Below are 144,179 nucleotides of genomic sequence, written 5' to 3' on the forward strand. Positions count from 1 at the left end.
TTATTGTTATAAGCCTAAATCAAATGATATTGCTTATATTTATCACAAGGGCATGATGAAGAGGCTATATGCTCTGCCAGTGGGAGAGATTTAATGAGGCCTGCAAACATACACATATATCTTTAATATCCCACATTAAGACTTGCATGCCCATGTTCTCTGACAGAGTGTGGCTGTCCGTTATCAGGAGGAGGAGTGTCACCCCCACCCTCCACTGTACAATTCAGCACAATAAGATGTTCATTGTAAGACTAAAGTAGTAAATGTAGAACTGCAGACTGACATGGTATTGTAAAGGACTGTGAAACTACCTCAAGCTCAACTGAAGGTCATTCTTATCTGCTTGTGAGCTGCCTGTAAAAGTTCATTTATTAATCTGAATGAAAAATACAGTCTCCATATGGAACACAATAGAGTCCATATCCAGACCAAATTGAAGGTGGGTGGGCGAGTGTAGATGATTTTAATTACAGTTACAGAATATTAAAACATTTTCTCAGGCATTTTCAGGAGTAAAGAATTCTTAGAAAGATGAAAATTAAACTAATTAGTCTTTATTTGAAGACAGTTGGGCCAATCAGAAAACCATTTTAGGAAATTCTCAGGAAGCGTTTTAGGATCCTCAGGGTTGGCATCACTCGTAGGGTTGATAAGTGCCATAATAATGTCACATGACCTTTCTTGGTTTAGCTTGAACATCCGCAGGTTGTGGAACTAAGCTTTGAGCATGCAGATATTCATCTCAATCCAGGATTTAGTGCTACTGTGGGCCAGGCTGAGGGTCAGAATCAGTGCCTCGGTGAGGTCTGTAGGGATGCTCCATCAGGGATGCTTGTCAGCTTTAAGACCATCAAACTCCTGTAATCATATAATGGCTACAGTCTCTTTTGTTTTAAAATGGTACTTACAAGTACTTAGAAATTTTTATTCATCTCCTGCATCTGTTACTAATTGTAGGCCTAGATTTACAACAAATTTGTCAACTGTGGCAAGGCACATTTATTTGTATAACAACTTTTAATAAAAAGGCAAGAGCTTTACATAAGACAGAGAGGTATTAAGAAAATAAGAGACAGAAAAATGAAAATGAAATGAAAAGACAATAAAAAAAATGGGATTTTAGAATGAGTAAAACAGTACCAAATGGAAGATGGCAATAAGCTGAAATACGACAAATCAAACACTAATAAAAATTACAGTGCAGTTACAGTGCAATGGAAGACATGAATAAAACCTCCCAAATTTAATTTAGTAAAATATAGTGACAAACAGAGAAGTTTTAAGCCCTGATTGAAAGAACTGAGAGTTGGAGCAGATCTTGAGTTTTCTGGGAGTTTGTTCCAGATATGGGGAACATAATAATTAAAAAGTGAATGATGCTTGTCCATGTTTAGTTTTGACTCTGGGGACAGTAAGCAGACGACCTTAGAAATCTGGATGGTTCATAACATAGCGGCGGATCAGAAATGTCCATGTGTTAAACTTCAGTATGCTGTAGCTACAAGCATACTGAAGTTTAACACATGGACTTTTGGAAGTTTTCCTAAATTCTGCCAAGACACAAGTCCTTTAATGCTTGATGTGTTCTTGTGATAGTGATTTTGTAACTGTCTCAATGTGGATGTTAAAATGAATGTCTGAGTCCATGACTACATCAAGTTATCTGGCCTGGTTTGTGGTCTTTAATGTTTGCAATGGAAAATGAAAACCGACTTTTAACTGTTCTTTTTTGATCCAAAGACAATTCTCTTTTAATTCTTTTTTATTATCTTATTTTATCTTAGGAAATTGTATTACATCAAATCATTGATTACTTGTTCCAGGTGATAATGTAATCTGTGGTGTCTGCATAATTATATAATAATAATGAAAAGATATTTAGTTGTTTTCCATAATCTTCACTTGTGCGAGCATGTAGATGTTGAACAGAAGAGACCTGAAAATGGAGCCTTGGGGAACTACAAATTAAATAACTCTACAATTTGAAATGGCATCAGGTTGTTTTTATGACGGCAAAGCTTTCATTGATGCAGAATAAACTCATGTTGCATGTTGCACCTGGAAAAAATTACTGATCTGGGCATTATCATACAACATACATTATCAAACAAACTGGTCAAAGATAACAATGAGGCAGCGCTAGTAAACATCCAAAGTGAACTTGCCAGGTGGTCTACTTTCCCAGCATCATTACAATCTAGAATTGCGGCCATCAAGACGAATGTGCTGCCATGTATTCATTTTCTTAATGCAATGATTCCTCTCCCTGAGCCGAGGACATTTTGGAAAAGACTTGATTCTCTAATTTGTGGTTACATATGGAACAATAAACAGCCTGGGTTAAAATACTCCACCAGCGCACCAGATGTAATGGTGGTCTTGCTCTGCCTGACTTTAAACTTTATCACATGGGTTATCATATGGACTGACCCTATGTCTTTGGCTCCATGGAGAGACATGGATAATATTTTTAAATGCTCCAAAAACCCAAACCATCAACTGATCCATTTTAACATATGTCATAGAACATATTGGACCCACCAGAGGAGATATACCACTAAAGCCAGTCCCAGTCCTTATTGTTTTTTTCTGTTAGCCTGACCATTTTATTACATATAGTCTGCGAATGTGAAAAGGAGAACTGAATGTTGTTGACACCACTGGTTAACCATTCTGTATTATTGTTGTACCTGTGTTGGATGAATGGTGTTAACAAAAAATTGAAAAAAGAACATATAATCTTTATTTTATTATTTCATTTCATTTATTTGTTCAAATAAATGACTGACATTAATAAATAGCATTGTTCCTGAGATACTCATCTGAGCCTGAAGGAATACTGTAAATAACTGGTGTCTCATCACCTTGTCACAATGTAAACATTTGCAAATTATGTTAGCCTCAGTGATGACTGAATCTCTTGGATCATATACAGTATGTAAAAATACCTTTAACAGATATGGTGAAAAGATAGATAGATAGATAGATAGATAGATAGATAGATAGATAGATAGATAGATAAATAGATAGAGTTCTGAATGAGGCTTAAGTTAACCTGTAGGATCTTGAACTGTTTATGGAAGTTTTTTAACATTTGGTTGCTTGAGGTAAGTTTGTTTGTTGACTTCCTTACTGTGACTTTTACATACATAGTGGCCAATACGAGAACCCCAAAATCAGAGATAAGCATTATTCCTCTGGCCTGTAGTGCTATTCATCCATTTTGATTGTTTTGGTGTGTGTTGCAGAGTTTTGGATATATCGGCCATAGAGATGTCTGCCTTCTGTTGAATATAATGGAACTAGATGAAGCAAAGGTTTGGTGCTCAAAGTGCCAAAAAATACATTTGAAAAACTCAACAGGAATATTCCTAAGAAGGCATACATTTCTATGGTCAGTATCTGCAGAACTTGGCAACTGACACCAAAGCAATGTAGATGGATAAAAAAACACTCTACAGGTTAGAGGAAAAATGTGTATTTTTAAGTATGCACCTGTTCAGGCATGAACTGTTATACAACAGTCATTCAACAACTATTTCTGACCATGTCATCAGTGTGTTACAATAGAAACCAGGAATAGTTGTTGTTCAGAGTTGTGCAATGTAAGCGTGCGTAAGTCTTCTTCTGTTTCTGACTGCAGTGAAGTCCTCTGATGTTGTGTATCGGCCAGGTCAACTTCAACAAGTTGTTCATTCTGAGGTGCCCTTCTGTATACTATTGCTATTTTCATACTGCACGTGTGACCTGGTTAATTGGTTCAAATTAATCCATTTTTGCCCGACAACATCATCATCAGCACTGCTGTGAGATGTGTGTGTATTTCACAGTTCTCTGTAAACTCTGCATACTGTGTGCAGAGATCCCAGCAGGGCAACAGTCTCTGAAGTGACAGCAACAATTACAGTACTTTCACAATCACTTAAATCACACTTCAAGGCACTTCTAGGGTTTAATGGAACAGTAAATGACCTTCCTGACTCTCTATGTATTACACAATTGCTTTTTTGCCCACAAGACTCACTAACTCTCCTATTTATTGAGATTTTAAAACAAATATTAGAAATAAAGGCATAGAAATGCATGTATAGATTGAAATAAATAACAGCCAGTGATGGCGGGATGTTGAGTTTGTTTGAAAATAATTGTGCAGGATGTAGGATGCACTCTATGTTTGTGTGATTATGCTCATGACCTGAAAGGAATAAGTTTTGAAATACATACATACATACATGTGGAACAAAATGTGGCTTTCTTAATAGTTAGTATTAGATATCAGAAATATTTTTTTAGCATTTGTTGTATTGAACACAGAACAATGGCTGATGAGACTGATAGGACCTCAGTAAGCTCAGAATAAAACTCATTTATTTCTTTTAAGACAAAGAAAAGACCATTGCAAGACACTAAAGTTTTCTCTGGGACATCATATCACAATATAATGACATTCAAAATCTAAAATGATATTAAGCTCATATTAATAATTTGTACATGTACATACATGGCATCATTTGATTTTCTTCCATCTATTTTTCTTCCTCAGTGGCAAATGAAGATGGGGACAGCTCCACCAGACCACAAGCCAGTTTTGCACGTAAGTTTAATAGTCACTCTGTGTTAGTCATGCTTCATTATTACTCAATTCACTAAATTCATTCATTTCATTTCATTTCACCTTTCAGATCAAGGTAGTAAAAGGTAAATGAGTCAATGAGGTATTACCTACTGAGAATTTTGACCACTTCTCAAAATGGAAGAAAAGTGAGTTTCATTTCTTTACCAGAGCTGAAAGAAAAAAGATAATGAAATGATTTAGCTGCCACTAACCATAATCCACCCACATACCTTGATGAAAGAATTAATCAGAAAATGTTCTCTACTGAAGGTGGAGGGGAGAAGGAGTAAGTATAGTTAAATGATCAATTATTATCTTTTCAGAAAATCGGTTCATCTGATGCTTTCTATTGTCTGAACAGTAGTGTAGTGTTTTTCTTTTCTCAATAGTGTTAGTAAAATGATACATTTAAAATGGTACTGGTGCCTAAACAGTACATGAATGGTCAAGAACATTCAGGCACACCTTTTGTCATTGCTAAAAAAACCACAATATTAACTGTTAACAGTGACTTTAATTAACGTTAACTAATTAATGCTTTTGCAGAAATATCATATTACCACCATATTTGCTAACCTGAGGAAAGACTGCTGTTATCATCATTAGGGCACACACACGTCATATCCAATGTTTTACATCTATGCTTCTCATCTCTGGGGTCACAGACGCCCCCACAGCCAGCTGACATGCTCGTCAGGGAGTCAGACAAGCACAGAGCGCAGTGCATTTCTCTGCTTACGAGTGTGTCCCGTATGTCGTCAGATGCATCCCCCTTTTACATGCAATTGTTTTTAAAGGATTGTTGCACGTTCTCCTTGCCGTTTGAATCAATTTCGAGTGAAATACAGCGACACTTTAGGCCTAGCTCTGCATTTTATTTATGTTTGTAGTAGCTACTGGCTAACAAAAGCTAACCTCATGTCACCAGCTGCCAGAGCCATATAGAGTTAGTGATGCAGTAATGTTAACTAGACTTGTGTGGTGAAGCATCTGTAATGTTTACACCAAAGGACACCATTATAATTGCTCAGGTATGTGACACCAAAATGAGGAACTGTAATCTGTGTTGGGATTCAGAACGGTCAGTATTGGCACTAAATCATAGTAACCAACCCTGAACAGAGGACACATTTAGTTTACATGACACCTTAAAATCTGTAATTGCTGAGCTCATGAAAATGTGGGGATGTAAAGCTGGTTTATTAGCTGATGAAGGATGATAGGTAGCTTCTAAAGAAAACTTGGCCACTTAGTGGTTCTCAAACTTTTCTCAGTAATGTACCTGTTTTTAAATGTTTTTTCAGCCAAGTACCCCCCTGATCAGTGCAACGTTTTGGTTAAAAACAAGCATATATGTATAAAGAGGTAAAGTAGTGTGACACCATCAGCATCTAATTTATTAAACAACTTGAACAGCTCTGTTTTCACTTTCTTTTTCACTTCCTTTTCTGTGTTTTGATCTGTATTACTGCTATGTTTAAATTTTCTTTGTTTTTTTTGTTTGTTTGTTTTTTTGTCCTTCAACATCACAACTGGCTTCCTGCTCACAGTGAATGTGATTGCTTTGTTGCTTTTTCTTTTGTAAAGTTTTATGGAAGTTGACAGTTCATGGCAGTGAATGATTGCATTAAAAAGAGGAATATGGAATATAATATGTGGTTTACTGATCTTAGATTTCCATTTTTATTAACTGTATGAATATTGTAGTATATTATTTTACGAATTATGCATAATTTATTTCTTTAAATCACATTTAAAATGAAATCTCACATATCCCTTGAATCAGTCCAAAGTGTCCTGAAGGGTTCTAATACACCCATTTGAGAAAAACTGGACTACTGTACTGTGTGCTGTGTTATTTTTAAAGATAAACTAGCATTGACAACATACAGCCACATGGGGGCAGCATTACAAAGGCATTCAATTCTCTACTACTTTTCACTGAGATCCTGAAAGCCATGTATAGTCAGTGGGGATCTATCAGTTCTGTTTCTCTATAAATGTAAACCGTGTATACTAAATACCACCCAGTAAACAAATGAAAGCTTGATTCAAGGAATTTTATATATAAATTTTTCTTTCTTTTTTGTTTTTGTTTTTTGCAGGCTCAAAGTCCCAGAGTGCTTTGTGGAATGCCATCACGGCAGGGATGGGGATCAAAGGCAAAGAGCAGAAGCCCCCCCTGAATGACCCACGAAGTCCTGAAGAGATTCTGGCTGATGACCTTCCTGCTGCAGATGAACCAGATGCTACAGAGAAAACAGCCATCAGGTTTGCTTCTGTCAGGCGGCTTCAGCAATTACGTACAGCTTATTATTCCTTAATTATTATAAAATAAAAACCCGTGTCCTCCCGCAGTGAGACACTGACAGTCACGTCCAGCTCATTATCTTACACTAGTGTAATTAACATACAATCAATATTCCTTTCAGTATATAGAGAGGAAACAAGGCAGTGTATACAATTTAGCATCATTCTGCACTGAGTATTTATTTAGTATTTTTGGACTCTGATTAATGTGAACATTATCAAGTTGGCAAGATCTGAAGTAGATCCTCTGCTTGCTTTCTATGGAGAGGATAAGCTTCTGTTTGACATTTAACATTCTTCATACACACACACACACACACACACACACACACACACACACACACACACACACACACACATGCGTAGACACACACACACACACAGTGCTAATTGCTATGTGTGGCTGCTGACCTCGAGGGATATGGGCATGATTGATTCCACCTTGATAACAAGGACTTCAAACTACCATTAACATAATTTGTTGTCACTTTTAGAATATTGAACGTCTTTTAACGCCTGATTCCAATTAACCTTGATGGCTCTAGAGACCGTTACAAATGCTGCAGGTGGCGAGAAGTGAGCATTTGTCACAGGATACTAAAAATGCACCTAGTCTGTGATAACAAGCTCTTGACTGTATGCAAAAGAGACCAGGAGTTATGGCAAGCCATTTCTTGAGATTTTTTTTTTCTGTGTATTGCAAGCGCTCACAGAGGTTCACAATTTATGGGGTGTTTGGTGTGAGATTGTGGAAATGGTCTAATCCTCTTCCACTCCTTTCCAAACTCTCACTCATGCTTCCTCTCTGGTGCTTCTCTATGCTATCTCAAATTACAGCGCTGTTGTTCTCTGCCATAGTCTCCCCACAGAAAACAGGTCCTTTTTTTTCCAGAGTAGGCTGTGACAAGGAGAAAGTGATTTTCCACTTGACTGGACTCAGCCTGTTCCTTCGTTTAAAAGCTACAGCCTAGATTTTAAAGAAAAACATAGCCAATGCAGGGAAGCTAAAAGCACTCTCACCTTCCATAGAGGAAACAGTTCATTTGTCCACAGAGACAGTGACTTATTTCAGTGTCATATATTGAGACGTGGCTTTAGCTTTAATCAGGGTGGGGAACAAATGCCAAGCACATTCCAAATCCTGCTAAATCTTTGGCTGAGGCTGAACAATTTGCATAACTGTCTCCTGGAAAGGGAATGATTCATTTCAGTAGCAAAAACAGTTTAAATATAAGTAAAACATGCGTAAAAATACTCTACCTGACAATGTTTTGTTTATTAAAGGTATAGTTCAGATTATTTAATGTTTTATGAAGTACTTATCAATAGGCAGTGTATTACCTACAGGAGATTCATGTTGACAGACCCCAGTTTTAAATATGCAGAGAAGAGCAGCAGCATGGAAACTAAGCAATGTACTGCTGTGGGCAGCATCACAACAAAAAGGAATTAGAATTTTACCAGGCAGAACAGTTGCTAGACCACTACAGCCTTGATCTGTTAGTTTGTTTGTGTTATTGTGTGACCTTGTGTTTTGAAAGGATAGTTTTGATTCACCACCGTCCCTCATATGACACAAACAAACTCTAAATCAAAATAAGCTAGTAATGTTATGTTGTTGTGTATGTTATGTTGTTTGTTATAAAAATAAAACACCAGTGAGCAAAGCTGTGCAAAGTTTCACTTGTTCGCCAACATTGCACAAAGTACCCGTCTTACTCTACTACAAACACAAATCTGCAGACTCACCTGCTAGCTGTCCACTGGAGTGAGGCAGCAGGGGCACTGCAGGATTCATTCAAATTCCTTCTAATGAAGTATGTGTAACTTCAAATTCATTCAAGCTTGATTTTTGGAAAAAGTGATAGTCCTATTAGCTTCTGTGCTGGTGCTCCTCTCTGCTTCTCCTAACTGGGTGCTAATACACTTACTATGGACAAGTGCCTTATACAACACCACTTCAAAAAATCCAAGTTGTCCCTCTAAATAAAAGTAAATTATAGTAAAAAATATTCTGCAAATGTAGCCACTAGAAAAAAGGCTTAGGTCACCTCTTTTGTTTTGTTGTGTGATCCATTCCATATGACACACACTTCATTTCCTTCCTTTATGCTTTTGTCTGGGAAGTCCCACTGAGGTCAGGCTACGTATGTGGCCGCCGATAATGGTTAATAGAGGACAAATCCATGGGGAGTAGCGGGGATCTACAACTGAATGACAAATGGTTAGATTGTGGTACAAGGTGATTAAATGAGTGGAGAACTAGCAGTAATCCATAAAATGATGTAACCACTGTGTCACCTCCGAGGCCAGAACTGGCTGATACCCTCCAGGCGATGATAATTAGATTTTATTGGAGATTCGAGAGGATCACATGATCTGTGGCAGGCAGGATGGGACTGAGGGAGTTAAAGGACAGTAGATATTGACTGTCATAAACTGGGGTAGAAATGAAGGTAAAAGTCTGCAGAGGTCGAAGTGGATGTAGTGAAATTTAGACCATTTTGATTGTGTTTTTAAAAGCATTCAACCATTTTGATTAAACTCCACAGTCCATTTCCCTTCACGTATCCTAATGGCTAATTGAATGTGCTCGGCCGGTTGCAGTTTTCCACTCATCCCTCAGTTTACAAAGCTCCTTCATTATCTTTTTACAGTTTTTCCATCTATTGGCAGATCAACTGAATGGCTGCCTAATACTTCAGACACATAGCAGCTGTCGAAATCATTTTAGGATTACAGCGGCTGCTACAGCACAATCGAGTGTATGCTTAGTAACACAATGAGGGACAGAAAACAATATGCAGCCGTTAGTGTAGAAACACACGCTGACTCATCTGTGCGGCTGGTGTCATGCTGGTGTTTCTGCTCATTAGAGATGCCTTATGCATTTTAAAGCACTTGCTAGGTATTGAATGGGCTATATGGGGTTTTCACACAGGAGATAAAACCAGTGATTTTTTTGAATGGGATTGTGTATAAGACTGCTTTGTCATTGTTTATCCCAAAGTCCACAATCATTCACAATTTGCCAGTTGTAGCCTACTTATGTTGTTTGTGCAGTGCGAGTTTTCAGCTGTGTTGTGTTTTTGCAGCTGTACTAGTTACTTTATAGCAGATACAAGTTTGAACTCTAATGTTTTACTTCTGGCTTAAAGCATCTGGAAATTTGGCTTGAAATAGTAACAATGCATACATGGTATCAAAGTTAGGTATCCTGTTAAGCATCCACAAAAAATTGAGTGAAATAGAAAACTTAGAAAATTCCCAAGACTGTGCATCTTCCTTAGAGGTACCAGCATGGAAGCAAATCACTGTCCTGCTACATCAGTTTAAGTGTACGCTATATTTAGAATATTTTCACCACTTCACTGTGCTGTTAGACAGCTCTTTTTGAGAGGGAACTAAAGCTGCCATCTATGCTTTCTTCAAAACCACCAGACTCCAAATGACAAAAACAGGAATCTTTCCTTGCAGAACACAGTTTCAGTTGCAGTTTCTGGTCTACCACTGCCTTGATTGGTTAGTTTGTAAGTGTTACTATGTGACTTCAGTCTTTTAACACATTATTTAAGAACAGAGATGACACCTGTGTTCTGCGGGAGTAGGGTTAGGTTAAAAACTTTTAAATGACAATACTTTCTAATTTCTAAAACTTTTAGATGCTTACTAATATGTACACACAACTCAAAATTACATGATTAGAAGGCTTTTTTGGGTTTCCAGGGGCTTTTATATAATTTGTGTACCCATCACCTCATCTTAGTCATTGCAGTTAATATGATAGGACTAACAGTCACTACCTTCATCTTCACATTTTCCATTATTGGTGCTATTAAATGGGAATGTTTTAAAATTGTCTCTATCTCCCTGCTGATGAACCAGACAAACATTTTAACTGTTCTCATTTAGGTATCAGCATGTGATTTCAATACAGCATCTTTACCATCATTTCCTCGGCTCTCATCCAGTTTGACTTGTTTGATTGATTGATTGATTTTCATTTTCAACTCTGCTATACCTTTAAAGGGGTAAAACACAAGCAAATAAAGCCATTACAGTTATTCCCATTCTGGTCCCAAGAGAAGGGGAATTAAAAGGTTTTGGGCAAAGGATCAGTTATTGGTCATTAGTTAAATTGACCCATCTATTGTGATTTGAGTCCGGGACCCAGCGACTTTTATTGCATTTGATAGCCTAATCATTTGACCATGGTAAAACTCAATTACTTAAATGTAATAACTGTAGGAGTGGTGTAATTTCAAAGCTCTAAGTGGAAAAAAAAACAATGTTAAAACTACTAATTAATGCATACTAATAAAACAAAAACAAACTCTGATTCAAAACACTGTAAAATGGAGATAAAGTTGAAATATAACAAAGACTTTTCTCTCTTAGCTAAAGTGGGAAAATTGGTGTTTCAATAAAGGCCAAATGCAACAAACAACAACAGATTTATTAAATAAATAATGCAGTAATAAAGCATGTGACCACTGACGTACGCTGAAAAGACGAAAATTTGTGGCAAGAACATCAGATCTGTGTGGAGAAATAAGGACTGCAATGTTCCTCAAACTAATACATGAAACAGACAGAAATGGCCTATTTCCATCATGTTTTTCGACATAGTTTTTGTCTGAGGTTTGACTGCTGCTCTTTTAATTACATCATCTCATGACGCCTTCTTCTTCTGTAGTTGTTTAATGGTACCACAGTGGAGAATTTACATGACCAGTGGTTTATTTTGATGTGTCCAGCCTAAAATTCTCATCACAGTAGGGGATGGAAACTAGCATTAATGAGAATTTTCTTTTGCTGATTATCTATTTTATCAATATGTAAGCTACATTTGGATGAACACTTGACTTTATTTAACCAGGACCAGTACATTTGACAAAGATGACTTGAAGTTTGCCAAATGGCAATTAGTGTGAAAAAATCTGTGTTGCTAATTTTCAGTGACTAGTGCTTTTAAGGACAAAACAGCCTTTTTAAAAATTATTAATTATGATTAACTTGTTCTTGTGTCATCTCAGAGTTGTACACAGTAGCATCAAAGCTGTCATAAAAATAGACATGCAGTAATCTGACACTTTCAAATACAGTCATGCTCACATGTAGCTGAAACTCCGACACTGTGGTCAGCTATGTGATAAATCTGCTGGTTAATTGGATGCTGTGTGCCGCTGTGAACTTTGCAGCTGATTAAGGCAGCTGTCTCCTCCGTGGTAGCACACAGTTTCGGAGGCCGACCTCTCTGTTGGCTGCAGCCACAGGTTCACAGACCCCCACTGACATCTGCTCTGCAGTAGCAACCTCCATCACTGGCCTCACTAGCCAGCTAATGAGCCTCTGCTGGCCAGTGTGACTGGAAGCACACGGACAAATGGCAGAGGTTGAGGTGTGACCTCACGGTTATGATGTTAAAGAGCTGCATCACTTCTGCTTACCACATGATGCCACATATTTGATTTTTATACACTTGAGTTGTCACAATATCAGAATCTTACACTTAAATATAATACAAGTATAACAAAACGATACTCAGTACTTCTTTTGATACCACAGCAAGAAGAAAAAAGTCCTCAGCACCCAAAATATGATAATTTTTTTAAGTACAGAAAAGTACCTTGCCAAATATGGTAATTCTGAGGCTGCATATTTTTCAAGGTCAAGGTCAAGTTTATTTATATAGCACATTTAAAACAACCTAGGTTTGCCAAAGTGCTGTACAATCCAGAAAGCACTAAAGTATTAAAATACAACTATAGAAATAGAAAATTACAATATTAGAGTGCACAGTACACAAAAAATGTAACAATAGAAAACAAAATAAAGTGCACAATAAGCACAAAATTCAAAGGAAAAAAAAAAAACAGTCTATAAATTGGCAATGTTCGGCTCAACATGAGTCAAAAGCCAACGAGAAGAGATGAGTCTTCAGCAACGACTTAAATATCTCAAGAGTCTGGGCAGATCTAATGTACAATGGTAAGCTGTTCCACAATTTAGGGGCAGCTCGGTCACCTTTGGTTTTGAGTGTAGATACCGGGACATCTAAAAACAATTCATTTGATGACCTCAGTGCTCTAGCTGATGTGTGAACATGGATGAGTTCAGCTAAGTACTTGGGGGGCCAGACCATTCAATATCTTAAAAACAGTCATCAAAATCTTAAAATCAATCCTGAAGCGAACAGGAAGCCAGTGCAGAGAGGCCAGAACCGGTGTGATGTGGTCATGTGTTTTTTGTGCTGGTCAAAAGGCGAGCAGCAGCATTTTGCACTAGCTGCAGACGCTGCAGAGAGCGTTTGTCTAAGCCCACATACAGAGAATTGCAGTAATCAAGCCTAGACATGATGAAGGCATGGGTAACTCTCTCCAAGTCTTTGTGTGAAAGATCGGGCTTTACTCTGGCAAGTAGCCGAAGCTGAAAAAATGCACCTCTCCAGCCATGTTAGCTCTAACCCATAATTCACAGGTGTGCCCTTAACTAAACTCTGGTCATGTTACCTGTTACACTCAATATAAAAATACAACTTTGCATAAAGAGCAGTATTTTTTTTTTGTTTACCAAATATTATTTTGAGTTGGTATATTTTTGACAATTTTTTAATCAAAGTTATCTTTTTAACATGTTATTTATTACATTTTAAATCAGTTTCTAACAAGCTTATGAACTCAAACATTCATGACTTTATTTAGGCAGAAAATATGAAATAAACATCTCAATAATATCTCAGTAAAACATGTCTCTCAGACACATACAACAGTATTGATGCTGTTGACAACCTTATTCTACACTTTGTTATGTACTGTATAAAATGGGCAGTGTTTTCAGCAGCAGCAAAGAAAGTATGAATTGAGTTGCCCAAGGCATGAACTCATGTTACTGTAGACGTGGATAGAGTGTGATGTTGTTCAGGGACATTAAAAAAACCACTTCCAACCTTTGTTTTGATCAATAAGTTTATTCCCTTGTGTGCAGCCTACAACCTTTCACTAATGTAATAACTTTTTTGGTTATTGATTAGTATAGTAGTAGTAGTATTGAAGTATAGATCAACAGAAGCTCAAGAGTTTCTCCAGCTTGGTTTAATCAAATACGAGTTTGTAATTTATGATTATTAAGTGTAAAGGGGAATGTAACAAACACATTTCATTTTAGAAATAAAATCAATGTAGGGACCTGATAAAGGTGAAATGACCAAATATTGTAAAATATTATTCTGCGGTTTTCGAGAAGTGCACGTTTGAATGAAATCTGCTCTTATGTGTGCAGACCATTATCTTAATAGGCTGAAAATACATTAAAGACATTTCTTTGAACCTGCCCTCACCCTTACCTCATAACTCCTGGCCTCATTCAATAACAGCATATTCACTTTGCCCACACAACAGCCTTTAAATACACTATGTGAATTGCAAGCCACTCACCCATGATGTGAATACTCTCCTTTGTAGGCTTTGCACACATCTTATTGTTGGGTTAATATAGTAATAGGATCAGAGCAGTTACAGGCTGCGAGGCACTTAAGGGGGCAGCAGAGTTTTTTTGTGTGCACAGCATAAATTTAGTGTGATGTTTTTGTCATTTTGAGCTGTGTGAGTTACAGTGAGTGTGGCGTTTCGTGAGCCTTGACCCTGAAGTGAACTCTGGGGCAGAAAATCACCATCTATTGTGGACTGTTTCATAGTGGCCATAATTTACTGGAGACACAAGTTGGGATGAAATTTAAACATGTTGGCATGAGCACTCGTTTTCACAAACACTAGCCTTGAAATTGCTTCGACGACATTACATGCAAACTAACCATAATAATGTGTGTTTTGTCTTGTCTTTGGAGTGTGACACCACTGGGATGAGACTTTTTTTTTCACAACTTAGTTTAAAGATAACGTTGTTTATTGTTTTCCTTTAACCACTGCTAGGGGTTATGGGACCATTTGAAAACTGTATAATATCAAAAATACTTGACAGTAGAGTTAAAAGTTAGTTGTTTAATATTCAGTTCTATTCAGCACAACACAAACACACCACACAGTAGAGAGGAGGAAAGAATATATAAAAATATGTATGTATGTATATATATGTATGTATGTATGTATATGTATATATATATATATATATATATATATATATATATATATATATATATATATATATGTATGTATATATATATATGTATGTATATATATATATGTATGTATATATATATATATATGTATATATATATATGTATATGTATATATATATTTACACACAACAACAACAACAATCTAAAAGGGTACACAATCTAAAAATACACTGACAATGACTAAATAACTCCATTTTGAGGCCTTTAGTAACACCAATCCTATTTACAGTAAGTGCAACATCCAACGCCAAAGCTATTTACACCTTTAAGCTGCTTTTAGCTCTTTGTTGGTGTTATCCAGTCTGTATTTAAACTATGTTTGCCTCAGTCCACCCCTCCTGGAACCATACGGAACATTTCCAGCTAACAGGCTCAGACAGTCTACTGTAATCTACCTGTGTAGTGTGAATGGAAGATAGCAGACGTAAACCAGAGGCTAGTGATGACAGCTTAGCATTTAGTAAGCCAAAGTGACCATATTGTTAGACCTGAGCTAAAAGGTGACTAAATATAGGAGTTATATTCCTCAGTTGGTCAAAAACATGACTCTAATGAGATATTATTTTGATTAAACTTTTGATTAAAATTTTGTGCAAATCCATCAAATGTTGTTGAGATATATTTGTGAAAACTTTGACCTGCTGGTGGCACCAGAGGAAAACAACAAAATCTTTATAATTTTTCTTCCAGTAAACTTGAATATATATAGCAAATGTCATGACAATCAGTTGACAGATTTTCATGAAATTTGCTACATACTGAATGATATGGGTTGTAGGTGAAAATAGACAAGCTGCCATTACTTACTATAGCACTGTAATGTACTGTATGTGAAGGATTTCACCTTTTAAGTGCTTTTGGCAAGAAATCTGTTCAGCAGATCCTTTAGAACCTGTTATATGTTAACAATATGGTCATCAAATCAAGAAAATAATGTACAAAACTTTTTAAGAGTTTTAACTTCTCTGTTCTGTCATCAGCTGCTCCAACAACAAACTGAGACTTCCAGAAAAATGAAAGTAAAAGGCACAAGACTCTTTACCACATAATCAATTTTACTTACTTAAATTTCCATTTTTATTAAATCCTCATGTTTTAATCGCATTATGCTCTAAAAGGTGATCTGGTTCCACAGACTACCGTGACTATCTCTTGCTGGCTTGATGCTATGTTTAATGTTGATTTTTTTTATTTATTATTATTTTTTATATATATTCGGTTTCTTCTGAAGGAGTTTGGTGTTTTAAATCATAACCTGGCAAGTAAATCTTGAGTTTTTTAATTTGCTACTCTACAGCACTTTTACATCCAGACTGTGGAGGTCAGACAGAAGTGGTATGCTAATATTATTTTCTCCCAAAGCCTGTGTCATAGCCAGCTTCAGACTTGTGTTTAGAGACTGAATAACTTCAACATTCACACAGACTACCTTGATCTGTCAGAGAGGGTGACCGCAGACTAACCCAAACATTGTCAGTTTATATATGTTCAGTTCCACTCCACGTTGGTTCCACTTAATAGTGCAACGCATAAACCAGTGTCTGGATTCATCTATATTCAAGGTTGCTGTCAAGCTGTCCAGATATTTCACTCTGAACCACGAATGTCAACCAACCTCATGGTGGCGCCAGAAGAAAAGTCAGGTGGTCACCAAAGTCCTCCTCTGCAAACTATGCCTGTACCAAATATTATGATAAACCATTCAATGCTTGGTTAAATATTTCAATCTAGATCAAAGAGTTGGACTGACTGCCAGGCAGATACTGCTGTCTATAGAACAGCTAGTATGACTAAAGATTGCTCAAACGTTAATGCCACAAATAAGTGAATTCAACTTTCTCTCTTTTACCAAACTAAGACGACCTTTGTTCATTCCAACACAAAAGAAAAAAAAACTTCTTGATTAGTCTTTCTACTCTTTCAACACTTACCACTTCTGGTTTGATTAAAATAAATCCATAATTCACCGCCATTAGATGTGAAAATTTTCCGGCTGTTTTCCTCTCACTTGTCCTCTAGCTCAGTGTGTGTGCTGTGCTACTGATTGAGTCTCTGAGCAGTGTGTCTTGATCATTCTTAGGTGGCGGGCCATTAAATTTAGTAAATTAAATGACCCAAATTGCCCAAAACTCCCCAAATAAAACAACTGATGGTAGACTCTGCTAATCGGCAATGACGGATATATTTGTCCACTATCCCATCCCTGCTCTGAAAGCTGAACTCTTTCTTCACATGCCACATATTTTAGTCCAACATAAGTGTTCAAAATAATCTTTGTATTACAGTAACAAAACCCCACTTCATAACCTGGTAACAGTTTGGACCCATGCATAAGAGACGGCCTCTTGTGCTACTCAAATGCTGCAGCCTGATTGCTTCTCCCCTCACCTCAGGCCTCAGTTCAGCTGTTGTATAGATGACCTTTGACCTATAGGAATTTCTCGAGGGTATGAGTAATAGGAAGTCTCTTCTCTGGGGTATCTTTCCACCTCCATCACTCTGCAAATAAATGTAGCTTTATGGCTGGGTGCCTTCAATTTCTCCCACCCATCCTCCCATCTCCACTACACCCAATACAAAAAGAGAAATGAAGTATAGATGGGAAATCATATTTTGTGATAGATGATGTTCACCAAAATGTGGTCATTACTGCAAAGGCGATTGCTATTTTGATGCATAGATATCCTTATCGACTTGCCTGGAAATTTAAATGAGATTTGAATTTTTCATGTACCTCCAAATGGCCGGGGCTGTTAATGTCTCAAATTCGATGTGTGAGCTTTGAGGGAGCTCAAGCACAGTGACAAGAATACCTTAGTAGAGCATAATTTCCAACAAGTCTCTCTGTCATAGTCATACGAATAATTCATTTTGCCGAGACTTGATTCATTAGGTCTTTTATTGTGATAGTAATTAATCAGGGACACATTCTGATGATCATTATGTGAAGGGACATAATCAGTTTAGGCTCTTGTGTTGGTTCATCAGTCTTAAAATTGAATACAATGTGTAAAGTCCATTCTGTTCCTTAATCACTTATTCAGACATATATTATTGTTGTGTAGCTCCCCGCCAAGGCAAAGCTTTCTTTCACATTCTGTTGTATTTGCCTTTGAACTCTATTTCCACATGCGACTATGTGATGAATTTTGCATGCTTTGTGTGGACATATATATTTATATTAGAATTTGTCCTTCAGACTGCTAATTACTCTCAGTTTTGCAGTCAGATTCCTTGGCAACGATGACATATATGTTAGACAAGAGCAACAAGCAAAAGACTGACTGTCTGTTCCTAACATTTCCTTACATACTCAACATTGCTGTATTGTCCCTCTCACCATCCAGTGATCCAAACAAGCCACATTGTTGCAGTTGTGCTTTCTGTCCGGAAGGTGTTTCATTCATCAGTTGGCAATGTAATTACAGTATTCTCTGAGATTCCTTGGGTACAAAGGCTCAAGGCCACATCTCTCTCAACAAGACTGCATTTTTGATCCTGCTATTTTATGCATCGGAGACTGTTTTTTCCTCATGAATATGGGATGTTATAAATATTTTCCCCGTAACTGTTTAGCAGTTTTAGAGCTTACTGCTCGTGATAATCCAAATTCTTGTTATGAAAGTTGTCACATTCTTCTAACAATATTCATAAGGTCTTATCTATCCAAACAATTCATTGAGAAAATATGTATGTGATTAATCATGACAAATTGAAATTATAATAATGATAAACACACATAAACAATGCAAACATCAAAATAAAACTAAACATGGGTTACATAAAAATTCACCTTACATAGACATACATTCATTATCAATCCCAATGTTACCCCATTACCTCCATTAATGGTGTCAACCTGTCTATAAAAAGTTACCTCTGAAAAGGGTTAACCACTCAGCATATATGGGGGATTCATGTAATAGCCATATTGTTGAAGTTGCTTTCTTTGCCACTTTTAGCTATATTTGTAGTAAATACATGGCTTTGCTACTATGAATTCCAACTGGTTTCATCCAAAGAACTGCTACCAGAAGGTCTCATACCAATTCAGCATCTATCAAATTAAAAGTCAACTGTTCTAACATTAAGAAAACACTCAGAAAGCAGTTAAAATTGAGCAGAATTTATTAATTTATAATGTTAAACACTGTCTGAAAAAAAAAAATATTGTATGTATTAAGGGCCATTTGAAGCTTCCGGAGCTTCAGCAGAAAACTGCGTTGCAGCCAAATCCAGTACAATTGAAGTGAATGGTGACCAGTTTTAAAATGTAAAAAAAATAACACAAAAAAACACAAAATGTCTCCATACTGCTCGTGTGGTGTAATCTAAGTGTTCCTAAGCTGTGACATTAAAATTTGACCCAAAAAGACACCATTTACACCATGTTTTTAGCCTAAATGTCAACTGTAGCCTCTTAGACTGAATCTGCATGCACATGCCTGAAGCGGATACACAGGCTCTCGCCAAAGCTCCGCGACACAAGATATACGAGATCTTGCGATACCTTCACATCTGTGTGCTTCCTGGAAGCGACTCAAACAACAGAGAGAGATCTGCTCAGAAATAATGACTTGTTATGCGCACAGTTGACTTCGCAGACTTAGAAGAGGAACATCGTTTCTTTGCTGCAGAATTTCATTTTTGGGTGAACTGTTGCTATAATGTGGGCACGTTTCTCCAGTCAAGTGAATATATATCAGCTTATTCTGTCACAGTCTACATTCAACATTAATATTATTATTATTTTACGAGCTGTCATCTGTCAGTCTTTGCTGATATAAACATCCAGGGTTGCTGAGGCGATCGGGGCATACGTGCTGGGCGAGAGGGGCTGCCGTCTCACAGTGCCGCAGCTCTGATTAGTGGTGGGCGGCTGCATAAAATCTTAGAGGCAACAGATAACTGTCATCGTACATGAATGAAATATTGATAAATAGTTTAAATAACTAGTATGTCTGGTACTGACTAGCGAGGGTGGGGACGTTTAATCATATAGTCGACTAATCGAGTGCATCCCCTTTTCTTACCTCCACACATTTGGCTAATCTCTGCTAAAAAAGAAAAATTGTCAGTTTTCAGAAAAAAAAAACCCTACAAAAATTAGCCCCCAATTCAAGTGATGGAGAGGGCTGTTAGACCATCCGACTACATCAGCAACTTACACCTTAACCATAGATTAACCATAATTTATCTGCTTTAACCACATTTTATTTCCTAACCTTGGCAAAACTTGTCATGGTTAAGTAATCTAGGGTTTTGCTTCATTATCCAATACTGACATTTGTGTGTGCTGTGTGATAGTGTTGAGGTAATTGGAAAATCGACCTTTAGTGAGGAGAGCACTTGTCTTCTTCTCTTCCCACATGCAGATTGTACCATCTGATTCTGACAACTTTTCAATCAAGAGTCGAGTACTTTAAACTTCTAACTTCTTTTTCTTTAGTCAACACTCACTGTGAATTTTTGCTTTTCCAAATAAACACTCAACTCTAAGTGACATTACACTGAGCTTCCAAGTCCTTGCACTGTTTTGACAGAACCTGTCTTGCCCGGCTCAACCTTGGTCAGTGTCACAGTGACACATAGAGGTGACACGGCACAGCAGGTCCCTGGGGTGTAAACCTGTGAACAGCACGCAGTGAAATGTGTAACTGTTGTGGTTTCCCCTCAAGTTGACTTGTCAGCTCCGCCTGTGGCTTGAGGTCTCCTGGGGGCCAACATACCTCCACAAAAAGGGAGAAAAACATGACAATGAAGAGTGGATTGAAGAAAGGCAGCCAGAAGGAGAAAGAAACTGAAAGCCAAAGACAGAGGGAGAAAGAGACACAGATAAGTGCGCCTTTGAACAGAACATCAGCAGGCTTCATGGCACTCAGGCAGACCTCTCTCTTCCCTCCTCACGGAGGACCCATCTCAGCAGATGAAAGGAGGAGGCTCTTTGAGGTGGCGCCCTAGCATTATCCCTACATCCTGCATCAAGTAATTGAAAGACCTGAAGAGTGTGGTAGGGGGCTCAGAGAGTGGGGGGGTCTGGGCTGAGTCATCCTTGCAAGATTTGGACTGGAAGAAAATGAGAAGATAGAGTTGTATCTTAAAATGGGTTTTTACAAGATGTTTAGTGAGCTTTAGGGTTGAGTATATTCCATTATATACCAGTATCCATGCCATTACTCTTAATGTGATACCAGTGGAGCACTTCAGCTGATGTCTTTTCATGAAAGGCATATAGAAATAATGTTCTTGTCAAGTCTCTTGTCAGGTAGAGTGACAAAGAGGTGGAAATTCCGAAATCATTGTCATGAAAACAGTTAATGGTTATTTATCTCAATCAAACTAATCATTATTTGCACAGCACTTTTCATAGTGGATATTGCAATTCAGAGTGTTTTCCAGGTTAAGTTGATAATAAGATGCAGGAAACTAGAAATCTGAACAATTTATAGGAAAATGTCCATTCTAGAAATGAAAGCAGACACTATCTCAGCACCCCTTCTGTATTCACTTTGCAATTACTGATGCAGCTTTCATAATGGATGGAATATAACACATAATATGTGCAGGAATCAGTGCGTCGTGATGGCTTACAGGGCTGCGGGTAACATAATATCTTAAATTTGAAACTGCTGTGGTAACTACCACGTTATCTGACCAAATGAAGCAGAAAATGCATTTTTGCCTTTAAAAATGCATGACGCCAACACTACCTTTTGGATGCTGTAGTGTGCTGTGAAAGCAAGGTAAAGAGACAGAGAGAATAATATTATATTTCTTAAAATGCTTGTATTTATGGGGGGTTTGGATATGGGACGTCCTGAATGCGCTCATTGGATCAGAGTAATCTCAGTCAAATCAGTGTCAATGCTGTGTCTGTGTACTGTTTAATCCTCTCGGGCATGAAATTTAATATGTTGTACAGCAAATGTATTATCTACATTTTCAGATGAATACATTGCAGATGTAAAGCTGTTGCATCTGAAGCAAATGCTTTCATGACTTTGAATGCTGATCTACACTACTGATGAGGTCTGTGACATTTACATGACACTTTACATTCCTGATGAAATTGACATAGGGTGTAAAAATGGGAGGAAAAGCTGTGTCATTATGAGAAAAGGTTGCTTTTAAAGTCTTTTCTTTAACCAGATGTGTTCTTATGGTACTGCAGGGGCACTCGCACCTTCGTCATGTCTTGTCCTAAAGGTCTCCTTTCCATCCCCACTCGTTTTCCTCCCTCACTCCCTCTGGTTTTCCAGTGGATGAAACAGAACATGGTTTCTTATTATCAGCCCAGGCTCCTCCCTCTCTTTGACTGGCGGTGTTTCTCCTCCCTCCCTCTTGTGCGGAGAGCTCGGCAGCGAGCGTTAATCCCGGATTGAGCTGCCCTGCCGTCTGCATCCCGTTGTTGCTGGGAGAGCATGGCACGGCTCCAGGACCCCTGTGCTCACACCGGAGAGAAGTGAACGAATGAGAGAGAGAAGGGAGGGAGGAAGGAAAGAGGTACAGTTGGGCTGCTCCACAACTTGTCACAGCTGCTTGAGTGCTGCACTGCACTGAGTGTTATTGAGTTTCTCACACACTCTCACTTAAACAAGGGAGAAAAAAGAGCAAAAAGGAAGGATGACGGCCGCTTTGTCGCAGCTGTGGGTGCACATGTGAATGAAGAAAGAGGAAACTCGGTTACATCCTGGCTTCCACCACATTGCAACATCTCTCTGCTCGCTGTTGCATCTTTCCCACCACTCACACTTAAGAGGGATTAAACTTTTTTTTTTTTGGATCTCTTGTATTGGCACATCTGGAACTCTTTGAGCCACTGACATGGAGTCTCCCACCAAAGAGATCGAGGAGTTTGAAAGCACGGCCCTGAAGTACCTTCAGCCGGAACAAATTGAAAAGATTTGGCTCCGGCTCCGGGGACTGTGAGTATATCCACTTTTACTTCATGTTTTCAACAAGTGTGTGTGAAGCAGTGCTGTATGTGAGAGTACGTGTGTGTGCCTCTGTGTGAATCTCATTTATGTTTGAATTAAGCTTTTACTATTTACATCTGAATTGATCTATATTACGTATTTGTAATAGCTAGAACTGCAGTGATTGATCGATTTAGTTGTCAATCAATGAATTAATTGTCTAATTCCAGCTTTTTAAAATGTGAATATTTTCTGGTCCTTTCCTCCTTTATGACATTTAACCAAATATCCTTGGGTTGTGGGCAAAACAAGACATTTGTGAGCATCATATTTAGCTTTGGGAAACACTGATTGCCATTTTTCACCATTTTCTGATATGTTTTAGACAAGACAACTAATCAGTTAGTCAAGAAAATAATAGACAGATTAATGAACAAGGAAAAATCATTAGTTGCAGTCTCAGCTAGAGAAAGGGTACAGAAAAGAGATTGAGTATAACAATAAAAGCCTGGTTTTGTTCACCTCACACTGATTTTTTTACAGCATGTTCAAGTTACATTGTGTATATGTGAGTGCCTACTTTAGAGAGTGAAAGAACCAAGGATAGACTGATTGATAAAAGCAGAGCAAAAAGAAGAGCTAAAGACGTAAGAAAAACAGAGAGAGAGAGAGAGAGAGAGAGAGGGAGGAAGATATTGGAATTACTCAAACCAGACAGCTCTCAGCTACTTCCTTTGAACTATTTTTTGAATGGTTTGTTTACTTCATTGGACAGCGAGGAAGGAAAGGAAAGTACATCAGAGCTGAAGTGTTAACTGTGGGAGGACTGCTCACACTTGCACCCTTATTGCATGTTTATTTAAGTCAACTGAAGTCCCTTTTTCACGCAAATGCATCAGAATGGTTTTAAAGAGACAAGAACATTCTAATTTTTTTTGGCATCTCCTTATGCCAGATGCTCTTTATATTGCGTGTCAGATGACACATGTAATAAAAGACAGCATCAACAGCTGTTGTCCGTGTAGAATTATGATGCAGTGAGACATTAAATTTGGATTTAAATGACAGGTTGAGGTATTGAGGCTGAAATAAAGAGAAAATTCAGATTATTTGAAGTGGGATTGTGAAAGGTAATTATCCATAGATAGTGCATTACCAACAGTAGATGCAGTTTGGAGAAGCAGAGATGGACACCAGCCAGGAAGCTAAGCAATGAACTGCTGTGCACAGGGTCATCAACAAAAGGTATTTTAGCCACCAAAAGATTTGTTTGGGCTTTTTAATGGATTGGACAGCTGAAAATATGACAGGAAATGGGGAGAGAGTGAGGGAATGACATGCAGCAGAGGGCCATGAGTGGAGCTGAACCCACGGCTGCTGCAGAGGACTCACGGCTTCTGCACATGGGGCTCACACTCTATGAACTGAGCTACCTTGGCACCCCCGTATAATCCTTTCTGACAAGAAACCAGTTATACAAGCCAAATATTGCTCTCTCCAAACCAACCAAACTCTATAGGCGAAATCAGTAATTTAATCTTTTAGAATATGGGAGTTGCTGGTTTACTGCTGCCTCAATCTGTTAGTTTGTCTGTTATTGTGTGATTTTGGCGTTTTAAAAGGATAGTTCAGACTGGCCAAAGTCAAAGTTACAAAGTCAGTAACACAAAAAAAATGAATAGCTCGAGGTAGCAGTTGAGGTAAAATTACTGATTCTGCCTATGAAGTTTGGTTGGTTGGGAGAGAGTGAGATTAGGCAATGGCAGGTTCCCATCAGATTAGCCAGTCTGATGGCCAAGTAAAATGGTGAAATATATATAGCGTACACTTAAAATGATACAATCTTTTTAGGTGGTCCTTCTTTAAGTGGCTAAAATACTTTTTGTTTTCAGCCATCCACAGTACATTGCTTAGCTTCCTGCACCGGTACTCTTGCTGCTTTTCCAAACTGGAGGCGTGTGGACCGATATCTACTGTAGCTAATACACTGACTATGGGCAGGTACCTCATACAATCCCACAATCTTTGTCTTGTCATGTGTTTTTTCCTTTGCCTATAATATTTCTCTTTAAATAATAGAAAAGCTCCCCAAGCCTCATATCTCTCATTTCTCTCATTTCTCCCAGTTTCCTTGGAGAAATTCTTTTTTTGAACCACCAATAAATGCTGCAAAATCGCTTTCTCTCGTCCACCAACCAATCAACACCTCTATGACCTTTCGCCCTGAGAGGAAAGCCCAGCACTCTGAGTATGCAAGTTGAAGCGCAGAATTATTCATTTTCACTTCTCATCCTTCTTACTCAGCAGGGGGAGGAGATGGCCGTGTTGGTAGGAGGGTTACGTTTAGGGGGAAAAAAAAGTCTTTACTGTAACTGCTGGAGGTCCGAATGAAATGCAGTTTCCTCCTGTGCCACAGTCGATGGCTGAGCGAAGGAAGTGTGCATGGGGTTGCAGTTCATCTCTCAGCCTTCCTCCCATCTCCTTCCCCTCTCACATCACTCTGCTTTATTTTTTAGTTATTTTCATGTCATTTTATCTCTATTGCTCCATGATTCATCATTGTTTGTCCCCCCCCCATGTCAGAAACCCAATATGTGGGTTCTCCCTTGCCATCAACACTCTGCCACATTTAGTTTCCTCGGGTGACTTCATTGTCTCTTCCATTTGGCCACTGTTATAAATTCCCTGTCATAACGGTATGTGTTCTGTTGGATATTTGATGGATAGTGAGTCAGATGAATGTAAGAGGGGCTCTGGATTTTTTTATTTTTTTTGTTCCATCACGACTACGCTGCAGTCTGCTGGGTGCTCTGAGGGCTCCTGTTGCGTGTCAGAGATCACATTAGCCTTTAATCTCACAAAGAGCCTCCGTCTGAAGAGAGGGAGCTCCAACTGACAGGCAGCCCCCACAGATGTTGACGCTTCACACAGTTTATGTTGTGTGTTTAATAGAGAGGGATCAACAGTGAGCAGAATATGTGTGTGTGTTTATGTGTGCGCGCACGCGTGCGCTCCTGTGGGTGATATAGATTGGATGTGTGTTTGAGTGTATGTATGGCGGCTTGGTGACATTTACTGTATGTGCTGCCAGCTTATCCTCTGAGATTTGTTTGGCAGCTGTATGATTTGTGTTTGTGTGAGCGTGTGTGTGTGTGTGTGTGTGTGTGTGTGTGTGCTGGATGGCTATCACAGCACTCTCTGGCACAGAGTACTCCACAGAGTACACCAATCATCCATGGATAGACAGGGTGAGCATTTGCTTTGGACGCTTTTCCCTCTTCAATGACGCAGTCCAAAGCCTGGTGACATGTCCTGATGAAGGCATGAACAGCATGTTGTGCTTTATTACCTCCCTGTGACAAATGGCCCCTTTATGTTTTTGCATCTGTGAATGGATTTCAATAGATTTCCATTGATAAATTAGATCACTGCGTCAGACCCGACCTCTCTGTCACCCTCTGATTAATGGAAATCAATGAATTATATAATCACTTGATCAACAGTTCATCATGGAGAGCTCCCTCAAGGGAAGGGCAACTTGGCTCAAGGAGGATCTAGGTGGCCAGATGACCGCTTTATGACACCATCTGATTTGTTAGGCACTGATGAGAATAAAATAAAAACAGTCCAAGAAAAACAAGCTGCTGTTCGCCATCCGGACAGCTATTTGAAGAGGCCCCAAAAATGTAATTTCACATGGTCACATTGTGCTTAGTAACTCCTCTGTGACCTTTACAATTACAATAATTCCTGGAATTTTCATGACCCCTTTCAACCCACATTCTCATTATGCCGAGGACATTGCATTAAAGCCTTCTAATTAGAAGAAGCTCTGTGTTGTTGACACACACACATTAAGATGTAAAGCAAGCTCAGTGATGGGGGGAAGGGGAAAAAGGTGGGATGGAGGTGAAGAGAGTGGGAAATATCCAGCCGTCTCCTAGATATTGCATTTATTTACAACAGCAAATATGTTTTGAAGGAAACGTAATGCAGACCTAAATACGTTTTCTGTTAACATAATGAGTAAATGTTGTTGTTGGCAAGTCGCAAAAATGTTGATACTTAATGTATCAGTAAAACAGTCACACACAATGTCTTTCACTTGTTTCCCACTTCTTTCTAAGAGACAGTTATAATATCCATACCTATATTTCTCCTTCTTATTTATTGTTAATTATGTGTCTCTTATGTATTTGTTATACATAAACTCTTCCTGTCTTCATGTCCTTTAAAGTTTAATTGCTTGATGGACAATAAATCTGATTTAATCATTTATTTCCTATTAATCTTGAGGGAGCTCTTTACATTTCTTTACTGAAACTAACGTACTTAGCTTGCAGTTTTCTGCTGAGCTTGAGGAAAGATTGATATAGAAAACGATTGAGAAACAAATCAAGCTAAGTGCTGTGAATTCTGCCTGACTGGAATTTAAATGCACGTCTGTAGTTGAACCGCAGTGGGGCCACCCTCCCCTCCACTTTGCTGTTATGAGTGCCTTAAGTGTGTGTGTGTGTGTGTGCATGTGTGTGTGTGTGAGAGAGAGAGATGGAGAGTATGAATTCAGCTTTTAGAGTCCTGCTGTTATCTCTTCATGGAGGTGTGGGTGTGTTTTAGGCCAAATGTTAGGGTAAGTGATAGTAGGTGTGTTTTAATGTGACTGTGTATGTTGCCAGTGTGTGTATGTGTGTGTAGTAGTAAAGTAGGTAGGATGTCAGGGGTTGGAGTGGTGTGTGTATGTGTTTTTGCATATTATTACACCTCTCTTAATTCCCTCATCTGTGTAAGTGATTGTTAGCATTTCCATTCTTTTGAGATTTACAGAGTGAACACAAGTAACCAATATGACTGTTGTTATCCCCCCAAAAAAGAGAAAAGAAAGAACTGTAATGTCTGTTGTTGCACATTTGTTTCATGCAAGAACAGTTCTGTATTGTTACCATAAACTTCTCTTACCTTTTCCTTGACGTTTGTTTGTACCAACTTGAATTCAGCAAATGTACCACTCACTTAAACTCAGTGAAGACCACCTGTGCATGAGCAGGTGTGTGTTCATGAGATTTAATCATTTGCATAATAAACGCCTACGATTACTGTATAAGACTACCTGCTCTACTTCATTTAGAGCAGGTAGCAAGTTTTTTTTTAATTCAAAATTGTTTCCAAAGAGTAAAACAAAGAATCTTATACAACAGAACTGCTGGAAATCAGCATACTGAAAAAATTATGTGAGAAGATGAACAAGAGAATATTATACAGCAGGTGATTTATGCACTGTCAGGTGCAACAGAGCATGATACTGGACAGTAGCCTGCATAAAGACCCTGAGGCATCTGCTGGAGGCAGAGGATGTTTTAAAACTGCTGAACTATATAAGCTGCTTTGCCAAAATATGCTAATAAAATTCTAAAATATAAAAAAAGATCTCTCTAAACCTCTCAGTAAAATGGCAGGCCATGATGATGGACAGACTATTAATTTTGCATAACATTTATTTCAGTTATATATTTTGTTTATATCTGTATAATGTTCTACCTCTAAATCCATTACGATTCTCAAATTAAACCAATGTTTTTCCCTGTGAAGAGGCAAAGGAAGACTATCTGTACATGACTTGTACAACAGGTCTAAAGCAGCATTCATACACAAGCTAAAATTATAGAGCTGAGAACATTTTGATGAATTCCATGAATTCTCCTAAATTACTTGCATTTGCTAAGAGTGAATGTGTTCGTATGGGTGGTTCATGCATGAGGCTCAATGTATTCTATTTCTGTCTTTCCATGTTAAGTATGGTAAAGGGATAGTTTTGATTATTTGAAGTGTGGTTGTATGAGGTACTTATGAATAATCATTATGTTACTTAGAGTAAATGCTGGTTGACATGCCTCCAGTTTGGAGAAGCAGATGCGAGTAATGGCACGGGAGCTAAGCAGTGTACTGCTGTGGATGGGGTCAGCAGCAAAACGTATTGTAGCCACTTACAAAATCTATCTATAGAAAATAATCTAAAAACTCAATATCATTTTAAACGTATGTTATATTTAGATTTTTTTCCCTGATATACCTTGCCATTGCTTTTTCCAGTGGGAAACAGATGTTATATAAGCCAAATTTGTCTCTTTCTCACTCAACCAAATTCCTTTTGCAAAATTTAACCTCACAGAACACAGGAGTTGCTGTTCTATTGCTGGCTCGATTGTTTAGTTTGTTCGTGTCATTGCGTGACTTTGGTGAATCTGAAGTACCCTTTTAAAACACCAAAGTCACACAATAAAACAAACAAATCGAAGCAGTGGTCGACCAACAACTCCTGTGCTCAGCGAGGTAAAATGACTGAATTTGCCAATGGAGTTTAGAGAGACCTATAATGTTAGTTTCCTGTAGTAAAAAACTCTCTGATAAGAAAGTAAAGCAGTGCAAATATTCAAAATTTGCATATACTAAAAACTGATAGTGATTGTTTTAGATGACTAAAATACATTTGCTGCTGACCTTGTCTAGAGCACTGCATTGCTTAGCTTCCTACACCAGGACTCCTTCTGCTTCCTCAAACTGGCGGGGTGATGACCAACATCTACTGTAGGTAATACGCTGACTACCCAGTACCTCATACAACCCCATTTGAAAACTTGAAAATTAATTCAACACAGATCACAAGAGTAACATTTCCATCGATATCTCACTATCCTCATGTTTGTTTTTTCTGGCAGGCGCAAGTACAAGAAGACGTCCCAGAGGTAAGACTTACTGCTGGGACTCTGGATCTCATCCCTCACCTCCTCATCTCTCCCTCCTCCTCCTCTTCTTCCTCCTCTTAATCCTGGACCTACACGTATCTGTTTTTTCCTTTCATGTTATTCATGGTTGCTTATCTTGCAAAGCACTTTATAACTCTGTTATGAAAGTGCAATCTTAATAAAAACTGTTATTGCCATGATTATGAGCATTATTATCCCCTCTATTCGTCCACTTTCACCCTAATGGTCACAGATCTCAGCTGTACAAGTCAAACACACCTTGTCACACTCTTATGCACTCAGTCTATCACTCACGCTTCGTTTCTTGTGTTGATTCAAGTGTCAACTCACCTGATAATCTTATGGCATCTTAATGGATAGAAATTATGGAGATGCACAAGTATCAACTCACAGACCTTGAAAGCTTGATGAATAACTCAAGAACCACGCATGTTATCTTCTTTATTATGAAACTTTCATTTGTTTGGTTCTGTCAGAGATGCTCAGGGGAAATCAGGCCCTCCATTAACTGGAACTGAAAGGCATTTATTTACAAGCGTAATAGTAGAAATTCATTAACGCCACTGAATGAGTGGTTAATATAGATGAAAGTATCATTTGTTTCTGTATTGATCTGAAACATGCAATCAGTATCCTTTATTATTCAAGTCATTTTCCTCTCTGAGGATTTTTGGGACATATTTATAGCTTTAGGACCCAGAAAAATGGACTGTAAAACTGTAAAGCCTTTAAGTCACTCTGGCTACACAGATGATGTTTGCGTTACAATGTTTTGTGTACAATCTAATTCAGAAATCTAACTAGCCGGGTGCTTCTGTGTTCAGTGGTTAAAGCTCCTGGGTCTACTGGGTGTCAGTGTCCTGCCAAAACCCTTTTGTATTGTCTCTAGATTATCTCTCTCTGTCTCAAGGCTTTGTTTTAGTAACCTCTTTAAATAATATATAATTCAAGTTTCACTACTTTTATTACATTTAAAGGCAAAACCAAACACGAACAAAGGGCACTAAATAAATTTAACAATAACTTTAATGCTTTCATACACTGTTGGTAAGCATATAACAAACACAGAGCCAATGAGTCATATGTTTTGTTAGTAAGCAGGTGCTGTAGTCTACATCCAACACAGAATAGATTGGGATGTCAAGATCAAGATGAAATGCGCAGTAGTTTAAAATGTATTCAAGTTTTTTCCTTATCTAAATCGAACAGGTACATTTTGCTTTCCTCTGAGACTGAAAGGAAGCATCCAGTTTTCCCGGCCAAGAACAAGATAGCAGAAAAGACAGAGACCAACAATGCATTTAGTGACTCTTAATACTTTTTGACTTCACTTCAGAGTCTGTGGCATTCACCCTCACATGCATTTGTCCTATTGAAGATGTAAATCTTTATGTCAAAGTTATTTTCTAAAACAGTTGGTCATTTTATCTTTGTCAAACATGTCACAACCTGGCTTGTGGTAGACACGCTGTGTTAAAAAGTTAAACAAAGTAATTCTTGAGATTGGAGATAGTTTGTGAGTGTTGTAAGGTGAATGTAAACAAAGTAAAGGAAGAACTGAAGAGGACCTAAAGCTACAAACATAATGGGTGTCTGCTGGCAAGGAAAGGGAGGACACCTAAGCCGTGTTTCCACCTAAAGCATGCTGAACTTTTAGTCCCAGGAACTACTTTTCAAAGAACTGAAAGGTTCCTTCCACCCATTGCTGTCTATGTTTCTACAACAGTCCAGAGACCTATGAAGATTAGGCTAATTATTAGGGCCGTATTTTTCATTAATTGTCATTTTTGCACATGACTAAACAAACCGACGACATCATATAAAGAAAAGGATCAATAAGGCCTGTACTTCATCTTCGGTTGATTTGTAATATGACTTCTTCTGTGACTCAAAGGTGATGTTTCAAAGCACAATAATCAAAAAACAAACTGGTTTGCAGCTGTAAGAGATTTAAAAATTGTGGTTAATATAAAATGCTGCAGGTACTAAACCAATCAGAAATGATCAGCACTGCATGCCCCACCCCCAAAAGTTCCTGTACTTTTGGAAAGTACTACCCCCTGAGCATGGGTGGTTGACTTTTTTTTTGGGGGGGGTTAAATGATGTCCATGGAATTTAATGTAGACCCTGGCCTCAGTGGTGAAAACATACTGAATTCCCTTAAAGGTTCCTACTCCCTGGGTAAAGTACCTGCAGTGGAAACACAGCTCTAGTAACAACCAGAGCATTATAGACTGGGAACACTGGCTCAAGGTGTTCCCACATGGCACTGATGATCCCTGGCACCACCCACCAGGTATTTGAAAAACAGGTGATTGGCAGGGAAGGGCAGGGGTCAGGAATGAATAGTGCTTTTGTTGGTGACTGGTTTTAGATGTGGCATGATACACAGTTGATGCTCTACTAGGAATATTTACAATAGCAGGACAATGTACGTGGGATTGATTCAAAATAAACTATAGTGCCCATGTTCATCAAAATCAAGGAACATGTCACATGTCACAACAGTGTGGCTCACTGATGTTTTTTAATAGTTTGGGTAATTTGGACAACAATGGAGCTCCATGGCACACAGGAATAAATAATATCAGGCTGAGGCGACACAGATAATAATATAATGTTAGTAGGATCAAGACACTGTTGGTTTCACTGGATTATTTGACAGTAAGAAAACTAGAATATCACTAACCTTAAGGGTGATATGGGTGGTAAAGGTGCCTGATATCACAGTATATTCTCAGATTAAATAACCAAAAAACTCCCAACCAATTTTCTTTATAGTTTTTGAACAACAGCATATTTGAATAACTGACACAACATACAAAACGCCACTTCTCTTTGGTTACAATCTGGAGAATTCATTGGTACAAATTGTGTTAACTCACTAAATGGGAAATTGTAACTGCTCCACAAATGAAGCTCAAAACAAAAATAGGTTGCCAAAGCACCACTCTAATGCAGTTCCATGGCATTTTCTTGTGAACTGTGGGATTGCCACACAGTTAGAGTAATTGAACGAAAGTCTCCTCATGCTACTTATTGGCACAGCATGTGGTCGTTTGGAGTGGTATAGAGCCAGCGGTTGGAAACTCTCATTCTGTCTCTCTGTCTCTGATGGGTGGGTGAGTTCCTGTGTGGAGGAGCAGGCTGATTGACAGCTCCATATGTGTCTGTGTAATTACGGCCGGGCTAATTGGCAGAGAGGAACACTGGGACATTGTCATTACTGACACACCAGTACAACCCCTCACATATGCAGATGGAGGTAGAGATAGCCCTCTTCACAGAGGGAGGGATGGAAGGATGGAAGAGAGGAGTATGTGTATTTGTAGGAGAGGGAGTTAAGAGAAATGGAAGAAAGGCTGCAAATAAAGCTCCATGTAGGCCTTTGTTTATATGTTTTATGTGGGTTTGGTGATGGTAGTCAGGAAATGGTTTGCCTGCTATTATTATTAGTTATCATTTATTGATTGTATGGTCACTGTTAAGCTTTGTTCTTCTCTTTCAACAAGTGACGATTTGCTGAGCCACACCACCCCTTAGTTACTGTTGCTAGGCCTGTCAAACATTCTAGTGTTTTTGCTGGCTGAAAATGACCGTCACTGGTAGATTTTATCAGCTAGCTAGCTAAGAAGGCTAACATTAGCATGTTAAACTGTTTAAATGCCATTAACTGTAAATATGACAAAGCAGGACAGCATCTCCACTTTCTCCCACTGTAAGAAAATGGAGCCAAAATATCCTGGATATGAGCGCTGCCATCTTGCGCTGGTGACGTTACTTTTGGTCAGAGTATAAGCAGTAGTGATCAAAGTTGGAGCCGCGGCAACAAGGTCATGCCCAAACACCCAGCCAAAATGTCAGAAACCATCCTTGGGAAAAAAAATATTTGACATGTATTTTATGCTCTATACTGCAGCCAGCCACCAGGAGGCAGTCAAGATATTTTGGCTTCATGTACAAGACATGGAAATAAAGAAACAACATTGTTCTTGTATTTTAATGTTGAGCTGGCTAGTCATAGTACGTTTAAGCTTTACTATTTCAAAAGAAAACTCTTCAAGGATGAGTATTAAATTATGTGTTTAGAAAATTTAATGCTATGGTTACAATCTCCAATATCAACTTTAGCAGGAGATGGTAGAGTTCAAACTTCCCTAAACTCATTAAAGGACACTAACATTACCTCATCCGGTGTGTGTGCGTGCAGGATTTTTTAAAATAACCACAAAATAATGTAGTCTGCTAAGATATATTAACTTTTGGCCTTGGATTTAACACTAGCTTAGGATAGTTAGCCAGACATGCTAATCTTTGCAGTCAAAAATGGTTTAATCCATTCCTTACACTTTTGTTTTTGTTTTTTAGGAAACGGTAAAAGAAAGAGTGAAGAGTTTCACAACACGGTTTCATTTATGTGGAGAAGTCCAAAGCTTGACAGACCTGCCATGCCCAGTCTCAGTTGCTAAGCTGTGATTGGACAATCACTGTGCAGGCAATGGGCTTTCAGTCCATTCAAAATGTTATACTTATTTGATAAATCTGTTCTTAATCTCAGGCTTCTGAATGTGCCAGAAAGCAATTTGATTCTGTTCACTTGCCAAGAAAAAAAAAAAAACAGCACTTTCTCTTGTGTTTACAAAAAAGGCATTGATCACCCAAGAACCACCACTTACAGTGATTGTTCACCAACAAAGCAAGAAGTAGATGGTTTGTGCATCTCTTTGTATTCCCTGACAGGTGGCTGAATACAGCACCGAGTGAAAGAGGCTTTTACTTAGGCCTGTAAATATGCTACAGTGGTCACTCCTTGTAGCTCAGCTTTTAAAAGCTATAAGTGTTTTGCCATCTGATCCAGGCAAGCCTCCAGCCTTAAATGGCCTTATGTAGTGTGCCCAGTTGCCAGCTCTGTTGAGAGTGTGTTCTTCTCTGTGTTTATGTGAGTTTTTGAGTCTTCTATCTCTCCCATCCCAGAGCTGCTGTGTTTATTGGAATTGCAGCCTTGGAAGCTATGCAGGGTTACAGTACAGTACATGTTGTCAGAGGCAGAAATGACTCAGTCATCTACAGCCTGGTCCAGATTTCAGACACTCAATCTGTGTTGTCTGTGCAGGACAATATTGAGATTTTAGGGTGATGTGTCTGTTTGTGTGGTTAAATCCACTTTTCATTGTAAGTATAGTACTAAGTATTTCCAGAGTTCTCTTACGTGTGAAAAATGCAACTGACAGGAGGGTCATTTACTTTACAGCTACACTATTTTTTTGCAAAATAGAATGTTATTGGACGGATATCTTCTCTTTTTTGTTAAAGATATTCAATGTTCAGATAGAGCCAGACCTATTTTAATAAATCTGGGGATATCTAGCAATGTAAGGAAACTAAAGCAGGCACGTACTGGCATATGGTCTTATCAGTGCAACAAAGCTTGTCCTTTTATTTTGGAAAAAGATCCAACATTGAAATTAGGACTCACAGAACTGATGGACACACATCTACTTTGAGAGAATCCAATTTATCATCAAAGAAAAGTTAAAAGATTTGAGAAGTTTTGTCAACAGGCTGTGGTTGGGGTGGGTATGTGGATGAAGTAGATAAGAGGAGAGCTTAAGGTTGGTTATGCTATAGACTTCTAAAATGTTTCTTTTTCTTTTATTTATTTACTTATTTATTTTTAATAGGTAGGAAGTATGTTTACTTATGTTCTGATATTTGTGTGGAAAAGAAACATGGCAATACCACAGACTATTTTTTCATTCAAACATAGACTTTCTCTGTTTGGATACTTAGTTTAAGACCTCGAGACAGAGGTTAGATATATGCTGTATTATTCTTACTTTCTAAAAGCAAGTTTGAGCTTCACTATTACAAGAGAAAATGCTGCCTACACTCGCATCATAGTTTCTCATTTCGCAGAAGGAAGTGAAACATAACCACAGTCCGTGGTTGGGGTGTGGATGGTGTAGATAAGGGGAGAACTTAAGGTTGGTTTTGAGTTAGAGGTCTTACGTGTTTCTTTTTTTATTCATTTATTTTTGATAGGAATTCTCTTTTCTTGTGTTTTGATATTTTCATGAAGAGGCATTGCAGAGTTCAAGTTTCATTTTTGTGACACTAGTCTGTCTCCAGTCTCAAGTCTGGCATCTACAGCTTTGCCAGGCTGTATTTGCAGTACAGAAATTTTTCTTTTTCACATTATTTTTTTTATTTATTTTAAAAAATCTAGTCCTCTACTCTCCATCACTTACTGTAATAGCATATAGATAAACTATTTAATGATGTAAATACCAAGTAGTGGGCAGCTTATTTTTTTCTGTTGAATAGAAAATAATTATTCTTTGCTTTTCTGGAAGTAGCAATGGAAGAAATTGACATGTTCAGAAACTGAAACTAGATAAACAAGTGAATAGAGATTAAAAAAATCACATTACTTGTCACAAGAAGTTCAGTGGAAAACACCTAGGAAGCTACTGGGTTCATGTCCTGCCTATTTTTGGGCAAATGTGTTTTTTTGCATCCTACAATTTAAGAACCTACAATTAATAAGCATTTTCCGTACTAATTCCTGTATTTTTACAAGGGATGCACCGATACCTAGCTTGATTCCGAGTATCAGGTATTGGTCCAATACTACACAACTGTACTTGTACTCAAAAAACTACACTGATACCACCACACCCAATACCGCTTTTATGAAAGTAGCTCCTTCAACACAAGCAATTTGCCAAAACATTTAAACAGCAACATGACACAGAGTTCAAGGAGTTTGCTAATGCTATAATTGGGAAACAACAACAACAATTTGTTACATTAGAAAGTGGCAAACATCTGATAAAAATAAAACATGTTACTGTAATGGCATTATTAAGTACTAGTATCGGTACTGGTACTAAATGCAAGTTCTCATGCATTTCCTAATTTTTACACTTAAATTTATATATTTAGATTTCACTACTTTTTGGTGAACAAATAAAAAGGTTTCAGTATTTCTCCTGTAGTACCAACCATCAATTTAGAAAATGCAATTTACAGAAAATAAAACTTAATTTACACACTTATCATTTAAGGCTCTTACACAGTGAATGTATGTCATGATGAACTGGGCTTTTTTTTAAATGTATCCACAAGATAATGTAGTTTGCTTGGTTTGTTGGCCAGACATGCTAACATGCGCAGCTTACGTTTGAGCAAATGAACACTTTATTTAGTCCATTTCTTACATTTTTTTGGTTTTAGAAAAAAAATACAAACACGAGTGCTGCTTTTGCTGTTTCGGCATGTTGATAAATCGCTTGACAGACCTGCCATGCCTAATAACAGTTGGACAATCGCTTTTAAAGAGATGGCTTTATGGATTTAGTGAATGGTCGATTCAAAATGTGTTCCTTCTTTCACAAATCTCTTCATCACCAAAGGCATTGATCACCAAAGCTCCACCACTTACAGAAATTGTTCACCAACAAAGCAACAAGATGGTTTGTGCATCTCTTTGTGTCCTCTGACAGGTGCTTGAATATGGCACTGAATGAAACAGGCTTTTACTTAGGCCCGTAAACATGTTACAGTGGTCACTCCTTGTAGCTCAGCATTTAAAAGCTATAAGTGTTTTGCCATCTGATCCAGGCAAGCCTCCAGCCTTAAATGGCCTTATGTAGTGTGCCCAGTTGCCAGCTCTGTTGAGTGTGTTCTTGTCTGTGTTTATGTGAGAGTTTTTGAGTCTTCTATCTCTGCCATCCCAGGGCTCCTGTGTTTTGTTGGGATTGCAGCTCTGGAAGCTATGCAGGGCTATAGTACATGTTTTCAGAGGCAGTAATGACTTAGCCTGGTCCAATCTTAAAACACTCAATCTGTGTTTGTACTGTAAATATGTTTGTTGGTGAAGGACTGAAGTTGTGAGGTTTAGGAGGCAGTGTCTTTGTTTTATGTGGATAATATCGGTAACTCTTTGTCCGTGTAGTGAACCGTGAGAGTGATTTAATTCTAGAAAATAACATTTGCGTAAAAATGCCGAAAGTGGGAACAGCGAATGAATGAAATGACCACATTGTCAAGTGGTGAAAAAAGAGCGAGAGCAATGGAGAGGAGGACAGATATCGTCAGGCAGAGAGTCACAAGGGAAAATTGAACTCTTTGGTTAATGTCAGTAATCAGGGAGCAAATCTTCCAGGCATTGGCTGCCTTTCAAGAACAACCCATTAGATGCCATTACCCAAGCCACTCTGTCTCTCTTCTCTGTGGTTCGGGGCCATTTGTCAGTCACCACAGCTATTGGGCTATTTATTGGAGATGATTCATTTGGGGCAACAAAGCATGTTACAGTACTGTTATTGGTTTCACGTTTGGATTAGCTGGCTACAGAGCAAATACAGTCACATCCTCTAAAACAAACAAATAATTGTCTCTTGAGCAATAAGGACCAGAAATTACAGTGGCAGCGAAGATAATGATGAGCTCAGATAATGCATTAAGAATAAAGATGATGAACACTGTTTATCAATTAAAAATGGTAATTAGAAGCACAGATGTCACTTCACACTCACTTAGGGCAACACTCATTTTAAACATTGATTAGAATCTCACACTTCTGGATTGATTGTTGAAAAAAAAATCTTGCCAGTAATGTAATAGTTATTAGCTATAATATTTGTACATTTAGTATACAGCAGATAGCATTTACTATAGCTCATCCTACATGGGATTAAAAGACATTAGTGATGCATGGACTGTAATTGCAAACCCTGGCTATTGTAGTTAATTCAAGGATTGGGGGAGCCAGGTCATAAAAATTAACATTCTCATTAATAGCAGTTAGGTCATGAGTGGGAAATAGGGTGCATCTCTCCAGAGGGAGAGAGAGAAAGAGAGAGAGACGCTGTGTGCACATGTACGCATGAGTCACAGCGGCATAATTCCATTGATAACTTAATTCTGTGTCCTCTGGAGAGTTTCCTCTATTCTGTCAAGTTTTTAATTTTGCTGCTGAAATGTCACACATTTGCTTCAGTAACAAATAAAGGCTTGCTTTGGCTTACTTCAGGCAGACTCGCACCCAGCGGAGACCAGTTTTGACCTATGATGATGAAAATGATGAAATGATGACATTTTATATCCAATAGGTCAAAGGTCAGTGTCACTGTGACATCATAATGTTCTCTTAAAACACTTGAGGCTTTCTACCAGTCCTGCTCTGTAAAAATAATCTCTATATAAAGACAGCATCTTACATGTTAATATAGTGAGAACTTCCATTTGGCTAAAAATTGCAATACCTTACGTTTTTTAAATTCTTTCATTGTTTACACTACATATGTCATAGAATCTGGACAAACATGGGTGTCAATTGCAACTTGACTGGCTGGCATACAATCACAAGGCTATAATTCTAGCTCATTCTGAAGCTTAGAGAAAGTTCAATCAGGGGGACTGTCTTTAATTTAATTTAATCTTTAATTTACATTCGCTCTGTCTCTCTCTCTCTCTCTTTCTCTCTGTTTTCCCGCCTCCAACTCAATCAGCTGGCTGCAGGCATTTCCTCTTTCAGTTAAACGAATCAGATTTTGTCACAACCTCTGTGAGCCAATCATCTTGCTGCTGTCAAACTTTAAAACTGTTCTTTTCTCTGCTGCTGTCAGCTGTCGGATCAGTGTCAGATCGACTGATGCAGCCGTCCTCCACCTCATTCATCTCCCATTTTCATCACATCACAACTGACGTCCGCGAGTCCCTCTGAATCCATCCATATTTTCAGCCATTGCTCTTCACCCCTGTACCACCGCCACCACCACCAGAACCATTAGTGTCTAGACTTCATCAGAGAGATGTTTCTCTGCAGCATATAGCATGACTACGCCCTTAAAATTATGATCTTGTAACACAGTTGAATCACCAAGCACTCCCCACGTATTTATTCAAGTTTTCCAATGGTGCACACTATGTCAAGTGAATCAGTTCAATTATTATAAGACTTTTGTTCTGTTAAGTAACTCCTGATTCAAAGTTTTTCAAACGACTTATGTTTATGTGCAAACTCCAAATAAGCTTTACACTGAATAGCAGAAGAAATATCACAAGGAGATTTGTCTACATAGTTGTTCTTAATGCCTGCCACCGGGTCTAATTCTATGTGAAATTAGATGAAACAAATCTGTGTTTACATTTTCTCAGACAAAGTTGCATTGAGTAGAACGGGAGCAGAATGGGAGATTTTTATTTATATATTTTTATTTTTGACATTATACTTTATGGTTACTATGGTGGAAACACTACTACAGGGACCTCCAAAATCAACAAAATGTGCAAGTTCCTTGTAATAGCTTTAAATAGAATAGAATTTCACTATATTTTAGCTTTATCATGAATTGCCATCTACGGTATATCATTCATCTACAGAGTATAGCCAGCATGAGTATCTGCAGCAGCTTGGTCAGTCAAGCTGTTTTGATATAAAACAGGTCCACTCTTCATTTCAGTCTGTGGGGGTTTAGACAGACAGCAGTCCAGCTGAGAGAGCTTAATTTCAGCCATTAATGACTCTTCTGTTGTTTTTCTCTTGCAGTTGTTTTCTTGTCATGGTGATGAGTCATGGCTGGTCTGTCCTTGCTTAAGTCCAAATATTGTGTATAACACAGCCCAATGCAGCAATAAATCTATTTTTCTCATTCTACTTCTTTTGGCTCTTTTGGGCAAAAATGTTGTGACTTTGTATTTAATTTTCTTGCTGTGGTTTACAGCACACATACAATGATGATTACACCTTTCTTGCTGTTTCTTTTCACCCTCCGATATCACTCTTCCCCTCCTTCTTCCTCCCTTCACCCCATCTCCTCCTCTCTCCTACTACCTGATGATTAGAGGGGTAATTGCCCGGCTCAAACGAATCTCCAAGCTTGGGCTAATTACATTCTTCTCAACCGATCTTTCTTCCTTTTTCCTTCCCCTCCGCTCCACATCAGGTGCTCCTTTCATTTCGGAGGTAACCGCCTCAGTTAGCATGATTCACTTGGCACCACACTTTTCTAAACCACGCAGGTGCTGAGAGACACCTTTCAGGTTGTGCATCAGTTCACATGTACAAACTAAAGATGTAGAAAATACACATTTTCTGATACACAACACCCGCACGCAGGCAGCTATTTCATAGACAATATATATGGACAAACAGCTGCTTGTGCATACATACTGACATGCAATGGATTTTCCATTCAGGCCAAACAATACCCCTCAGTAGCTGCACACAATGAGTCAAATCACTTCCAAATAGATTTTTTTTTCTTTTTCTTTTGCTTATCTTAAAATGACATCATGAGAGGCATGCTGCATTTCCATCCTGCGGCAAAGGGCTTCCACACTGATTATTTTCTCCCTCTTTGCCTACCTCAGAAGGACATTACTGAGCTAAGTGTATTGCTATTCTCAAGATTGATTACAAAGCCTAAATGATAGGCTTTTATCCTAAGTTGAGGCTACGGCAGAGACGAGGACATAAACGTCACAGGCTTTCTCAGTGCCAGCCCAGCTCACCAGGCTTCCCCTTCCTGCCGCCTGCAGCAGATAATATTGCAGATTTATGGTGCAGATTGCCTCCTTAATCTTGTTGTTTATATCCTACCCTTCCTCCAACCCCTCTGGCTCGCCATCCCACCTCTACCCTGGTCCCTGCTGGCTGTTTGCCCAAGGGGTATTACCCTATGATGGAGCCAGGTAGACAGAGTAGGAATGTGTCACTAGTTTGTGTATTCCAGCGAGAGAGAAAATATTTGGTCACGCTGTAGAGAATGAATCTGTGTGCATCCTCTTGTGTTTTGTATGCTGAATGTGTGTACTCATGTGTGATGCCTGGCAGCCATCTGTGTGTGTGTTTGTGTGAGTGTTGTGTGTGTTTTTTTTCCATTCAGCTATCTATCGCCTCAACCTCATTCATCTCTAGCTAACCCAGTCATTTTGGTCCCAGTAGGAGTAACAGACCTCGCGTATAGTGAATTTAAATACCTTCTGTGGCCCACAGTCTCTGTCACAACCAATGTAAAAGACCATGTCTGAAAGATGGGCCTTTTCTTCCTAAATCAGGAGCAGGATAAAGCCAAAAAGAATGCATGATATTGATCTAGACAATGTTTATGAACTTTCCAGTGCTATTAGAGTAGGCTGTTGACGAAATTCAGTATCTAGGAATGACCTGTAAGTGATCATGCATGACCAGAACTTGGGAAGTTCGACAAAACGCTGGGTAGAGCCTACAAACAGAGTCACTGAACAGCAGAAGAGTGTAGCTGGCTGTCTGGGTCCTGAGTCAAACCAATGCGAGGACAATACATGGTTTCAGTTTTCCGACTGGTCCAGATCACAAAAGGTTGACATTTCATTCCTATAAATGTTTTGTTGTTGTCAGTTGTTTTTTCTTATTTAAAATATTTTGTTATGAAGTAGCAAAATCAGGAAAAGTGAGGTTTTCATCAACAGTATTTTAGTGTGACTCCTGTACAACTGAAAGTGAAGATGAAACAGTCAAGTAACGCAGGTACCAGAAAGAACCAACAAGGACGCAGGAGAGAAGCTAAACTTCAAACCACAGAGATTTAGGTAGTAGCTATGAAAGTACTGAGAGCTGAACACAGAAACTTTTAATAACTCTCTGGCACAGAGGTTTGAGGGAGAGAAGGTGGCTACCTTTGGCTCAACTGGTTTTGGGTTAACATCTACCTTTGGTTTTACATAGATGGACTACATAAATTACTCTTGTAGGACAGCTTTTATTGCATTAGGGTTGGGCGTTGTTTTATGAATTGGCATATGCCAATGTCCAAAGTGAAACAAGATGATAGATGATGTTTAAAAGGGTCTTCGTCTCTGCACCATGGCTGTAACTTAGGTGTGTTTAATAATAAAATAATACTCAAGACATGGAGATGTAGAGTAATGACCAGCAGCAACAGCTGCTTTTTATTTTCTCTTCCATATGTCAAAAACGAAACTTAAGCAACACCTCTGAGTGGACACACTATGTCAAATACAGAAGGCTTAAAAATCACAATATTACAACAGTAGGTATCACTAGTTGATGACTATCACGATGGACAATGGCGTCATCCATCAGCCCAATGCTATTGTCCACATGAGCAATGTTGCTGCTCTGGTTCCTTCATTGACACAGAGGATGAGAGAAAGAAATGTGACAATGTGCAGACTGTGCACACTGAACTGCAATGAAACAAGTGCGTATAAATATTAAGTAAATAACATTAACATTTTTTTTTTCTTTCATGGGGCACAATGGTACATCTTGAGTTCAGGTTTGTCCCCTGCCAGTCTGTGTCTTTGTAGCGAATGAGCTACTAGTTCACTAGTGTCCAAAACAGGAAGAGAAAACTCTGATTGGTTTGAATGGTGTTCACAGAGTTCACTTGGCAGCGTTCTGAGACCACCACTCTGAGGTGCATCAGACAGCAGTCATTTAGTCTGCACTAGAGTTTCAGTTCAGCATTCATACCATGTCCAGACAAGGCTGGTGATTTTTTTTCCCAGTTACATTGTGGTGATAATGATAGGAGTGCACAGTGCAGGACTTTGACACCAGAGAGTGGGTTTCACATCCTGATTCCTGACTGTGGTGAGGCTGAGGCAACAAAAGCACTCTGGTTGGAGAAAGATTGTGTTTCCATTTCAGTTAAATATTAACACATTATACCTTAAGTGACTGCAGACTTTCTGTGTATTAAATCAGAACACACTCTCTCTGTCATCTTAACCCAGTGCAGCTGGTGCCTAAACATTAGCATAAAAAGATTAATAACACTGTAGTCATTACAAACAGATATATAATAAATTTAAAAAGTAAAATAAAAGCAGTAAGGGAACTTTATTTTTTTAAAAAACATTCAGCCTCTGCTGGATCTGGATGGTAGCCATATAGATAATGGTTTGATCAGTGATGTGGTGGTTTGCAGCTCGATACTGCTTAGCAGTTATGTAAACAGTGAACAGTGAAGGATTTGACATCGTAAGGTGAAACAAGTTGTTTGTCACTTGGTAGAAAGCTCTCTTGTCTGTTTGCTCCTGTGTATGTGTGAGACAGTCCATGAATTGTTTTGTTAGAAATGTGTGAAGATGTGAATAAACCTAGCAGTGTTTTCTTTGGTGTTAATCTAAGAGGAATGCTGGGAATCACAGCAGTGACGCAGTTAAGTATCTGTATTTTGTCACAGTTTTTTTTTTATGATCTTCTGGACATGCTCGACCAAACATCCTTTCCAGAAAATAAACATTCAGTAAGAGAGTTCACACTTCCACAGATAAATTCATAAAGATTTCATACTGGATGCCTCCTGTGCACACATACTGTTGTATTGTCCTCAATCATGTTTAATCTAAGTCCTGACACATATGACAGGCACATATGTTAACACAGTGGGTTTTTAGCTCTCCTGCTAAGTTTCAGAGAGTTTTTAATTCTTCTCTTTAATTATTGAACAAAGAAAGCTGGAGAGTTACAGTAGGATGTATCACAACATGATATTGAAATGATTAGATCTTTCCATGCTGGAGCCTCTCACTTCTTATGAATAATAATTGATAATGATAACTGATTTTAAGATACAGTTGTAGAATAGTGGTGAAGCTTACTTTTTGCTACATGGGTACATGTAGCATTGGGAGCTTTTGATGGCTTTAAAATGGCTTAAATTCAAGTGAGTAACACAAATTGTTTATAACAAACTACAATGTAGTAAGCAGATACAAATGTAAGCAGATTGTGGGCCATTTTAAGTGTATTAATGTATTTTCCAACCATAATAACTTCTGCACTTTTAGAATGATTTATCAATGGGTTCAAAACTTATGAAGACATGTTGAACTTCAAGGTTCTTTCTTGACCTTAGAAATAGTAGTTGTAGTCAAATTCGCCAGCCTCCTAGGGCAAAAACTTTTGCCACCAAAGGATGAGAAATTTTTTGACCAACCAACCAACGCACTGACAACTTGTCGCAGCTAAATTGACATGAATAATAATAAATCAACATCTGAATACTTAAAGTGTCCCTAAACAAGCTTACTGCTGCTATAGCCTGACCAGTACTGGATTCTTGATACAGATACACATACAGATAATCCTTCTTTTAACAGAAAACACCTGACTAATAAACCTGACAAAAAAAAATTTGGTACAGATTCAGTTTTTCTTTTACAGAATTATGACCATGAAACATACTGGGACTTTTTACAATGGAAAAGTGCACTGTAGAGGATCCTGTAATGTTGACAGTGTTTTCTAATTACATGAACCAGCAATAAACTAATTAACTACAAACTATAAGCAACAGTTGTATATATTGCCTATCAATATACAGCACAGGTTTTTTTCAGTCAGACTGGGCCTATATAAGTATTTGAACTGTGACAAATATTACTGCAGAGTGAGTCATTATGTTTTTTTTTCCATTTGTATCTTCCTTGGGGAATGGGACAAATGTACAACACAATGTGCTGTTATTCTTTTTTGTGTTCTACATGTGCAGCCCTATTTGCTCTTCCACTGATACAGAAAAATACAACTGGCTGAAGCTACTGCTGGAGGTAAACACTAAATATTCTGTTGAATTAATTATATTGTAATACTGGCAGACCTAAAGACGTGTTTTAAACCATTTAACGCTCACTCTAACAAGAGCAATCTGACTAAAAGGGATCTTTCATAAGGTGTAAACTGTCTATGTGCATGTATGTGCATGTGTGTGCATGCATTCATGTGTGTAGAAGGCGAGAAGGGTCTACTATAGTACACACTTCATTAACGGTATTTCTCATCAAACTAGTTGTGTCTAACTGAGATCTCCACTCCCAGTCCAACAGTCTGAAGTAAATAAGTGGCCTTCAGGGTTGCAGCAAAGACATGAAGTTGGAGAGTTGTCTTAACAATCCTTTCATCTCCACACTGCTGTTTGTTCCTGCTGAACATAATGATGCTTAATTGAGTCATAAAAGGAATGCTAATTTTGCCAACATTGGTGTTTGATGGAGACAGTTGGTGTTTCTAGATGGCTTAAAGGGATAGTTTGGCTTTGGTTGAATTGTTATTCTCTGTGGCAAGTAAACATTTGGAAATGTAATATGGCAGAAGGATCCTATTTAAGCATTTTGTAATCAGGATACAATGAGAGAACTGTCATTCAAACATTTATATTTGTCCAACAGACATGCATGCATTATATTAACAGGAAACTGCATTTCTATTTTCCAAGGTACTGGAAAGTGGTTTTTATTCTGTTCATAAATCCTACAAACCAACAGAGAAAAACAAGAGGACCACATTTATGTTTTCTTATATAATTTACCGATTCCCAAACACCCTTTTAGGTTGTGTATGTGTGTATTATTAAAATGAACTAAGGCACTATAAAGTTGCTGCAAGTCTTCATTTTCTGACATTTAGAATAATGCTGCTTGCATTTAATTTTTCAACATGTATAATAAAGTGTAATCTTAGGTGCCATTTAATTCTTTCATTACATGGTGGACAAAGTCTCTAGTGGGTGGTATATCCTCCAAAGTGTTGTGGTCTTTTAAAAGCAGGAAGTCAACATACTTGTATTGTTTTGGCCCAAAGTAAATGTCAGAAATAACTCTTGTGGTTTGCTCAGTTCGTGCACCTACAGCTTTTATTGTTGTTTATTTTCCATGGTTAGTGATTTCCCACATCACCCAGAGTAGTTTTGGACACCCCCAGAGAATGGGCCTGAAGTTATCGCTCTCTTTACCTACATATTTATAACCCACAGCTGTACAAGAGCAAGACTTTTCCAAGACCAGTAAAAGTACTTCACTCAAAGCACAACATGTATTGTGGCTGCACAGCCTGTTTTCCTGAGGAAAACTGACTGATGGATATCTCCCTGTATGATTTCCTGAATAAATCTAAAGAGAATACGTAGTGCATACTCTTATGCACACCTGACTGACAGGTGTGAATGAGAATAAAGTCATCCGAAAAGAAATCAGTCACACTCTTCACACTACAACAAGAAGTTTATTTAAAGATGTGAGCCTTTGGTTCAAGAAGCTACTTCAGTGTGTTTTTTTTCTAGTTGCTGTTTTGCTACATTTGACGGATATGAAAGCTATTAATTGAAAGCTATTGATGTTATTATAATATCTTGTTGTACATGTTGGGTCAGTTATAAAAGAATAAATAATGAATACATGCACCCAGAAAAGCAAGATACATGATCAAAAGCCATTTTAAAGGACCAATATGTAGGTTGCAGTGGCATCTGAGCTTGCTAATTGTGAATACCTCACCTTGCCTGACCCTCCCCTTCCAAGCAGTGGTAATCTTGTAGAAGAAAACTTTTTATCGTTTTCATCAACAGCATTTGTTCACTGTTAAAAAGAAAACGCTAATTAAATAATCTAAAGTAATTTATGATAACAAAACTATGATTAAATCTATTGACACTTCTCATCAATTACTGAAAAAAACAAAGACAAAAAGCTTTGTCTCTCAGCTCCACCCTGTCCTTCACACCACTTTTTTCTGAATATTTTCAACTTGCATTTAAAACAATGGCACAGATGTTAGATTATTAAAATGTGACTAAACTAAATGGCATTCTAGTCAGATAACTATGACTGAAGCTAAATGAATATTTGCTGTCAAAATGATTGCTTCCAAAAGCATGTAGAAGAACCTACCCACAAAACTTGTGAAAAACATGAAATGTTCTGTCCAGTGTTTGGTTTGTCTGTTCTGGGCTACTGTAGAAACATGGTGGTACAACATGGCAGCCACCATGGAAGAGAACCCACTCCCTCTGTAGATATTAGCTCATTCTAAGATGACAGAACTACAGCAATTCTTATTTTTAGGTGGCTGTAGACTTATGAAACATTGTGATGTTACATGTAGGTGAAGAGCATTAAGGACATTTTCTTTTGTATTTATTTGCAGTTTCACAGAGTTTCTTAAAAAGTATTTGAAGAAAACAAGTTGACAAAGATAAAGTAAAGAACTTTCAACTTTTCTTCTATGTCTGAGTCATTTAACCCTTTCAGTGCCTAGTACATCTGCTTACCTTAGCTGTCACTTCATGTAGAACCTTGCACACGGGACAGAATTCACATATATATTCCATTTCTGCCATATTCTGCCAGTAAATCTCATTTAATCTTACACACTGGACTGTTCAAGTAGTTATTTTAGCGTGAATTTGCATCATTGTTTTTGCTCCTACAAAGCAAGTGAATTGAAAAAGGAAACCCGTGGATTTCACAGGACCTATTACTGGCAGGCTGCACAGGCATTTTAGTCTCATTAAGTGAAGAGTAAGATGGTGTTTGGGGGAAAATGGAGAAGAGATGAATGATTTATCAAGAAAATAGGAAAGGTTGGAGTTGAAAATATAAAGCAGTGAAGTGATAAATGGGAGAGTAAAATAAATGGATGTTTTACTCTTTGCAAACTATTTAAATTATTTAACTACTCTATGAATTATTTATGTACTAATTTCTACTCTGCTTCTCATTTATCAGCTTGGGAAGAGAAGATTGAAACGTTATTGACAAAAAAAAACCTGTATGCTCAACCACAGTTATATTTCCTTCTTTTCTATGAAGCTGGCCATTGAGTTGAGTGATCATAATAGAATTCAGTACTTTCCTGCATGTAAGGTACAGTGGTGAATGTGTTGTCGTGTACATAATAGCCAAGGACATGTGAACAACACATTCTTAACTCAAGTGCTGTCTTTTTATGGGTTTTTCAGTGGATTCTGTGGGAAAGCTCAGAATAAATTAGGGTATAATTCGTATTTTACCAGGGATTGTTGTGGCTGTTGAAGAGCTGAAATGTCTGTATGTGAGACAATGGTTCATTGAGAACAAGAGGTGCATTTGCAAGGTCTTTTCTGCATGTGTGTATGTGTTGTGTGATGTGGCACATTGCCAAATAAAGTGCACTCAGTTGTCCTTGTTTGTCCAGGGGTTGAAGGACAGACCAGCGATGACCTCACTCACCACAGTGCACCACTTTTCAGCTTTTATTGATCGATCCGTGCGGTTGTGTGTCCGTATGTGTGTGTGTGAGGAGGACAAGGACACAGACAGCTGTGTTTTAAAGTCCCCCATCCATCTCTCTTTATATCTCATGGTCTTCTCTTTTTTGTGTTTTAGAATTAATCAGAATTATCTCTACATGTGGTTTCAATAAGCATATCTGTTCCTGTATGACACCATCAGCTTAAGAGGGCAGGGCAGAGTGTTTGTGACAGAGCCTTTGTTTCTGTGTCAGTACACCTGCTCCCATTGTCAAAGTAACACTGCAGTGGCCATAATAGGCATATCACTATGTCTGGATTACTGCAGTAATAATCTCTGATAGACTCAAAGCATTATGCACTGTCTGTTATTATGTTGCTGCTCTGGCTTAGAGTCAAACAGATAATCTAATTGAAAGCGCTATTTTATCTTCCTCGCCTGTTTCATTCAGTTAGCTCACTGACCTGTGTGTGTGTGTGTGTGTGTGTGTGTGTGTGTGTGTGTGTTTGACCATCCACAAGTCACCTATGCAGTTGTTTTGCTGCAGGGGTTTGACCACCTTTACAGTAAGTACAGTTTAAGGTTATGTCAGCCCAGCTCTCACTTTATCTATCCATAACCTTCACATCTGCACGTCTCTGGGCTCCTGGGTCTTTGTTTGTCTCCTACATGAGATAACACACGTAATTAAGTCCCCCATGAAAGGACAGTCAAAGTCGATTATAGCAAAATTTCCCCAGCTGGATCATCCCTGGAGTCCCATTCTTAAGCATTCTTACATTGTCTTATGTCTCATATATTCTTCTGGTGTGGTTGTTGTTGTTGTTCCTATTTTGTACATAGAATGCATGCAGTGTATACATATCCAATTGTATATGTCCGAATACACTTTCTTATTTTAACACATACTATTAGAGATTAGTCTATGTCAAAAAGTGAGACTACGGTTTAGAGATGAGTGTCATCAACCCTGTGTTTAGACCTCTTAGATTAACCTTATATTGTAGATTTTTTTTCCCCACTCTGCCCTTTGAGAGTATCACAGATTGATTGAAATTGCTAAACATAATTATAGTGTGTGGAGTTTTATTGAAAACACAAGTTGAAAGGCCAAATTTGTCAGGCTGCTGCTTGACAAATTGCCACTTTCTGCACACGCAGACATCAGCAGAAATGATAAAACATCAGGTTTTCTAAGTTTGTTTTATCAGGTTGTTTATGGCATGCAGGAAAAATGTCATCAGTTGACCATCTACTATATTATAACAGTAACATTATATTATTTCTTGAGGTGATGAAGCTGGACCATGTTGGCATGACTACTCCATCTTTGCACAATTACCAGTCATGAAAACTGAAAATGTTCCAATGATTTAAATAACTGTATTCCCATATATTATTAATTCATTAAACTTTTGCAAATACATTTTTCCTCATAATTTTCTTATTCAATTAAAGGCATTAGTGTGTCTGACTGTATTCACACGAAATCCAAGCTATGCTATACATCGTCAAAAAGCTAAGTGTAAATGCATCCAGTAAGTACTCAAGACACATTGAAAGTCAATTCAGAGTCAAAGAAGTTGAAAGACTTACACAAACATACCAATTCCTCTATGCCTGTGAAAACCAGCTACCACCACCACCAGCTTTAGGGGTTTGGTGGCCAGAGGGGCCAGTGCTTAAATGTCTATCCCTGGAAGGCACCTCACCATTATAATGTTTGTTTGATCCCTGATCAGTGCAATCACTGAATGATCTGTATGGGTTGGAGAGCACCGATCTGCATGGGTGCCAAATCAGTGTGAATAAGAGCTGTTAAGAAAATAAAATGTTTGTTTGGATAATTGTTATCAAGCTAACACCACCTAATCTGTTATTGCTGTGACAAAACTGCAGAATTTATCTACTTATTTTTCTTCTGGCTTGGAGTTGGTGATCATATTTTGCATATAGCAGAGGAAAAATAGGATACTAGACACCTTACACAATGTAAATGGGGCCAGAGTTTGAGGGCATTTATATTAACATAAACAAATCTAATTTATCTAGCCATGTCTGTTTTTATTGAGTTATAAGTGTAATGAATTTTAGGATGCTTGTACAATCCAGCCTTCTTCATGGTTGTACGGGTTTGTCCTTGTAGCAAAGAGTGAGCAGGAAGATGTGATGGAGATGGAAAGTAGCACCAGTAAAGATGATGACAGGAAGTGAAGGCTGCTAACAAGGTGGTGTGGAGGATGAGAAGAGTACTGAGGAACAAGAGTGAGTGGGATACTGAAGAATATTCGTCAGATGAACTGTGACTACATTTTATTTAGATGCTTTATATCTACAAATTAAAGTACAGTAATCCTTTCTTAGAGTAAATGCCAGAAAGAAAGATACACTTTTTAACAACAGAAAAGGGCCATTTTATTGGCTGCGAAAATCAGTTGTCAAGAGCATACTATTACTCTTGAGGCTTTTGAGTCCTTCTGCCAAGTCAACAACTCCCTCTCCAGGACGCTCAATAGAAACAATGAAATGCTTTTCTAACATTGAGTCCCTCCTCAGAGACAAAACACATCTTCAGATCCGTGATCTCCACCTTAATGTTGGCCCTCTGAGCACCCTCTGACAACCCAGGCGTAGACAAACCAGGAGAGGGCTGACCTTTACAATAAAATTAAATATCTGGTGAGATGGTGGACATCAATAAAATCCTCCTTGAAGAGTGAAACGCTGATAGGCCAGAAGGGAGGAAGTGCTCCACCCAGGTCAGATACAATCTGAGAAAATTGCAGGTCTTAAACTGCAGTGATCTGGCCAAAAAGTGTGAGGTGTAGGTAGACGGCGTGGGAGACAAGACATTCAGGAGCTCAAAGAAGCAGCAAATCACCTGAATGAAGAGCTGTATATCCAGGTCTCTGAGATGAAGGAGAAACTTTATCATAAGCTTGAAGAAGTCAAAATGCTCAAAGGTGTTAACAAACTGCCCAATGAAGAGCTCTCAGCAAGGAGGTATGATCACAGAACCAGATGAACTGTGCAACATTGAATGATTTCAAAGAGAGGTTTAACAAATCAAAGATTCCTAAGGGATGTTGCTGTAAATCCCAAATTAGGAAAGTCAGAGAAGTAGGACAAGAAGAATTCCTTCAGAAGATTGTGGAAAAACACCTGCCAGCACACTGAAGATATCAGCAACATTAAGGATGGTGTCTGGGGAGGTCAGGCTAGAAGAAATATGTTGGTTTCTTCAAAGGAGGATCACAGAAAATGAAGAAAAACAAGAAAGAATGGGTCCAATATTAACAACAGTGTCCAATGCTATCAGAAATTTGAGTCCCAAAAATGAAAAGCAAGACCAACAGGGATTTCTGTATTCTGTGGGACTGGGTTGAAAAAGAGGCCCCCCATTACCAAATGTGATGGTGAGGAATGAGGTCTAATTGGTATTGCGGGTGTTGAGATTGCACGTGTTTATAAATGTTAGCCCCAGCTTGCATCTCTAGAGGCTGCTGCAAGGCCACCAGGCATTTGTCAGCCCACTGGTGGTCCAGCATTTTGCAGTATTTTCAAATCTATCTTCCATTTTCATGAAAGAAATTTTAGGGGAAGTCTTCTCTGCTTTAGGGAGTTGTCTTTGTCACACTACATTGAGTGCAATCATCAAACATTCCTCACTCATTATTTTCATTGTCTTTGGCTAAAAACAGCAAATGATCTTTAGTTTTCCATGCAACTTTGATGTCTCATGTGTGTTGTGTCTTTCCATTCAGGTAATTAGGTGTAAGACCTGTTTTCTCCCGTAGTAATGTTCACTTTTCACAGAAGACATACACAAAGCAAAATAGCACAGACTAAAAAAAAAACACAGTATATTTCCATTCCGTACCAAAGTTCACAAAGTCCCTGAAGGAATCACTCAATGATCCATTTCATAGATCAAGCCAGTAACAAAGAAAGATAAAAAGAGAGCCCCTGTGGCACAACCATAATAAAAACAAAACCTTTAAATCAATTCGTTAAAAATAATGTACATAATGTTAAAAAAACATGAGATGTGCATCCTATGACCCATATGAAATAACATCTGCTTTTATGAAAGTAAAAAACTGATCCCAGACAAGCAAATATAATTCTTTACAGTTATGCAGTTTGGCTATTATTAAGTCAAAAGACACATCCTCTGTCGTTAACTTGACCCACTCTTTATATTCAGGCCTAATTTGGCTTTTCCAGTTCTGGAGTATAAGTCTAGCAGCTGAAACAATGCCTGTTAGAGCTAGAGCAAATGCTAGTTTAGATCCAATACAAATGTGATAAATTACTGGATATTAAATTTCAAGTTCAATCACAAAATAATCCAGCAGTAACAGTGGCTGCCTTTGTAAAAATCCCTTAATATTCTTCATCAATAACTATAATTAAGACACACTCACATGCACAGAAACTTTTATTTGCACGCTTATTTTAGATATATATGTAGGTGGGTCTTTTATATTTGTACATATTTAGTACACATTTACATTTTCATGCCTCTGCAGTGGTGACAGCAATGGCTGGAGGCATTATAGTTTTTGTGTTGTCTATCCCTCTGTCCAGGGATTTTCTTTAATTTTGGTACAAACGGCCACGTGGACTCAAGGATGGACTGATTACATATTGGTTGCCAAAGGTCAAAGTTCCAACCTCATGTCTCAGGAATATCTTGAGGGAATATCTTCAAATTTCATACAAAGACAGCATGTTTCTCAATGGAAATTATTTGCTGGAATCCTACAAATCAATGTAGTGATAATCTCCATTTTGACAAAAAACAAAAAACAAAACAAAACAAAAAAACATGAACATTAACTGTAACTTTGAGGTATACAACCAAGTCTTTGGCTGTGTCACAATAGATTGCTGACATCTTGGAGGTTCACAGGGCTGTTCCCCTCTGTGTGCACAGAGACGTTTTCATGGGTTCATTATTTGTATTGTTCAACATACATATGGTGTATGATAACAACATATTAATCAATTTAAAAAATAATGCGCATTTCAGCTTTCATCAGTCATCTATGTACTCCATTCACACTCGTAACCCATCACTTCCGATGTATCCCACTGCTTACTAATGAAACAGCCCTTTTGCAATGCACAGTTGGATTTAATTTAATCAAATCCCTGATCAACTGAGGGCATGACTTCATATTGTGATTGTGACCTGCACAAGTGCACATCAGTGGATCTCCTCTCTTTCTTCTTGTCTGCTACCACCTTCCTCTATCTGCCTGTGTAATGCTTTTGTTCACATTGTGCTTTGTGTTACTTCACCTTATTTATGCCCAACCTTCGACTGTAATTGTGTTTTCACATTTCTCTTCAATTCATTTTCACTTCCCACTGCTCGAGAAAAGTTTTTCACATATCTCAAATGCCCTGGATTGGTTGTTATTGTTCAGAGATTTGAGTTAGCTGTGCCCACACGGGCCCATCAGGTTGGAAAAGATCCATGTTAAAATCATTAGCCTAGCAGTAGCATTTGGCAGCGGCTACACCTGCTGCTGGCATCCAGTGTGGCGCGAGCTAATCAGTGCTGGAGAGATTCCTAAAAATAACATCTGATTGTGAAACCTGTGTTCCTTGGTAGATTGCTATTCTTAGATCATTAAGAAGTTTTAAATGTTGCACAGCCATTAGATCTAAGTTTAGAATGTGTGTGTTATATTTTAAGAGCTGTTTTTTTTTTTTTAAACCTAATTAGTTCTGGGGTTTACCAAGTCTTAATGTTCTGTTTTCAGCAACACCTTATTTAACAGTCATGTCATACACACACTTGACTTTGGGTAGCTGCCTCATATGTCCACGGTTTTGTTTTACTGTTGGCCACTGAGCAGCATTAATGAAGCAGCTTGGGGTTAAGTGGTTTCCTCAAGGGCACCCTGGTGAAAGTTTGGGGAGAAGGATGCATGGAAGCATGACTGTGATTCACGGAGCCTATTGCGCAGATTCGAAGCAGTGAAACGTGTGCTTTCAAAATTGCTTTTGCAAACTGCAGCTTCACAACTTAATGTGAATATATGTGATTATTTTGGTATGTATGTGTGCGAGTGAGTGTGTGTCTTTGTGGCTGACAGAGACAGACAGAAAGCCTTTTTTAATCTCCAGCCTGCATGACTCATCTGACATGGGAATTCAACGACCTTTTAACATCTGGTTTCACCTTATTGGATTGTTGTAAGTGAATTACTGGTATTTAATGACGTTGCTATGAACTGGAAACACGGTGGAGAAGACTGAATGAACCAACAATAAATGACCACATGACCAAATTCAGTTGAAGGACATAAACTCATTTTAAAACAAAATTTTGAAAATCATTACTTTCAGTTGGTTTTGCTCTCTAAAACTCATTTTGTGGTCTTTGAAATACACCGTGAATTTCCAAGTTTTAACCTTGAGTCCCCATGTGAATTGTGCTATTTTGGGGTATTTGAAAAATATGTTATCTAATTACAATTTTGAGTAGGTCTATATTGAAATCAGCTTATTTCCTCTCCCTGTAGTATGTTGAAATATTTATGACAACTCATTTGGGTGTATATACAGAAATTTTAGCCACTAAAATGCTATTCATAACAGCTAACCTCTCCTGTCATATGAAACTGAAGTTTATCCTGTTAGCTAGTATGTGTGTAGCTGACTACATCATTATACTTGGTTACAGGTTGCGTGACAAAAAGCGCTGTACAGGCTTGACACATCTACTGTGTGCATTGATATTGTTCCTCAAGCTAACTGCTAGTTTAAGCTAATGTAAGAGGCTCTGTGCTGCTTGGTATTCACTTTGGGTTAGTTTACCTTAGACATCTTGTACAAACTTAGCAGTTTGTGCTTATCCTCAGTAGGCTTGGGCAGTATAACGGTGTCACAATATACCTAGGTATCAAGAAATTCCGACAATGTGGCTTTAAATATCGTCAAAAATACAGACGCCCCTCTTTCTGTTGAACTGATACAGAGATGCTGTCTTGTGATGATATATTACAGTGCGCAGCATGTTCTGTGTCTAACAGAATAATAAATGTTTTTGGTGAAAAAATAAGAAGCGTGTGAGAGAATTGTGATAACAATTTTTAGAGAGAAAATTCATGATTCACATTTTAGCAAGAATCATGCAGCCTTACCAGTTGAGCAATCGTGATAGATAGTGATGGTGAATGCATGCTGAGAGGAGAACAATGTGGGCAGTGACGTTGTCAATCTGGCAGTAAATGTACAGCGTAGGTTTGATGCTCGCTAGTGAGCTAACCACAGCTAGCCAGTGACTGTTAAAATCAGTCATTTCAGTATTTCTGTATCCACAGAGTAGTCCACAAAGTTTGGTGGTAAAGTTGAGACCGTGAGCAAATGAGCTTCTCAGTCATTCAGTATGGTGGGTAGTGCAGTGAAGGGAGAGAAATGTTCACTGTTAAGGGCAAATATGCATGATTTTCTGAAAAGACAGTGCATACATTCATACAAAAAGAATCCCTCTAAAAGTGTGTGCTAGCACCTGCATTCACAGAGAGCCCACCCGCTGCCCATATGCTCTTGTTTTTCCTGATTTTTCTGCGCTTAACAACCCAGAACATCAGTATTTGATGTCCTAGGGATGAGACTCAACAATCAACTGTCTTTCTGGTGTGTTTGCAAACAGCAACTGACAAATCCTGCTTATTCTACCCTTAAGTCTTACAGTTTTAAATTAAACTCCAGTTGGCTGGTTAAAACTTAAGGGTTATAAAACATTTACTCTCAAAAACAGCACTCGTGTCAAATTAAGGCAACAAACATTCGAACTGACAGGAAGGAGTTTACTTGATGACACTCATGTCCACACATACAATTTCTCTCCCTCCGTCTGCTATAGACCTGTGCGGGCCATGGACTGCATTATTTAATCTCTGGGATTACGCAACTCGTGCAGCACTGCGCGTTAGGGATTATATTCCAGCGCTGACACATGTCATGAGAGATAGCATGTTTCATGGGGCAGCTAGTGTTGTAGGTATGGTCACTGGAGAGAAATCAAGGAGGGGATTTGTGTATGAGATTAGAGATGCAGTGGTGTTTGTTTTTATATGATGTTTGGTTTTAATTCTTGAGTTTCATAGCTCTCAGAAACACGTAGTAAAGTCAATTTGCAGGATTTTTCTTTAAATAACAGAGCAACATATTGTCGGTTCATTCAGAGTGCATACTGACACATGGCAGAAGAACACAGTGTCATGGACTAGATATAGTGGAAGATATACTGCAGGGAGGAATATGTTCCAGAAGTGTATGTTTATTATTTCCCCATGCGACTTGTTGGAGTGACAGGCGCCATAGCTCGCTGAGGTCAATTAGTGCAGTTGGATTGCTTTGTGTCAGGCCACTGAACTTTGATTACACACCAAGGTTTCTGTAATTTCAAATATCTAACTGTCTGTTGCATTTTGTCAGAATGGAGTTGCTGTGCTGTAGCGTGTTGAATGTTTGATAGCGCTGCTTCACTCTGCTGGCTTTGCTAATCAAGTATAACAGAGAATAACACAGGCATATTATCTGAGTGCTGCCGTAGCATTCCCAGCTGTTTATGCAAATATGAACTACATGTTGCTTCTCTGTTGTGATTTTAGATAATGTACTCCCTACCCTTCCTGGAAACAAAAGTTTTAGGGCCTGGTGAGTAAAAAGTTGATACAGATAAATTCTGTTAAATGTCATCTTTAGCATATTAAAGGAACTGTGTTTTATCTTGATTTCACATGCACTGATATTACAAATGTGTTATAATTTAAATGACTTCTGACTCATTTCTAAAGCATAGTACAGGTGGCTCTGTTTTAATCATGGCTAATGATCAGACCGCAAACTTCTTCATACAAAAAAGTGCCAAATGCACATATGCTTAGCACACCAATGTTTCATCACTGTTTGTCTTTAAAGGACCAGTGTGTAGGATTTAGTGGAATCTAGTGCAGATTACAAACACCATAGCTGTGTCTCAATTTGGATACCCCCCTTAGTACATTATCATGTAGTACACTTTGCACACTTTGTACTCAATTGTTTAGTGTTCAGATTTCTGTCTTAAATCAAAGACAGCCATTGTGCCATTGCCAGAAATGCCGATTACAGCTTTTTCTTCGGTGGCGAATTTTGTCACCTGTCAAAAACATCTACCAGCTTCTTTATGCAAATGTGTTGAATTTCACCTCATTCAACATGAATGTCCTTTTAATTTTTATCTGCTTTTGTTTGCCCTCTGTTTCTCTGGAGTTTGATCATCTCTGTGGACAACAGGCCAGCCCTCCCTCCTCCTACCGCCTGAAAATGCACCAATATATTGAGTTATATTTGATTTGCAATACTAAATCTTTACAAACTTAACCAAAGAAATGTATTGGCGGCATCAGTATGACAACAGTATAGTTGTACTTATTGATAAAAATACATGCAAAACAGGAAGTCTAAGTGCAGAAGAACACAAATTGTAACACAACACTTATCTCTCCCTCCCGTTCCTAGCATTTAGGAGAAACTATAGAGGTTGGAAAACTTGCAGATAATGGGAAAGACAGTATCTATAGCTGGAGGTTGGTTTGTCCATTCTGGTCCATGTAGATATACATAATGTCATTTCAATCAGGAGAGACGTGTTTTAAGTGTACAAGTAAATTTATTTGTGCATGATTTAGAGAGAACTGTGAAAAGTCTTTGGTGATTAGAAGGGATGACTGATGATCTGGATGAGATCTGGACTGAAGCGCTTGACCTGGGCACTGAATTAGAAGAACTGGAGGGGAATGGGATGGAGGAGGTTCGTGACAATTCTGTGCAGAAATGATAGCTGAAAGCGGCAGAGAGGAGAACGGATTTAAAGTTCTGTCACACAACATGATTGGCTGATGGAGACTTTGGCTAAATCTGGTTGGTTAACATGTAGTGATGCCCATGGATAGCTGATTGAGAATAGTGGGTAAAGAGAGAGCAAGTAGGGAAGACATTTATAGATGAATGACGCCCAAGATTGAACTTACACTGAGCATCATGTGTAGCATATTAAAGGAACAGTATTTTACTTAAAAACACAGCCATTCTTATTTTCAGGTGAATATATGTGAAAACATACTACATAATATTCTATTTCTTCCATATCCTGGCCATGGGTTACATTTCAGATGTCAAAGCTTCACTAAAACAACAACACCAGTGGAACAAAGAGACTGGTGGTCATTAAGTCACCTGGAAAATGGCGATAATGAGCCAAAGCATATAACCTTAAGAGCTGTAAACATGGTGTAATGGGAGTTCATAGCCTCCAAGGATTGCAGGTCTAAATTGGGCTTTTTATGTACAGAACACTGGTTTCCTTACATTGCGAGGCAGCGAGGGTATACAAGATCAGGCAAGAATCCATCGTGCCAGGCTTCAAGTTGTCCGTTTGTGTCTGCACCAAAAGTGGTGCAGCCAATCAGTGTCCTTGGAGGGACAACTGGCAGCTGCGGGCATGGTTTTAGCCGTGATGACAGCGAGATGCATCCATGGAAAGCAGCTTGTGTTGAACAAACAATGACAGCACTTTAAGAGGTTAATGTAGACAGTGCAACAGCATCAATTATATCAGAACTAGGGAATATATGTTTTCACTCCTCTCCTGTCTGGCTTTGGCAAGAGTCTGATCTGATCGGTTGAAGTTAGCCTGCGTTAGATGTGGCAGACAGAGGGTTCATCCAATCACCTGTCCAATGTTTTTTCAAAGTCCCTGCCCTTTTCCAAACAGTTTCTAAGGACGACTTCCAAGATGGTTCTGTGTAACAAACCATCTGGTGAATCAGGTTACTGGTTTCCCTCATTTAAAATAGTTAATGTATGTTGAATAGTTCTTGTAAAAAATCAAAAATAAAACCTAAACTTGTTTTATTAAGAGTTAAAATATTGGTTATGGATGAAACATACTGCACCTTTCCAATGACTAAATTACCTACTTTTGGCAGGACAGGCCCTCTGTGTGTAGTTCCTGTGGTGTGAAATAATAGGTTTGTTACTGCAGATTTCAAAAACACTTTCCCTTTTCCACAGTGTGTTATTTAAAACCTTCTCCATACTGCCAACTGGGCCCGAAAAGTAAAGGCAGACAATAGTCATTATTTAGTCCATTAAATCCTTAATTATGTGATTCTGCAGTGGTGTGTATGTTACAACAAACTTCAATTTTTGCTGTAAGTTCATTTGCTTCTATTTGACCTCCTCTCCCTCGCTGCCCATTTTTCCTCATCTTCTAATTAGGCCTAATAGTGCGAGTCATTGAAAAACAGTTTTAATTGACCATGCTTTTTCAGGCTTCATGCAGGTTTGGTGACTTGTGTTATTCTCAGTAATTAAGCCTACATTCAGGCAGATTTCACTCTTGGAAAGACATGAGATGCATACTTGATTTTGTAAAGGGTTATAACAATGTGATGACTAGTCACACTTTATTTGGACAGTCAAGAGTTAAAACTCAACCAACTGTTTGGTGATACAGAGAAAATCGACGGCATCATTACGTCATCACATGCATCTCTATAGAGTTGAACCTCTCATTGTCTCCTTGAAATTACATTGGTGCACCACTAATCTGCAACAGCTAACATGTTTTGAGAGAAACTTAACACCGCCTGAATTTATTTATTTATTTTTATCTACATAATGAAAAGATGTTTTATTTTCCCTACAACATCTATTCTTGCAATACAGTACAGTAAGTCAAGCGTTATTATTACATTTTATGGTTATGTTTAGGATCTTAAAGCACTTGGTTAAGTGTAGGGAAAGTAATTTGAAGCAGAAGACATGATGTATTTTCTGAATTAATATTTAACTGAAATCATGATATTTCCCAAACTTACCTAAAGTAAACCTAACTACTTCCCTATACAATTTGCAATACAATACAAAAGTAACTTTCTTCATTTAAAAAAACTCTATCACTGAATATAATCCAAATATCAATGATGTTTCTCTCAAAAAGTAATACTTATTAGTTTTTTACTTATTAGTACACAGTGGTGTGGGGTTCTTAATTGTACCAGCAAAATGTATTTTCTCTGTTAAAAAGATGACTCAAATGGTGGCTTTAAATAATTTATGTAAAACCAATAAAATCACAGTATTGATAAATGCAGGGATTGGGCAGTGACTAAAAAAATGTTAAAATACAGCAGTTAAAATGGGCTGCTGATAAAACCCATATAAATAAATCCATAAACATAAACAATTAAAAATATGAATCCAGAATAATATAACATCAACTCAAGCACAGCATGCAAAATCAAAAGAGGATGTCTCACTCTGACAAATCAACATATCAATTCAATGTTCAACAAACCAATATGATCAATGCAAAGTGATATCAGCAAATATTTTATCGTTGTCCAAAGAATCGATACAATTTCATAAACTGAAACTTGTGATTTACAGCTCCATTGAATACTACTAGAAAGTGCACACAGTACACGTGAATTTGCTGTGTGAATTTTGACTATACCACGCTGAACATTAGAGCTCTCACGTTGTCTGCCATAGCAGCTGCGAACAGAGCAGATTAAAACATGTCTTTAGCTTTCTTTCTTCCCTTAGACATCTTGCTTCACTGTCTCGACTGTGGCCTCCCTGCTGTTCTCTGTGTGCAACCTTAATCTCATTATAATTCTACTTTTAACCTTGAGATTAATCCAGATCCAGACATGAGACATCCACTTGCATTGTGCGAATCACCGGAAACATATATTCAAAATATAGAGCAGAGACACTTTCATGAACAAAATAATCATTGAACCATTTTTTTTGTCAGTGTCCCTACTCATACAGTTAAGATGAAAATAAATCTCTGCTGATATACCTTAATTAACTGAATTATATGTGTACCTCTTATACAACAGGTTGCATTTGAATATCTCTTTTAAAAGTCCAAGCAGGTGTCAAGTTTTCCTTCAGTGATGCCAGCAGTGTGTTACTCTGTATGATTAGTCAGCTCTCAGACTTTCCTCTGGCTGTTGGCCATGCTCTTACGGCATGTGCCTACGTAACTCACATGAGGCCTAAGTCACGCCGTTACAACACCCACACAGAACACAGCTGGTACACACTCGCACACATACAGGTGCACAAAGTTTGATGTTTCTGTGACGCGCTGCTGACTGTGGTTGTGCTGTAATGTAATGATGCATGTGTGCAGACCGACTGCATTCTGTTAAGCTGTTGGCTTTATTTTATTTCCCTGTAGAACAAATGACTTCCCAGAACTCACAAATTGCTTACTGGGATTAAAGGAAATGTAGTTTGGAATTAGAAAGGCTTCTGACTCTTGCAGACACAACAAAAGTACAAACTCACTCATCAACACACAAAGAGCAGCACAACCACTCACACATACTTAACACCCACTGCATTTATGTTATATTTATTAGCCTCTATAATCTCTGGTCAAAACCTAATGTTCTCTCTATGTGATCAGTCTGCATGGATGATGAGATGCTGTGCTCTCCATTAAAAAGCCATCTTTTTTTACAATGGTGATGAAAACTTAAGCTTTGACCTTTAGGACTCTTTGTCATTGGACAGACTTTGGTCTAAAGCATATTCTTCCAACAAATTTTTGTACTTAAACAAAAAAGTAGACCACTTGTCAATGCTTTACAAAAAGACTAATAAGACAACATTTTCAGACCTGTCAAATGTATGAATGAAGGTGCCATGAAATTGTATCTTTACTTGCTTTTTACAATGTATTGTTGAAAACGACTGATGTGACAGGACACACAGTAGCACAGCAAGGGATCAATATCAAGTATTAACAGCTTCATTTTAAGGACAAAAGGGCAGGATTGTTTCTTTTTTTGTACTATCATTGGGGAACATAACAGTTGGAAATTTTAATAAACTCTCATGGGACTCACAGTTCCCATGAGCTCAAAATTGATGATGTTTTTTTAATCACTTATGCATTGCACTATACATCACCTACAGGTCCAACAATGATAGTTGTTTTGCAGAGATTTGCGGGTTTTCTTAATGGTATTTCAGAGTTTGTTGATGACTCATCCTGTATTTGGGTGTGTATACTAAATTTGCATCTAATGAAATGCTTTCTCAATTATGACACTGTTGGAGCATGCAGCATTCATGCTCCACAGCAGACTGGAGTGTTTCTGAGAGGCAGGCTTCACTGTACAAAAGCACAACCTTGAAACTGTATTCACTCGTTTGGGCGAAACTGGATCATATGTTGTGGAGAAAATATTTTCTGGTTTCCCCTCTGATGTCCTCTAGCCGCACAGCTTCAACTCTTGGTGATCTGATTGCATAGCTTTACTGATGGACAGATTGCTTCAGCGTATTTGTTGCTACAATAGCTAAGTGTGACAAGTTAGCTGTCATTAGTGGGCAGCAGAACCGGGCTCTGCAGCCTCCCAGTGAACACCAGGATCAACACAGCCTTTGAGAGCAAGAAGGAATACAATACAGAGGTCGTTTGCAGAGTTTCCTAAGAGAAAGATAGCTTTATTTGTTGCTCCAGCAACTCAGCTAACAGCAAGCTACCTTCAGCTTGGTTTGGCATGACTCAGCCCCAGGGTGTCAAGAACCAAAGCCAGCAAAAAAAAAAAAAAAGTACTTATTTCTTGCCGTCAAGCTGGCCTCTGTTGGTCTTGGAGGGCCGTTTCCCTTCCTACATCCATGGACCAGTTTAGCTGCATGGCAGGAGGGCATAATGCACATTCGCATGCTGCTGTAAATGCCATCAATGTCAAAGTCCCTTCCTAACAGAATGTTTTACAGGAAACGCATAAACAATAATCACTCTGCTAACAGTTTGTTGGGAACTGTATGAGCAGAGATCTCTGAACACAACAACATTGCTAAAAGAAAATCCAGTGGGGCAAGAAACATGAGCAGAGAGATGATCAGACAAACAAAATCCCAGGTTAGTCAAACTTATTTGAAAGAAAATACAAGGGCCAATGATAAAAATATTACTGGGCATTGTATACAACTACGACAGTTTTTAGTTTTTATCAAAACAATTGATCTCGTAGTTGTATTCACTCATAGTTTTCCTGTACAGTGGGGAATACCAACATTTTGTGGGCTCTCATTTCTAGTTTCACATTCAGATAAAGTGGTTTAGATAATTTGGATAATCTTGGCTTGTTCACTAATTGTTTGACTGCTTATGTGTTTTTGCTCTATCAGACTTAATTGTAGTAACCTTGCTGTCTTCCCAGATTTCAACATATAACTCTTGAGAATACGATGTTATCATAAGCCATAGAAACAACTGCCAAAACTACAAAGATAGGACCCAAGAAACTGATTTCTTTTTCCAGTGTCTGAGCAAAAAACAGGTTGTTTCATGTTTTTGGTGAGGACAGTGTCTATATTTATAGTAAAACCTTATCTGGATATAAGAGATTGCACTTTATGTTGCTTTGTTTCACATGGAGCTTGGAAATTCATACAGAGTTAAGCGGGACGATAAAAGCCCATATGGCAGATGAATGCTCAACCTTTTAAAATGATGACTTGGCTGCTGGTAAATCAAACACCCACCCTCTGCTGTTGCCAAATGGTCCATCGCCTCTCACTGAGTCATTGTGTGCAGGTTGGAATATGCCAGTTTTTTTTACAGCTATCTTTATGTCCATATTGGTGTGACCATGGACACATAAAAAGATGAGCACATATGTATTTGTCCTGTTTAATGACATTCTTTTTATTTTGTTGAAATGGGTCATATCGATGATACAGTGAATGAGCAAAACACAGAAAATACTGTGACTGTTTTATATAACATTCACTTTCACACACTAAATGATTTTCTCACATACATGTATGTATAAGAACGCTGCTCCCTCTCAGATAACACCCACCTCATAAAGCTGCCCAAAGCAGTCTTTAACATTCTGGCCTCCAGTTGGCAGTGAAAAGTAAACGGTTGAAATGTGTTTGAACATCATAACAGATACAGTGCACTACAATATGAGCAAACTCCACATGTTCTGCTTATATTCACTTTCCTGCTTGTCAGAGTCAACAGATTTCCATCCAGTGGTCAAACCACCTCAAATACATTTGAGGGGAAAAATGTGAATTTACAGTGTCTGAATTTGGGGGCTGATCTGATCTGATCTTCTTTGCCCTTCACAAGCCACTTCAGATAAGACTGATACTTATTTTTACATGAAAGTCCAGTCTCGATCAGCTTTGAAGCAAAGTTCAAATGCTACACAACTGCATGAAAGGTTATAAAAACCTTTATAGCCTTAAATGGAGCTGACTTCTAAAGGTGGTGGTATAAAAGGTTGAGGTCAAGTGGTAACCTACAGTAATAATAATGCTTTATATTGGGATGCTGTCTCATTTTATGTCCATGCTACACAGTTTAGTGTTTTAGCAATATTTCTGCACATTATTAGTATATATTGCTATATTAGTCATTTATATCTGGATACTCAAAATCCCTGGGCAAGACTAGAAGCAATGTAAAGCTGCACTGCCGTGTAAAAGAGTAGGAAAACCACCAAAGAAAATTTGCTTGTTTCTGGTTATTTACTGTTATAATCTACTTTGGCTGTACAGAATAGTTTAAAGCTTTATTCATAATGTTAAAAATCAAACTGTATTAAAAAAAAAAAAAAATAGATATAGTAAAGTAAAAAAGAATTCAGTAGAAGCTTTAAATGTAAAAACATGACATTTGGTCAAATGCTTTCACTTGGCTTGTTCATAGTTGGCAAAGTTACCACAGTTACGTGTCTCTAAAGCTAAGGAGGTGACATAATAAGAAAAGATACATACTACTGTTTATTTACACAGAAGAATGTTGAACAGTGGTACAACGTTTGGATATGTGGTGTATAGTATGCAACTTTCGATGCAGAATGGGTTAAAATAACCGTATAGCTAGTACTTAGTACTTGTATTTTGGATAAATAATCCAACATTGATATTAAAAAATATATCACTCAATACTGGGTCAAAACAACCCAGTGGTACAGGACAAAGATAACCTCTTTGTGCTGCATTGTCCCAAATGAGGCTATTTTGAGTCATTCCAGCATTCTAGCATTACTAATTTTGTTCATTTTCAGTGATAACATAAAGAATGACTGCGTGGTATCTCAAAATAGCTCATGGGTTTCTGTTTGATGCCTTACATAAAGGCAGTGAAGAGTGAACAAAGTGAATGTATTACTGGCTGTAATCACTGAAAGTCTGTTATCTTGTTTTGTACCTTATATTTTGGACATAGGTAGCCTTTCTGTTTGTATCTTTGTTTCATTAAACCACTGAACTCACTTCACCTTCAACAATAGGAACAAAGGATTTTGATGCAAAAGATTGGCTCTATTTTTTATTTTGTGCTTATAGCGTTATTAGAGATTTTTTTAACTTCTTCTTGAGGATTTGATTGGCAGACTTTGACATGAGTGGGCTGCATTCAGCCAACCACTGATCTTTTTTAAGGTTTCTTCTGTCCCCCGCCATTCTTGTCACATCTGTCACTTGCAACCTCCCACGGGAAAGGCTTTGTTTAGAACAGATATTGGAACTTTTTGAAGGAGTTACCAATATTTTTCAGGGTGCAGCTCACTTGCACTGTAGCAGTATTTGTAATTTTAATCGGAGCCATCGGCAGCAGCAGCAGCAGAAACCTTCAGCCTGAGCCTGCTGTAGCTGTTGCCACCCAAAACTGAGTGGCCAGCAACGCTCAGTGTGGGTGTCACATTACCATTTGTATTTACATACAATTTAGGCATTTAGCCCACATTCCCCAGCATCACTGAGTGAGAGAGGGGAGAGGGGAGAGGAGAACATTTTAACAGAACACACTGGCTTGCACTGGTTGTACTAGAGATGTTTCTGAATCCCAAGACAATATTCAGCTCTTTTACAATGCATTTCATTGAATTTTTTTTTTTCATAATTTGTTCCAGAGGGAGCACATTGTTATATTCAGAGAGAGATGTGCTAAGCCTTCTTTTCTCTTCCATGCAATTCATGTATTAACATTACTGGTGAAAAATGTTATTAATTTCAGTATGATATGATTCTTTTTTTGTCCAAATTGATTTAATATGGTGTGATATCTAAAGCTGGTTATCAGTACTTGATAGGTTTAAAGTATTAAATAGCAAAGTAGTATGGTCAGTCAAACAATATTTGCATTTGATCCTTTTTGTATCCAGATTTAAAGAAAAAAAAAAAGACTATTTGTATGGTTTTGCTCATAGCCAAACACCAAGTGATCGTCAATTTAATGCAACATGTGATTGGCCTGCTATTTAAAGACTTCTGTTTTCTTCATTCATTATCATATTAAACAGAATATCATCAGTTTTCGGTCTAAAAAAACATGACATTCGAAGACATCACCTTGGAACTGGAAAAACTGGGATGGACATCACTGTTTTCTTAGATATTATAGACATTGCAGGCTTAGATAAATCATGACAATTGACTTTCGTCTTTGTACAGGGGCAAGTAAAAATTGACTTCTGGTAAGTAGATTACTGGCCCACTTGCCCGACTGGGCAGGTGAAAAAAACATTATTGTTGAATCCTGCAGTGGGACAGACAGTACTATTAACTGATATACAAGTAAATATATAAAGAATAAAGTAAATAATAATTTAAAGATTCTAAAATTACATTTACATTTCACCCTATATCATACTACAGCAATACTCTTCTCAAACAAGCCCTGTCTTGAGCAAAACAATGAATTAAATAGAGTACAATTGAAAGTTCCCCACAATCAGTGGAAAACAGGTCTAATATTTAGCAGTTTTTTGTTAATCAGAAGCCAATTTCAGATTAAACCACACCTCAGATTCCTGCTGCACCTCATCTGTCTTGCCAAAATGTGGATGTTCCAAAGACTGTAGTATTTCATTGACGAGCCTCTTCTCCACTGCAGTCACAAATCATGGTCGAAACTGCAGAGTATGTGGTACCACGGCTTAACTGAGTCATCATGTTTTTACAGGCCTTGTACCACTTATCAGCCCAAAACCTGTATGTGTTCCCTGAAAGCACGCTAATCTCCCTGGGTGATTACATTGACCCCAGGCCATTGATTACACACCGTCTAGGCTAGAATGTCATTGGAACGCAGGCGGTGACCAAATTCTGCATCCTGGCAGTGCTCTCATTCCCCTCTGCTCAACCAGCCTCATTTATCCCCTCCCCTGCTTTCCACTGTGTGGAAAATGGGCTCCGACTGTTGCTCTCCTTCTCAAAGCAGAAATGGGCCTGTTTTTATTACAAGTTAGGTCAGGATAGGATACATTTCATTTTTACATTTTTTTTCCCAGTGGGTATGCAGGAAGCATTTTTTTGCTTGAGTGACAATGCAATTGTTAGAAGAAGGAGAAAGCTGTTGCTACGTTACCCTGTGCTGTTTAATTTCCCTTTTTTTCTTGCTCATTTTATGGTTGTCACAACAGCTGTCGAGGGGTTGAGCATTGTGGAGCCCCACTGTACAGTGCAGGGCGGCTCTACTTTGACACTCCAGTCCTGTAAATTTTTTTTTCCATTCTTCTCTTCTGAGCAGGTCAGTCAGGGCCAAAGAGCTGCAGGCAATAAGAATAGAAGAGGAAAATGCTCTCAACCTGAATTCCAACTCTTAATCTCCTCTCTGTGCTCTCTGCTCACCCCTATGAGGGAAAGCAAATAAATCTCTCATCTCCACATATAGAGGCAGACAGCTGGAGGCTCATGTCATTGCCTCGCTCTGTCACCGGCTTGTTTAACGTGGCCACCACTGGATTTTGTCAATTGACTTGAATAAAAGGCAAACACATGTGTATGCATGCTTTCCAATTGTAAACAGTATCCTTTTTGGTTCTCATGCTATTATAAATGTGTGTAATTTTACCTAGGGCTCTGATGGTATGCATTTTTTCTTACCGTGGTGAGAAAGCAATCATTTTCTGTGGGATAGCAAATAATTACATTTTTGGGGACTTTATTGAGGCATACTATCGTTAGTCTTGTGTAGCTCTATTGAAGAACAGAGCAGTGTGCAAGTGTGTGCGGTGTGTGAAGTGAAGTAGAGCAAGTGGCAGACCACCAGTGCTGCTAACAGTGGAGCAGAAAATTAAACTTAGCGGTAAGTTGTCAGTCTGGCCGTAAATGTACTGCACAGGTGACAGTAGGTCAGTTAATAGATGCTGCAGCTTCTCAAGACGAAGGCAACTCTCATCTTATTTCCCAACAGCTGGAAAAGTGACAGAGTTAGCCCCGAAGTAAGCTGAGCAGGACAGACCAACACTTAATGTCTTCTGTAGTTATGTATCCATTTTTCCATCATGAAGACAGTTGTTACTGTTGTTAGTATATTCTTAGCTGTCCACAGGCAATCCCAAGATGCCTTGGGTTGAATCTGTCCACCAATCGGAGGCTGTGTTGTGACAGCATTGATCTATAGATGTATTCATTGATCCGTGCACTGATCTCAACATGATTGGCCCTTCCAAAAATTTTTCGTTGATAGCGGTAATAAGCTCAACCCTGCCATAGGCATCACATGACCATGGTATTACGGTAATGTGGTTGTCGTCACAGTCCTAATTTTACCCACCTAAAAAAAAACAACCTTTTACTCTGACATCTGCCGTTGAAACACCATGCAGAAATTTGTCTTAATCCACTTATGGTTCACATACAAAGCCAAAAGGTCTGTGAAGATGTACTGAACATGGCGCTGCACCTTTATTTCTCACATCATGAGAGCTCAAATGCCAGGATTTTTGGATTTCAACACCATAATTTCAGAGCTCTTGCAGGTCAGGCTTTACCAGCTGACCCTGCCTGGCTGCAGCTGTCAGTGAGATATTGAGTTGTCAAACAGGAGGCATCACGTCGTAAGTCTGACAAGCACGGATCAAAGACCCTGAACTCAAGCTATGGAGCTGCTCAGGACTGTAAGCTATCTCCTCTCAACCCTGTCTCCTAGAAATTATGACTAAATTGTTTTCATAGTTATATTAAAGTGAAAAATGTAATCGCTGCCTGGATTATTTTCAGAGACAACGTTAGGGAGGTGGTCTGGGTGGATGGTGGACATAGTGACTCTGACACTAGAATCCAGGGTTTGAGTCCAGACTCCGGTCTTTGGTTTGGTTTAGGCAACAGAAGCACTTTGGTTAGGGATCTTGATTTCAGTTAAACTTTAATAAAATATCGTATGTTTCAAGTCACTGCTGACTTTTTCTCTGTTAGTGCAAGTCCCTAAATATAACCATAAAAGTTGAATAATTCTGTAGTCTCTACGTATGGATAATGTATTGGAAGACTGCCTATTTTAGTGGAAAACAAAGGAAATGTATTTTTTCGGGAACACCCTTATACATTTCATTTGTTTTCCACTAAAATAGGCAGTCTTCCACTGCACTATCCATACATAAAGTCATCAGTTGAGAAGACCCAGAGTCATTTTGCATTTTGTCAGTCAAATCTTTGCACTTTTGTTTTTTAGTGCTGCAAGAGCAACAACATGCCAGCATATAAACTTAACAAACTCAGTCTCAAAATTACCACAAACCACAAAAGTAACTGTGATTGAAGCGGAGAAGTGATGTTGGATAAAAAAATCTTTTGAACCAGATGGCAGTGTGACTTCCTCTACTGCCTGGCAGGACTAGACACACCGTCATATGCTGGGATTTTATAACTGAACTATGAGCAGGACACACACTCCTTTGTCTGTGTGGAAATCTGATGTTTTCATCTAAAACATGAGACAACCGCAGAAAACAACCTGAGAAATATATTGCCAGTGAACATTTCACTGATACATTTTGTATAAACATTTTTGTGACTTGATGGGAACATTAATGAACATTTACTCATTACAGTTATAAAAAAAAAAGTCTGTATTACATTTCCCCCAAAACATATTTGCTGTTGCAAATTAGTTGTATATCAATTTATTTTAAGAGGACAGAGCTGCTCCTTTAGAAGCTCTCTGTCAAACTACATAAGTTTGCAGATGACACAGTGTTGTTCAGAGTAAAACAAGACAGGACTTTGAGGTGTGTTTTTTTGTGGCGCAGCCACAAGTTTATTTATATAGCCACAAATCACAACTATGTCACAGAGGGCTTTACAATCTGTACAGAACAAATGGCCCTCTATCTTTAGACTCTTTATTCTTACAAAAGTAATCTGCTAAAAGTTTTTGAGATGATTGTAGATTTCAGGAGATGACCCACCCTCTTCCTGCCTAACCTTTAAATGATACTTGACCCCAAATCTATCTTTGGTGTATCAAACAAAAACTGTTTATTTTATCTAACAGCAGAGAGAACAGAAACTGTGATCAATTTGAAGTCATGCTGGTAAGAGTGGATTCCAACAGTGACCAATTTTTGCTGTAGAAAGACAGCCAAAAGGTCTCTTAACCACTTTTCTGCCCTCCTGCAGCGGCTCACTATGTTTCAAACAGTCATATTTTTGTCATATTTTAAGCCCAGCTTGTGATGTTTGCTGTATAAACGCTGGAAGTCACACACAGCAACTCAGTCCATTGCCTTCACCATATTCATCATTGCTGTCAACTATATCTCATGAACATGTATTAGCAATATTCTCAGTTTATTACCATAGTTTGAGCAACATTATTTCAAGGCAATGCTCTTAATATAAAGTTACTGTATGTTAATATCTCGTACATGTTTGTATTTTTACACTCTCCATTTCTACAAATTACATTTATATTTCTACCTGTGCTTTCCTACTCTTCGCTGACACTTCATTAGTACTTACCAATTGGTTTCTTAAAATTTAAAGCATCTACATCTCAAACAATAATTTGACTAGTAGGTTTATAATAAATTAAAATTCTGCAATAAATAAATAAATAAATAAAAACACAATAGAATGTTACCCAATAAATATATAAAAAGTCAGTAGAATAAAATAAAATAAAAACCAGGTATAGAAATAATAATAAACCAGTTATAATGAAAATAATTATTTGCAGCTCAGAAAGCATCCTATACACTGTAATGAGTATTTCCTAATCCCATCAGTCTGTTTTTGTTGTTTACATCTCTTTTGAATTTTCGATATTTTTATTAACTATTTTAATCAGTTTCATTCAAGTTGTTTGGCTTAAAAAACGCTTCCCTTCAAGTTTTCCATGGATTGAGAGTGAGAAGTCGATAATGACAGGTATTCAGAGAATTACTTCACTGCCTCACCACTGAATGTTCAGCCATAGCCAATTACATGGCTGCTGCTCCTCCTCCATCAGCTTTTTCTCTCACTTAAACTGAATTTCCCAGTTGGCTCTGTGCCCAGGAGTTACTTTGGGCCTGACCTGTGCTATTAACCCAACGTGTTGCCTCGCTTGGTAATGACAGCAGGTGAAATGAGCCAATTTTGTTTTGGTTGGCAGATATGTTGATTTATCGTATGTCCTGGCACTCAGCTCGTCATCACAAGAGTCTGTTTTTAGTTTTATAAAGAAACTTGTACAGCCTCTGCAAAGCTGATTATTTAATGATCGTATCAGATTTTCACTTTTGTTCTGGAAGCTGCAATACACAAAGGGATGTATAAGGAAAAAAGGAAAAGTCTTTCTTTTGCTAAATTGGTTTAGAGAACACTTTGAAAAATCATTAATTCTCCCAATATAGGCCTCCTGAATGCTGTACATCTGGTAAATTATCTTTTGACTGAACAACAAAAATTGATTGGGTATTCAATTTAGTCCTTTGTCAGCCAAACAAAAGCGATGACAAAGCTTTTTTTACAGAAACATTCAGTGGGGACGAACACATCTTTACAAGTGCTTCCTGTCATTCGACGTGGACTTTCCAAATAAGCACAGTGTACTAGCACCACAATTTAAGATATAAAGTCAAAGCAAATAACCAACAAAACAAATTTCAACCTTGTATTCTGAATTATAGTCTGACAAGGAGCTTTCCTGGAGGAGGTAGGGTGTTTTTCTGTTCTTGTATATTAGCATGGAAGCTCACTGGCACACAGCTGTTCTTAATAACCATCATTAGTGCCAACCAAATCACATGTGCAGTGATTCTGGAGCTGCAGCTCACCCTTCATCCATTCACTTCCTTATGATTCTTAAAATAGCTGTCAGTAGCTTAAGAGAGACATTTCAGCACGTGAAGCAGCTGTTGTCATTGTTAAATGTTCCCTGGAGACTTTTAGATGTCTAGAAACACTGTGGAGCTGTTTTTATGTGAGCGAGTCCCAGTTTTGTATATCTTGTGCACAAGGACACAAAGTCCTGATGTCACGTTATTACACTGATCAACAGGTGACTGTAACAGGCCAAGGTATGCTGCATTATGCCAGCAAATTACTAAATGCTTAAAATCGTTGTAGTAAATGTTTTATGGTGGTGGAAATGCACATTTGTGAGATCTCAAGGAGTTGGTGAGGAACACTGAATGTAAACATAACTTTTGTTTATATGGAAATTACACAGGACCCCTTTAAAGTGAGGTGAGATAAAGTGAGATCCCAAAATGGATCTCAGAGCAAAAAAATCTGAAGTTTCAAATAAATAATCAATAGTTTCAAATAAAATGATGTTTAGATCAATTTCAGATATATTAACAATTCATATATTTCATTACTTCTATCATTAATTTGCAATCATTTCCATCACTTACATTTTTTCCAATTAAGTTTAGTTACTTCCACCCTTGAGACCACTTTCCTTAAATGATAAATGGCAGTTTTGTGTCATAAATAATTAATTCTGAATGTGTTAATATTTTAATAAATTAAAAACATGTAAACAGCAGGAGATTTGTGTGGTTTAAATAGCTGTTAGTGGAGATATCTCATTGCAAAGTGTACTAAATACACTATTATACAGAATATAATACACTGGACAGATTAAAAAAATGCAGGGGGTCTAAGGGTAGCACATGCCTGAAGCACATCTTACGTTTGGCATAGATTTTTTTCTTTTTTTTTTTAAAATAATCCAAGCTTTTATTCTCAGTTTCTGATGACATTATAAGCAAAACTTCCACTTGTCGCCAGTTGTCACAGGTCCAGATGAAAGAAAAGGAAAAAGGAAAAAAGGAGCAGAATGAGAAAACATCAGTGGTTAGGAAGAGTTGCCTTTTAGTTGTGATACGAATCCAACAATGGTTCCAAGGAGGAGCTTTAGTTTTATTTGTACCATCTATCTTATTGAGCATGTGCTCATCTAATGCTGTTTTTGTCTTTGATTGATTTGATAAAAATGTTTCTGTTCAGTGAAACGGGCGAGCAAGTGATGGTAGTCAAACACGCTTAGAAAAACCCCTTTCCATGTGGATTGTCTTTTAGTCTTGTTAAACATCTTAGCAGGCATTTCTTCATGAATATGGAAATTATGACTGTGTGGCTTTTACTGAGGTAGACCTGGGGAAATACTCAGATTATTTTCAGCATTTTCCATTTGATATTGCTGCACAGCAGACAGTATGTCAGTGGTTCACATTGAAGCCTTCCTGCCAGACACAAGTTAAATTGTTCTTTATCCCTCTATGAGAGCTTCTTTGAACATTCAAAAGATCTGCAAGTCTGCTGGAGTGTAGAACATGATGTGATCTGGTAATATCTAGAGGGTGTTCCTCTGCTGTACACGTAATATAGTCTGGTTTCAACCCCAAATTCGACCATAACAGATTAATAAATGGGCCAAAATACTATGAATGAATTTTTCCTCAAATATATTCACAGAATCACTTTGGAGCCTTTACTTAACGTAACAATTTCAACCCCTATCAGGGTAAGTAATCAATGAGAGCATCTGAAACCTCCCACTCTCCCACCTCTCTGCTTAATAATTCAACGACAAGCGTTGCCTCTGTGGGCATTCACTGTGAAGGGGAGCGTGTGACCTCCAGCTCAGCACCAGGAGGTATACTGCAAGAGGTTGCAGTGTGCAGAAACTGATGTTAAGTTGCTTTAGTGCTATTTTAGGGGATGGTTGTCGTGGTTTCATCGTTTTGAGTAACTCTGCACACATTGATCTATAGACACAAGTAAAATTAGTATTGAAAAATATAAAACAGAGAAAATGGTATATGATCATCTCAGTGATATTACACTTGGTACCAGCTGGTTCACAAATATTGAATTTATTCGGTTTTACTGAATAAATGTACATTATATGGACTGCATCCTTTATTTTCAGTTAAGTCAGGACCACACAATCATTTCTGCTCAAGTTCCTCATGGCAATACAATGTAAAACCAGGTAATTGTACAAGACTTTGTGAACCCAACTAGTATATGTGGTAGTAATTATCAGTAAAAGGATTCTTTGGGATGCACAAAACCAAGAACAGCTTACAAATTCCTGCCACAATGAAAGCTACAATAACTTTATGAAGCTCTTTACTGTTGTAGAGTTGTGAATTACTGATGGAGATTAAGAAAATAGAATGTGAATCAGGAGTTGTTAATTGTGGAAAAAGCCACATAGTAGCAGGGCCTTATTGCAATAAGGCTGTTTTAATTTTAAGTAGATCACACATGCCAATGAGTCCACAGACATCAAAGATCAGCAATTTTTAGAATGTAAAGACCTTTCAAACAGCAGACATTTTTACTTGTGAAAGAGCACCGGTGGAACTAATAACATTAACGGTGGCTTCATTCCAATTAAGTGTTCCAGTAGTGAGCCAGCATGCACAGTACCAGAGCTCTGGAGCTGACACATGTAGATGAAATGCTGACATTATTAATGTTATTAATTACACCTGTGTTTGACAAGTCAGAGTGTCTCTTATGAGAAATAGAGTTATACTTATGCCATTCAAGACACTTGAGAAGGAAACCGAGACACTCATCAGAGTGTAAATGGACTAGAAGGAGAACAGAGTCCTTTTTTAAGGGATGAGGGATTATGTAAACAAAGATCCCACAGCCACTGATGGAACAGGGCCTTAATTAGCATCAGCGGTAACACATGTGCTACTATTTCATATTAATATGGCTCTTAGCACCTGCAAAATATCAAATGTGGTTAGATTAGTTAAGTTAATAAAAGGAATAATGCTACACAATAAATAGAAGGTTTCAAATAGAGAGATAGCTAGACAGATAGATAGCTTTCAGCAATCAGTGATCTGCCCCAAAAATCCTGATCGAAGCACCTGTATGTGCCCAGCCCTAATTTTCAGTCCAGCATGACTCATTTTCAAAGAGAGAGTTTATTCAGTGTGTTGAGGTCTTTCCTCTGGTTTCCTGTTGGTCGGTTTGTTCTTTTATGTGAACAGAGAATTGTGTACGTCCAAGACCACAATTAAATTCTGCTTCTCGGTCAGATTGTATTTTGTTTGCTGTCCATTGTTGCCCCACTTTGTGAATTAGACCATGAGGACAGGTTTATGTTTTAACAGAAAAAATAGGTTCCCTCATGCAGCAGCAGGAGCCCAGGCCAGATTAATCTAATATCAGCTACAATTAATTTATCATGTCAAGAAGGCAGGAGAGTAATCCCATTTGTTAAATGACTGTTGAATCTCTGTTTTAGATTAAGATGTCTGGTGAAGCAACTGGAGAGAGGAGAGGCTTCCCTCACTGACCTCAAGAAAAACCTGGAGTATGCAGCATCGGTGCTGGAATCCGTTTACATCGAGGAGACGAGGTAAGAAAACAGCAGCTCTCTACAGTGGAACAAGTATTGACATGGTTCATTTATTGAGAACAATGGTGCGGCGCTGACAAAAGCCAGACTTTGGAAAATGGATGACTATCATTAGTATGATAATTGACCTGTGCTGTAATTCTTACTTTCATTTGAACCATTTCGTCTCTCTGGTTTTTTACAGAATCTCACACCGCTATGATAAACCAGATGATATACAGTATATGACTTGTATATATGGTGTTAACCCTATCCTAACTTAAAGTAGTTAAATACATTAACAGAAGGACTGTACATACTTACCACTTCCTTTCTTTTAAGAGGGAAATTTTGTACATTTTACTTACACTACATTAAAACTTAAGTACAGTTGAAACCACTGGACATCTGCTTATATGATCAAAAATATTGGGGCAGAATCATTCCTATACAAATTCTAATAATAATTCATTTATAGTAAATATGTAGTCCACTTACAGTGTTTATTTTGGGTCTTTTCATACATGGCAACATATAGAAGTATATTTTTTTAAGTTATTTATTTTTTAACTTTACTCCCATGACTCGCAGTAAAGTCTGTACAAGGGATACACCTGAATACAAATAAGTTATGTGGGAGAGCACCAATAATACAATGGAAAGAGATATTTCATCTACCTGTAGTTGCTCTTTATTATTAAAATTATTTAATTATTAATAATTATTAATTTTTATTTTTCAAAACGTTTATCGTTATGTGAAATAATTTTTAGTTTTATCTAAATACATTTTTACACAAGTACTTCATTTTAATTTTAGAATATTATTATATTAGAATATTAATACATGTATGATCGTACTAGTGTAATGAACTGCAGTAAGATTAACAGATCAAGACACATGAAAGCAGCATCACTGGAATTTAACATTATCCCCTTCAACAGTACAGAGTTCCTCTTTCTAATGCAAAACAGAATCTTTCAATTCATAATATTTTTTTGTTTGTTTGTTTCTTATTGGTCAGTGACCAATGTACATACAGTGTTGGGTAGTGGGATTTAGATAGTTCATAAAACTTAAGTTCAGTTCAAAGTTTAGTTGAAATAAAAATAAAAAAAGAGACAAATAAAATTTACTGTAGGAGGATGTGGAAGTATGTCTCATAATTCATTAAATGCCAATATTAAATAAACTTGACGCTTTGTAGGCACAAAAATTGTATTAAAATATAAAACATTTGCTTGATTTAACATGAATTTCAGTGTCAACCACGCCCACCTCTGGTCCACTATTTGAATAGAGATACAGAGAGAGATCATTTTATTGGATTAACAGATAATGATGTCTCTTTGCACCTCTAGTCTCTACTGTCTGCTTTTGCTGCTGCCTCTGTTTGCTTCGTGCACATTGAAATTATGACAGGAAAAAGGAAGTCATTTTCACTCAATGAAAAATCCTCAAAGCGTACGACAAACAGCCAAAAACAAGCCAAAGAGATGCAGCAGCAAATCTTGGTGTTCCTCCGGCTCCATTATGTGTGTTCTGCTGAAACAACAATGAACAGTCTGCAGTGATGGAGACACAACATGAATATGCACAAGCAGAGCACCTGTGATTGAAGCCACCCTTGTCAAGTGGATTGATAATGCCGGGTCACGTATTGCCCCCGTGAGCATGAGTGATGGAAGGGGGCAGCCAGCCTGGGAGAGGACAGTTTTAAAGTTTCCATTGGCTGGTTTGAGGCATTTAAAAAGTGAGACAGCACTGAACATGGCGTTTGAAACAGTCTGTAAAATTCAGTAAATAGCGAAGCATTACTTTATTTTCTTGTAGTGAACATACAAATCTCAATTAAATGGTTCCACTGAACATGAAGCAGTTAAAAAAACTCCACCTTCACCAGAACTGCTTACATGTTAATGTATCACTAATATAATAACACAGCACTGATTTACATCTATGCTTTTATTTAAGTGACATTTGAATGCAAGAGTTGTAAACATAATGAAGTGTGAGAATGAGAATGAAATAATTTTTTGCAGTGTGTTATTGCTACTTTTAATTATAGTGTTTCCACAGCTGCTTCTGTGGTTACTTGTAGACAACGAAATCGTTCCATGGCTAAGGTCTTGGAACGATTGTTGTTATGGCATATAATTGTAAAGGTATGGCTGAGGTTAGGAATTATACTGGGTAAAAGTATGTCACTAGTCGAATGCAGGTCCAGAATCAAAGATATGACCAGGCTTATGGAATTATGTAAGGCTCTCGTCATCTAGATCCCAGCAGATTAGGGCCAGCGATGGCATGACCACTCCAGGATGGAGGATGATGAACTATCCAGTGCAGAATCCATGTAGCACCATGATTATCAGTGTGATGTGAATGCTTTCTCTTTGCCATAAGAACATGTATTCAGTTCAGAGGGTGGAGACCAACAGGCTTTGCTCTTGATCCCCTGTACATGTCAACACAACAGGGGAGCTGTGGAGAATTATATCACACAATTGGATTCAAATACTCCCAGTCATAGTGCTTCAAGAGGGCTGGGATGTTTTGATGTTACATAAGAGGTGATATTATTTGATGGACAGCACTGGGATTTGAGTTTGATCCCCTGTGAAAGTAGAGCTATGATAAATAATAAATATTTTAGTAAGCCTTTAGTCTCTGCAACTGTCTGTTTTCCAGTTTCTTTTTTACATGTGTCTGTCTTTTACTTACCTCCTTCCTTTCTCCCCATCTTTCAGGCGTTTGGTTGACACAGAAGATGAGCTCAGCGACATCCAGTCAGAGTCTGTGCCCTCAGAGGTGCGCGACTGGCTCGCCTCCACCTTCACCCGCCAGATGGGCCTGATGCTGCGGCGCAATGAAGAGAAACCTCGCTTCCGAAGCATCGTCCACGCTGTCCAGGCTGGCATATTTGTTGAGAGGTAGGCGTGCGTGTGATCACAAGCATGCCACCACAATCAAATACCAGCACGTAGTCACTGGTGTTAAATAATTAATATGGATCGCCTTCTTTGTCTTTCCTCTAGTGAAGTTCTATCATTCTTCCGTCAACCCTAATAAGTGTGGCCTGGAGCAGCTGAAAGCAGTGCTATCAACATCTTTAGTCTGGCCATGCATAACAAATGACTAATCCCATTGTTTGTGCGTTTTCTGTACGTACTCTGTACATTACCGACACTTAGAAAAGCTTTGTATTTTAGAGTTTTGATTTTGTAACCTTCCATGTGGCAGTCATTTTAGTTTGTTATGAAAGTTTTTATAGAGAGACTCAGAACTTGCTTTTTGTAGGTAATCCAGTACAGTGAATATAATGACTCAGTCCAAAATGACCTTTATTGAAAGAAAATTAAACAGCTGTTATTTTAATATTTGATTAAACATTTTAGTAATTTCTTTAAGAAAAAGGCATATTACTTGATGTTTCTAGGTTCTCTAATGAGAATATGTCCTGCTTTTCTTTGTTTTACACTGCAGTGAATATTTTTTTGGACTGTAGATTGAACAAAACAAGACACTGAATGACCTTGTTCCTTAAGATATTATGATGGACATTTTTCACTTTTTTCAGATGTTTTTATAGACCAAACAATTAAACAATTAAGATTGTAAATCTCCAAGTTATATTACTGTTTGTACCGCTGTTTCAAAGACAACCGGATCACTTCTCAATTGCATAGTGGCAGGAGTAAAAAGTTGTCTATTCCACCCTTCTAGGGGAAATAATTGGCAGACTAATCAATAATTTAAAAAAAAAGGTCAACCCCATTATGGTGCCCTTTCATCTTTGCCTTTTCATTTGAGTGTACTAATTCTGGGTGAAATTTATGCACTGTATAGGTCCCACAATGGGACATAAAAAGTGGTGGCCATGGCACGTACACTACTGTCTGCTGACAGTCAATCAAAGGATGCGTGTGTGTTGCATTTTAAAGATGAGAAAACAACAAAACGCCTGTCAGTGGTGACACAAAATGACAGTGACTATGTTTATGTGCAGAGTTTATGTTTTTGTCCTTTTTGTGAAAAGAATGACATTCCCACCAAAATATTTAAGTGGTTAAGGAAAATGAATATTCCGCTACTATTCTTGTGTACATGTAGCCAGCCATATGCCGATGAACGTGTCACATCATATCCAAAAAACTGTTGATATCCAAGGTTTTCATAATGTTTAAAAGTAGTTGTGTTTGTCCTTCTGACCAGAAATGTGGGCTTTTCTTTTGTGCATGTATCTCTACCCCAGCTGTACAAACTCTCAGCTAGTTGGTTTGATCATAAGGCACAGAACTGACCTTAAACAAACCGTGGTAAAAATCCCAATAATACCCAAATACCCAAACCTGAATAGTATTGGCATATCCCACATGATATGCCAATATGCTATATAAGGGCATATTCAAAATATCCAAACTTAATATGCTGTTTAGATGACCTGTATCAAATTTGGAATATTGTCATATTCAGAATAATCTTGGAAAATCAGTCTGCATGTAAATGTAGTCACTGATTAATAAGAACTCTCAATTTATTGCTGACTATGGAGTGAATTATGAAGTAATCTGTGCAATAGAAGTGATTTGGGACACATGTCTTCTTTCATTTGTGTCTAGCTTAGCTTATTGTTGATTGGTAACGCCATGCATATTTCTCAAGTCTATCTGAATTTGTAAGTGAATGAAAACTAATGGAAGCCCAGAAAGTGGAGAAGCAATTTTAAAAACTAGCGTAGTCCTTTTAAAATTTCAATCTGCTAGAAATATGTGTGCATCCTCTGCACAGTGACTCACTCACCTGAGTCGACCATACATCATCACAGCCTTGGCAAGCCTGGCTAAGCACAATCATTCAGAGAGTTGCAAACAGCTCCTACTCCAAGGCTGTGCTTTATCACACACTAACATGCAACATGCATTTGTTCAAATCAATAAGCCTCGAACATGTAAGCTGTAATCTTTCTTAATCTGTTTTTACAGAGGGCAGTCTGCTTTCAGATGTTTACAATGAAGAAAGATTGGGAAAGGGAGGTTGAAAATAGAAAAGTGGAACAGTGCCGTCCAGTAAAGTGACGAAGCATGACGTGTCCGCCATTTTAAATGTGAAAAAATGACTTATTCTGACAAAATGACCAACTTCATATTTATGGAAGCTATTACAAGACACCAATTTTTATATAATGGCACATTTTGTTGTATTCCAGTATGGTTTCAGATGTTCCGCATTGTACACCAACTTAGCTGCCCTCCAGATGAATCTAATGACTCCACTAATCTCATGCAGAATTACACAGCTTGTTTTGCATTTTATGATTAAATTAATCTATATTTTATCCCTCAAAGCCTTAAACCTTTTACATGTGGAAAAAAAAACCCAGACTTTTGGATGCTGCTGCCTTTTCTAAACTTAACCTTTTCAACACAGTTTCATACTGAGTTGAGTTGATTTGAAGGTTTATAGTGAGTCTTGGTGGGGGATCTTCCAGGCTGTGGTTAGGGGGCCAGCATGGTAACCTCTGGTGTTTACACTCAGCGGTGCGCTTCATTTGATGTGTTTATCTCATCCAAACAGGATGTACCGACGTACCTCCAATATGGTGGGACTCAGCTACCCGCCGTCTGTCATATCTGTGCTTAAGGTATTAACATGTACACACACATCCATAAAGATGCACACTTATTTACAAGAAACTGATTTGCGGCAGTATGCATTTTAACAGGATAGTTAGGATTATCTGATTGTGGGTTATATGAGGTGCTTATCAATAGTCAGTGCATTACCTACAGTAGATGGTGGTCGCGGCTATAGTTTTGAGAAGCAGGGAGGGGCACCAACATGGAAGCTAAGCAATGTACTGCTGTGGGCAGGGTCGCAGCATTTATTAAATATTTTACCCCTTAAAAAAAATCCATCTAAAAAAATAAACAAATCAATAACAGCTTCAGTGTATGCTATATTTAAAATCTTTGCACTACAGACAACCTTTTCGAACAGGAAACCAAACAGACAATTGGAAAAATGAAATTGGTGAATTACTGCCTTGATTGGTTAGTTTGTTAACACAAACGAACTAACAGATTGCGGCAGTGGTGGACGAGCAGCTGCTGCATTCTGAGAGGTAAGGTTATTGATTTCACCCATGCAGTTTGGTTGGTTTGGAAAGCTATATAACAGTGGTTTCCCATCAGAAAAGGCTTTCTGACAGCAAAATGAAGCAAGGAAAAGACTCTAAATAGAGAGTAGACTTAAACTGATATTGATTTTTTTTAGGTGAACCTTTTTTAGGTGGCTAAAATATCTTTTGTTGCTGACCCTGTCACAGCCGTCCATTGCTTATTGTCTGTGCTGGTACTCCTCTCTGCTTCTCAAACTGGGAACATGCCAACATCCATCTGTAGGTAGTATGCCAACTGAACACAGAGTACCTCATACAAGCCTTCATCAAATAATCCAGACAATCCCTTTAACAGCTTTTTTTGCTTGTTTTTTTTCTGTTTTTTTTTTCTGCAAGTTTTCCTTGTTACCTGACATGATGCGTACATTGTTTGAGGAGAATCTTGTCATTATTTGATTTTCTCTTCCCCACACAGAATGTTGACAAGTGGTCGTTCGATGTCTTTGCTCTGAATGAGGCCAGCGGGGATCACGCACTTAAATTCATATTCTACGAGTTGCTCACAAGATACGACCTCATTAGCCGTTTCAAGGTAAAGCTACAAAGATTTAAAGTGCCAGTGGTCGCTGCTACACCTTCTGTTTGTGTCATTAAAACAAGGAGAAACTGAAAAAATTCAGCACATATCAGAATAACCTTCACAATTCCCCTTCACCATGCCTGATTTGATGGAAGTGAGCACACTCACTTGTCTGCCTCTTAAGAATTAGATTGTGTTGTTGTATTTCAACAATGACCATAATATGAGGGGGGTTGGACATACTTCATCTCATCTGTTACTGGAGTTCATTTTGCACAGCGTCTCAAAGCTGAGGACACTCCACTTGAAGTGACAGCATCTGAGAGAGTAAATGACACGGGCAATGAGATGAAGCCGACATGAATATGTAATCGTAGTCTGCAGTAGCCTAAATGATTCACGATGCATGATTTTATGACATCAATTTCAGATGCTGAGGAGGACTGTGCACGCATTGAAATTGTATGCACTCATCATTTAAATCACCAGATAGCTTTACAAAGTTTTTTACTGTCTGCAGTTTTTTTTTTTTTGCTTGCAGTCATTTGCTGTTGTTTTGTCTGCTGTCAGATCCCGATCTCTGCAGTGGTGTCATTCGTGGAGGCCCTGGAAGTGGGATACAGCAAACACAAAAATCCCTACCACAACCTGATGCACGCTGCTGATGTCACACAGACAGTACACTACTTGCTACTCAAGACTGGCATGGTGGTGAGTGGGATTGACTATAAACTTGCCTGTTAAAAACCCACAGAAACCAGTTGAACGTGTCGATGTGTGAGAGCCAGAGGGGCCAAGTGACATTTGAGCAATTTTACAGGAGAATCAAAACAAAAAATGACAATACTTTGCCCTGATTTTCTTTATTAAATTGAACGTCTTTGGAAGGAACATTTTATCTAAAATACAATGTGAAAAAATGGTGTATCAAATGAAAGAATTAAAAAACATTTACATTAATAAGTCAAAAAAGGTAAACTATTCTTATAATACAGAAAGTCCTAAAAATCTGATAAACAGTCCCTCCAGGATTTTGCAGACTGGTTTTGAGATTGTTGCAGCCTAAAATTCTGATTTCATGGCACATTTTGTACAAAATTGTGATGCTTGTTGTAGGTACCTGGGGGTGTTCACAAAGAAGTAAAATCTTGTTGGAGCTCAAAGTCAGTCAAATCACCAAGCACAAAATTACCTAATATTAATGTGCACAGACCATTGATAAATGTCAATAACAATGACAAACCTTGTGTTCTTTTCAGTACCCATAACAAAAAATAAAGTAAATAATAAAACAAAGCGAGTCTATTAAGAGACTTACAATCTTGACAAATATCCATTGTAATAATGTTGAACATCTCTCAGAAGTTATCTGTCAAATATTTAGGTCACTAAATAACAACTACATTAATCCTAGTGAAATAACCATTTGGTAATCAAACTTTGGGAATGTTAAATATCGCAGTATAATTATATACAGCAAGTACAGCATACATAATACAGATCACGTAAGTTTCTGACTGATTCTAAACGAGATGCTTGTTGTTCTTCATTAGTTAACCTGTTCCCTTCTGTACCTGCATTCACTGTGTCTTGTATTAGGCCCATATATACAGTATATCCCCTTTGGCCCCAAATAATTCAGTGTGTTCAGTATTAGGTCTTTTGTTTTTTGATTTACAACTCTAGATTGGCTAATTCACATGTGCTCTTTTTCAGAAGAAAGTGCTAATCAAGAGCTTTCATTTGATATATACACATCTATCTCATTTTCACCTCAGGTGGCACTCACACCCCTCTAGTTCTCAGCTGTCGATAAAGGCATTGGTTTGGTTCCAAGCAGGAAAGCTTAGTCTATGAAATCAAGGCAATTTTATCCACATGGTATTCAGAACATCTCTGTTAGCTGCTGTATGCCAGTCTAATTACAGCTTTGCCTGACATGCAGCTGCTAAATATGGCTTTTTTTCTTCTTGGAGAATCCATGAGCCATTCTTTTATGAAAAAACAACAAGACACCGAAAAAAAAAATCATCCTTTAATCCCAGTGTTGCTCAGGGCAGGTTTGAAAACCCAGATTTCGAAGAATATCTGACAAAATGTGACTTACTAATGGTTATTGTCTCAACATTTGAAGTCAAATGTTTTCTTGCCGTTACACTGATTCATTTCCACTCTTCATATTTCATGTTGCTTTTGTTCTTTTTCCATTTGGTGACCTATATTTCACTCCTTCCCACTAGAGTGACTTTAGGGCATTTCTGTTGCTGCATTCATTCCCCAAAAAAAAAGAGAAAACGGTACCCTCGCTAAAGCCAAGTTCAAAGTCCCCAAGCAGCTGGCCGCCCCCGCTTCCACTGTTTTTATTTAATCACCTTAATAAGGCGGCTGCGACAGCTGTCGACATGGTGTGTTTCTGTGGGCAGTGCCTTGCGGAGTAAACCACATTACTGCGAGAACACCGGGCTCCTGGGAGAGCAGGAGAACAGCATCTATCATTTCACAGGCCCTCCAGACTCCATTAAATCAACAATCAACAGGTCATTCATAAAGCCAGCCCCATGAGGAAATATACTGAGGGATGGATTGGCCATCTTGTCCCCACCCATCCACCCACCCCTCCCTCCCCACTGTTCTTAATGACTCCCCCATCCCCCACTGTTGATTAGTCACCAATATCGACTGGGCCTCTAGAGCTAAATCCTCACTCTGTGTACGTGAGTGCTCTCACATGCATGCACAAATCAGAGGAAAATGCCCACTCACAGGTGTGCTGATGCTGCTGCACACACACACACACACACACACACACACACACACACACACACACACACACACACACACACACACACACACACACACACATTCACACACTCCCATAGCTAAAACATGAACACTCGTAAATAAAAGCATACACATAGTCCGTATTATTCACATTCTTTTGGCCGCTTTATCTTCAGATTCAGGTAGTTTTGTGGGTGTTGCTCTTACTTGCTAACAACAAAATTTTCACAATTACTGATGCTTTGGCAGTTAAAGCAGTTCGTGCAGAGTTAGATGAAACATAAATACTGCTCTCATGTCTGTAGTGTTAACAGACATTGTGATGAAATACAGTATGTTCATCAACAATCTTTTTTTTTACCATAACAAAGAGCAGGGAGAAACAGCTAGCCTAAGTCCATTTGAAGGTCACAAAATCTGCCTACCAGCACCTCTAAAGCTTGCTGCTAAACACGTATATCCTTTTTGTTTAATCCATACTAAATGCAAGAATGACATGGAGTGGTTTAATGGGGGGTTATGTGTCAGGCACAGATAACCAGGCCAGATGTTTCCCCCTGTTATCAGTGTTAAGCTCATCTCATCTAACCCTTGGCAAGAAACAAGTAAGTATTTTTCCCAAAATACAGAGTTAAAGAGTTGCTGCTACTGCCACATCATCTTCTTCTTTGCTGTATTCACACATTGTGCCTAAAAGGGTTTAAACTTGACCTAAAAACTTAAATATGAAAGTACGATGTCTATTTTCACCTTGGACAGCCTTAACACATAATGAAGAGAGCGTGACTTTTCATTTATGTTTGTTAACAGTGACACACCAGAGTGAGACAGAGTCTGAGAAGGAAAGAGTAAGAAGGAGCGTTCAAGTGACAGTTTAAAATGTGATTCTCAATAGAGCTTGTCTTATCTAAAGTTTCCTTTTTGCTTTGCTGACCTTTCCTCTATCTTTCCCTCCCCATTTGTTTCCTTTCATCCCTGACTGTAATGTATTCTTGGTGCCAAATACCCCTCTCTGCATCCTTTATATCACTTTTCTCCTCTACATCTTTATGACGTGATGAACCGCTCCCTGCTTTCCCCTTTTTTCCATTCACTGGCTTCTCATTTCTCTTCTCTAATGTCTGTCCATTCTTTCCTCTTGTGTTCATTATTTTCCCTTCTTTCTTTCCTGTCCATGTCTCTTTCTTCTCCATCTCACCCCCCACACACCTGCATCCTTCTATATACCTCTCTTAATATCCCCTTTCTCTTCCCTTATCTTCACCACCAACTGCTTCCTCACACCCCATCTCCTCCTCTTCTTCTTTTCCTCTTCTTTTGCCTCCAGCATTGGTTGACTGAGCTTGAGATCTTTGCCATGATCTTTGCGGCGGCGGTGCACGACTATGAGCACACGGGGACCACAAACAACTTCCACATTCAGACAAGGTAATGGATCATAAAATCAAAAATGCATGGCACTGACTCACCCAATCAATGTTTTCATTTACAGCAAGGGGGCTTTACATTGACATGGAGATCGCCTGCAGTGCAGTCATAACACTGAGGCAGGACAGGCGTCCAAATGAGCTGTAGACTCCATGCCCTTGAGGAGTTGAGTCGGAGAGAACACATTTTATAATTATAATTAGGAAAGTTACTAATTTTGTCTTCATAGCCTTTATGATTCTTGAAAGGAATCCTTATTTTCACAGTAAAAATTTTGCAGAGTCCATTTCCTATAGCCCTTCATAAAATAGTCCAGAACCCTTTAATTCAGAAACTTCTAAAACTATATAAGTAACGTTGTCCTCTACTTTTCTATACATGATGCATTTCAGGGAGGGAAATCCTCCTGATTATTTCATCTTATTTTGAAGTAAATTCACAGAATTACTCTGACTGAGTCAGATAGTTATCTAATCTTGTTCTTTCCTGTATTATTATTAATTTTATCATTTTACAGGCTTCAAAGCATCTCAAGAAAGGACTGCAGTTCAAAATTAGACAGCTGGCTAACACTGGCATATTTACAGTGAAGAAATGTTAATTAATGTGTGTTTTCCTTATGATAAATAAATGAGCAATAAATTACAAACTTGACCTCCATGAACTTCGTACTAGCAGTGGTCAAACTTCACTAACTTACTTTGGCTCTTATGAACTTTGTTTCATTTGATTTATGCATGTGAAAAAAGAAAAAAAAAGTTCATATTTTTTTCTCATTGTGTGCGTCCTGACTATTTTTGACATTGTGAATATTTCTTTATGTATTTCAGGTACAGTAAAGGTAATAGATAAACCTTCCTTGGGTTCTTATTTTTCCCTTTTTGTTCCTGGTTTGATTTTTGAGACCCTCCTCTTGTACACTGGACCTCCTTAAAATTAAAATACACACAAATTAATAAATCAACAACAGCAATTAAAAAAAAAGATGAATTATTCTCACAGCCATCTAAATTGAATGCTGTACAGAGAGGACAATACACAGTGTTTAAGCAACAAGAACTGATCATATTTATAATTAAATGACCCATTTTACCCATAAATTGAATTGTAGCAACATCTAACGGTCTGTTATTTCTCTATAAGCTGTTCTTTCCAATGTAGACCAATTAGAGATTTAGTGTTGGGCAAACTACTTTAACACTGTGTTTTACCAAACTACTAGCTACTTCACAATTAAAAGTACTTGAACTACATCTTAACTGCTCTCAAAAAATGTAGCTTGTAAAACTAAAACTACTAAAAAATAGTTCACCTACATCCAAAATACATCACAGGATGTAAAATGTACAGTAGTTTGCAATTAACTACCTAAACTATATGACACAAAGTATGTCACTATTAAAAAAGCTGCTGAGATTTGAATTAAACTATAATCCAACTACTGCAAATTGTAGTTAAACTAGTATTTGAACTACATGCATTTAACTACACGACAACACTGGAGAGACTTGCTTTCTCTTCCTCTTTGACAGGTCAGACACAGCTATCCTGTACAATGACCGCTCAGTGTTGGAGAGTCACCATGTCAGCGCTGCATACCGCCTGCTGCAGGATGATGACGAGATGAACATCCTCTACAACCTCTCCAAGGATGACTGGAGGTCAGTGAGGCAGATACTTAAGACAGACAAGACAAGAGAAACGGAAAGATGGAAGAGCTGGGTGACAGCAAAGGCAAATAAAACTCGGAGATGTAATAGATATCAGCGAGAGAGAGGCAGACATGACAGATAGGAAACAGGCAGGTCAAACAGAAAAGTTTCCCAATGTACCTCACCTGTTCAAAAGTGCTCCCAAAGTGAACCTATCTCTTATTTTTCAAGATTAACAACTGTTCTCAGTGGAGTAAAAATCTGAAAAGTTGGATTACCTTCAAGGTCCAACAACTTTGTACTAAATGGAAGCGTTAGGTGTGATAATACATTAGAGGAGACAGCTGCAATCCGATTTCTCATGCTATAAGCTGGGACTTGTCAAAGCAGATATTATAAATAGCTCTCAAAAACTGTGGTGACTGCCTTCATTTACTTTAGCGACTTCCGAAATGAGTTGGCTTTTATTACCCGTGAGTTTGACAGTTCATTATACAGCACATGGCTCATGTTTTCCTCTCCTTTTTGTCTTTTTGTCTCTCTTTTGTGTTGATCCAGAGAGCTGCGGGCTCTGGTGGTGGAGATGGTGCTGGCCACAGACATGTCCTGCCACTTCCAGCAGGTTAAGGCCATGAAGAACTTCCTACAACAACCCGAGGGGTCAGTTTGCCTCTCCCCTCATGACTGTTTACAGTCCCTGCCCCCGTCACAGCAATTTACATCTTCATTAACCCTGCCATGAGATCACTGTTTACTACCCGCTGTTTACAACCCAATTAACCTGCCCTGAGGGGTGCAAAAATCACCCATGTTCATATCAAATGGACTGTTCCGAACAAACAAGGGGTGATGTCTGTTGCTCAGGTGTTTAAAATTTTATTTTTGCTGCCAAATAGTACCAAATGTTGTGCATTCTACAGCAGAGGTATACAGTGGGGTATTACTACAGGCCCTCTCAGGCACAAACACAGGATACTTTGTGTTTCTGTGCTGGAAATCTGCAGCAGAGTTATGGTGCAGTCACACCAGAGCTGGCAAGATGAAATGTATTTGCACACTGTGGTGAAAAACAGCCGGTGGTAGAAATATTGCTGGCAGGTTTGCTGGCACAGCGTAGGCTGCTACAGCGAAGATGACCAGCCTGAAAACATTCCACAAACTATGCGATATTACCAACACTCCTGTTCTGCTGCTTGTAGTCTGAAATACATGCATACAAACATAAATAGCAGCTCTAAATACTTTCTCACCACTTACAGGCTTGAATTGGCAAGTCTGTTTCATTTTATTGATAAAATCTTCAGCACAGCAGTATATTTCAGACGGGTGCTGGTCAAGTGCAGGTGATGTGAGAAGAATCAAAATTGAAGAAGATCAATTGCTGCACACTAAATCCTCAGCTCTGGACCAACCTAAAACTTTTCTGCTCTTCTATTTAAACACTTTGGGGTATAAATCACAGATGTGATCACAAGCGCCGCTATATTATTTTAACATTACACATACAATTTGACTTCTAATGATTGCATCATACAGTCCAAGAATACAAAATATACCATGAGATGAATTAAACTAGGTATAGAGATTACTATGTACTTTGTTTTGTTTTCTGTTATTATAATTTTTGCACTAAAACAATCATTAACAGGTAACAGCTGTGACAGGAGTGATTATGGAGCTATACACTTGTACAATTGAAAGCTCTTAAGGGACCACTGTGACTTGCAAGTCAAATGTCATGTGACAGAGGGTGTAGCCAAGCTAGCCTTACTGCTAACAAGCTCAGCTGCTAGCATATTTGTGCACATGTAAGCAGCCTTCAGGGATTTCTGTCAGAAAGGCTTTCTGCCAGAAAGCATCTCTTTTTTACCTAAACTATGATCTTTTCCTAAAACTAACCAAGTAGTTATGGTGACTAAAACTAATCAGAGGGTAGCCTTCTGACACCTTCCTCTTTCATAGGTGTCCCTTGAGAGCCTGATTCTGTTCAGCAGACTTCCGCCAGATTAAAGATAGAACAGATTATATAAAGAACATAAATTATTCTCAGATTCAGCCAGGTTGAATGGTAGGAAGACATGGGCAGGTGTACTTAGAACAGGAAGTGAATGTGTATGTATATAAATATTCAAATTAACTGATGTTTTTGCTGCACTAGAGGTTATCAGACTGCAGCCAGAGCTTTATTTTCACACATTTTGAGTAGAGCCCCCACCACAGTGACTGACAGCTGTGACTCTACATGCAGACACAGAGCTGTCGTTTGCCACCAGAAATAAAAGAGAGCTATCAAGCAAACTATCATATGACGTGATGAGTCACCACTGCTGATGTGGCTGTAACACTGACAAGAGAAGGCTGAAAGAAATTCACTGACCTTCAGGCTACTCTTCTCTTTTGACTGAGATAAAGTCAGGACTAGAAAACTTGCTAAGGAAGCAGTGATGGGGAGATAAGCAGCTTCCTGAGAACATGTGTAGAAAACAACAATATTGTGCTTCTTATATATGTGAGTACACCTCAAAAGCAAAGAGTGCTGACTGGAAGGTAATCATCAGTATACAGTATAGGGCACACACACACACACACACACACACACACACACACACACACACACACACACACACACACACACACACATACATGCACATGAATGAGTGAGAGATTGCAGTCTGCAGGAAGCCGTAATGCTGAATAGACTCTAATGTGAAGTAATTTCAAACCAGTGTGCTCCAGGCCTGCTTAGAGAGCACTTTAAGACCCAATCTGCCACAAATGGAACGACAGGAAATTTCAGCTTGTCTTTCTCACCTCTGTCTAACCTTGTGCTCTGTGTGTATGTGAGTGTGTGATTTCATTTGTGAGTCTGTTTTCCATACTGACCTGCGTCTGTTCGTTCATGCTTCAGTCCATTAAACATGATATTTTGATATGGTTATCAGGTGATATCTTAGACACCGCTGGTGTCTGATGAGCTGAGATGCAGAATCTTCACACTGTGTCCCAGTGGAGAAAACCGATTAGCCTAATGGAGGCAGTTTGATGAAAGGGGAATTTTTTTCCCCTCTTCTTTAAGTGGAGATATATCTCTGTTTTTAGGTGGCAGTGGGATATGGAAGGGATAGTTCAGATGATTTGATGTGGGGTTGTATGAGGCACTTATCACCAAACTTCCCCCAGTTAGGAGAAGCAGAGAGGGGCACCAGTACAGAAACTAAACAATGACGTGCTGCTGACAGGGTCAGAAGGTATTTTAACCACTTAAAAAATAGGTTCACCTAAAAAAATCAATATCAGTCTAAGTATACACTGAATTTATAATATAATAGTATCATACTGGTTGTGAGGCGATCTCTTGTCTTCCTGTGTATATGATGGGGGACAAAAGCTACTGTACAAAATCTGCATCTGCAAAAAAACAGGAATTAGAGGACAGTTTTATCCAAGACACATTACAAAGCCCAAAATGAATAAATTTTTACCATGGTGAAAACACTGATGCAAGGCAGTATTGGTAACATATTGAGCACATATTAAGCTCTATAAAAATATCCACCCTCTTGGACCCTTTAATGTTTTATTGTGCTGTTCTTGCACAAACAGTCCATTTCTGTAGACATATTTGCAGCTGTGCCACTTTTTTCATCCTTTCTTATGATTGAGCCTACCGGCCTTCAGGAATACTTGGAAATGTTTCTGCATTCTTTGCCTGTTTAGTATTTTTCAGTAACCTTGTAGATGATGTAGTTTTTGCCAGTGTAAGTGTATTTCATCTCCCCGATCACACCTTAATTACACAAAGTTGATCTCATTTCAACTTATTATGGTACCTACAAAACCATTCAGCTGCACCTGTGATGACTAAGGTGTGTCTTATTCAAGGATGAAATGCTTTTTGAAATTCAGACATGTAGATCAATTTATAGAGATTTGTTTTCACTTTATATAAACATCTTTTTCAGTCAAGAAAAACAAAAAATCAAAAAACCTACTATGTGATTCACTTAAAAACAGCACTGAATACAAGAGTATACATCACCTTTTAAGAAAACAACATAACAAAAAAATGATGCTTTCTGACTGACGCCAGTTTTTGAAGTTGTTTATCTGCTCTCTTTTGCAGCATTGACAAGCCCAAAGCCCTGTCCCTGCTGCTGCACACAGCAGACATCAGCCACCCGGCCAAAAGTTGGGACCTCCACCACCGCTGGACCACCTCCCTACTGGAGGAGTTCTTTAGACAGGTGAGTAGCTGTACCTCGGGGTCATAGAGTAAATTATGAGTAGCTGGTCCAGTGAAAATGTGACGTTCAGACACATGTAGAGCGAACGTGGCAAGCTTGTCAACCGGTCACATACACAGAGCTGCGAGACACACAACTGATTATTTGTGAGGTACATAGTTATAACTACAAGAGCCCTGCAATACATGTAATATTTTGTCCACTTTCCCTTTATATCAATGGAGGTAGACTAATTATACTACTAGATATATATTAACACCTTTGAGTTGAAAATAACAATAACAATAATATTTTCTAGCTAATGAAACAAATAAAACCAGCAAACAGTCAATGAAAAGCAAGTAAAATCAAGAAAAGATTTCTTAAAGCAGCTTGTTCTATGGCTCCAAGTCTCTGACTGTGAAGGCTCTGTCACCATTGGTTTTCAGTCATGGCTCGGGAACAGATAAAGGACCTCGAGGATCTCAGGCTATGAACTGGCTCGTATGCGACTAAGAGGTCAGATATATAGCATGTAGAGGTGCCAAGGCAATAGTGAGATCTTAAAATCAATTCTAAAACATACTGCTCCCCAGTGCAAGGAGGCTAAAACAAGGGTAATGGGGTTACCTCTGTCATACAATCAATTTAGTTGCTGTTATTAAGCTTTAGATTGTGCCATGCCAGTCTTTCCTTGCTATAATTTAGCCTAACCTTGCAGCATTATTTGCCTTGTTTCCAGACAAGCTGGCATGATGTGGTACCAGTGGATTCCTTTGGTCTTCTAGATTGACTTGATACTAGATACCAGTTCATTCCAGCTTTAAAATTGAGCCCACAACAACCTCTGAAAGAGAGTAATGTCAGCCAGGGACATGGACATCCCCGCAGAGTGGAAGAGGTTAAATTACACCTGTGCTTGTCCTGCTATCTAAAAATAAATGTTCTATTGGACCAGCTGTGGAGTCTGGGTGAAGCAGTTTTCCCAGGATTCCTTAGGATTGCCAAAAGATGAGACACTAGATTGCAGTAGAGTTGATTCATCTTTTCTCAAAATGCTAGGAACCTTACATCACGTTTAACTGCTGCCTTGGTGTTCAGATTGTACTGCTTGTCGGCTGGATGTCAGCAAAGCTATTTATTTTTCCAGTTACGTCCCATGTATGTTAGGCTACTTTCACACAGCTGCAGTGTAACACCAAGAATAAAATAACGACGATATCAGTGAATGATTGTCTTAATATGATGCTTTGGCACAGCTCTCACCCCAAAGCACTTAACATTAGTGAGATAAGCAGTCATATTCACGAGTTTAATTGCGGGCGCTCTGCTTTTTGTCATGTTTAAAAATGATGCCATGACAAAGTGCCATGGCAGATTTAAATGTAGTACATTACCTCTTTGATAAAACAATGCATTTGGCAAAAAAACTTAATACATTGTGTGTTTGTAAATGTCATCAAGATGGACAGACATTTAACTGGTGCCACACTGCTTTCATCTCCTCCATTATTAATCCACATTGTCCTCATTATCAGTGCTATTGTTATTGTGGCTGCTTTCACAAGACTTTTGTCTCTCGGGATATGAATTGCAGATAAATAGTTTCTCTAAAGAACATTGCCTCCTGACTCCACATCTCATCTGTTTCTGACAAATCAGAAGAGAAAATGAAACACATTTGTGGCCCAAAAGCACTCAGGGCGGGGGCCAGACAAATCCACAGCCTGTTGATAGAAGTGTGAGCATATGGTGTTCTGTATGGTGGTGGTGTGTGCCTGTACTGAGTGTGACTCAGTTGTGTGTGAGTGTGTGTGTGTGTGTGAGAGAGAGAGTGTGCCTGAATGTTTGGAGGGCAACATTTTCATAGAAATAAAAGGCTGAGAATGACTTTAACTGAGAAAGCTATATATTTCCAGGGGGACAAAGAAGCAGAGCTCGGCCTGCCGTTCTCTCCACTCTGCGACAGAAAGTCCACAATGGTGGCTCAGTCCCAGATCGGTGAGTGGCTCCTCCACCGTTACATCCTGTACACTGCCTGCATGATGGTGGGTGTCTATGTGGGTGTACAAGTTCTGCTCCTGCATGAGAGTTCATCTGTGAAAAATTTCATTTTCTTTTGTAAAAGAGCACATTTTAGGAGTGTACTACTCCCTCTATTTATATACATTTATATCAGACATAACTTATACTTTCATGCAAAATGTTGTATCCCATCTACAAATAGCTCTGTACTTTACCACCTTATGTTTGATTGATGGTTAATTATACAGTCTGTTTCGGAGAAATATTAAATTCACCTCCAGCAAGGTCAGTGGCCCAGTGTTCTATCTAAATCTGCAAGCGAAGCACCCACTATAGATGTGTGGATATATTTAAATAAGCTTATTTTGGTTCTATCAACATGGAAAAAACAGTAATTTAGACATTGCTTATTTCTTACATACCTGCTGAATTTGTTTCTACAGTGATGTTTGAGGTGGCTGTTCTGATTTATTGTATGTTTAGTCACTGCACCATATTCACTTTAATTTCCATGCCCCATGATTCATGGCTTGGCTCTAGAATTTAATGCTTCACACATCCACCAAGTTTCATGAAAAACAGGCCAGTAGTTTTTTCATAATCCTGCTAACAGATAAAAAGAAACCGAAACATAACATCCATAGTAATGATGGATAAATTAACAGCTTTTGTTTTTTGTTTTTTATTCATTTATTTTTTTCCATTTTCACCCCATGTACCGTGGCTGTTGGTCCTCTGCAGCGGTTGCTAGTTTGATTCCTGCCTGTGGCCCATTTGCTGTGTGTCATTCCCCCTCTCTCTACCCCCTTTCCTGTCATATCCTTAGCTGTCCCTATCCAAATAAAGGCAAAAGCCCAAAAAATTATCTTAAAAAAATAGCATTAGGAATGGATATCTTTGTATCTAGAAATGACAGGAGAAAGACTGCAGCGACTACTAACAGTGTAAATGTATACAAAGGCATGTTATTATATTGTTTTAAGATGGACTTTGTGAACCTGTGCTTTCATAGCTGTGATTACACAGTAATACTTGAATACATCAGAGCTTCTCCCCTCTGCATTTTGGCAGCTGGACTTGACATCTGTTGCATGTCTGTCTGTTCTTAGAGAAGGATCCCTCCTCTGTGTCTCTTCCTGAGGCTTCTTCCTTTTTTTTTCCTTGTTAAAAGGGTCTTTGGGGGAGTTTTTTCTCGCCCTAATCGAGGGTCTTAGGACAGAGGTTGTCATATACTGTACAGATTGTAAAACCCCCTGAAGCATATTGTATACTATGTTCTGGGCTATGTAAATAAAATCTGACTTGACTTGAATTTACTTGACTTTGGAACTTTAAAACTGAGAGGGACAAAAGGTAACATTAGTCCTTGGTTATTAGGGTTTACACTTATAGATTTAATTCTGTTTGTATCTCAGATTTGATCATTTCATAACATTCTGGAAACACCTGTGTCCTTAATTCCAGTGTTAATTTCACTAATTACAACGTTACAGCAGTTGTTCTGGGATTTTTCCATCAATATGAATCTGTATAAACTGACATTATGTTCTCTGATGTCCTCATTTCTAGGGTTCATTGACTTCATTGTGGTTCCCACCTTCACTGTGCTGACGGACATGATGGAGCGTATCATCACGCCACTCATCGACGAGGCCTCCCATTCAGGTTTTGCCGGCTTTAGACGCTCGAGGTGAGCAGCAGCACTTTCTCTGAGAGATGATTTAAAAATGAGAAGTTTGGACTTATGAGCTGCTCAGCAGCAGGACTGAGCAGATGGAAGTGGGAGACTGTATGCAAATGTGAGTAAATTTTAATTAACCAGGATGGTTAATCAAGGATGGAAAAGTTACTGTTTTCTACCCTTCACCTCTCATCCCTGAGTCTGAGTAACTGTTCGCTCAATGACGTGATTAAACCTCAGCAGCTTCTCTGCAATAACAGCATATCTAATGGAAGTATTGAGAAGAGCAGATGAGTCTTCCATGAGTAATCCATTTCTGTGCGTGGAAATGTCCCCACCTTTCATCAGGCAGAGCCACACACCTTGAAATTGATATTTTAGAGATGCTAGTCAAGTTCACCCCTCTGTCCTTAATCAAGAATGGGTCTCAGTGTTGGATTGGCATACACAATAGCCTCTCAGGATAGAAAAGGAAGTGATTTTGTCTCCACTGGTTTAATTAATTGGTCCACTACTTTTCCTTCAGCCACGTACTAAATCAGGTTTGTGCAAGCTTTGAAACCAAACAAATGAGAAAGTACATTCTGCTCTTGCGTTACTAATATTTAAACTTTCCTGAGAAAAATGATTTGAGTCTGTTATTTGTTTAAACTTTGTGTCTTTTTAAAGTGAGCTTATTAGAAAATGAAGCAGTACTTGGGGAGTCTGGCACTCCGTCTCCCGCTGCACCTGCACATCAATATCAGCCTCTGCATTCTCTTCAACAGCAGTCATTAGCATCACTCAGTGGGCCTCCAGTCGAAGCAAACCAAGTGGAAACCTCAGATAGTGTTGCCACTTGTGCAGTCTGCTTGTCTATGTACACACCTGGGTGCTTATGAGCTGTTTCTTCACAGCATTTAGAGCTGCTTTCAATCTTCTCTAACCACAACTGCTTCCTCTGTCTGCCTCTGGTTCATTCCTTCTTCTTCTTTCAATGTGCCTCTCAGTCTGAAAGCTTGTGTTCTTTTCAAAGGGAAAACAGAGTCAGTCTGACGGTTTGTTGGCTGGCCACTTTCCAGTCCGGGCTGAAATATCTCAGCAACTATTTGATGGATTGTTATGTAATTAATGGTACTCAGATGACGTAAAGTCTAAAGTCTCTTTCACACAATCACTGCAACCTCAAACAGATTTTACATGACCAGCTCCATAGTACAAAGTCTGTGTAATATCCAGGCAAGTAAAAGAAATGTTTTACTTGCCAGACAGCCAAACTTAATTTACCATAATGAAAAATGAATGCTGTTAAAAAATAAATAGTAAGGTTTAGAGGGCAGAACTTTTTTTTTACAGTGGGGATGTTATTAGTACTCTTGTCATGCACCTAAATACTTCCACCTCTTTTTAGTACACACAGCTTTTAAATGAGGGGTAGTTAGGTTGCTATAGTCAGCCATAAAGTGTGTAGATAGTAGATAAGCTCAGGTTGCAGTATAATACTTGCTGAGAGGTTGTGTGTTGTGTTTGCTGCCACAGAAAATAAATAAAAAGTCTCTGTTCTTCTTATATTCTTCACTGCGTGGTTGGTGCAGACAGCTAACTTAACTAGTTAGCAGCTACAAACCTGGAGGTTTCCCTTTTTCATTTCTGAGCTGTTCCTTTTTAGATTTTAGATAGCAGTGACTTGTAGCTGCCAACTAGCTAGCTGTGAGCTCAGCAATAAGTGTCTGCAATAAATGTAACATTATGTATCAAAACTACTGTCGAGTTTTAGGTGGCTGGAGGAGCACTGTAAACTGAAAACAAGACGGTTGCTTCTTATGTCACTGTGCAGTGCATTTGGGATTAGAGCTGCTGCACAGTCACATTTACTTTTCACTTGCCTGATTGGATAACTGCATGTGGCATCCCACTGGCCCGAACAGTTTACTTTCCCCAGGCAAGAGGGTAAACATTAATGTCGAGCCCTGGGGCGTGTTTATCATTTTTCTGTCATGCAACTGGCAGGAAACCAGAATAATACAGACAACAAAACAAAACACTGTATTTTCCACAGAATATGTTTTGTGTCATGTCCTGCATCCTGCGCGCTCTACCCAGGAGCCACCAGAGTATTTCCAGTAGGTTAGAACGCATCTGACACAGACAATCTCCTGTTGTTTGCTACATGTGTGAAAAGGACATTGTCCATTTAGTTTATATGAAAAAAATCTCTAATGACTGGGGTGATCCATGACTCACTGGTTCATGTCCCCCACGCGACTGATTGGAATAACTTTAGTGATCTCTTAATGTATTCCAACAAGTTATTGCTTTTCCATAAAGTTGGGGGACTCACAAGGGACACATTTGGAAAAGAAACTGTTGCAGCAGTATTCTTATTAGTCCCTTGTCCCTAGTATCCCACCTCCAACTGGTCCAAAACGCAGCAGCTAGGCTTCTTACTGGTTTCAACAGACGACATCTCATAACCCCAATCCTGGCTTCCCTCCACTGGTTTCCTGTGTGTTTTAGAATTGATTTTAAGATTTTACTGATCACTTTTAAACTAACTGTTTTTTAAACTACTAAACGTGACCGTGTTTTCTCCATCAGGACCGCTTGACTTTGAAACAATCTGCCCAAGGAGATAAGGCTTGGAGATTCAGTGACATCTTTTAAATCGCTTCTTAAAATCCATTTTTATAGACTTGCTTTTATGTAATGTTGTCATCTCGTTTTGATTTATTTAATTTTATTCTTTTATTTGTACCTATTTATATTGACATTGTGTGATGTTATCTTATTTCCTCCATTTATTTATTTATTGACTAGACACCATCATGTAATATTTCTGAATTCTCCTTCCTCTGTTTTATTTATTCTTATTGTCATGTTTTAGTGCCTGTGTCTTATTTAGCTTTATTTTAGCGCTCCTGTCTGGCCTTATTGTATTGGCCTTCTGTTATTATTTTGCGTCTGGGGTATCCTGCTCTTTTGCTTTGTCTGTCAAAGCACTTTGTAAACTCAGCTTTTAAAGGTGCTATATAAATAAAGACCTTGTTTAAGTTCATTTTGTAAACCATTAAAAAGATTTAGTATCAAGGCCAGTTTCGATACCCAAGATGATATTTTTTCACACTTCCTAAAAGCTTTTTCAAAGCTCCTTCCAGAACAACAACACATCATTTAGACTACATAGTAGGGTGACCAGACAACCTGAAAAGTTTGGGACTTTCCTGAAGTATGAGTACAAATCCTAAATCTTGTCCCGTTTATCCTGAATATTAACCGAGAGCTTCCTGTATGCAGTCGGACTCGACTCGACTTGAGACTTCAAGGTATAAATGCTCAGGAGGCCTGACTTGGTGACACAGTAATATTGAAAATGCTGCGCTGAATGTATTATGTATTTTGGAGCGCTGGCAAATCTTCATGAATAAATAATAACAAAACAGTGCTATGATATGCACAACAAGCTGCTCATGTCACCATAATAAAGAAGACTCAAAATACAAATGAGAGAACCCTTTCATTAAATTTTCAATTAGTCTACATAAATTAGTTGATCAATAGTCTTTTAAACTCTCTGAATCTGTGAAAATATTCTGATCAAATCACTTATGTAGGTTATGATTATAATTCCTGCTTTTAGTTGTTAAAAATGTCCCATTCCTTTTTGTAAAACTTGTAAGCATATAATTGATGTGATTGACCTATTGCACTGATCAGGCTATAATAAATAACAGATTCAGCCTGTTTTAAACCAGATGACAGATGCAGGTGCCATTGCAGGAGGAATTGTGTTTAAAAAAAACTAAAAAAAGATGTGCTTGTGAGCTCCTACAGCCTAATGACAATCTTATCTTCTGAAAAGACATCAAAATGACTGTAGCACACCTGTATGTAATGGCTCAAGCGTTTTGTAAGCACAGTCAGGACACTGCGCTTCATATCATCCTGTGAACCTATAACTGATCTTCATATTGATATTCACTCATTCATTTTCTGTAACCGCTTATCCCCGAAGTGTCGTGGGGGGCTGGAGCCTATCCCAGCTGACACTGGGGTTCACCCTGGACAAGTCCCAAGTTCATTGCAGGGCTGACACATAGAGACAGACAACCACTCACACTCACATTCAGAGAACCCACGCAGACACCGGGTGAACATGCAAACTCCGCACAGAAAGGCCCTGCACCAGCCAACTGGGTGATTTGAACTCAGGACCTTCTTGCTGTGAGGAAGCAGTGCTAACCACTGCACCACCGTGCCACCCCATGCAATCATCAGTTCAACATTTTAATTTGTCCAGATACTTTGGTTTATGTCCAAATATCTACAAAACTAAAGACACTTGCATGTTTTCATACTCATTAGCATTTAGCTCAAAGTGTCAGCACAGCTGCACAGAGCAGCTAGGGAGGCTGTAGAATCTCTTGTCTAGTCTTGTTTAACTTTTAACTTCCTTGTTTTTTCCCCTTTCATTTTTGTGTCAGTCTGAACAGTATTACCTCAGAGGAGAACAAGAGGCACAGTGTGAAGAGCATCGGCTCTGACAGCAGCTCATCAGGACAAAGCTCTCTGCTGACAGTGGACATAAAGAACTTCAAGGCGTTGTGGAATGAAGAGGTGTATCAGAACAGAGAGAGGTGGAAAGCTCAGGCTGGTAAAGGTACAGTACATCCAACCAACCATGTATATAATGCAGTAAAATGGAGGTGATTTGTAGATTCAGGACACATTAATTAATGCTCTGGTAAAACTGATCTGTCTGAACAGATCATGAGCTCCACCAGAATGGGTAAAATTGGCTTATAAAGCTGCAATGCTCTTAGTTTGCTCAGAGGGGGATTTTGAGTGACCTGCAGGATTTCATTGGGTACTCAGTGATCGATATGTCCACATGCATCAGTTTTTATCTCAATTATTTATTTAATCAAGCTGATAAGGGGTTCAATCTGGGAACCTATCAGATATCATCTGACCATGATTTTGCCTCAGGGGACAACAGCCAGTGTTTCCGGGCTTCCAGTGCAACCAGTGGATATCCAGATATCAGAAAATGCGTATATGGGCCAAGAGTTGCGTCACTGTTTACAGTCTGATCAGCAACTTGATCTGTATAATAATGTGGCCAGCGCATTTTGCCTCTTTTGACTGTTGACCAGAATCCAAACAAAGCACCCTCAGACTGAGTAAATATAAATACTACCCTACAAACCAATATGTTTCAGATACCAAAATCTTGTCTCCTGCCTACAGATTCTGCTTTCATGGGCAGATATCCATTTGAAAAGACTATAAGGGGTTTGTGAATCATAACTAATAGCCTTATTAATTGCTAATAAGTTATTAACTTTTTACTTCAGTTGTAATCCACTAATAAGAACGTTTAGTTTAGACTGTATGAAATCTAAGTGGCTGGGATTTATCCTCCTCTTGCATAACACCTAATCTCTCTTTTGTCATTGCTCTTTAGTGAATTAAGAATCAATTTATTAAGAGTTTATTTTAATTTACAACTAGACAGATGATGGGTTATTGTAAGAGGTTTATTGTAACATTTATTAATGAGTTATTGACATCTCTAAGAGTGGGATCATTAAGTGGCTATTATCAATACTTTATACACTATTTAAAATGGATAACATGACTGAATGTGAAATGTGTTGATTGTAGGGATGGACCTATGGAGAATTAACACATCCCCTGAGCTCTACACATCTTTGAGCTCATTATTTTGGTTTTCCAGCCTGCAACTTTACTGTTTTGGTTCATTCTCACTGCATTCATCCGTAATTTCTTTTGCTAAAAAAAAAGCTCTAAAAACTTACTGTAAATTACCTGCTCTGCAACCAAACAGCAGATTGACAAACTTAGCAATAAGCTTGTGAACATAATGGAGCATTTAGCAGCTAAAGAGTATTTCCCTCAGAAGTTGGTGGAGACCAAAAATAGAGCTAAAAGAGGGTGTGAAAGAGGGAAGTGATTATCATTCATTTGTCAGATGGCCAGAAACACAACTCCACAGGAAAGTGAGCTTTAAGTATGAATTAGTTGGTGCTGAATTAATGCACGTGGACTCACAGTCAAACTCTTGCACATGCTAACCTTCTGTCATGCTGCGTATGACCTCAGAGGCGGAGGAGAGAGCTAAAAAGGAAGCAGAGGAGCAAGCCCAGCAGGAAGAGGCTATGGAGCCCCAGGAGGTCCAAACAGAATCCGAACAGCCTGAACCAAAGGAGGACAAATTGGAGGGGGAGGCGCCCGAGTCAGCAGAGGCCAGCAGACCAGCAGATGGTGACACAGGGGAGACGGAGGAGGAAGCACAGCCTGAGACCACCACACACCAGAGTCCTCCACTGCAGAACGGTACATCCCTTTAACTGTGTCATCCTATGGCATGGCCTGCTGTTAAAAGATGTGACATAAGGCAATTTTTTTAAATGTCCTATATATACAGTGCATTCACATGAAAAGTAATTCTCCATGCCTGAGTGATCATTAAAAATACGGTGAATGTCTCAGTATTCCTGTACCCTGACCTTTAGTGCCCATTCACTGTCCTTTAACCCACTAAATAATTCTGAATCTATCAATAAGGAGCCCCCAAATGTTCACAGTGGGAATTCTTTTCAGAAGAAAAAGAACAAAATATAATTTAAAATAAATTCTGGTAGAAATTATTCTGTGGGTTTGAAAGCTGTTTGGCTGCACAGGATGAGTTTGTAATGAGTGACTCACTGGCAGGTCAGTGAGGTTGAAGATGTTTTTACAGACTTCATAAAGGCGAGAGGATGCTTTGAGGATGTTTATTTTCCTGTTTTGGATAGACAGTGCATGTGTGCTATCACTGAATGTACGTGCGTCAGCATGATGAGAAGTAACACAGCGATTCTGACTTTTCAGGAGAGTTGTCTGAAGGAGCTGAGTCTCCAGAGGGTGAAGAAAACAAGAACAAAGGAGTCGAAGGTGAGTTTGCTCCTGCAGCCCACCACTATTGACAAAAAAAATGAACAGAAGTATCTACACTCAGTTACAAGTTTGTTATACACACCAGTCCAACACGACAGTCCTGCAGTAAATCCTCCCTTCATAAAAAGTTTTTATTTAAACTGTTGATTCAACTTTATGATTATTGCTGTATTATACAAAAAGGTCTGGACAAAGTAACAGACACTTGTATAGATAATAAACTGGCAACTGAGTGTATTTCATGATCTTATGAATAAAAAGTTAAAACAGTATTTCGATTTAGTGTCCCTGAATATTCCTTAATTACATTTGCAAGTAAATACTATTCTGTTTTAGAGTGAATGCACTGTGCATCAGAAAACATTTTAATCTACAAGATATGTGCCTGTCTAGCCAAGTGGCATTTACATTTTTTTTTCAACTGTTAACAAACTGTCAATACTGAGGCGACTTTTTCAAAACTCTTTATACAGTCTGCATTACCAACATGCATCTTGGCCAATTAAAAACAGTGTGTTTCTGTAACATTTAAGAAAAGCGATGTAGATATATGGTATATTTTGGAAAATGTGGTCAATACAGAACACAGCATTCAACATGCGTTATGGGAGGGGCCTGAAATTTTTCAGTAACCTCTTAATAGATAATAAATTTGCTTTTTTAAACACAGATTTTAAACAATAGGGATTAATATGCAATGTATTGTATATTAATCCCTGTATCATGATACAAATTGTATCGCCAGCTTCTTGCCAATACACAGCTCTATTCAAACAGTTGTCAAAGCAGTTTAATAAACTCAGTTCCCCTACCCTTTTAAGATATTTACAGATTAGGCATTTCATTAAGGGTACTGTCCCACAGTTTCCCAAGAAACCTAACAAAATGATTCATAATATCATGTCTTCTAATTCAACAGACAAGGGAGCAATTTCATTTATACTTGGACTAATGTCTAATTTAAACGCCTTCCTTGTCTGGAGTTAGAATCACATGGGACCTCCAAGCAACAACTGATAAGGGAATTTGGGCTAAGAGTTTGGAAAGGGTCCACTGCTCCTCCTCCGTGTGTACTCAGCACTCTCTGCTTCAATTTAAAGTGGTACTTCAGGGGCATCTCTCCAAATCTAAACTAGGTAAAATATACACACAAGTCAAACCTATTTGGGATAGATGCAAGTCTGTGGATGTAACTTTGACTCACATATTCTGGCCAAACTTAGAAGGTTATTTTCAAAGCAGTTGATCCAAAATTGATCCAAACCCTCTTATGTCACTGTTTGGAATTACACCTGACAGGCCACAGTTACCTATCGTTGGCTTTAGCACCCTCCAAGCTTGATGCCCTATATTTAGGTGGATTTAGGGCTAGGTGATGTATATATTGAACAAATATGAAACATTCTCAAATTAATACTTTGGTCTCTATATGACGTATGTAAGAACACAAACGGTTATTTCTATATTGGCTATTCCTGATGTCTGCCACTGGGTTGGGTTCTCTATGAAATCAGATGAAACAAGCCTGTTTTTTCATTTTCCATGCAGGCAAAATTATGTTGCAGCATGAGGAGATTTTTCTTTGGCTAATTTTATTTTTGACAGCATATTATGTGGTTATAATGGTGGTAACATTATAGTTTTTGTTCACAGGGGCCATCAAAATCAACACAGTATTAAAGTTCCTTACAGCAGCCTGTAGCTTCCAGCTCCAAATGGTATCTAATCATCCAATTTCCGGCTATTTTAATCATCTTTAGCCTGACTCATAGCTGCTAGCTAGCTAGCTCACTTTGACCAAAAACCCCGCTAGACCTCCGTCACACAGGTTACCCACAAGTCCACCTTCCTTCAAGTTAAAGGCTCAGTCGTTAACATATCTGTGCAGAGGCTGTAGGCCTGCAGACCAGATGGAGACAGAAATATTTAGGTCTGTTACTTAAATTAAATAAATTTGCAGCATTTCCCCCCCAAAAAAACAATGTATACATTCACATAATCCCTCTCAGTCATCTATTATAGTGGTGTCTGTTTCTGCAGAGACCCTGCCCTCTCCCTTTATCTCCTTATTTTCCTCATTATTTTGCTGTTCGAGACACTTCACCAAACCAAAATTGATGTCCTGAGAATGAGACAACAATCAACCATGTTTCTGGTGCATTTAAGGACAGCTTTGACAAATCCTACTGATTCTGCCTTTTAAGCAAAAGCAGAAGTACAACCAACAAAAATACTCTGCTGCAAGTGCAAGTCATGCATTCTGAGGAAAAAGTAACAGTCAGTTTTATAGCAGAATTTACTTAAAGTAGTTACTGTGCAGTGACATGGTCCCTGTCTGTGTTTTACTGTTATATATGATCTTCTTAGATTAATATTACTGCTACATTAATGTGTATACTGCATTTTATTGCCGTAGATGTTTAGGGTTTAGCTCATTTTAGATTCATTATACATTGTTTGGTGGTTTAATCCACAGCGATGCATCATCATCTACAAGATTATTATATGCTTGCACTATTTGAGAAATGATGGCATGTTATTTTAGAGAAAAGAAAATTTAATCTTTTTGACATTCTTCGACAAATATCAGCACGGGAATAAATAATGAAATTATCAAGCTTTGGCCCATTACACACACCTCGGTGTGTTTTTGTCATCTCAGGCCTGGACACGCTGCTTCTGCTTGGCCTCTTATAACTCAAATTTTCATTTCACAATTTCACTTCACTTTACTAAGTGCCTTAAATTAACTGTGGCCTTTCATTATATACACTGATATACAAGCGTACCATGTTGTGCATGACTCTGTGAAGTGTATATATAATCTCACCTAAATTAAAAAACTGTTTTGTTTCCTTAAAGCAGAGGTAGCGATGGAATAAACCAGCTGTCTTTCATCCTCTCTGCGCTGCTGTCGACCTGAACCTGCATTTTACCCAAAATGGGAGAAACTGACTCACTAACCAGAGGGAAGACCATAAGCTGGACTGTGTTGCCCTCTACAGGACACCAAGAAACTGACACCTTCACTTTCTGTTTTTGTCTCTACGATCAACTGCTCTTACTTTTCACCATGTTTATACTCCCACGCTCTTGTATGCAGAGCTTGTGGCTCTACCCACGTGCATTATGCCTCCCTCCCTCCTGCTTACCGATAAAGACGATACAGAAGAAGATTTAATGACCGTAAGATGACAGCAATGATGGCGGGGGATGAAGAGGAGCCTTCTGAAAGACTTTTTTAGTTTGCCAATATTTACTTCGCTCTATGTCGTATGTTTGACTCAGACATGTAGCCATTGTACACGTCCCACTTTTCACTGCTGTGTTTTGCTTCTCTGTCAACACTCTTTATAGTCTTGTCACAGCAATTTATTTTGGTCTTTACTGAATGATACATAAGTGCAGATTTGTGTGAAATTGCAGAGTAGATACACATTAAGATGGACTACAGCTATAGTCCAACACAGTATGTACAGCATAAGAGTACACTGGGGTTAAATTCACAGATCTATAGCACTACTATTTTACTAGCTAGTACTCTTTGAAGGTATAGTTTGGATGTTTTTGAAGTGGGGTTGTATGACTTGATGGTCAGTGTATTACCTACAGGAGACGGCAATCAAGACGCCCTCAGTTGGGAGAAGCAGAGAGGAGTACCAGCATGGAAGCTAAGCAATGTGGTGCTGAGGGCAGGGTCATTTGCAAAATGTATTTTGGCCACTTAAAAAAGGTCCACCCTGAAAAAAATCAATAACAGTTTAAGTGTACTCTTTAGAACATTTTCACTGTTCACTGTTTCACTGTACTTTGCGGGCAGGCAGCCTTTTCTGATGGGAAACTGCCATTACATAAACCAAATGTCGCTTGCTTCACACCTTTCAAACTCCATAGGTGGTCTAGCACTGTTAATCTAGCACTGCTGTGTGACTTTGTTGAAAACAAACTAACTCTATAAAACACCAAAGTCACACAATAACACCAACCAACTAACAGATCAAGGCAGCGTAGACCAGAAAGTCCTGTGTTCTGCAAGATAAAATCACTGAATTGTCTGTGGAGTTTGGTTGGTTTGGGAAAGAGAGAGAGAGATATTTGACTTATATAACAGCAGTTTCCCGTCATAAAGGGCCGTCTGATAAATAAATATAGCAAACACTTAAACTGATACAGTTTTTTTTTTGTGCTTTTCTGTCTAAAATCTGATTTGTTGCTGATCCTGTCTGATCCTGTTTGCTAAGCTTCTGTGTCGGTGCTCCTGCTGCTTCTCCAAACCAGGTAGGTGTTGATAATTGATGAGTTCCTCATAAACCCCACTTCAAATAATCCAAACTATCACATTAAACAAATCCATTCTATGTAGAAAACTTTTCCTCTGTGCTTTAAGAGCTCATGTTGAGAGTCTCGTATGTTTGCTGAAGTTAAAACAGAAACCACTTTACACCACCAGCTGTGGTTCAGTTTTTCCCATCAACATGTTTACTTTCCTAGTGCTTTCCTCCGACGTTGTGCAATTCTATGTGCGTTCTTTTCTGCGAGGTTTATATTGTTGTTTTGGTCCACTCTTTACTGTATATATTGAAAGTTTGTATATGTGTGGATCTGAGGAGGCGTAGAAATCCAGTGATTCCACAAATCCACCAACGGATATTTTTTTGGATATAATGTAAGATATTATAGTGAAAAACATCCAAGAATTAGAATGCAACTTTTGCATTTCAGACATATCACACACACGCAAATGCATTGAAGTTTTTGTAATATATAAAACCTTTTTGTTTACCTTTTTTTGGTAACATTCTTATTAGTTTATGTCCTATACGAATCATGCACTAGATGTGTCTAATATCCTCACACTGTATGTCATTTCATTGTCAAGAGACCTTTTCTCGATGCCTTCTTCTGTGTATTTAAGCTGTAGCAAAGAGTCAACATTGTTGCTGAATTAGAGGGAAATCCTATATATGTATGTTATATTATTTTGCAGTACAGTTATGTTACAGCAGCTTCACCTATGAGGCTGTCAGCGTAATGTTTAATCAACGTGTTTACAGTGTGCTCGTACACCTATTAGCCAGCTGAATCCATCATGCTTTTGTGATGCATCTGAGGCTATATGAGTCCAAACTGTATCTGCTTCTTGGTTGTTTGCCAGGTTTTTAAGGCTTGTAATGTTGTGTATAGGAGATGCAAATATTGCTTACTGTGCATATGTAACATATTGAACCTCTGCGACGCTGGTTCAGCTTTTACTATACTTAAACATGTGTAATTGGAAGAAAATAGCATTTTTTGGCAGTATTTGCATAATGATGGATATGTTTTCCTTAAAATTGTGCATTTTATTTTTGTTTATCCTTCTGTTTTCAGTTCTTTTTGGCATGAAAATCCCTAAATTTATTGTGCCAAGATCGATCTTTTGGCATATGCTTAGTTTATTTTAAAGGGATAGTTCAGATTTTTTGAAGTTGGGTTGTATGAGGTGTCCATAGTCAGTGTATTACCTACAGTAGATGGTGGTCGACTCGCCCCCAGTTTGGAGAAGCAGTAGGAGCACCGGTGTAGGAAGCTCAGCGATGATCTGCTGTGGACATGATTAGCAGCAGGCCCAAACATAATCTGCAGATTTTATTTCATAGTTTTCAGCTCTGATCCAGAGTGAGAATTTGCAGAATTATTTTGTAGATTTTATTCAAACATTTACATTTTATTCACAAACAGCTAACTACAATGCAGGTTCGATGTGGAGGAGAGAGCAAAAATGAACTTGCAAAACCATTAGTCATTCATCTCCCAATAATAAAGACTTCAGCACGTATACAATTCACTCATTAGTAAGCACTAAAGTGCTTGATAACATTTTACAAGCAGCATCTCTAGTCGTTAAAATCTGTGGACCTGTCATCCGAATTTTTCTATGTGGGCTGCTCATCAGCAAAATGTCTTTTAGCCACCTAAAAAAAAAAGTGAAACCACAGTTATATAAGCCAAATATCCCTCACCCTCACACAACCAGACTGCTTTAGCAAAATAAGTAATTTTACCTAGCAGGACATGAGAACTGCTGTACTAACAACACAAACATACTAACTGAATGAGGCAGCAGTCGACCAGCAAATCCTGTGTTCTGCGAGCTGAAATTACAGATGTTGCAGATGGAGTTTGCTTGGTTTGAAGACAGCGATATTTAGCTTATATAATGGACGTGTCCCATCCCAAAAGAGTGAAAATATTCTAAATATAGTGTACCCTTAAATTTATATAAATTTCTTTGGGTGGACCTTTTTTCCCAGGTGGCTAAAATGCTGCTCACCTTGTTCACAGTAGTACATTGATTAGCGTCCACTGGTGCTACTCCTGCTGCTCTTTGACCGCCATCTACTGTAGATAATACACTGACTATTGATAAGTACCTCATACAGCCCCACTTCAAAAAACTATCTTTTTAAAGTATATTATACATGTTTATATTGGTATATATATTAACACATATAATATATATGGGGTTCAAAAAGGGACTATAATTTAACACCTAAAGATTTTTATCTGTAAAACTGTAGGAATTATTTTTTATCTTCTTTATTTTAATACACAACCCCCATTTTTATATTACAACAGGAACTTTAGCATCATGCTGGGATATAAAGCAGTTTATCACGTAATGTAATGCTACACATGCTACTTTCTACCTAAAAAAAAAACAAAAAAAAACACAGTCGGTGGTTAGCAAGCCAGCTGGCTGAATGTGTGCCTCTATATGTACTTTCCATATGACACCTTTTACCTGTAGGAAAACCAATATTGTGATGTCATTTGAATCTGTGCTGATCCAGTACAGTCAAACAAACCAGTTAATATCTTCTTACAATATTACACACTAAAGAGTCTTGAGTGAAGACTTTTATTTGTCTGTAAAGTCAGCAGTTTGATGTTGCAGAAGTATTTTTAAATGGTATATTTTGCTCTTTTTCATTTAGAAGAATCTATTTTATAGCTGTATAGCTTTTTTTTTTGTTTTACTGTAACCGTTTGTTCCTTTTTGTTTGGGGGGGGGGGGGGGGGGGTCATGTCTTCAACATGTAACGCCAGTTTTCTTTTTGTCTCTCCTCTCTGGTTTTATTTGTTCCTCGTGTGTCTGTTCGATAGGTTTTATTCCACCAGCTCTGAAGTCAGAAAAATTCAAGTGGCTCAAAACTGTAAATTTAAAGTGCAGCAATCATAGAAAAATTAGATTTTTACATAGAACAAAAAACACATTGCATCCTCAAAATATCCTGCCTGACACTTGGTGAAGCAGAATCTATTTTCTGTACCAAGGGACCAACACATGTACAGTCTTGTAGTTTGCTCTATCTTTCACTTGCTACTGTGATGATAGCCTACTGTATGAATATTTAACAAGAATTTATACGACCATAATCAGAAACATAGCTGTATTTATGACATGTAAAGACTTCTAATCATGGTGTTTTGTAATGGTTACTATGGAACAGATTATTTGTTGTTTGTTTAATGCTTTGTTTCCTTGTTTAGTCTGAATCACTCTATAATGACTGAATCTCAAACTGTTCTAGTGACTGAGGCTAGATGGATGTAACACGTGTGTGTCTGCGTGTGTGCGTGCGTGTGTGTGAGTGAAACTGCCGAAAAATACTTAATGTGCATTTCTGATCTCCTCACTGTGACCTGTTCTATTGATGAGAGTGTGATGAGAAGAGTGTGTGATAGAGTGAGTGTGTGTCTGATAGAGAAAAGTGGACTGTATGACACTGGTTAAACAACTCTCAACACCAAAAACATAATCAAACACTTTGTGGCATACACTTGAAGGGGGTGTTCATAAGAATGTCATAGCATTGTTAAAACCATGTTATAACACTTGTCATGAACAAGAAGGGAATCTTCATGAAAGTTTATGGCAGTTGTTAAGTTTCATTCAGTCACGTATTTAAGTTTTCATGCAAACTGACATTGTTTGAGATGTCTTTGTTATGACAACTTTACATAAATCAAGTCAATGTCTTTATTATGACAACTTGACATTAACAAACTTAAAGAAAGTGTTATTTCAACATTACATTATACTGTCGTAGTGGTTAGCCAACTTAAGCAGCAAGTAAACTGGCCAACAGCTGTTTGTCGTTCAAGAAACTCTGTAAACTAAATCTCCTTTGTACTGTACTCTGTTGTCAGACTGCAGTTATAACATTTAATGACATTGTTATGAGAAGTCCAAAAGGTACCACTTTAGCTGAAGTCCAGAAAATTATTCATGACACCATTACTAAAGCATTTGACAGTGTAATAAAACTTAATAATATCTGTATGACAAGTCCAAATGCACTTTACTGGCCAAAGAAAACATTCATGGCACGCTTATAATAATCTCATGACAGCCAATGTCCAAACCAACCACATATGATACTGTAATGTAATGTTAAAACATAAAGCTAAATGGTCTCTTTAAGTATGACAATGTCAAGTTGTTGTTACAAAGACATCAACAACTTATACTGAATTAGTTAATGTCAAGTTGTCATAAAAAAGACATTATTGGCTTGGTTATTGTCAAGTTGTCAAAACAGAGACACTACTGGCGTGGTTATTGTCAAGTTGTCATAACAAAGACATTTTTGTCTTGGGTATTGTCAAGTTGTCATAACAAAAACATCTCAAATAATCTCAAAACAATTTTCATTAAAAATTACATAATTGACCAAAGGACACTTAATCACAACAGTCAAAAATATTCATGAAGACTCCCTCATATTCATGACAGGTATCATGACATGGTCATGATAGTGTAATGGCAGTCTTATGCACACCCCTTCAAATAAAGTGTTACCTAAAAATACAAATTACGCTGCTGCAAAGATCCAATTTCCACATGTTTTATACACTCTATCAGGCTGATACAACTGAGTTTATTTAGATATATAAAACGGTAGTAGACATACTACAAAGGTTGAATTATAAACAGTTATATTGGCCTAAAAAGTGGGTGAAACAATGTAAAAACTTAAAGGTGGATAATCAGACTAGCTAACAGTAATGAACTGCCTCAGTTTTAACTTCCACTACATGCCTGCCCCAACAGAGGGACAGAGAGAGAGAGAGAGAGAGAGAGAGAGAGAGAGAGAGAGAGAGAGAGAGTGTGTGTGTGTGTGTGTGTATGCATGTATGTGCATGCATGTGTGTGTCACTGTCCCATGCCGGCCAGGCGGCCGTGTGTGCCACCATGCTCTGTGACTGCACAGCCGTATCAATAAATCTGGACTCAAAGGGCTCAGATCATGTCTGCCTGTCTTCATTTCTACAACACAGCACTATGTAACACGTTTAAAGGGGCATTGCACTGATTTGGCAACTTTTGATTAATTTGTTCATTGTATATAACGTTGTTGTATCATTGTCAAAACATGGCCGAATCACTTCAGCCAAAAGCCAGTAATTTTTGTCACTTCATGAAAGTGCAAAACTAAATGGCTGGACGTCACTTTCGAAAATGCATTGTTTGTGAAACTACTATATATTGGGTATTTTGTTAAAAATGTATGATGACACCTGATGTTGTTGGTTCAGTCCGTCTATCAGTGGTCAACATAAGAAGAAAAAACTATTAAGAGCTGCCTGGTCAACCTGTGACTGAATAAACTTCAGGAGACGTTGGCGTATTACACAGCAGCATATATTTAATCCCAGTTGAGGAGAATAGAGGAGCAGTGCAACTGAATCACAAAACTCTGAAGGTTACTTCAGGAGACTCTTTAATACATGCATGTGTCCATACAAAGTTATTCCAATCTTCCCTCATATATGTGTGGAGTTTTTATTGGGTATCAGATCCTAAAACAGAAACTATGCTGACCTAAGGTAACCTAAGTGACACACAGATCACATACAGCCCTGTCTACACCTGTCTATGACCATGGTCTCCTGGGAGACGGAGAAGGACTGGCAGCTCAGCCTTCACCTTTAGCGTTCACATTCAGCTGATGTTTTTGTCGCGTCACCTGTAGGTCATCAGTGTTAACTTGAAACACCTGAGCCTGACAGTCACTCACTTTCTCCTCGTGGTTTTGTTGTGGCATTCATCCCTCTTGTTTTCCTTCACATTCACATACCATCATACATGCCACAGACAACTGACTCCATGCACTTTGCAGTTTTGTTGTGTCTGAAGTTAATTTTGCTTCATTCCTTTGCATAATCTTTAAAACAGTATGTCTCCACATAAACCTGAACTATATAATGACTGCAAAAGCATGCCAATCCAAACACACTGACAAAAAAGTGCCCATCAAAAAAGGAAACATAGAGTCTGCACACTAGATTATACTCTGTGAATATTTATTAATATGCATATGTGGGCTGTAATCTAATATTTCCCTGAATATTTAGAAACTCACTGGATAAATCAGACTTCAAATTATACAATTTGTTGTATATTTCTTCCTTATATGAAAAGTTTCTAAACTAGAAAATATGACCCTTCTTTGTATTTACTGTATAAACCAAGCCAGTGGGAAACTGACAGGTGAGGTTCAGTCCATAAAAATATTTTTTTTATATTTTTTCAGATTTACATGCAAATTATCTAAATGAAGAGCAAAAAAGTTAATACTACTACTACTACTACTACTACTACTACTACTATTATTATTATTATAAGTAGTAGTAGTAATAATAATGATGATAATAACAATAGCAATAAGAAGAAGCAGAAACTTTATGTATATAGTACTTTTCAAAACAAAGTTATAGGGTGTTTTAGAGGACAAAATAAAAATGGTAGACAAACAGTAATTTAAAAAATAATTTTAAAACAGAAAAAAGTTACACAGTATTAAGCTAAAGTAGATTTATGACAAATATTAAAGCAAACTATATATAATGATTAAAGAAGCGTATAAAAAAGAAGTGACTGAACAGATAAATTCAGAGCAAACCCCAGAAAAAGCACACTTATAAAAATATGTTAAAAAAAAAAAAAAGATTTAAAAGAGGATAGAGAGCTTGCCAGTCGGATCTTGTCAATGACTACATTCACATGCACACAATATTCTGTTTTTTGCCCTTATTCTGACAAAGACAATATTCCCACTAAGCTGTTTACATGGCTAATGAAAATGAATATTCCTCTTGTATTTGTGTTCACAAGCAGCTGTGCATACTCTGATTATGGACACTTCTTTGCATCGAAATGGGATTTTTTCAAAGTTTTCCGCTGCTGGCAGACTTGCTTGACTGTGCAAATACAGCCTCCCTCTTTCATTCATTTGATCATCTTCTTGAAAAGGTCAGAACTGTGATAGTTGTGCATCATCACATCAAATGTTTATAAAAATGTTTAAAAGTTTGTTTCTCCCTTTGACCAAAAATGTGGATTTTCTTTTGATCACCTAGCTCTATTCCAGTCTTGCAAACTGTTGTTCTTTAGATTTCTCCTGGATAAGGTCAGATAGGCTGGGGTTTTGGTCACCAAGAATTTTGCAGTTTTTGGCTATATTCTGGGACAGAGAGCACATTTTGAAAAATGAGCATTAGCTGTACAAGGGCCAATAATTATTATCTCAGTCTCATTATTTAGACTGGGCCATCCAGAAATTTAGGTCAAAGACGCAGCTTATTAATTTGATTAAAATAATTAGCAGACAACTGTTTACATGCTGTCGAAGCCAAAGGCTGCAGTACTTCTTGCACAGTAACTGAAACACGGACGTGTCTCTCGGTCAGTGATCCACTAGATGTCTCTGTTAGACTTCAGATCACACTGACGCTCCACCAGCACCAGCAGCTCTCACACAGCCTCACAGGGCCTCAAGCACTAAAAATGATCCATGGACTTGATGTATACGGCGTCACTCTCCCCAGATATCCTCAGCATATAGATCTTTATCCAGCATATATGCGGCTCCACAAACATTAGACACAGAACGCATATTTATCACAAGCAGCATGCATATTCATGGGCAGGTTGATGGAGCTTGTGGAGGGATGTGTATGAGTTCTCAGCACAGCGCTGAGTGCCGAAGCAGAAGGCGAATGTTAATTCAATTATACGGCAGCTGTTCCTTGGTGCCCATGGCCACTGTGTTTGCACTAGAACAGAAATCTTGTATTAGGTCCCTCGCCATAAAAGACCATTGCCAGGCATGAGAATGGGGACTGCCTGTAACCAAAAGCCATCAACAGTATTGTAAAGAGCTTTTAATGCTCTTTTTTGGCACGATTGAAAAATTTGGTGAGGCTGCAGAGTAAGATTTGTGTGTTTTTTGTTGTTTTGGCTCCTTGTTGATTTACAGAGCTTTTGTTTTTAGTCATTATTCTGTGAAATAGTCAATCTGCTTGGAAATAAAATGAGTTTACTTGTATACACTCCAGTCAATGGTGGCTGGAGAGACATGAGTGTGTCCTGTGGTGGTTGTTCCATCATTTTGGTTCACAAAGGCTAATTTACATATCAATAACCTCTTCCTCATTCTTTGTGCGCGTGGATCCATGCTCACCGCTTTATATTTTGAGCACAAATAAGACAACAAGCATGTCTCAGTCTTCAATTGCTCCCACACATGCAAATGCAGTTTGTCCATGCATTTATGCGAGTGTTGGTATTTGTGCTCCACCCCACCTCCTGTCCTCCTGTCCCAGGCTCGGGCTGAGCTCCAGTACTACTTGGTGGTGCTGGAGGAAGAGTAGGAGGAGGAGGAGGAGGAGGAGGGAGGAAGGAGGAGGACAAGGAGGAGGGTGTGAAGGCATCCGGCAGCCTGTCCCTTCATTACCCGGCTCCCTGAGACTCGCTCTGTGTGATTTAATCACACGGCCACTGGCGGGACGTGCTGCTCTGATGTTACCTGGACCTGCTAATAAGTTTGCTTTCCCTTCATCAAAAAGAAAACAGCCACACCTGTGGGAAAGACGCGCTCAGATGCACATTACATATGTGTAATATATGCACACGTGTAAATGTGGAGGCACCCAAACATAAAAAAAACCTGCTGGTTGTTCTCCTGTCACACACAGATGGAGAGCAGAGGACAAACAGGGGTGCAGCTAACAATTGTTTTTGTTATTGATTGATTAGTTTGGGTTAAGTTTACTTACAAAACAGTTAATATATAAGTACAGTTGTATAAGACATACCGTGAAATGGGACACACTGATAAGTTTCAAAAATACGGGCCCCGACATTGAGCAGAGAGAATACACCCGAATCTGAATATATTTTTCAGGACAGCACAGATACTGTGATGGAAATAGATATTTCTTCTACCAAAATAGCTTGATAGTGGTTAAAAAATCATTTCCAAAATGTGATGCAGTAACGTTAAGAGCACTACTGGTTACTTTTATCTGAGCACAGTTTTACACATGTAGTTAATTTCATTATTATTATATATGTATAATATCTTAGTACTGTGAACTGCTCTAAGATTAATACATCTAACATGAAGACAGCATCATTGTGATTTAGATTTTTTTCCTTCAACTGAAGGATATTTTCTTTACTTTCTCTGTAAATAGTTTCTGTTTCCAGTGCAAAACAGAATCTTTCAATTTACAAAGCTTTTTTTTTCCAGCTTTTTATTGTCCCCCCAGAAAATAAAATATAATTATAATTATATGCCGATATTAATTCAGTTTAATGCTTTGAAGCCACAACAACTGCACTGGCAATGAATATTAGGTTACAAAGTAAAATATTTGACATGACTCCATGCCCATTCTGTCTTCTGCCTGAATACACACAGATACAGAGGCGGATAATTTTATTGGATTAACAGATACAGATAATAACATCTGTGCACCTCTTCTAAACAGAAGTATTTAAAATATGTGTTTACTAACATGTCTAGATTTGAAAAAGTGCTGTATAATACTCAATGCAGAAAACATGTCCCCTGTACATTATTATATCATTAAATTATTATTACTATCAAATGTGTTAATGTAGAGGCAGGATTTTACTGTTTTACTATTTTGTTGGGGACTGCAACTGATAATTTTCATTATTAATCTCTTGATCATTTTCTCCATTAATCAACTGATTGTTTAATTTGTAAAAGCTCTGAAAATAGAGAAAATACTGTACTCAGTACTCTATTACACTGTTTTATGTAAAATATTTCCTTCTGAACTGTAGTGGAGTAGAATTAGAAACGGTCAGAAATAGAAGAAATATACTCAAGGAAAGTACAAGAACGTCAAATTTGTACTACTACTAATAATAACAAAGAAAAGACAAAGAAAAGCAGCAAATCCTCATATTTGACCAGTTAGAACAGAAAAAATATTTGACATTTTTGCTTGATTTTTTTTTTTTTTAATTAAAGAATTAAAGAAAACAGTTGCCAATCATTTTCTGTTTCTGTTTCTAATCAATTAATTGGCTTTTTTCAGCTCCAAACACTGTATAAATAAATTTGATACTGTCACAGGGAGGCGATACTATGCCTGGCCTTGTGGGAATCCATCGTCTAACCTAACCAGTACCGACAACATGTTCTCGCCACTTAACTTCACACGGCCGCATCATGCAGCATGTAAAGTAGACATTGCATATCAAGCTGTTTAATAAAAATTAAACCCCGTCTATCCACTGGAAAGAGCACAGAGCTCTATTTAGAGTGACTGATCGAGAGCCCAGAATCAAAGGGCCCTGTGGCACGAGCTGCTAGTGTGTCTGGGAATTGGCCCAACTCTTAAAGAGCCAAGCTTCCCTCATCTTGACTGGGGGCCGACCCCCCGAAGCAGGAAGAAGCTATTTCTGCTGGCGGCCAAGTGGTTCCTCTCTGGAAGCCTGTCAGGTGAGGAGTCGTGGCTGCCAACTGTAACCCCCTCAGGCGGGCACAGGGGGTAGGGCAGACCCCCATCCTGGCTCCAGCACTGTGACACACAGCAGATGATGCAGAGGGCGGCAGGCTCCCTGACGCCTCGAGACAAAGATCTGCTGTGAAGTCGCTCCAGTCGACGCCACAGCAGAGATGGAAAATACAAAAAAATACAAATTTAGAATAATGGGTTTTGACTGAATGTGGTGTCTCACTTTAAGCACTGACTTCAAGTTCAGGATATCTGCTGACTGCTCTGGAAGCCATGAAACACTGGCTGCTGTCTATGTGACAAGTAGTGTGTGATAAATTTGGACAAAAGTAATTAATTTGCAAAGCTAATTTCATTAATTTCTTATACAGTTATTACAGTATTTTCTGTTTAGAACATGCCTCTATATTTTATGAGTAGTGTGTGTGTTGGTCAGTGTTAAACCGTGTTTAGGCAGGCAGTGATATAAAAGAAGAGCACAGAGAACAGACGCAGAGTCTGGTCTGTGTGGGTTGATTTTTCGTCGATCTGTTGGTAATGGCTCCGGGCTCCTGTAGGAGGATCAGGCTCTTCTCCTTCGTTATCACAGTCATCCTCTGTCAGGACCATCACAAACTAAACAGTGGAAACATCACAATATTATTATGAAGTGATCCACCTGGAATGTGTGTTTTCATGTCAGTCCCTCCAGGAAGTCGCAATGTTTCGATCGCAGCAGTTAATACAAATTCAACCAAACCAAACTTTGATTTGATTAATCATTTTTTGATTAATCATTCACAGTTTCAGTCAGTAATAGCAGTCCCCTGCAAAGATATCATGCACATGTATGTCTAAATTCACTGACTCAATGTTTTGTTACTTATTATGATTTTGTATTTGTATTTGTTTTTATTTTTTCAGGGGCACTGAGAAGAACACAAGCATTGTCACTGTTCTTGACAATTATCAATACTCTGTGCTCTTTTATTTTTTAAGATTTCTGTCTAAATATTTTGAGTTTGAGCTCCAAAATGATTTTGCTTCTTTATGGAATTTAAAAATAAAGCAGATTTTGTTAGAATTTTTGTAATCCTGAGCCTTTGTGGTAAAGTGACTTAGAACACGCAGAACAGAGTGCAATTTTATTCTCCCTGTAACAAGTCGTCTTTGATTTTTAATATATTACACAAAAAATGTAAAACATACGTGTTTTTTTGTTTGTTTGTTTTTTGTGATGTTGTGTTGTGTTGTGTTGCTGTGAAAGCTGAGTTTGGTCTTTTTTGTGGCAAAAAAGAAATTCTTGGCAGATGATTAAGTGTTGTTCATCAAGAACAATTACGTAACTCCCTCTAAAACCATAAACTGTTCTTTTTGAGAGCCTGTTCTTGTACGGATCTACCAGTTAGGATGCATCATGTTAATTTGTGATCTTTAGGTGTTAATTGTTGAGCTTTGGAGAGAACATGGTTAATTGCTTTCTCGTGCTTCTAGAGTAGTGTCTGTCTTCTCATCTAAATATTAAAATGGAGGAACAGCAGGCTACTGTTGTTTATACCTGTAAAATATAACCTGAAAAGTGTCCGTAGAGTTGAATCAGCTGCTCTCTAATGCCACCTCAACAAAGAAAACTGATGGATGCTTCAAAAAGTTGTCACTGCAAGGATATTATTTGAACCATACTGTATTTAACATTTCATGTTATTGATTCTTCCCTCTGTATCTAAAAGGTTATGTTTTTTTTCCTACAGGAGTCTGGATGTTTCAAAAGTTTAACTGAAACTGTAGCTTTGAAAAGTTTAATAGTTTTTGCCAATTTGTACGGCACCCCCGAAGGGACACATTGATTTTTTTCCCCTTCCATCTGATCTGTAGCATTGGGTGTGAGCTGCATGATAATAATACAGCATAACATTTTTTTAATCCATGGCAATTAAATGTTTTTCAATTAAACAGAAAGTGAAAGATGAAGTGACTTCATAGTGAGTAAATTCACCCCTGGCTGTTCAGCGTAACTCCACCTACTTCTACACTCTTTTAAACTCCATTGTAACGTTGCTGGAAATATCTCAACATGACACTATGCCATCTGTGTTTAACCAGTTTTAGCAAGAACGAGCAACATGGTGTTGTAGTGTTAAAATGGTTTGAGGTTGATTTGAAGGGAAAGTGCTGCATGATGAATGGCAGCTCAAAATAGAGTCAACACAACAAAGAAAATAAGGAATCTGTGGAGTTTTTTACTGGTGGTTTATTTGAATGTTATTGAAATGTCTTCAGCAGCCAATAGAGGGGTTTTCTGTCGATTTCTTTTTGTCATGGTGAAGTTCACAAGGATGGAAAAACTGTTCAGATCCTTTGGGTGACAAACATAGTAATACAATAATGTAAAAATACACAATTACAAGGAAAAAAAAAATCCTGCCTTTAAGTAAAAGTACAGAAGTATTAAATAGGGAGGATTTAGGATTTTATCACACCTAAATTTTGACCAGTCAGTATGATGAGAACTATTTCTTGTGTTAATCTAAGTACATTTTGCTAATAATACTGTCAAAGTGTCAAAGGTGGGACTTTTACTTGTAATGGAGTATTTTTCCCACTGTTACATTGGTCTTTTTTACTTAAAGGGAAACAGATTGTACATGTCAAATTCTGTTAATAGATGTTCAGGAGAACTACTGCTTATGTGAAAGAGTTGTAAATCCTTCTGTGGCTCCAGCAGGAACTGTGTGAAGCCTAATAAATAAAAAATCATCAGAGACTACATTTCTGAAAATGAAAAACAAATGAATGAGCTCAGCAGACCTCTGTAGTCTGCTCCTAACTAGGAAATGACATTGTCCTTGGCCTGAATTAAGGACTAAAGGTAAAGCATTGACCTGTCACTCTGCTGACTCTGTTACATCCAAATAGGAATCTAAAGAGACGACGTGAATAAGAACTGGGGCTGTTTTAATAAAGATTTTGTGACTCGACTGTGGCTAAGATATAACAAATAGTCAGAGTTCAGATAGATGTCTATATTCATCTGTTGCACAAACCAGTAGGACTATGGCCCAACAAATTCTGGGTAAATTAAGACCTTTTTCAAAATAAAAAAACAAAACAAAACACTGGCAACCAAGTGACCACATCCAACCACTCAGCTTATTTTACCCCAGCAGAAAATATGGGCCTTATGGAGGAATTTAACACATTACACGGACATTTTCCTTGGAAAGTTTAGCAAAGAGTCTAGCAACACACAAAAAAATCTGATATGGAAAAAATGCAGTGACAATAATTCCATTGTTGAGAGAAAGATGTTAAAAGATCTAAAAATATGGTACAAGATGCAAATAAATCAGTGCTTTCTCCATAGCGATGTTAGCAAAGCACAAATTACGATTCATGTTTTCCTCTTTTTTTTTGTTGCTGGTTGCGACTGATCACTTGGTGTCACTGATTGTTGTCATGGTGACATGGGTTGTGAGCCTGAGTTAGCCTGAGGGTGAGGTGTCTGATTTTTTTTTGGCTTACAGTTAGTCTTTATTTTTGTGAAGTGGTCTAACTTGCAACAGACTAATCCATGAGCAAAATTACGACTATTTTAAGTCTACAGACTAGTCTAAAATCCAGAGGTGGCTGAGGGTAGGAACACCTGTAGAAAAGGGTTAGGAGTCTTGGGTCATGACCTAACAGGATCATAGGACGTATTGTCGAATGCAGGTCATACTCAAACTAAAAGAAGCTGTTTACTGTTACATACTAGCAGTATGTTGGGAAAGATAATGTTAGGTCCTTGTTCCTCTCTGGACTGTTAACTTTTTCTAAGAAGCTGATGATGCTGGCAGCAAGTGACAACATTATGTTTGGCTAAACCAGAAGTTTTTGTCACTTACAAACCAAACCTCAACTGAATTTGCTTTGCACCCTTACTACTCCTCTTATGCCACACTTTGGCTACGTTAAAGACGAGAAGTGGTTTCAAACGCAGCGAGTCGACAGGGAGTTGAGGATAGTTGATGAGCGGAGAGGAAGAAAGACATCATATCAACGCTGAAAGTGTCGATTAGGTGAGAAAGCGACATTACAGCGCTGTCAATCATCTCAGCTTCATGCTTGGAGAGAGAAAAAAAAGCAGAGCTGTGAATAAAAAGTTGGAAAGTCGGTGGAATCACATGCATGAGGAAATCCACACTTTAAAAACTTAATTTTATGAGCCTTTTGTTTGGAATACCTGCAAAAAATGTCTCTCAAGTCAGCCGAGATGAATAATTTGTGTATGTTTATTCATATATATTGACATGTATAGTTAGTGTAGGTTACAAGTGTCAGACACCACCTCCTCTGGTTGACAGTGCTGTAAATTTATCATATAAAGCTAATGATGTGACTGTTACTAAAATATAATATCTGACACATTTTTTATTTATCTTATCACTTTCTGGGTATGGAAGTGTCGCATTCAACCACAACAGATTGCCACAGCCACTTTGAACGTGTGCGAACAGATTGTGCTTTGAAAAAGAAAACGGGTGCCTCCAGCAACATTTCACGTCTGCATCCCATCTCTGTCTGAAAACGGGACTAACATCTTTACATTATACATCTTCAAAAACATATCCATTATTCATATGCCCATATTTTAATACTATTAGCACTTCCATGCCACCCACCTAAATACCTGTGTGTTTCTTATCAAAGCAGCAGTGACAGTAAGAGTTACTTTGTTTGGGTGAAAAGATGAGTTGGGATTAAGGAAGTACTGCAGCAGAGGACCATCACACAAAATTAAATCTGATCTGTGAGGTGATTTTATTTCTGTACACCCGGAAATCAGCCCCCGAACGCAACCGGGCACAACGGAAACTTTGCTTTTTACCTCTCTGCGCCGGAGTGTTTGTGTTGTTTACCTAGACAACAGCAACAAAGGCAAACACACGCACACACACATGCAGAAAAACACACTGCTCCCACCTGTGTGGGTGGGAGGTGTGGCCACTCAGCAGCTGAGTGGGGCAGCATATGGAGTTTCTAATTGGGTAGAACAGCACAGCTGGAGGACACCAGTCCAGGACCTGGCCTCTGGTAATCAGTCCCACAATCCTCAGCCCTCTTCTGCACATCCACCGTGCTGCATGTGCGTCTTCGCAGGGTGGGGGTCGTTGGATGTGTTTCAGTGCTGAAAAGGACAAATCTTTGTCCAATAACAGTGTTTTTCATCATGTTTTCCCTTTTGAATGAAGGTTATGTTTAGGGTAAAAATGTTCAGAGACCATTTGTTTCTTCCCACTACTGATTTTAATGACTGAACTTTGTATATGATGATGTATATGATATGGCCTATGAATATCTTGATACGTTCAGACTATGCCACAATTTATAATATAAATCACAACATAGACTAAAATATTGCTGATCTTACAGAATATGATGCATTGATGTAGATTTAACTCCCCAGCAGTGTATGAAGTAGTTGTTGACCAAATACCTCTACTGATATTATGAAAATATTGTGGGGATGACTAATGAGAATGTTGATAAACAATCATCAGTAATGTGGGTATAATGACTAAGTGGGTAAAGACCAGGGTTGGGTCAGATTAATTAAACAAGTAATCAATTGGACTGTATTTTTATATTGCACCTAAAATACATACAAATTTTCTTTTCTCTCTTTAAACGTCTCAATACTTTTTCATTGCAAGTAAAACACATTTTGCACATTTTGCAGGTCAGCCACAAACTACAGTGAAACATTGTACATATGTATTGGTAGGTACTGTGCAAAGTGGATAAACTGAGTTTCCTGGGGATTACCACCTTCTACGCCCCTAGTCATCGTCATCTTCATGGAAGCTCAACAGAAATAAAATGAAACTCACCATTAACGTCTTGCTTGCTCCAACAATCACCAACTCTGGTTTGGTTGAAAACCCCTTAATGCACTGCAGTAGATGTGAAAATATCGGGAGAGGAGCAAAGAGGGAGAGGGGACATCAGAGAATCAGGGTGGAAAAATGGTGTGCACGGCCAGCCGGCTAATTTCAGCCAAATAATTGGAATTGTTGATGACTGGAACAGTGGAAAGACCAGCCAAGACACCTTTGGTGAGTTTTAGTTTGTTTCTGTCAAGTTTGAATAAAGATGATGTTAAAATTACTGTTCTGTAAAGGGAGTCTGATTAGTTTATCGAGATCATTAAAACAACTGTTTCTGGTTAAACAAAACGTATTTTACTCTTTAACAAAAAGTTCTATCTCTGTAGTGATCCTTTCCATAATGTTGTCAGAGACTTATAATAACAATCTGAGCCTTGCATGCCCCTATGGCTCAGCTGGTTAGGGTGTGCACCCCATGTACTGGGGCTAGTAGTCCTCTGCAGTGGCCACCAGTTCAACTCCCGCCTGCAGTCCATTTCCTGTGTGTCATCCTCTCTCTCTCATTCCTTTCCTGTCATATCCTCAGCTGTGACTGTCAAATAAAGACTAAAACTCCAAAACAATCTGAGCCGGTTGCAAAAAAAAAAAGGACCTTTAGTGGATGTACTTTGATGGTGCACTTCAGTACTGGACCAGATTTAAAAATGTTGTCCTCATTAGTCACCTAGACACAAATGGGATGAAAAAGCCCTTTTTATTATAGAAACTGATTCTGACAGTGTTTTATAAATACTGTCACTATAGAGCCTCTGTATCATGGAGCCAACTTTCTCCATTTCCAATATGTTATTTCCTTGAGTCAAGACTGGTATGTGTACTGAGAGGAAGTTACACTTTTCTCTTGCTCAATTGATCAACATTTATATGAGCTGTGACAAATGCATATTGCCTTGTGTTTAGTCTTTCTGCTGACACAGGTTTTCTTTATAAGGACTGTAATTCCCTGACTCGCCTGACCCTTGAAGAAGCATCAGTGCAATTCCTTATAAAAATGTCTTTGTGGGTCATTTTTTCTGCTGTAATGTTTGTCAGTTCCCAGGAAGAAAGTGTTTGCTTGTTTATCAGCTTCATTAACAATGTGTATGTTTTGATTGTGTCCTTTGAAAGGATAAATCTGATCACATTTTTGTCAAAATACAGCTGAATAGCATTTAGCTTCAAATGAAGGGAGATTGATTCCACCTGGGGTAAAGTGGTACTAATTCCTGAGACCCGCCCTGATTGGCTGCATGCAGCAGGTGACAGGGTATAAAAGGCTTCCTAAGACAGCAACTAGTTGGTCTGTTTTTCACTCTCCACGCACACAGAGGAGAACAGTGTTTTGTGTACTTTAACTATGTTTTGCAGATGTTAGAATGTTACAGGAACCAAAACTCATCACTCTTGGTCAAGTCAGTTCTAGGTTTGCTTGCAAACAGCACATTTGGTCAGTGACTTTATTCCTGCTTTATGTTTATTTTAACTGGATGTTGTTTATACTCTTTCATACAGCGTGTGGTCATTTTTCATACCCTGTAATGGGACAACTGTCTCAGACACTACATTTATGTCCAACTAATTTGCAACGGAAAATATGTTCTGAGGGAACATAACGCCACCTGAATTACAACCCTGATGTTTCTTAGAAATTATGATTATATACAACTAACTTGCAACAGCAAATATGTTCTGAAGGAAATATAACGCCACAATCTATTAACATAATGAGAGAATGTTGTTAATAATGTATCTGGCGAGTTAAATATTCACTGACATGATTTTATTTGTTTTCCATGCAATGTTTACTCGTAGTGACTAAGACTCAGGTGTGCTCTATTATGGGGTGGAGGGTTGTAGGAGGATCAGAACACAACCTGGGCTGCGTTCAGCCTTGACAAAAAGTAGCAAAATGTTTATTACAAAAGAAATTGTGCTGCATTGACCTCCCCCCCTTTTGTGCACTGCACTGCGACGCCTTTTTAATCCAGCAGTTTGTACATAGACGTCGCTGCTGATTGGGTAAAGACCTGTGGCACATTCACCAAGCAAGTGAAACGTATCTCAAAGCCTGTTGCACATATCTATTGCTCATCTACACCAGACAAGCAGTAATGAGGCATTTTTGTTTTTGTTGCTGTTATTTTTTAACATTTGAAAACTGGTTACCTTTCACTTACATTGTTTGGGAGATTCTGCAACACTGTTTTCCAGCAGAGTTTGTGGACTTAAAAAACTGAACCCAACCTTCAGTTGGCAGGGGGGTGAGTAGGTAAGGAATGGATTTTCATTTTTGGGTGGGTACATATGAAAAACAAATAAACATTAGAAAGGTATGTATGTTCTGTTATATAATAAAAACATCTCCATATAAACATGAAAAATTAAACAGAGGTATATTCCTATAACATAGCCTTATCCAGACACACAATGATAAGGGAGACCGGGCAAACACTATTTCAGGGAAAAAAACACAAAACACCCTTGTTTCACACTGGTTACTGAAGAGGAGAACTCAGGGAATAGACATAATACAAGTAGACTTCAGATAAACATTTTGGGAATATATTAGAAAAACATTACATCAATATTGAAAAAAAAAAATGGAAAAACAATTAAACGCAATTGCAATTATTAAAACATTTTATGCATCACAGCTATGTGTGACTGTCCTTCTCCATGTTGTATTTCATCGTAGTCGGCAGCTCTCCAACACCGGTGCATTTCACCTTTCTCTCATCACAACCATAAACTCCACCTACTCTTAAAGGGCCAGTGCGTAGGTTTTAGTGGGATCCAGCAGTGAGGTTGTAGATCTCAACCGAATGAATATGGCTTGCCACGAAAAATGTGGGAAGATGTTTCTAGAGCCAGTGTTTGGCTTGTCCATTCTGGGCTACTGTAGAAACATGGTGGTTCAACATGGCAGCCTCCATGCAAGCGGACCTGCTCCCTCTGTAGATATAAATGGCTCATTCCAAGTAAACAACAACACAACAATTCTCATTTTCAGGTGATTATATACTGATGAAATCATACTTAAAAATATTATATTCCACCTCTGCCATATTCTGCCAGTAAAGCCACGTAAATTTCACACACTGGACCTTTATGGTGTTGCGAAAGCGCAAACTTTCTGAAAGTATTTTATCATAAATAAAGATGATAAATCTGCCACCAACAGGAGTATGGTGTGAGGACAAGAATCTGAAATATTTAACAGCAGCAGCCGAGGTGTTCATCTGGGGATTAGCTGTCAACAAGTACTCAAAATAAATTACTTGCACTTGTATTTGTGAGTGCTTAAACACTTCCTTTTTCAAACTTTTGTGTTTTGGCTCTGATTATTTGTACATGCACTTAAGTGTAAAGCAAAGCAAAATAAATGATGAGAGTTGTTGAGAAAATAAACAGTACAGGGCTCATCACAGAGTCAGTGTCAGGATTTTAAAAAATACATGATTTGCTTTATTGTGGAGTGTCTTTCTGCCTCACATGATTTAGTAGAAGAAATGACCTAAATGCATACAGTGATTGAGACTTTGGTCAGAATCATGTTGTATTACCATCACCACCACATCCTCAACCACTCCACCTTGGCACTCATTATCCAGACACGAACTCCCTTTAACTGCTGACATCAATTGAGAAACGCTTGCAACTCAGCGTGCGATCAGTGGCGCCTTCATTTGCAGCTCTACACCACGCACCGTGCCTATAAAAGCTGATAATGTGATAATTAAAAGAGCTGACAGGCAAGAACTGTCAGCGAGACACCCTGATTTACCAACCTCTGCTATTTGTTATACCTCTCAAATTACAATGCTTCCACCCTTGACGTATGACACATAAAATATCAATTGGAATAATTAACCAGGTTAGAATTGGTGTGAAGAAAAAAAAAAAGTTAAGGAGTCTCAGTGGAGGACAGTTTTAATGAAAACCATCCCAAAATCAACCGAGTCAGACCTGAAACGGGGATTTCTAGCAGACAAAAGATCACTGCCATGTCTCTGTCTCTCCCTCCTTTCTTTCTCTCTCAACCACACCATGATTTATTACCTGAAAAGACAAGAGAACTAATTAGTGGAGTAATTAATTAATATAAATTTGCATATTTGCATTTGCAATTAGTGCAGTCAACTGATTAGTCTGAGATGGGGAGTTTGACTCATCAGATGCTTCTGAGTGTGTGTGTGTGTGTGTGTGTGTGTGTGTGTGTGTGTGTGTGTGTGTGTGTGTGTGTGTGTGTGTGTGTGTGTGCTGGACCAGAACGCTCAGCAGACCAGCTGAGGCATTTTTGGGGGACGGCAGTGATGAAGGGACTGTTTTTTGTTTTTTATCATTATTATTTGTCATGTGTCAGTGTGTTTACTTTTGTTAGAGATGTTCTGATCTCATGTTTTCCTTCCCAATACCTGAACTTAGAGTATACTGAGCTGAAACCAGTGTGTATTATTTTATTTTATTTTTTTTACTTCACAACGTCAACAAACTACATCTTTTGTCCTTTTTTTAATGAGGGCAGAAATTACATATTGTATGTTTAATAAATTACATGGTATCAGTGCATAGACTTGTGTTCAGTAAGAAAGTTCTGCAGCTAGGGGTCTCTCTCATATTAAAACTATACAAAAGATGTAGTTTGATGATGTCATAAGGTAGCGTGGGATCATGGGAGTTGTTAAACAACCACCACATCTGAAGAAAATCAATCTCATATACGAGGATCCTTGGATATATCTCCGTGTTTTCTCGCGTTCAGCTGCAAACAAGCAGCCGGAAAAGCGTCAGTACATGTAAAGTCAATGGGCTGAGTGGGAACTCGTGGGTGGGGCCAGTGGGAGAAACACATATATCCCCATTTTCAGTGGGCTGCATATCCAGCAAGTAGTTGGAAAACTTTTGTGTGGTGTGCGCCAAGTGACCAATTATTCGACTGACTGGATGCCACCTTTGCGTACATACTCTACACTCAAGGGTAATTCAGTTGCCAAAAAAACAGAGAAAGCACACAATAAACAAAGTTAAAGATGACTTATGCAGAGCAGATAACTTTCTTCCAAAATTTCTATAGATATTGTGATAATATTATTATTGTGAATGTGAATTCTGTTTGCCACAATAATTTTGGTGAAAATCTGATGTTGTGACAGTCCTATTATTAACTCATTGTTGTGTAGCCTTGTTCAAAAAATGCTGTATTTGGATGCTGAAAGGTGCCGTTTCAGCAGTAATAAACAATGACACTGGTGCATCGACTCATGTACTTGCTGTTAGCGATGCCAGCATTTTAAGCAATATCTGAGGCATTTTCCCATATTGGTATCGAAGCAACCTTAAATTTTGTGTGTGTGTGTTTGTTTGCCTGCATGCACACTTACACACACTCACCTGTGAATTCATGTTTTGTCTCTCTCACACACACGAGGTCAGGTGTGTGTACACGCTGTCATTGTCACTGCTCTCTTACATTTGTTTGGTCTTTCATGCTCTGAAGGTGTCATAGCTGCTCTGTGGCCTGGGCCCCACACTGCTGATCGATGTCGTGTAATGTCCAATACAGAGAGATTGATAAGTCGCTTTAATTGATTCTCCTTGCAACAAGGTCATTCACAGGCATACATTTGTGTGTGTGTGTGCGCTTGTGTATGTGTTCCACATAACTGAGGAGTGCATATACCCATATCGAGTGCCAGCTGTGCCCCAGTGTGGAGTTGGCAGCGTGCCACTGGGCCTTTTCCATGGGGTGTACTTAATGTCTACGGTCCTGAGGTACCAACACTGTGCACGCCCCCCTGGTATGCTCACACACCATCCTCTGCATCCTCTCAGGAGCCCGCTGGAATTTCTTACCCTAGTTTTCATACAAAGCTGCAACAATTGGCCATCAATCGATAAGATCATCGACATATGATCATTTAAGTCTTGAGTTTAAGCAAAAAAAAATTGCCAAAAACTCTCTGGTTGCAACCCCTCCAATGTGAGGATATACTGTTTTAAACTAAATATATTTGGGTTTTGGACAAACCAAGACATTTGAGGATGTCAACAAGGACATTTTTGAGTATTGACACTTTTTAGACCAAAAACAAAGAAATTACAATGAGGAAAATTTAAACATAATCTTTATTTGAGTGTTTTCTTGAGATTGGCTGTACTTCCTCTTTGTCTGGGGTCCCACAGACCTAACAGCTCTACTGTATGTGTAATATAATATTAATAATTGCAAAATCAACCAGTTTTTTTTCCTCAACATTTTTTTCTTTCGACCTTATTAAAACCCAACGAGTCTTCCAAATTAAACAACAAAATATGTTGTTTTTAACGCCTACAGAACGACACATAGAAGTGTTTCCTGGTCTGATAGTCTTGTCAGCAGGACCACAGCATTTCTCTGTGTCTTCCAAAAACACTGTTGAAATATAAATCAGTATTTTAATTTGACAGCACTGTGGTTTCAGCTTGGTGTTTAGGTTTTTGAACAAACAAGACTCGGTGAAGGAGAGAAAAATACTGTGCTTTGGGTTAAAACAAGTTTTAGTTGTTCTGATGTATATGTTTTGGTGCTGTTGCTTAAAATGGTTATTTATTGTTTTACAAATATTGTTCCTATTCTGTTTTGTTCTGTTGTTTATACATTTCTGTTCTTATTTTGTTCTCATTATTTTTCCTTTACTATTAATTCTTTTCTTCTTTGTATACATCTTGTGGTCATACCTTGCATTTGTCACCTGTGAGTTCGCTGGCTTCAGTTTCAGGTGTTTGCTGTATGCTGAGGGTCACACCCTGAAGAAGATTGTCTGGGTTGTCACCCAGCTTTGTTCTAACATACACAAGCATGATTGTCTATGATCTTAAACATTCACTATGAACTACACATCTGAATAAAAACTTTCAGACTTTTTTGCCAGAGGAGTGACTTGGACTTTTCCTCTTTTTTGAACTGTTGTCTTTCCTACCAAAGAGCACCTTCATTACACTTGCTTGAATTTTTTGCAGTTAAGGTTATAAAAACACAAGGCCATTAAAAGGCTTTGTTGCTCAAATTTATAAGCAAATGCTGACATTTTCTGAAATTACTGATACTATTTCTCTTTGGTCTAATATGTAGAGAAGTATTACCTTTAACTGGGATGATGACAAAATACAGACAACAAGAGTATATGCTATACATAAGCAAAGGAGACTTTCAGTGTTCATTATTCTAGTGATAATACTTGTGTTTTCCAGTCCCTCTTTGACCTCCAGTGAACAAACTGTTACTTATTAGGTATTTGTGAAGGGTTAGTGCTGCATCAAAAAGTCCGTCAATAACAAATATAGAGCAAACAGAAATCTAGAACTGGAACAGTTAGTGAATTAATCAATTGATTGTCAACTATTATATTTGCAAAATATTTTGATGATCAATTAATTGTTTTTTGAGTTATTTTTTTAGGGACAAAAAAAAATCCAAATTCTCTGATTTCAGCTTCTTAAATGTAAATATTTTCTGGTTTCTCTACTCCTATATACACACTCCTCTCCCTTTACTCCTCAGTAAACTGAATATCTTTGGGTTGTGGGCAAAACGAGACATTTGAGGACATCATGTTGGGCTTTGTGTAACAATGATAAATATCTTTTACCATTATATGTCATAAATTAAAAATTATATGAGCAATTCTCATCAAATTTGTGAAAGCCAATGTGTATTAAGATTATTAAATACTGAGCTGTTTAAGATTGCCCAGGTTAACACACAGGTGTATATTTCTGTCTTATTTAATCATCTTGTTCTAAGATGCCTTTTGTTTTCCTTATTTGCATCCTGCCAGAAATGCGTTTATAATTGGTTTAATTTAATCAATCATCATTATCTTGCTCTGAGAGGCCTTTGTACAAGACCTTTCATCATAACGTCACGCTTTTTATGTTTTATGTGAGTATTGAACTATCCTAAATTATTTATTGATTTATATGTGCAAATACTTTAAATGTATATGTCCGTCTCACCTGTTGAGGCTGCCTGCAGACTCTAACATCCCTCGGTTTTTTTTTTCTCTTCAGACAAAAAGACATGAATTCATCTTTCTTACACGCGGAGATGCAGATATTAGTTGTTATCCCTCTCCGCTCTGTGTTTTTGACGGTAAACGCGGGCCTCCCGGTGCCCATTACAGGAGCTGCCAGATGATCGGTGCGGAATGGAGGTCCCATGGGACACTGAACACGTGGTCTCGGCTGCCACAAGACGTCAGCGGCAGATGGCATGGGTACCCGCTGTTGGCATGAGTGTCATTCCTCAAAGAGAGAGGGAAGGGGAAGAGAGGGAGAGGAGGAGAGAGTGTGAGGGGGAGAAAAGAGCAGGAGAGAGAAGAGACAGAGCGCAGATTTGAGCTTTTTTTCCTCCAATTTGTGGGTTTGCAAAGAGAAGAAGCTGCAGATTCAGAGAGGAGATATTTGGGAACATGCAAGACGCACGCTGACCAGAGGTATGTGCTGGTATCTTACTTGTTTCTTTGGATTTGTCGACTTTTGGAGTTTATCTTTATTGTTTAAAATGTGTGTAGAATGATTTTGAACCACAGCAAGAGCCACAAAAACAAGACAGTTATTTCACAAAGACAATGAAGTTGAGTGTCTTTGAAAAGGTAGCACACTGTGACATTGGCCTTGCTGCCAATTTGTTCCTCTTCCTCTTGGGAGGATCCATTCACAAGGTAATTACCTGACAACCTTCAGAAGATGTTGCACTCTGTCCTTATAGTTTATGTTCTTTTGCTTTGATTGTACAGGAAAAATGCTGACACTGCCATTCGAGGAATCTCATATGATGTGTGAGCCGCGGTTTGGTGCCAATTATCCTCGTGAAAGCTTACCTGAGAGCCTGGAGCAGGAGCGACAACACAACCTCGACAGGTCCGGCTCAGACATGAGGGAGGCCGACGACGACATCTCCGACAGAGAGGAGGACGAGCGGGAGGACGATCACGACGAGGACGGGCTTCCTAAGAAACGAGGCCCTCGGAAAAAGAAGCTGGGCAAGGAGCAGCACGACAGGTCCAAACTTCGGCGTCAGGAAGCCAACGCCCGAGAGCGCAACCGCATGCACGGCTTGAACGCCGCGCTGGAGAGCCTGCGCAAAGTTGTGCCGTGTTACTCCAAAACTCAAAAACTGTCCAAGATTGAGACCCTGAGACTGGCTAAAAATTACATCTGGGCCCTGTCAGAGACTCTGAGCGCGGGGAAGAGACCGGACCTGCTCGCCTTCGTACAGACTTTGTGCAAAGGATTATCTCAGCCCACGACTAACTTGGTGGCCGGTTGTTTGCAGCTGAACGCGAGAAATTTCCTCACAGACCACAACGGGGAGGTCATGTTCTCTGGCAGGTCGCCCTACGACGCCATGTACTCGTACCCGGGCTCAGACATGAACACACCCCCCGGCCACAGCGGGAGCACCTTGGACAGCAGCACCAAGCCGTTCAGACACTACAGCTACGGCGGCGCGTACGAGCCCTACTACGAAAATCCGTCCCCGGAGAGCGTGAGCCCGCATTTCGACGGCCAGCTGAGCCCCCCAATGAACTTTAACGGGATTTTCTCCCTCAAGCACGACGACCCACCAGACTACGGCAAGAGCAGCCACTATGGCATGCGCTACTGCAGTGCGCCAGGACGCACGGCTCTTGCGCACAACTCCATGTACCGAGTGTCCCCAGAGGCCCGTTTCCCCTACGATCTGCACGTCCGCAGCCAGTCCTTCCAAGCACAAGGGGAAGTTAATGGCTCTTTCCACAATTAATCAATCAGCTGGACAAAGTTCAAGTTTCAGAAGCGATGCAATTTCCCCCCGCAGATGTCGATGAGTGTAACGAAATGGACTCCAGACACACTGATGCACTGCAAAAATGCCCATTTTAACGAGTGATTTTGTGTTAAATGTGCAGTCTTGTTTTTACTTTGAAACATAGTAAAAATCTGCAAATTAGATATGACGATTTCACTTCAAATTTGTGTCGATGTGGGGTAGAAAAAAGACACACAAGAACGCTTTTTCTTTGGAATCCAATTCAATCTGAAGGCAAATCTGATTCAGTTAAAGAAAATTAAGACTTAAAGGCTCACTGCCACATATTTCCGTTTCCACAGATGTGAAATAATTCGTTAAAGACGCAGTGTTTTAGCAGATTGTTTACAGTGACAGTGCACTATATTGTTTGACTGTAGATATCGGTCATGATGTGGGTCACATAAAGCTGAAACAGTGAACAATTAATTCGATTTTTCAGGTTATTTAATTACACAGCAGTCAGTAAAATATAAATAAGCTAAATGAAGGAACCGGGGAAGAAGAGGAATCACTTCATCAGGGAAGTTTGCTGAGACATGATTGGAGTTCAGAGATTCAGTCTGTTAGCAATAAAGGTTAAATTGAGCTATGCAAGACAGCCAAATGCAATCTTTGCTTATTAAAAAATGATATATGTATATTTCCTCTCACGGGGCGTTTCTCATAATTTAATATCTAATTAAAATTATGACAATTACGCAAAATTAATTAGAAAAAATAGTTTGGAGACGTGCATGTGTTTAGGAGACCTGGTGATGATGTCATCTGTATTGGTCCTATAAATGCAGGAAGTTGTGGGGAAAAACGTAAAAACTTAAATGCATTTGTATTTGGAGTAAATAGTGTGTTAACGAGGTGAATGTAAATTATTATTGTATTTATTTATTTAAGCTTATTTATTATAAGTCCGTCAATTTGAATGTGGAAAATATATTATAAAAAATATTGTAAAAATCAGTCGTGTTACCTTTTATGTGAATTTTCATCCATTTAAAGTTTGTTTATGTTGCATTGTTGTATATTTCACCGCAGCTGAGAGTCGACGACTGGAAAGAAATTAAATCATTTTGTGTGAAGTGAACAAAACTATATGAATCCTGCCTTAAAAAAGAGATGATGACCATCAATATGCAACGAAATGACAGTTTTGGATAGTTTGATGTGAACTTTTTACACTTCTTGTTCCTGCTGAAGAGCAGCTGTGATGCACTTCATGTATCTCTGCACAACGTTGGTGACTGTACCCATAAATTATGTTGCTTTTGTAACTTGACCCGAATGACGAATGATTACTGGATTAATTTTATTTCTCACACACACACTGTTACACGCACACGCTCCTGAGAACTCGTTATGGATCGAAATCTTCGTGAAGTAATGTGTTAATGTTTTGTGATGTGTTTGTCGCAATAAAATGAAGAGGCTGTGAGAAGCTTTATGTTGTAGCCCAGCTTCTCAGCTTTCTGTGAAAATGATCGACAGCAGGCGGAAGATGGCAATTAAAAGAAAATAAATTGTTAGAAAAATAAATCATGATAAAAACGCCTTGGGCGTAATTTTATTTATTTATTGAGAAATTGGATCTCTTAATAATCTTTCATAACCTCTGAGTCTGCGCTGGCACAGTGCGCATAAGGCCTATTTATTATTACAGTTTTAAAGCAACACAAGTTTCGAATCGTAAAAAAACATTTTAATCAATCTAATTATTTTCTCAACGATACAAATATTTGTAACTTTTATTTAATTTGGAAGTTGTATTTATACACTTGTCGGTGAGCTATAAGCTGTGAAACTTAACGTAAATCTCACGCCTTTTTTTTTTTTTTTTTTTTTAAAGTCTCAGAGAGGCTCAACGATATAATTTGATTTAATTTCATCCGATCAGATGGCTGATATGTGACAAAAAATGCCCATGAGGTGTTGGATGTCAGCCAGAGAGCGCAGACAACTCATCCCAGTCCTCCCAGTGAGGATAGACGTGTAGAACTGGTAATCCCTGGAGGTGGTCACACTCTCTAAATTAACTAAAACAAAAGTCTGTTTCCTCGTTCAGATTTTTAAAAAAATCGATTGACTTTGATTTAAACGAACGTATAAGCATCCATATTATTGTTATTATTTGTTACGTTAGTCACTGTTCACAGAGTAGAGATATTATGCAGGACTATATGACATAAGTTAGTTGAAATAGTGGGAGAAAGATCAAGTCGATGTTGATAAAATTATGTGTAGAAAGTCTTTTATTTGTGTTTATATCGGTGGTTTATACTGGTAAATATCTTTATTTATCGGCATGGAAACCTGGTGAAATATTCTTATTTTTGATCCAGAATTCAACTATTGAAAAAGTTGAAAAAGTAAGAGCGCGACGTTCAGTGACACACACACACACACACACACACACACACACACACACACACACACACACTCTCTCTCTCTCTCTCTCTCTCTCTCTCTCTCTCACACACACACACACACACACACACACAGATTCATGCTAAGTTTGGACCATTCTGGCCCGGATGGTACTGGGTCAGATGCTGATAATTTAAACATTACCGTACCGTTTTTCTCTTAACATGTATACATATATACATATACATATATGTGTGTATATATATCTATATATATATAGATATATATGTATAATTTTTTAACCAAAATCAAAAATAAAATATATCCTATCCCTAATTCATAAAATAAATGTAAGACAATTTATGTGCCTTCCTGTGAATGATGATTGGTAAACCCACTTGAGCAAAAATGAAACTTGGTTGCTTGGTTGTTTGTTTGACCGATTGACTCTATTGATTGGCATCTCAATGGAAATCTTTCTTTGGCTTCTGCCAAAGTACAGCAAGAGTACCTACATGAGACATGGCACATCACACCATTTAAAAAATAAAACACTCAAAAGTACAATGGACAGGGAGCAGCAAATATCTCCTAAATAATAAGTGTCCCTGATGCAGTCATTCTTTGTCCAGTGCTTGTATGGCATCATATTATTTTCTTTAGACAAGAGTCTATGTTCACAAAAAATAACCAGCACATAGGCTCATGACTATTCAAAAGCATAGAGAAATATATTTTCAATTCAAGACCTGCCAAGCAACTTATCAGCTGACAATCTGATGCCTTTGCTACTCAGTGTTGTCAACTACATCCAGCAGTAAGTTGTATGTATGAAGTCAGCATTGATTGAGTTCTGTAGAGGTTAAAGTGATTAAAGAAACTTCACAGCACAATAGGGCATTGCAAATCATCATGAAATTCTTCTTATCTTCAATTTTATATGGAGAGTATAATTTCAGGACCATCATGTTCTGTAATTATTGATCATATTTAATCATATTTGTTGCATGAATATGAAATTAAGACAAAAGCTCTGCAGACACTTGAATCAAATTTAATTGCAGAGAGTTAAAAGAGCAACAACAGCAACAAAAGAAAGTCAGGAAACAAATGGAAGCTTTGTCATAGGAAGAATGATTCAGTTTTCTCAGAAGTCACAAACCAGACACAAATTTCACAATATCTTTTCTTCCTCTGTCAATGGAAAGAATTTCAAACTGTGTTGGGACTTGCATCATGTTGGTTTAGATGATGAAATAAATGGTGCTTTCCGAGCAGTCAAGACCAGAAAATGAGGGACATTCAACAGAGGTGTAAATCATAAAATCATCTTGTCCTTTTTGAAAGAAAATAGAAAATGTTGGGGGTTTTATTTTATTGAAAAAGAGCTTGTTTTCTTGTCTTCATTCCCTCACTCATCCTCTTCTTCCTCTGTATCACCATAAAAGTGGAGGATGGGGTTCCTGAAGGTCCCTCTGGGACCCTAAAATCACCTCTTTAGCCTCCATCCTTCATCACTAGGCTTTATTTATCTCATTCACTAAAATTCTCACCATGTCAGACTTAATGTTTTTCCTACCAGGCTGTGAGTATGTGTGTGTTTGTGTGTGTGTGTGTGTGTGTGTGTGTGTGTGTGTGTGTGTGTGCACAAGCGCGCGCACGCATGTGAATATGTATATGCATGTGTGTGGAAGAAAAGCAGATTCAAATCCCTCTCGGAGCCTCACAGGGAGGCTGACAAGGGTGAGGAGGAGTTGAGAAGGGGGGGTGTTTGACGCCTACAGGGTCCACAGGGCAGCGTGCAGCAGTTTAGCACGGGGTCAAACGTGTACACGTACCCCTACATTCATGCAGCTCATTAAGCTGTGTGCAGAGAGAGGGGGAGAAAGAAGCATAGGGAGAGAGAGAGAGGGAGCATATGGCCCAGCTATGTGTGGGAGGTGAAGGACAGGAATGGGGGATATGTATCGTATAGAAGTGAATTTGCAATCTGAGATGTGGTGTCATAATTAGTGCAAAAACAAACACTGTGTTTCTATAGGGATAAGTTACAGAATGACAATAACCATCTTGGAAGTTGAGAAAAGTTTTCACCTACAACATAAAACAGAAAAACAAACAGAAATTCATCTTTACACTATTAAAAATAAACTTTTTGTTTTAATTTAAAAAAGTTTTTGTCTGGGATGCCTTAAAATTGTAAGTTGACTGAATTTTAAAAGACAAGTTGAGGTAACTATGTAACAAGTCCAAAAAAAAGCAACCCTGATCTATCATTTAATGTATTCATCGTATATCTTTTCTTGTCTCAGTAGTGTTTTCATGTTGGAAAGTCTGCTTATATGCTTCCTAAAAAAAATTAGCTTGACTTAATTTGTAAAGACAAATAGATGGAATTTTGTAACAATTCAAAACCAATAACATTTTGTGGTCAAATAAACTTGATATTAATTCAGTTGTACTCAAGAAAAACACAGACAATGGAGTGAGTTGATTGAACTCTGTACAGTACATTCATTTAGCTTATTGTTACAAGTCAAAAGACTCCAAGCTAAATGAACTCATGTTTTTAAGTTCTGAAGTGTTCTGAAAATAAATCCTAGAAAATAAAATTAATTAATTTGAGTACATAAAACTTGTACATTTCACACAATGCATGCTGGGAAGTCTGCTTATATGATGACCGTGTTTCCTTAGGGACTTAATGAGTTGACTGAACTGTGCACAGTACAGTCATTCAACTCAATATTTTAGTATTTTAGTAATATTTTAAGTTTTAAAAACTCATGTTTATAGGTTCTGATGTGTTCTGAAAATAAATACTACAATTCCTTAAGTTTAATTAACTTGAATAAATAAAACTTGTATATGCATGTTTCACACAATGTATGCTGATAAGTCTGCAAATATGCTGATTGAAGTCTGTTCAGTACATTCATTCAACTCATTGTTCCAAGTCAAAAGTTTTCAGGTTAGCAAATATCATCTTTATATGTTCTGAAATGTTCTGAAAATAAATACTAAAACTAACTTGAATAAATAAAACTTGTATATTCATATTAAGTTAATGAGAAAAGATTAGATGATTCCACTAAATAGCTATAAGTCATACTACACTGATCATGTTTCTTTAAAAACATAACTTAATGAGTTGATTGAACTTTGTACTGTAAATTCATTCAACTTATTTCAAGTCGAAAGACTTCAAGGTAGAAGTCCTGTAAATAATAACTAGATATTTTAAGTTTAATTATTGTGAATAAATAAAACTTGTAATTTTACTTTAACTACATGAGAAAAGATTTGTTGATGCCACCAAACTCCTGCATGTTTTTTTTACAGTGATATGTATATTATTTTGTAATATATTATGATAATTTATTGTAATCAGGAGACTTTTTCCTACAATGTCTGAAAATCAGAGTACCAGTCAAGAAAAATGAAAATAATGTTCCCCGCCACGTCGGCAAGCATCCTCAAATTTCGTGCCATTCCCAAGCCCCAGATGGTGTGGGATGGGAAACGTTCCCCCATTAAATTCCTAATAATCATTTCTCCTGCGGAATCGAGGGTGGTGGCAGTGGGGATGGGAGGAGGGTGGGGTGGGATGGGGTGGGGTGTGAGTGTGTGTGTGTGTGTGTGTGTGTGTGTGGCTGGGAAGTGAGGATTGGGTTGGTGGGTGAGGGGAGTAGAGGGATTTGGTGTTTTAATTAGACAGATTTAAGGAGCTGAACCCCCCTCTCAAACTGTGTGTGTGTGTGTGTGTGTGTGTGTGTGTGTGTGTGTGTGTGTGTGTGTGTGAAGACAGACTCACTCAGATTCATTTGTGCTTATATTTCTGTGAGTGTGGGTGCATGTGTGAAAAAAATGACACATATGAGTGTGCATGTGTGTGTCTGTGTGTGTGTTTCAGGTCACGGCAGGGCTGATGCTGCAGCAGAGGAGGCCTGACACTCCAGTACTACGGGCCAGGATCTCATTAACGTGTCAGATTGGTGGATCAGTCTCTCTGGCAGCCGGCCCGGCCCTCTCACAGGAAGTACTTTCTCTCTATCTGTGAACTTGGCACCGAAAGGTTAGATGGGGTGGGAGGGAGGGAGCTGAGGGGGAATATATTGGCCTGAAGGAGAGAGGAGAGGCATTAATTATAATATTTGGTCAGATTGGATAAATATTGAGTGTAGGATTGTGGTTTAAGAGCTGCTTTTATCCGTCGGCGAGTGGAAATTAATGAGTTATGAATAGTAGCGCTAACAGAGAGAAATGTGCCGACTCCTGCAGTTGCACTATTTCGAAGGTGGAGATATGCTAAGTATGTGACAGGAGCATCTGTCACTACATCACCTTTGTGCTTTGCGCTCTTTGTCTAAGGGTACTCTGACTGGGTGTACGCATATGTGTGTGAGAGAAAGTGTGTGTGCGTGTGGCTACAATATGAGAGAGTAGGCTATAGGGTGGTTTCTGGAGCAGGTGGGAAACATACAGGGGTGTGATCCTCTGACACCCCAGCAACACCCTATTTCAGGGCAGACTGAGAGACGCGGGTGCTATTGGGTGAAGTGGTTTCAATTCCCTCGACTGTGAATGCGAGCATCTGGTATTCATGACAGCAGTAAGGTGTGTGGTTGATAGATAGATCGATCAATAGATAGATAGTTTTACACCCTCTGAAAACCTGCTCTGTGTAGGAGAATGTACGGTGGCTGTAAAACACGTGAAAAACGGGAAAGGCCATTTAGTTTGGCCAGCGGCTGGTTTTTCCATACTGGTCGTACAACATGGAAAACTCCATTGAAGAGACCCCGTACCCATTGTCCATTGTCCAAAAACTGGACTCTTTTTTGGCTGCAAAAAAAAAAAAAAAAACTACTTTCACAGTTTAGTGAACAATTAAGAGTTTCATTTGATGGATAAACTGATGCTGCCTAAATTCCTGTCTACAGTAGCTGCTATCTCACCAGCTTCTCAAGAAGTTGGTAGTATAGGCTACGTTAATAAACAGTCGAATAAGTAGAGGTTGCAAACCAGTTGTTTGCCAACTGCTGGCAAGCCTTCTTCTCTCAGAGTGGAAACAGCTGATCAGCGTGAGTTAAATGTTCACTGTGTCAGAACTTATTTGGAAAAGAAGTTTGTATCTTCCATTAAATGCACAATATGAAAGTTCTGCTGCTAGAAGTCTCTCACGTTGGAATAAGAACAAAAGATGCAGTCTGATGACATTGTGAAGCAGGGTAGGGAAATCATGTTAATGCAGATAGATCTTTTTTTAATTTATTCATGGTATGTTGAGTCATACATGCTTTCTCACTCTCTGACATATTTCACATATTCCATCTTTTCCCAGAAGTTATAGTAACAAGTCACTAGCTAGCAATAGCTAGCAGAAACTGTACCTTTTCCTTGAGTCAGTTACAGATTTTTCTACTTTTGAACATTGTTTGGGAATAATTGAAGCTTGTGCATTACCTTCTGCTTCAAATTTGGGATAATGTAAGTGTACAACTCAGCAAGACTTACATCAAAAATTACTGTATTTAGACATTTTAATGCTTACATGTTACCTCTTTCATAGCTTTAAGTGCATTAATTCTATTTTGAGGTGGGCGTAAAAACCCTTTTTTGTGAAACTGAAGAAGTTTTTTGGAATCTTGACTTTTCCATGAATCTTTTCTTATTCTTTTAAAATATAAGCCTATTTTCTGGCATTTCACATTACTGACAATATGGTAGAGAGCAACAAGACAGGAAGAGGAGAGACAGGGGAATGCCATGCAGCAAAGGCCCTGGACTGGACCCTAACCTTGGCTGCTGCAGTAAGGCCTTGGTACACACTCTACCAGCTGAGCAACTGGGTGTCCTGCTATCAACCTTTTCTAACGCAATAGGCCTACTTAAAAATCAGCACAAAAATACATTGGTGGAAACACGGTTATGGATAAATAGCTGACCCCAAACATAAGTAAAGTTTCTATTGGATATGATATTTGGTCTGTTTGACCATGACTTTAAGAATATTTTCATACTTTGTCACATTCATCAAATGTGCAAGCCAAGTTGGTGCCAAAGGAAAGGGTGAAAGGGTTCAATACTTTTCTACATATTAGGTTGTGATACAGTTAGAAGAAAAGAAAAAGAATATTTAAAGGAATTCAATTTTTCTTTTTCTTCCTCTAGATAGATAGATAGATAGATATCAGTACCTTTCTGTCGCTCCGCTGACACTAATGTTGTACCACCATCTCCAACGTTCCCATTTGGAAATGAGAAATCACCAACATTAAACATGTAAGAACAAGTAGGAACTTTCTCGGCTCATCTAGACTAATTATATAGCGCTTTGTGAGGAGTCATTAGGTACATAATTAACTATCTATTAGTATGGAGAAAGAATCCATTCATAATATCTATACTAAAAGGACTTAGTGCTCTTTCTTAACTCATAACGTATTGTTTCATAATCACTCCTCCTTATGATTAATAAGAATCTTGATCGACCATCAAATATCACTCGTCACATGCAGTGACACCTCACACTATATGCAATGAACACCGAATCTCATTTTGAAGTAGGTCTCTTTGAGCTGGATAAAATTTGGTACACAAGCATCAGCTGGCAAAGAGCATCAACAAACAACAATGTGCATCAGCAAAATCCAATTAATTTTTTTTACTTCTGTGCAGTTTACGTTGTAATACATGCAGATGCACAGCAGGAGATTTTTGTGAAGGTTATGACTATAACAAATGTCCCAACCTGGCAGGAGAGGCATCTTATCAATGTATGATCCTTGTATGTAGACTATCTTTGCATTTCTTTTTAGTATTCTAGTCCATTCTGTGCCATCACCAATCTGTCCCATACTGCCTTTCAAGCAGTTCCTGTGGGACTCATGCTGTGTTCGCAAGGCCTCTCTCCCTCACACACACACACACACACACACACACACACACACACACACACACACACACACGCATCACATACACACACATGCACATAGTGTGGTGACTGCAGAGGGAAGTGAGCTGTCTGTGGAGGGTTGGATTCTTGGTGTCGGTCCAAAAATGTGTCACTCGGGACACGCATGGCCTGCTGGAGGCAGGAATTCTGTCGCTAATGGGCCCCGCAGCCGTCGGCACCACCTGGGGATATGGGAGATGGGATGGATGGATGGGGGAGGATTGAGGAGGGAGGGAGGGAGAAAAGAGAGAGTATATGCATGCAGCACAATGCGTTGGTAACAAGCAGGAGGCTGTGTGAAATCTATCTATCTATCTATCTATCTATCTATCTATCTATCTATCTATCTATCTATGAATGAAATGGAACACTTTATTGTTCACTTTGCTGTAAAAGCAGCTTTAATATATTTGGGTTTTTTTTAATCCGCAGCAATAAAAAGGATAGTTTCCAAATTCTATTAGACATAAAC

General features: G+C 38.3%; 2 protein-coding genes across 3 annotated transcripts; both read left to right on the top strand.

Annotated features, from left to right (window-relative positions):
• Positions 1-22,372: 22,372 nt before the first annotated feature.
• On the top strand, positions 22,373-107,566 carry pde1cb (phosphodiesterase 1C, calmodulin-dependent b). Of its 2 annotated transcripts, none has more exons than XM_084731889.1 (17): positions 22,373-22,987; positions 29,692-29,718; positions 76,326-76,439; positions 79,169-79,351; positions 81,996-82,062; positions 83,015-83,131; positions 83,690-83,830; positions 87,228-87,328; positions 88,861-88,989; positions 89,539-89,640; positions 93,104-93,224; positions 95,123-95,204; positions 96,798-96,918; positions 101,370-101,545; positions 103,012-103,245; positions 103,783-103,845; positions 106,711-107,566. In XM_084731889.1, exons 1-17 carry the CDS (start codon positions 22,887-22,889, stop codon positions 106,728-106,730), a joined length of 1,899 nt encoding a protein of 632 aa, XP_084588015.1. In that variant the 5' UTR covers positions 22,373-22,886; the 3' UTR covers positions 106,731-107,566. The 2 variants fall into 2 exon arrangements, with proteins under 2 accessions (XP_084588015.1, XP_084588016.1); XM_084731890.1 differs by having other exon boundaries at positions 106,714-107,566.
• A 25,271-nt stretch (positions 107,567-132,837) lies between these two features.
• neurod6b (neuronal differentiation 6b) lies at positions 132,838-135,664 on the top strand. Its single transcript, XM_084732093.1, has 2 exons — positions 132,838-133,030; positions 133,334-135,664. Exon 2 carries the CDS (start codon positions 133,339-133,341, stop codon positions 134,341-134,343), a length of 1,005 nt encoding a protein of 334 aa, XP_084588219.1. The 5' UTR covers positions 132,838-133,030; positions 133,334-133,338; the 3' UTR covers positions 134,344-135,664.
• Positions 135,665-144,179: the final 8,515 nt, after the last annotated feature.

Source organism: Lutjanus erythropterus, chromosome 12 (assembly GCF_056507025.1).
Source record: "Lutjanus erythropterus isolate fLutEry1 chromosome 12, fLutEry1.hap2, whole genome shotgun sequence".
Lineage (NCBI taxonomy): Eukaryota > Metazoa > Chordata > Actinopteri > Lutjaniformes > Lutjanidae > Lutjanus > Lutjanus erythropterus.

Bases quoted from the DNA above. Each gene is read 5' to 3' on its own strand.
- neurod6b (XM_084732093.1), top strand. From the start codon at position 133,339: ATGCTGACACTGCCATTCGAGGAATCTCATATGATGTGTGAGCCGCGG.
- pde1cb (XM_084731889.1), top strand. From the start codon at position 22,887: ATGGAGTCTCCCACCAAAGAGATCGAGGAGTTTGAAAGCACGGCCCTG. The intron at 22,988-29,691 runs GTGAGTATATCC...TTTTTCTGGCAG, and splicing joins TGGCTCCGGCTCCGGGGACT to GCGCAAGTACAAGAAGACGT. The intron at 82,063-83,014 runs GTATTAACATGT...TTCCCCACACAG, and splicing joins CTGTCATATCTGTGCTTAAG to AATGTTGACAAGTGGTCGTT.